The following is a 144179-nucleotide window of genomic DNA, read 5'->3' on the forward strand; positions in this document are numbered from 1 at the left end:
CTTGGTGAAGGAGAAGGATGGGTTGGATTATGAGACCAAGGACTGGAAGTTCCTCCAGTTGTTAGTATCAAAGCCGGAGCGGATAATAAATACGAGTGTAGTGTTACATGGAAATTATCTATTAATGATTCAAAATTGAAAGACAACTTTAATTTAATATTAGTTGCCAATTAAGTGACTGAACATTTTAGTGAAAAATAGGTGTGTACAGTGACAAAACATTTCGCTAATGTGGTGCAGGAGGCTCCTTTCGATAAAATTGATTTGAAATGTAACTTTGCAGAGAAATTTCAACCAATAATAAATATTAAATCTAGGGAGGTGTTTGTAGCTTCCTTAAAGAACATTGACAGTTCCCTATGTGGGACACTGGTGAATATCTATAACTATGTTAACAAACAGGAAACTGTAGAATTTGGAGTTACAGTAGTGATGATTAAGGATGCTACTGTATATTATAGCAACCAAATAAAGAATGAGATGGTCTTTGATCCGAATATAGTTGATTAATTATTTTATCAAGCTTCCCTAATGATTCCAGGATAATGTATTGGCATCGTTACAGTTACTCATTTTCTAGAAAAATATAATGTGAATATTTGTTGCAAAGTGCAGGTACTGAAATTGATAGTGGAGGTAGCAGGAAGAAAGTGAAATTTAAGGAAACGATGACTATAGAGGACTTAAAAGCGAATTTGTGTGAGTATAAAGATACGAAAAAAGTAATAGCCAATGCTGAAGAGTGAGGTGTATCTGTGTATGTAGTAGATTAAGTGTTAATTTGCAGTTTTCTTTACATTATTAGAAAATTGTGCTTAGGTGTAATGTTTCGCTAAGCTAGTGACGAACGGAGACTGTTGCTTGGAGGAAGATTGTAGAAACAAGTGTAAAATTATGGTAGCAGAAGCAGGAAACAATCAGTACGGCAGTAGTCTAAAATGTGTATAAAGTAATTTGATGTCATATTTAGATTAATATGTAGGTCTTACATTTATTATGGGCTGTTAGATTTAAGTCTTTTGGAAGAGCAGAATGTATTTTTTGGGTACCATGTAAATTAGCTAAATTCTCTTTCACTTGGGTGAGACAAAATTATTCATAATAATGACTGGCAGGTTACACTGTGGCTTCAGTGTGTTGTAATTCTGTATATACTTTACAGCATTTAATGTGTCTGTCATTCTTTAATACAAGAAAGGTGTGGATAGTTCGGATAAGTTAATCTATGGCGGCAGTTGTAGTGGCATTCGAAATGATGATTACTTGTTTTGTTTACAAATCAAAGTTTTTGATGTGTGGGGCATCAGATAGCAGGTCAGCTGATTTCAAAATGTGGGACTGAAAGAAATGTTTAAATAGGCAACATAGTATGTTGATCATGGATATGTCTATCCATGACCTCTTTGGTTTTCCAGGGGTTTTCTTATTATTATTCTTCGCGGATGGATCACCTAGGACCACGCGAAATCAACATTGGCTGACCTTCCTTCTCGCCCTGTATTCCTTCATACGCAACGAATGGGCTAGTTTTTGTTGCGCAGACCAAGTATGTCGGTTAGTTCTTCTCCCTTCTTCCTCAACACTCTGTGTGTTTGGGTTCTTTATGATTTAATTTCTGTCATGTAGATTTGGAGACCCTAATTCTCTCAGGTCTTTTCCCATCTGTTTGTACCAGTTCGGTCTTGTAGTTTTGTTCTTTAAAAAGTATGGATTTTGTGCGTTAACCTGTTTGAGTCCATTCTTTATAGATGCCCCATGAACTGAGTTATTCTCATGCGCATTGTGTCTGTTATTTTGGAGATAATTTTATATATTTCTGCACACGCTCTTTAGATCTTGGTCCTAGGATTGTCCTCATTAGTTTTCGATTTATTAATAAGAGATTTATTAAATTTCAGTTTTGTTATTTCATTATTTCTATTTGTTGTTTTATTCTTGTGTCAATAACTTAGTTTGTAAGAGTTATTTTCTGGTTTAGAAAAGGAAGAAAAATTGGATTGGTCTTTTCAGTGTTCAAGACGACCGTAAGGTATACCCAAAATTTCTGTGTGTAATTTACACCAAATCATGATTTTATTTTGGTTGTAGGAACTTTGTGTCTAGAAAGTACTGTTGTAATGGTTCAGGCTTTTCTGTCCTTGAATGTCACAAGCTGTCGCTACTGAAACGGAAAGTCTTTACTTAGCATTCACTCCTTGTCAAAATATTTGTTTGTGTCGCATTTCCATCTAAGATTTAGTCTTTGAGTGCGTCAAGTGTAGAAGTTCAGGCAGATGGACTTGAATACGTCTGGTTCTTAGTACTCAGATGAATGTAAATGACAGGTGATTCATGGGGCACTTTTTGTTACCCTCCTAATGTCAATGTCAACTAGTGGCAGGAGAGTTTGAAAAACAGTGCCAGTGAGTTCAACTACACTCTTGTAATGATTGTGAGAGATGCCTATAGAGACAATGAAAAGGCGTTGTGATAGGGGTTTTTGAATTTGTCCTCCAATGGAATACAAATGCTTGATTGCTTATTAAGGACTAAAGGACAGTAAATATCTGATAAGCAGTTTTAAGAAATTTATTCTGATAGTGTGAGTTTGATTTTCTTTTATTTTGTAGTGTTAGATAAATTGCAAATGTACTTACACCCAGAAATATGGGACATCAGAATCACTGGGCTATTTATTTTAAATTTGTTGTTCATGCTATTGCTTAGACATATGTGCCAAATTTATTTGTTTTGGTTGAAACTATCTGATTATTAAATATGTTCTAGTATAGAATTTAGGGTAGAAGATATGCTGCCACGTACGATATCTGGGCTAAAACATCACAAGCCGCTCTTCTTAAATTTTCATAGAAGATTATTTTGTGACAACTAAAGTGCTCAGCTGATACTGTGAGCCGAGAACATTATCGGAATTCTTAGCAGAGCATATTAGATGCTGCGTGAATTTTAGTACCTACATTAACAGGTGTTGCGACAGATGCATTGGTTGTAGCCAAATAACTCAGTACATACGAGAAAACCCATCCAACAGTTGTGGATTTTATTTCATGTGTCGTCACATAGTTCAAGAAGATTTTTTATTTCAGTTTGATGGTCCAGGTAGATGATCTTAATGTAATAAATCGAGAGAAAGAACTAAAATTGTCATGCTTACTATATTATGAATACTGTTCAGGAGCACTCCCACCATTATGTTCTGAGTAACGGTCCACAGTGGAGTAAAGGGAAATGAAGAATTGGACAGGCGAAGGAAGATGTGTACAATGATTCAGTAAAGTAGGATAAAGTGCCCCTTATCATTCTCTTTCATGCCGTAAGGAGTAGAAACAGGGTTTTGGGTAAGAAGAACCTGCACTGGTCTTATGGAATTAAATCGAGGCACTTTTCTATGATGGAATCTAAGTTTGCTTCACTTTCTCGGCACCAAAATTACAAATACAGCGCAAACCTCATAATGCCAGTGAAACACCTTCAATTTCATCAAGGTAGCATCAGGCAACATTTTGGTCACCTCAACATGGTATCAAAATCTTCATATGAATATGGCAGTGACGAAAATAACCACATTCTCTTTGGCTGCAATAGGAGATATCAACAAGTCACTATACACTTTCAGCATGTGTTGTTCTCTGGCGGTCCATTACTAGGAAACATTCAGACCTCAGTATATGTGACGGTTATCTCAGGAAATACTGTAATGTTTTTTGATACAGCTTTGAGCAACAGATTAATTTACGAAGAAGGTTTGCAGGCACGGCAGATAAGCACCGAACTGTTGCCTAAACTACCGATGCCGTGGGTATGGGAAGGGCTACCGCCAATTTCCTAGACGATCTGTCACGCAGAACGTATCCGGTATCAGCTAATAAGAACATATTTTTTGGTACAGATTTAATATTTAAGGGGTCTGAATGGAATGTCACATAGTAAATGTAGCTCCCACTGTACTGGCGCTGGACTTGCACCGTCAGCAAGTGGCTGTAATTTAGGGCGAAATTAGTTGTGGTCACGTGGACCGCGTCATACTGGTGCCAATATCTCGTGGCCTGCAAGTGACCATAGCTCGTTCTGAACTGGCACACGAGTGAGTTAAAATCGGTGGCGCAGTAGCTCGTAGCTCCAGTCAGGACCCCAAGATTGCATTCCGAACGCCAATTAAATACGAAACAAATACTGTAGCGCCTCTTTAGAACTTTCCTTGCGTTCACCGCTTGCATTGTTTAAGTTATCAATTACAGTACATGACGCAGTTCTCTGGATCGTAAACATAACTCTATGCAATGATCCATAAACAAAATTACCGCTATGCTAGAAAGACCAATGTCTATCCATAGGTACCTAGCAACACTCTCTTGAAGTTGGGGTTGGTGGGGATGGGGGCTCTTCGCTAGAAAGAATATTAGAAAAGTCTTTCTTAGGTTGTAATATAGTAAATGAATAAATATACATTGCACTATGAAACATCATTTAATACTAATGATTTTGTTTTAATTTTCTTAGATTGTTAACTTAATTTTAGGTAAAATTAATGTAGTTGTCAATTCTTGTCATAATGGCACTTCTTTCCTTCATTTCAGCAGCTTGAATACGCTACGTCGTTAAATGTTCGAATTCCTGCTGAGGACGACACTAGGGGTGATGTCAGTCTGGGTTTCCCAGCGCTACATGCCTTATCCGCGTCTTGCGTATTTGTTAACCATCAGTTTCGAGACGCAAATTCAATCGAATATTGGTTCTCGAAGAAACAATCCAGTAGTTTTTTTCTGGCGCTAATTCACCGATCGGAACATTATAGCGCTTCCAACGGAAATTAGCGTTGCCAGTATAAAAGTTTGCTACTTATTTTAATGGAACGACTTTATTGGGAGCACATCATGTGGCTAATAAAAGGCTGGACTACAGTTACTGCGGCGAATACATTTTCGGACTTTCAAATTTCCATCTATTGCATTTTGGATAGTTATCGGGAGAATTCGGATTCTATGAGGACCGGCGTATAACCTCGAATAGCAGGAGAGGCTGACTTTTCAATCTGCAGTTAATCTTCTCTGGTAGTTAATCCTCTATTGCACACTGATACCCTTGCTTTTCATTGTTTCACAGATTTTCCCCCTTTCCTCCTGCTTCGTGGCTACCTCTGATGAAATGTGCGTTATTATCTTGTAATAATTTTCATATTGCCTGCATCAACCTATGTTGTCGCACGCAAAATCAAATTTTGCCTGATGAGGTATATTGTTTCTTTCTGTTTCCAGCAAAGCGGGAAAGTTGTCATATAGTGTTAGAATTTACACGGTTACTTCTTCAAGAAAATAACCACAAATGTAGTTACAATTGTAAAAGTAGTCCTAAAGCTGTTTCTTGACGAATCTAAAGGTGAATAAATATTAATATAAAACTGTAATAAATTAATTATCACGTAATATCAAACCGGCGATTTTAAATTATCCAATTACACTCTGACAGTTAAGAACAAAACTGCTCCTATATTTGAAAGCTAAGAAAGGATTAACATGCAAAGTACATATCATTTCACTCCTGTCAATTGACACACACCCAGCCTTCTCTCCCATAAAAATAGGAACATGTAACTGTGCGGTATAAGGAACACGATCTCATAATCACACACATTAGAAATCCGGATTGTTCTGCTACACAGAGGCTAAAACCATAATGTTATTACCACACACTGTGACTTTTCTAATCCAAAAGTAACACCCACATACAAAAATAGAGAATAAAAATGAAATCAAATCAGAAAGTAACATATGATAAAGCTGTTTTACATCTCTTGTGTTTTCTGGCCTACGTAGTCATGGAGAAACTATGCAGGACCACACTCCCTCAGATTGAACTCCATCGTGAGAGTAATGGCGCAAGTGGGATTCCAACTGCGAATAATTTCCATATTTTATACTAATTACCCTCCTCTCAGGACCTCCTGACGAAATAAATTGGTTTTAACTACTGCATAAAACTACTTGCTTGATGAAAGGTCAGCATATAAAGACTGTAGAAATGGCATAGCTTATACAAATTCTCATGAAAGGAAATGAAAGCAATACGAGAAGTCGAAGAAGCTACCATTAATACTGCGACTGGGAACACACAGCGAGAATCGGCAAAGCTCTTGGCATCAGACACACATAAAATAAGAAGTTTTCCATCACCTCGGTTCCGAGAGTTCCGGAACCTGTACTGAAAATTAAATTAGAGATCAACATAAACTTCATTTCCGACTCTCTTTAGTTCTCATGAAAACTACACATTAAATCTTGTACCATCGTACAGCAAGACCTTCAGATGTGGTGGTCCACATTGGTGTACACACCGGGACCTCCAATACCCAGTATCACGTCCTATTTCATTGATGCATGCCTCTATTCGTTGTTGCATACTATGCACAAAATTCAACGAGGAACTGTTGGTCCACATTGCCTCACTCCTCAACAGCAATTTGGCGTAGATCCTTCTGAGTGGTTGGTAGGTCACTTCGCCCATAAACAGCCCTTTTATCTATCCCAGGCATGTTCGATAGGGTTTATGTCTCGAGAACATGCTGGCCACTCTAGTCGAGCGATTTCGTTATCCTGAAGGAAGTCATTCACAAGATGTGCACGATAGGGGCGCGAATTGTCGTCCATGGAGACGAATGCCTCGCCAAGATGCTACCGATATGGTTACAATATCGGTCGGAGGATGGCAGTCACGTATCGTACAGCCGTTACGGTGCCTTCCATGGCCACCAGCGGCGTACGCCGGCCCCACATAATACCACCCCAAAACAGCAGGGAACCTCCACCTTGCTGCACTCTCTGGTGTGTCTAAGGCGTTCAGCCTGACCAGGTTGCCTTCAAACACGTCTCCGACGACTGCCTAGTTGAAGACATATGTGACACTCATCGGTGAAGAGAACGTGATGTCAATGCAGAGCGCTCCATTCGGCATGCTGTTGGGCCCATCTGCACGACAATGCATTGTGTCGTGGTTGCAAAGATGGACCCCGTCATGGACGTCGCGATTGAAGTTGCGCATCATGCAGCCTATTGCGCACAGTTTGAGTCGTTACACGACGTCTTGTGGCTGCACAAAAAAGTATTATTCAACATGTTGGCGTTGATGTCAGGGTTCCTCCGAGCCATAATCCGTAGGTAGCGCTGATCCAATGCAGTAGTCGCTCTTGGGTGGCCTGAGCGAGGAATGTCATCGACAGTTCCTGTCTGTCTGTATCTCCTCCTTGTCCGAACAACATCGCTTTGGTTCACACCGAGACACTTGGACACTTTCCTTGTTGTGAGCCCTTCCTGGCACAAAGTAAAATTGCGGACGCGATCGAACCGCGGTATTGACCTTCTACGCGTGGTTGAACTACAGACAAAACGAGCCATGTACCTCCATCAAGGTGGAATGACCGGAACTGATCGGCTGTCGGACGCTCCCTGTTTAATAGGCGCTGCTCATGCATGATTGTTTACATCCTTGGTGGGGGAGAGGAGTTTAGTGACATCTCTGAACCGTCAGAGGGTCTGTGTCTGTGATACAATAACCGTAGTCAACGCCTATCTTCAGAAGTTCTGTAAAATGGGCTGGTGAAAACCTTTTTTGGAATGTGTATATTTCAGAAAAAGTTTAAGATATTAGAAAGCTGTTTTCACCCAGATAAAATGAAGAGTGTTCTCACTAAATGGCGTTTACTCTATTGACAAAACATTGTATGACTTCATATAACTGGTCACCATTATTTTACTTCGCATGACCAAAAGAAAGTGTATGAACTTTTTCTGTTTCTGCACTATGGTAATTACTAAATGTTTTATGCTATTGACTATTAGATGTAACTTACAGCATGGTTATTTTAATGAATGTAATAGAAATAATGTGGAATGCAGGTTAGATGAAAGGCTGAAAGTCCTAACTTTACCAGGTGAAGTTTGTTTGCAGTCTATCCTCGAGGTTGTCTTTATATTGACTGTTGCTTTTGTTCAAATACTGAACATCTTCGACGCATTTTAGTTTCAGATCAGCCCTCCAGTGTTAAGTGCTGCATTTGGCTTACAAAGTCACTACGTCGCGTCATACAGCTCATAAAACTAAAGGGTTGCTCTGCAGCAACAATGGCTCCGAAGATATTTAGCGTTTGAACTAAACCAGTCAATCCTATAAACAGAAATGTTGCAGTACACTGCAGCTGAATTATTAGAACAATAATATTTACACCCTTGTTGTTTTATAAATTGTATGTGGAGTTTGGCGAGAGATTCTGCTGGAGCATATATGAAGGGCTTATTTCAATAATGGTACAAGTTCATTAACTGCACTTTTCTGTCTATGATGCTTCTGAAAGTAATGAGCCAAACAAACAGAAAGAAAGGTTCATCTCTAGCAAGAACCCATATGTATGAATATTTCTTGTATCTCAACTGCAATTTTCCAGCGCTCATTTAACTTTAGGACTCTGTGTCTAAATTTGAACAAAAATGGACTTGTACCACTATTGAAATAAGCACTTAATATCTTATGTTACTTTTTATAAATTTAATGTTAATATGTATATATTACTTTGTAATTGTCTGTCTTTGGCTATCTAAGAATGTAGTAGTATTTGAGGGTTACTCGCGGCTATTGGTTTTCGTGCTAGCGTTATTCTATTCTACGCATCATAAAATAGACACGTTTCACAAGTAATTAGTAGTAAGAACAACAGCCTTTGTATCCAGAACATAAGTAATTGCTTCACGTATAAACAGGCCCATGATCACTTCCACCATCGTGCAGTTATTCAGATTACTTTATTTTCTACTACAAGCTGTACGTAATGTTGTGCGTACTGTATTCTGTTTTCTATCCTTTACGACAGTGTTACTTGAATAACATTGCCTTTTAGTTACAAGTCCGCTATAATACATAACGTTGATTGCTCGTAGCTTCTGTACTGTACTGTTGAAAGTATCCTTTAAAATCTTCTAATACGCCTGTAATTATTATTGCAGACGGTAAATTATGCAAAGTAACTACGATATGTCGTCTGAAAATATCTGACGCTTATTGAGATGGAAATATATGACACTTACCGCTGTTGTTGTTGTGGTGGTCTTCAGTCCTGAGACTGGTTTGATGCAGCTATCCATGCTACTCTATCCTGTGCAAGCTTCTTCATCTCCCAGTACTTACTGCAACCTACATCCTTCTGAATCTGCTTAGTGTATTCATCTCTTGATCTCCCTCTACGATTTTTACCCTATACGCTGCCCTCCAATGCCCAATTTGTGATCCCTTGATGCCTCAAAACATGTCCTACCAACCGATCCCTTCTTCTAGTCAAGTTGTACCACAAACTTCTCTTCTCCCCAGTCCTATTCAATACCTCCTCATTAGTTACGTGATCTACCCACCTTATCTGCAGCATTCTTCTGTAGCACAACATTTCAAAAGCTTCTATTCTCTTCTTGTCCCAACTATTTATCGTCCATGTTTCACTTCCATACATGGCCACACTCCACACAAATAGTTTCAGAAACGTCTTCCTGATACTTAAATCTATACTCGATGTTAGAAAATTTCTCTTCTTCAGTAATGCTTTCCTTGCCATTGCCAGTTTACATTTTACATCCTCTCTACCTCGACCATCATCAGTTATGTTGCCCCCCAAATAGCAAAACTCCTTTACTACTTTAAGTGCCTCATTTCCTAATCTAATTCCCTCAGCATCACCCGATTTAATTTGACTACATTCCATTATCCTCGTTTTGCTTTTCTTGATGTTCATCTTATATCCTCCTTTCAAGACACTGTCCATTCCGTTCAATTGCTCTTCCAAGTCCTTTGCTGTCTCTGACAGAATTACAATGTCATCGGCGAACCTCAAAGTTTTTATTTCTTCTCCATGGATTTTAATACCTACTCCGAATTATTCTTTTGTGTCCTTTACTGCTTGCTCAATATACAGATTGAATAACATCGGGGAGAGGCTACAACCCTGTCTTACTCCCTTCCCAACAACTGCTTCCCTTTCATGTCCCTCGACTCTTATAACTGCCAACTGGTTTCTGTACAAATTGTAAATAGCCTTTCGATCCCAGTATTTTACCCCTGACACCTTTAGAATTTCAAAGAGAGTATTCCAGTCAACATTGTCAAAAGCTTTCTCTAAGTCTACAAATGCTAGAAACGTAGGTTTGCCTTTCCTTAATCTTTCTTCTAAGACAAGTCGTAAGGTCAGTATTGCCTCACATGTTCCAGTATTTCTACGGAATCCAAACTGATCTTCCCCGAGGTCGGCTTCTACTAGTTTTTCCATTCGGCTGTAGAGAATTTGTGTTAGTATTTTGCAGCTGTGGCTTTTAAACTGATTGTTCGGTAATTTTCACATCTGTCAACACCTGCTTTCTTTGGGATTGGAATTATTATATTCTTCTTGAAGTCTGAGGGTATTTCCCATGTTTCATACATCTTGCTCACCAGATGGTAGAGTTTTGTCAGGACTGGCTCTCCCAAGGCCGTCAGTAGTTCCAATGGAATGTTGTCTACTCTGGGGGCCTTGTTTTGACTCAGGTCTTTCAGTGCTCTGTCAAACTCTTAACGCAGTATCTTATCTCCTATTTCGTCTTCATCTACATCCTCTTCCATTTCCATAATATTGTCCTCAAGTACATGGCCCTTGTATAAACCCTCTATATACTCCTTCCACCTTTCTGCTTTCCCTTCTTTGCTTAGAACTGGGTTTCCATCTGAGCTCTAGATATTCATACAAGTGGTTCTCTTCTCTCCAAAGGTCTCTTTAATTTTCCTGTAGGCAGTATCTATCTTACCCCTAGTGAGATAAGCCTCTACATCCTTACATTTGTCCTCTAGCCATCCCTGCTTAGCCATTTTGCACTTCCTGTCGATCTCATTTTCGAGACGTTTGTATTCCTTTTTGCCTGCTTCATTTACTGCATTTTTATATTTTCTCCTTTCATCAATTAAATTCAATATTTCTTCTGTTACCCAAGGATTTCTAATAGCCCTCGTCTTTTTACCTACTTGATCGTCTGCTGCCTTCACTACTTCATCCCTCAGAGCTAAGCATTCTTCTTCTACTGTATTTCTTTCCCCCATTCCCGTCAGTTGTACCCTTATGCTCTCCCTGAAACTCTCTACCACCTCTGGTTTAGTCAGTATATCCAAGTCCCATCTCCTTAAATTAGCATCTTTTGTAGTTTCTTCAGTTTTAATCTACAGTTCATAACCAATAGATTGTGGTCAGAGTCCACATCTACCCCTTGAAATGTCTTACAATTTAAAACCTGGTTCCTAAATCTCTGTCTTACCATTATATAATCTATCTGATACCTTTTAGTATCTCCAGGATTCTTCCATGTATACAACCTTCTTTAATGATTCTTGAACCAAGTGTTAGCTATGATTAAGTTATGCTCTGTGCAAAATTCTACCAGACGGCTTCCTCTTTCATTTCTTCCCCCCAATCCATATTCACCTACTATGTTTCCTTCTCTCCCTTTTCCTACTCTCGAATTCCAGTCACCCATGACTATCAATGTTTGTCTCCCTTCACTACTTGAATAATTTCTTTTATCTCATCATACATTTCATCAATTTCTTCATCATCTGCAGAGCTAGTTGGCATATAAACTAGTACTACTGTAGTAGGCATGGGCTTTGTGTCTATCTTGGACACAATAATGCGTTCTCTATGCTAATTGTAGTAGCTTACCCGCACTCCTATTTTTTTTTCATTATTAAACCTACTCCTGCATTACCCCTCTTTGATTTTGTATTTATAACCCTGTATTCACCTGACCAAAAGTCTTGCTCCTCCTGCCACCAGCCGGCCGGTGTGGCCGTGCGGTTCTAAGCGCTTCAGTTTGGAACCGCGTGACCGCTACGGTCGCAGATTCGAATCCTGCCTCGGGCATGGATGTGTGTGATGTCCTTAGGTTTGCTAGATTTAAGTAGTTCTAAGTTCTAGGGGACTGATGACCTCAGAAGTTAAGTCCCATAGTGCTCAGAGCCATTTGAACCTCCTGCCATCGAACTTCATTAATTCCCACTATTTCCCTTTTTAAATTTTCTAACCTACCTGCCCGATTAAGGGATCTGACATTCCACGCTCCGATTCGTAGAACGCCAGTTTTCTTTCTCCTGATAACGACGACCTCTTGAGTAGTCCCCACCCGGAGATCCGAATGGGGGACTATTTTACCTCCGAAATATTTTACGCAAGAGGACGCCATCATCATTTAATCATACAGTAAAGTTGCATGCCCTCGGGAAAAATTACAGCCGTAGTTTCCTCTTGCTTTCAGCCGTTCGCAGTACCAGCACAGCATGGCCGTTTTGGTTAATGTTACAAGGCCAGATCAGTGAATCATCCAGACTGTTGCCCCTGCAACTACCGAAAAGGCTGCTGCCCCTCTTCAGGAACCACTCGTTTGTCTGGCCTCTCAACAAATACCCCTCCGTTGTGGTTGAACCTACGGTACGGCTACCTGTATCGCTGAGGCACGCAAGCCTCCCCACCAACGGCAAGGTCCATGGTTCATGGGATTTCACACGATGTGAAATTCACATTAACTGGCCGGCAAAACAGTACAACTGCGAGAAAGAAATCTGTTCCCAATAAAATTAACGACCTTACCTGACTGTGATAAGATTACTGTGTTAAATTTTGACCCTGGATGTTGCCACGTTTTGTGGGCTTATAAAGCAACTGCTTTACCAAAACTATTATCGTAACTACACAACAAAACATCACCGAATAAAAAGCGTTTGACTTCATCTGTTAAATCTGTTTGAAATCACTATGTAGCACTATCATAAAATACTTCACTCGTTTTAAACCTCTGAACTTATACTGGTGTCATTCTCGTAAGTACACTCCGAAAATCACTGTGCCTGACTCTGAATATGAACTACAGAGATAACGAAATTTACGGCTGACCTGTGCGCAATGGGCTTCTTCTCTGCTCTGATGAAACCTTTTTTTTTTTTTTTTAATAAAACAAATATCTCACTGTCCACACTAAGTTTTACTCATCGTACTCGCGATGTGTAGAGCTAGACGGGATTTTATCAACATACAAAAATGTTACTCATCACACAACATGTGATGTTCAATGCGAGAGCGCAGTCAAATAACTCCATGGATGCAAATGAAAAATCTGGTACTAATATTACCGACAGAGGAATAACTGAACCGTTATTTAGCTTTCATTGACCTCCATGAACAACACAACTTTCCACACTTCTCACACGTAAACTATATAGCGAAACGTCTCTTTAGCATTTATTACTGCAGTGAAAGACAGATCCATGTAACTGCATTACAAAAAGCCTTGCAGAAAATTCAAACCATAATCACTGTTACAACCATCTGCGTACTAAGTAACTGCAAACGTAACAAAAAACGTTCTCTTTAATTGTCATCTTTTCTCATTCACACTATATTATAATATTTCTGTTTAACATCTCGATTTTAACGTCATATAACAAAAATTGCTAAAATAATGCTGCCTCCACCGCAGGGCAGGTCAGTTTCCGTCCATTTGAAAGCAAATGCATTACCGCACAGTTGCTACTATCACACTCTAATCTGGCAAGATAAGGCTAATTCCTCTGACCAACATCTCTCTTCCTTCGTAGTTCCCAAGTGTATAATTATAAAGGGAGCTTTAAAGCGATATTACAAGGAATGAGAAGGTTTATCAGATTTACAAATTAACTCATGTTTGTGGCCCATGATATAATCAGAACCAGCATAGCAAATAGGACAACCACCTTTCACAATGACGTACATTGTAAATATACAAGGTGCGTGCAATAAGTAATGCAACACATTTTTCTTTCTGAAAGCAGGTTGGTATCAAAAACTGGTTCAAATGTCTCTAAGCATTATGTAACTTAACATCTGAGGTCATCAGTCCCCTAGAACGTAGAACTACTTAAACCTAACTAACATAAGGACATCACAAACATCCATGCCCGAGGCAGGATTCGAACCTGCGAGCGTAGGAGCTGCGCGGTTGCGGACTGAAGCGCCTAGAAACACTCTTCCACAGCGGCCGGCCATGTTGGTTTCATTCAGGATTCCAATACACTATATTATTTCCTTCAATTTTGGTTACATAACACTATTTTTCATCGTAATCGCCGATCAGTGCGGCGGCACTAGGCCACATTACTGAAAGGGCCCGTATGCCCCCATGGTACCATCATAGATGTCGACGTCGGAGCCAAGTCTTGCTGCTTCATTATCCTCTGCTTCATCCAAGTACTGATTCCCGCGGAGTGAATCCTTCATTGTGCCAAACAGACAAATGTCGCAACGTACGAGATCCGGGATGTAGGGTGGATGGGGAAGAATAGCCCAATGAAACTTTGTGAGTACCTCTCGGTTGCACAGACATGTATGAGGCCTTGCGTTGTCATGGAGAAGGCTAAGTTCGTTTTCATTTTTGTGGCGACCAGCACACTGCAGGAGCAACACCTGTGTGTGGCCGGCCGCCACGTGGGCGATAGGGCAGGTTTGCGCGACTCTGTTGCGATGGTGACATTTGCCTCGCCCAATGATTCACCGTGCTTTTGTTCACGGCCATGTCTCCGTAGACATTCTGCAAGCGCCTATGAATATCTGAGGTGCTCTGGTTTTCCGGCCAAAGAAACTCAATGACAGGTCTGTACTTGGAACGCACCTTAGTTACAGCTGCCATTTTGAAGGCTACATATATCATCGTCAGCTACTGGAACGTCACGAAACTGTAGGGACTTAAGCGGGAATGAAAACACTTGTTGTACCTGGGATTCACAGTCATAAAAAACTTTTTGAAGGACATTATCTTTACGCCAGTGACTATTATAAGTTTTTATTACACACCATAGCAATTTCGGCCTTAGGCCATTATCAAGTGCTGATATTACGGCTTTAAGCAATGTCAACGTAATGTAAGCTGACACATTTGTATGTTGTTGTCAATCCTGTTAAATACATTCGAGTCGTGGCTATACAGTGCGAGCACACGTATTCAAACATCGTAAGATAACATAATCTGTAAATGCGCATGTTCGTTAACCCGTCACTAGTCACACATGCACTCTACCTGTAGCTACCTGTGGCTTTATATGTGTGAGCAGACCATAGTGGCACGCCTTCCATACATCCTTTTTAAATTTTTGTGACTGAAGCCTTTATCGCTTGATATTTATCTTATACGTGACATGTCAATTTAAATATTTAATTTCTAATGTACGCACACATAGAAATGTGGAAACCTGGTCAAAAGACATAAATTTTGTGACCGAGTGCTGTAATTGCTGTGACTTTGATTAGTAAACTGTCGCTGACAACGCAGCCATGTTTAAAACTTTAATAGTGTTTATCGTTTTCGAGTTATATGCGAAAAACTCAAAGAGGTCAAGAAATGTGGAGCTTTTCTGGCCCTCAAAAGTTTGGCTGAAGACAAAGACTGTCTCAGACTCATCCAGCTCTTATCTGGGACGCCTGACGTAATTAAAATTAATTCGAGCTTGTAGATATTTATTGAATAACGTGGCCTTTTTTGGGCTAAATTGCGCGGACCAACAGTAGTGACAGTCTGATCGGCTTCGAGCCATCCAATCGCTCGTCGATAATGTCTTGCAGACATGTTGCCACACCGCACAAAATGTCGCACTAACCGGTTTCACAAGAACCTTCGTCAAACACAGTACCGTACGAACTGTCGAATACATGCAGAGCGCTCGTGCACAGGCTTCGCTCCTGGTAACATGTCCTGTCCTCGATATTTCCTGTTACTGTCATTGTTCGGATGCTCCGAAGTAATTGTTGCTTACTTCGTTCCAGTTAGGTGTCGTTTCTTAGCTATGTCCGATAGCAAATGACAAGTAATTTATATGAAATAACTCCTGATCGGCTGACACCACAACAATCAAATGAAAATGGTGAAACATCAGACATTCTCCCTAGTCTTTCAACTGACATATATAAGATTACTGATGAAAACACTGGAAAACATCGTCTTGTATACCTAAATGCAGCATCTGCGCCTCTTGGACCAAAGCAAAGATATTCCTACACAAAAAAGGAGATATTCCTGACTAGAAGAAGTTGCCTCGGAAGTTGACAGTGCAGCTGTCAGAAGCAAAGTCCTTCAGCAATATTCGCAGTTACATAGGCGGTCGAAGGCTGCTAGACGTGCTGAGGGTCGACCTAGCAGCTTCCCCTCACACCGAACACATGCAACTGATTCAAGGGCTGAGACTACGCACTGGGCTGTCGGCAATCAGCACTCATAAATCAGCAATTTGATAGGAATTATGTGGTATTTATGTCGGTGCTTCCACTGCGACCTGCTGCGTAGGAATGGCTATGACATCCTGTGTCCTGGTTCCACCTCGCTGTCAGCTCTCCTCGTGACTTCAGACGTTCGTATCGTCACGTTTCAGCGGCTCCTTTCCGCTGGTTCGGCACCTGCATACTTGTTGTTGCCATGTATCTATCCTTCCTTATGATACTCTGCTTTCGGCCACTGTGGCGGAGCGGTTCTAGGCGCTTCAGTCCGGAACCAGGCGGCTGCTACGGTCGCAGGTTCGAATCCTGCCACGGGCATGGATGTGAGTGATGTACTTAGGTTACTTAGGTTTAAGTAGTTCTAAGTCTAGGGGACTGATAACCTCAGATGTTAAGTCTCATAGTGCTCAGAACCATTTGAACCATCTGATACTGTGCTTTGTCACTAGTATCTCTCGGCTTCCACGATGTTATTACGCTTCGCTTGCAGACTTGTGTGATCGGACGATCTTCCGTGTTGTGACAGCATCCGTGCTTGCCATAACTCACTCACCTGAATCAGTAGACAGACACCTAGCATTTATCCCTAGCTGGCTGTCTACTGATTCAGCTTAGGGAGCCGCCAGAGTTATACCGGACGAATTTTTTGTGTCCGCCAGGGATACTATATGGGGGCATAACAGTATTGACATATGGCTTTGATTTTAAATGAGTTGCTCAAAAAGGGCTTCGAAAAGCTCATGGCTAGGAATAACGGAACAGCAACCTGTCACCTTAGGTATCTGGACGAGATCCATATACGAGTGAAGCTGAAAAAGTAATTCTCAATAATTTTACTACCAAAAAAGTTTAATAGATAACAAAACAAAACAATCAAAATGAACTTGAGTATTTTACCTATCTTTCTACAGAAATACTTAAGTCCTCAACACGTTTCTCCAAATGTGATACTAGTTTGAAAGTGCCACATTCGTAGAAGTCTGGTTGGATTATAGCCATCTGTGGACTGTTGATTCCACTTCCGCATATATCTGAAAGCATTGGCCAGCCAGGAATTTCTCTATGGGACTAATCAAATGTTGGCAGTTGGTGGTTGGAGTGCTGACACATTATCTGCGTATCCAATTATTCTGGCAACTTATATCATATTAACTCGTACCACATCAACAACAGCGTGAAGATTGCGCATTCAAGCGTTGAAGGTGGTTGGAACAAAGTAAAACAAAATCATAAGGGTGGCCGTAGGTGTTTTACTTTCTCACAATAGTAAACGGTCGTCGTCCCAAAGAGCTCCTCCCAAAAGACTGAACAAACAAGAAAATCAGATGAAACTGCGATGGTGCGAGGTACGGAACGTATGGTGGATGGTGGAGTACCTCCAACACATATTTGGCTTTTCTCTCACGAACAGGAGTAGCAATATGAGGACGAGCATTATAATGAAGAAGTTTGACATAGTTGACATTAATGTTGTGGCGTTTGCCACGAAGGGCAAGATGCAACGTAACCAAAGTTGTATTGCAGGCTGCATTTCGCAGTGGCCTCGAGTTCAGCAATGTCCACCAATAACACACCATGAATATTTCAGAACACACTGTCATAAGCACTTTCCTAGTGTCTAGAGTCACTATAAAATTCTTCGTATGAAGGAACTAGTAAGTTCCCACCCCATAAAGGCCTGATTGGCTTCGGGCGTGCGGTTGTACGTCCACGACTCATTAACACTTACGATTCCGTTCAGAAAGTCATGCCCTTTTGAGGTATGATGAGTTAAGTTATTCAAGCTTGTCATAACTTGCTGGTTCTTGTGATTGTCTGTCAGGTTCTTACGCAAGCTGCGAGTAGTAACTTCATGAAATTTCACGTGTCATGAACAATATCATACACAGCAGAATAGGAAATGTATAACTGCTGCGATAAGGTTCGCAGCTGCACACGCCGATCGTTCAAAGTTGCTGCCTCAATGGCTCCGAAATTTTGCGGGGTTGCAGCTACTACTATTTGCCGGATGTGTGGCGAATCAGGAATGTTCACACAGTTCTTTTAGAAGAATACACAACACCCTTTACGGTCCGTACAGTCGTCCTCATGTAGGCCACGCATGTCCCTGTGAATTTCAGTCGGTTATGCCCTATGTCCCACAAATATGAACTACACTTCGCTGCTCTTTACAAGTTGACGGCAGTAACATGTGCGCCACGTTTCTTTCGTAGTTCAGACTTCTGACACTAGAGATGTGCATAAAAACAAAAATACCCTTTGGAGTGCAAACCTAAGACTATATCGTCGTTAAAATTCGACATTCCAGATGCAATACCAGCGAAACAAAATATTATTGTGCGTTACCTTCCAATCCTTCTCCGTAACTAATCAGCACCAATAAGCTGCAATTTAACCTTTACTTAAATTTGATTCTGTGTGGTAGTATAATCCTGTATCTACGTCCAAGTTTCACAGCAGTGTATCACAAGAAAAAGTCCCACTGTGATAAGCGGAACGCGGTGTTGTCGCTTGTCTGGCTGACAACAAACTGAACTGTCAGAAGGGCATCATGTGCATATCTGAGTATGACAAAGTAGGTCGATATGTGGGAAAATGATGGGACTGGATGGGGCACATTGATCATCGAGACAGGGCACGCAGGCATAGAACCTCCAAGAGAATGCGTGTAAGGGTCTGCACAAACGCCTTGTCATGGCAGTTAAGAATAAAGTAGATGTCTTGGCTCTAACATGGACGAGACCGAGTCCTCCTGCTGTAGTGCGGAGGGTGATGGTGTCGTTGCGAATCATAAAGACGATTCACAGTGATACAAAGTATCCATGCGGCAACTGGATTTGTCTTCCTAAGACCACTGTCAGACATAGGATTTGGGCAGAGTGAACCAGATGGAGGGCGACGTAGGTGTTGATATAGGCCATTTGCTGCAGCGGATTCAAACTCTGATAGATGTCGTATCATATGAAGAAAGTGGCGGCAGGCAAGTGGGTGCTAAATTTACTTGTTACACTATCCGTATGTGTATCCGTTAAAATTGATACCCAAATAACAGAGTTTGTTCACAGTGAATGGCGGCAGCATCCCTCATCTTGGAGGAGTCGATCTATGTTCAGAATCACTGTTTTGGCCACAATGAGGATGCATTCTGAGGTTCTCTACTGGCGATTCCATGTGATGGCGTTATGTATTTCCCATAAGGCGGGGTAGGGGGCCTCCGCCAAGGGGTTTGAGCTGACATCAGGAAGTGGGCGTCGTTCGCACATGGGGCGTCATCATCCTCATGCGAGAGATTGTCAGTGGTTCGGTATCGATCGATTCTTTCTCTTGTGCTACTGTGGAGGACGTTCTCTTCAGGCGACGGCAAGGAGTCCCGCCGTCCGAGTTCAAAAGCCTCTGTCAGCACCACAAGGAGCCAAGTGTTGACATAGTGGCAAAGCCACTCCTTTTGATGGGTCTATGAGGTTGTCGTGTGGCTGGCTCCCTGCCTATTGTTCCCTGAAAGTCGTCCAAACCGTCACTTTCTGGTGGCTGTTATGGGCTGGGGTGGGTAAGGGGCAGGCTTCAGGAAATCTTGGCGGTCGTAGAGCTGGCTGGGGGAGTCACGTCCAAAGGCAGTATGTAATGCCGGATATGCATATCCTCCTATATCCTATAAATTTTTTCCTTATTTTGTTACCTGAAGATATGACATTTCGGTGTCTTTATATATTCTAACTGTTTTACAATATATATGCATTTATGTCGATGTATAATTGGTTTGTTTTGTAAATATTATTTGTATTTTTCCGCTGGATCTTGCCTAGGGAAAACTATGCTATCGAACGATTATATCGATTGGTCGTGTGGAGAACCAAAGTGTTTAGTATCTTGGGTAGTGTTAACTCTGCCGCGTGGAGCGCGGGCACAGCGGAGTCTAGCTGGAGTAGGGCGGTGGAGCAAGTGTGTATAGAGACACTCTCGCGAGTTGCCGCGCTTTCGGGCTTTGGCAGCATGTAATTGCGCTCGACTTGCTATGATAGTTTCTGGCACGGGAAATATTAGCTGGCACACATCAAGAGCTTCTGCAACAGCGACGGCCGACAATAAGTGACTGTCGCTACCTCCTCGATCGACAACTTCAAACCTTCAATCAACCAACAAGGAAGACTGAAAGCTCTTAAAGTTCTAGAACTGTGTGACAGACCTCAGCTTTTCAAACTGGTCTATTTGCATCACTAAAATACAGCAACTTAGCATGATTCTTTGTTGCTTGTTGTCCCAATTGCATTACCAAGCATGGTCCCTTCCTTTTCCGAAATGAACCAGAGTGTCGTTGAAATTCAAACGCCAGCATTAAAGTAATATCATTCCATTGCACTGCTTTAATTTCAAAGTTCACTTAAAGTATTCATAGCTGGCTACAATAACCAAACAGAACTATATTTAGATGACACAAGCACAAATTAAGAGTGTGAATTTTGTTACCATATTTTAGCTTACCTTTGACTGCAGCTCAGCTTGGTACGTACTAAATTTTACTATTGTTAATTGTTCAGAATCATTTAATTCAAGTTCAAAGTTAAATCTCTTATTTCTAAATTGCGTAGATTCAAGTTGCTTTTAAGATGATTGTTGAGGTAGCCCAAGACTAGGCTTATTTTATTCAATTTCGTAGTGCTTCAGAAACAAAGTTCACTATTAATTTCAGTCACTAAATTAACTTTCAGTTTTCCGGTTTTATTAATTCTTTTGATAAGTTAATTCTGAGTGTAGCGAAATTTATTACTTCTGACAAACATTCAGTTTTCACACAACACATGTCAACCTTCAGCTGCCACGCTTTTAGTGCTAATAATATGTGCATTAACCTTTATTTTTCAGTTATTATAGTAGTTGTCCATAGGACAGGGGACCGTAATTTTCCCCAGATCTCAAAAATCTAATTAACCCCATTTAATTGTTAACTTCCCCCCATGAACCATGGGCCTTACCGTTGGTGGGGAGGCTTGCGTGCCTCAGCGATACAGATGGCCGTACCGTAGTTGCAACCACAACAGAGGGGTATCTGTTGAGAGACCAGACAAACATGTGGTTCCTGAAGATGGGCAGCAGCCTTTTCAGTAGTTGCAGGGGCAACAGTCTGGATGATTGACTGATCTGGCCTTGTAACATTAACCAAAACGGCCTTGCTGTGCTGGTACTGCGAATGGCTGAAAGCAAGGGGAAACTACAGCCGTAATTTTTTCCAAGGACATGCAGCTTTACTGTATGATTAAATGATGATGGCGTCCTCTTGGGTAAAATATTCCGGAGGTAAAATAGTCCCCCATTCGGATCTCCGGGCGGGGACCACTCAAGAGGACGTCGTTATCACGAGAAAGAGAACTGGCGTTGTACGGATCGGAGCGTGGAATGTCAGATCCCTTAACCCTCCAGCAGGCGCGTCAACTTTCATGACACCACTAGTCGCGATGTATCTCGTGGATACATGCGACGATTTTTGTGGTTTTTTGTTTGTTTACAGGTTCTTTTTCTTTTGTTTTTGTTTTAAATTGCAGTTACCTTTATTGATACAGATTTTACAAATACAGAAGTGAACATCAGGCTCATTACACTTTCAAATTAACAGAAATATTTGACATTTTGTAATGGAGACGTACATGAAATTCTTTTAAAAATTGATTTTATCATAGATACAAATAAATTATTGAACTAATCAAAGCATGTCTCTTTCTACTTATTGCCTTCTACAGAAAGACATTGTTCATAAATTCTTTTTGTGTGCTTTTGCAAACAAGGATGTGTACCGCATTTTTCACATGTATACTTGCTGAGACAAGTCTTTTTTGTCTCCCTGTAACATGACTGGTACCTTTTTCTTTTCTTGTTTTCTGATTCCAAGGATTGTTCAGCGTTTTCTTGCTCTTTTCCTTTAGGTTTGTACTTTACTAGCATTGAACTTATATCATATAGAGTCATAATAAGAGCTCTTCTTTTGTGATGATCTTGCAGTAGAGTCAGAGCCAAAGTTTTGAGGTACTCGTGCCGATTTGAGTATTTATTCTTGTTGCCCAAGAAAATTACTCTTGAGTTGATGCCTGCAATGTTCAACAGGTGGAAAAAAATCACCATAGGCCATCTTCTTGTTGACCTAGCTACATTGTAGGTTGCACAGAGTTTGTCAACTACTTCAACTCCAGATTTGGTGTCATTATAGTGTAGAATAATTGCAGGTTTTTTCTCTAAACCTTCCAAAACCTCACTTGACGATACATGCATACTCGAAAGGAGGACTACAGTTTTCCCTTTTTCCAGGACATACGACACAAGGGTTTCATTCTTGCTGTAGCCAAATACGCTATCATACTGCTGTCTACTTTTGGGTGCTACGAAATTCGATGGCAGTTCCTTCTTGTTTTTTCGAATTGTGCCTACAAACGACAGTCCTCTTTTATGCAGTTCTCTTACTAACTCCAAACTAGTGAACCAGTTATCTGCTGTAATGTTTCTACCCGTCCCATATATTGGTTCGGCACGTCTCAGAACTACTTCTTTGGCGGAGTTGTTATTCTGAAAGGGTCCGTCTGGTTGTAATCCACAATATATTTCCATGTTGTAAGTATAATAAAGCTTGACATCACATAGGTAGAAAATTTTGATGCCATATTTAGATGGTTTGGATGGATGAACTGGTGAAATCCACAGCGGCCTCGAAATGCTGGTAGCTGCTCATTAACTGTGACATTCTGACCGAGAGAGTAATGTGTCTTGCAGTTATTCAAACACATGGTGAACATTTCCCTCACAGCTGCTAATTTGTCTGTCTTGCGCCGTTCTTGTCTTGTGGCCCCATCATCAAAACGAACACATCTTATTAGGAACAGGAAACGTTTTTCGGACATGGTCATTCTAAAAATATTCAGACCAAGGTCATCTGCTGTCCAGAAGTCGTGACATTCTGTCGCCCACCACGGAACACACCAGCAAGGTATAACAAGCCAAGAAAGGCTTTTATTTCGATTGCGTCTGTGTCCTTGCAGTCACTCTCGGGAGCAAAGTTTCCTTTTAGATCAGCTATACGCCTGTTAGTGTTGACCACAATTAGATCTAGGATATTATTACTGATGAATAGGCTCCAGCAGTCAATTTCAGTTACCATTTTCTTTGCATCTCCATCTACCCCAGGCAGTTTGGTTAGTATATTATGAGGCCATGACTGTGTTGCTTTCCAAGGCACTTTCCTCCATTTAGTTCCATCCTTACCTAAAATAAAAAAATAGTACATTACATCATTATTAGATATTGTTATTATTACATCTGAAAGCATATTTATTGTCTTTTCTACTCACCAAAATAGCAATGTTCATCAGTTTCCTGCACTTCATTATTTTCCTCTTTATCAAATTCATGATCTGTGTCTGAGTCTACAGATCGTGTTTCGAGTATATCTTCGGTTTCTGAATCAGTTTCTGCAAGATCATCTTCATCTTCAATGGATACCTCGTCGTCGAGAAGAAGGCGATGTACTTCTTCCAAATCCTTAGGATTTTCTAGATCTTATCGTTTACTCATTTTGAAAGAGAGTACACGTAGCTACAACGAAACTTTGCTTCATTTAGAAGACAACAACGCAACTGCCGACTTGCGTGCGCTGCAAACAATGCAACAGCTGTAGTCACTAGCGGCGACAAAGCGTTACCCGAGTAGGCGCGCTGTATCTGAGAGATACAGGCAGTACACGTTCGCACACCTGACTCATTTATGACCTTGTCAGTATCGGTATAAGACTGAAATTCCTGTGAAGCAATAAGAAAGGTATGACACAAGATGTCGTGGGCCAGCAAACCATTACCACTGTTCATTGCGGTAATATTAGAGAAAAAGTAGGTCATGTATCTCACAGATACATGCGCGACTGTCGGAGGGTTAATCGGGCAGGTATGTTAGAAAATTTAAAAAGGGAAATGGATAGGTTAAAGTTAGATATAGTGGGAATTAGTGAAGTTCGGTGGCAGGAGGAACAAGACTTTTGGTCAGGTGATTACAGGGTTATAAATACAAAATCTAATAGGGGTAATGCAGGAGTAGGTTTAATCATGAATAAAAAAATAGGAGTGCGGGTTAGCTACTACAAACAGCATAGTGAACGCATTATTGTGGCCAAGATAGACACAAAGCCCATGCCTACTACAGTAGTACAAGTCCATATGCCAACTAGCTCTACAGATGATGAAGAAATAGATGAAATGTATGACGAGATAAAAGAAATAATTCAGGTAGTGAAGGGAGGCGAAAATTTAATAGTCGTGGGTGACTGGAATTCGGTAGTAGGAAAAGGAAGAGAAGGAAACGTAGTAGGTGAATATGGATTGGGGGGAAGAAATGAAAGAGGAAGCCGTCTGGTAGAATTTTGCACAGAGCACAACTTAATGATAGCTAACACTTGGTTCAAGAATCATAAAAGAAGGTTGTATACCTGGAAGAATCCTGGAGATACTAAAAGGTATCAGATAGATTATATAATGGTAAGACAGAGATCGCCCCCCTTTCCTATTCCAAATCTGTCCTCACCATTTGCTTTTCCTGTCATTCCCTGGTATATGTACAAAAGGGCAGAAATAACTCTACAGGCGTGGAGAAGCCAATCTTTCTACGGGAGAAAACCCCGAATGAAAAATCCTGGTCCTCCAGGTTGAGGGTTGGCGATGGGCTACCAACCCGTCCTGGATAAAATAATCACCGGTACTAGCATCACAGAAGAGCCTCGGATAGGACTGATCTCTGTAAAACGACCTAAGCAAGAACAAGGACTATGGAAGGAAATACAACTAGGGACCTGGAATGTCAGAAGCCTATACCAACATGGGGCAGCAAAATGTGTAGTAAGGGAGGGAGATAAGGATCAAATTGATCTATTGGCCCTGCAAGAAACAAGGTGGACAGAAACCAGAGCTACAGAAATGGAAAACTATGTCATATTCCATGGAGCTTCAGAAACAAACCACTCACTAGGAACTGGTTTTGCAGTGAAGAAATCACTCTGTACCACTCTCATAGATTTTAAATCAATCAACCCCAGAATCCCACTCCTAACCATAGACACGGGAAAACACAAACTCACATATATAAATTGTCATGTCCCAACCGAAGAAAGCGATGACATCAAAAAAGATATTTTCTACGAGGAATTAGAAACGGTTTTAGACAATGTACCGAGTGAATATTACAAAATTATCCTTGGAGATTTTAATACGAAAATAGGGAAAGAAGCAGCCTTCATAGGGACCATCGGAAAGCACAGTTTACATGATGTGAGCAGTGATAACGGTACTAGGCTGGTTAGCTTTGCGACTGCAAAAGGCTTGTTTATAAGTAGTACTGATTTCGACAGGAAGAGAATATATAAAGGAATATGGGTGTTTCCAGATGAACCTGGGTGTCTCCAGATGGGAAAACAGTGAACCAAATTGACCACCTAAGTGTGGAGAAGAGAATAAAGAATTGGATACAAAATGTTAGAACGGTAAGAGGTGCGGAATGTGGATCAGACCACTTCCTTGTCAGAGGAAGGATGAAAACAATATGGAGAGCCAGGAAGCACAAAAGAATGCAAAGAGTCACTCGATATGACCATGAGAGTCTGACTGAAGATAATATAAGAGGAACTTTCAAGATAGCACTAACAAACCGTTTTGAGGCTTTGAATGAAGAGGAAGGAGATACTGTGGTAGATCAGAACTGGAAGGCGATTGCAGTGACCATTAAAGAAACAGTCCAAGAAGTAATCCCAAAGCGAACTAGGGGAAAAAGAGTGTGGTTCAATGAGGAGTGTGAGAGAGGGAGCTATCAGGGAGAGACAACGGGCCAAACTACTGTGGATACAAAGCAATATGCAAGAAGAAGAAAAATCGAAGTTTGAAGAAACACGACGGCAGACCCAAGCCACATTGAGGAAAGCAAAGAGAAAATATGTTAAAAGTATCATGGAGGAAGCTGAACTAGACTTTCATGGAAATAGGTATAAAGAACTTTATAGAAAAGTGAAAAGTTTTAAATGAGGGACATACCATCAACACAGATTCACAAAAGATGCCAATGGAAGAATGTTAACAGAAGATCAAAAAATTGGAAGAAGATGGATGGAATACTTCAGAGAATTACTAAACTCTGATGAACCAACCGAACTACTTGAGTTTGATGAACCAGTAACAGTAGACCCAGAATATCCTCCACCCACCATTGAAGAGATAAGGAACCAGATTAAAAACCTTAAGAATGGTAAAAGTCCAGGTGAGGACGGTATTCCTGCTGAACTTCTCAAGGCTGGAGACGAAATCCTCTGTTTCAAAATCCACAAGCTAATCGAGCAAATTTGGGTAAAACATGAAATACCAGAGGAATGGAAGGTAGCTGTGATATGGGCCATATATAAAAAGAAAGACAAATCCGTATGTGACAACTACAGGGGCATAGCGCTACTCAACACCTGTTATAAGATCTTCTCCAACTGCCTATTAGAACGAATAAAACCTATAGCAACTGACATAATTGGAGAATACCAAGGAGGTTTCCAGGCAGGGCGATCAACCACGGACCAGATTTTTGTCCTCAAACAGGTATGTGAAAAAAAATGTACGAATACGAACGAGAGATACATCTTCTGTTTGTAGACTTCAAGAAGGCTTACGACAGTGTACATAGACCTAGCCTGATTAGAACTATGACAGAGTTTGGTATACCAAAGAAGTTGGTCAAACTGGTAGAGGTATGCCTAAATGACACAAAACTTAAGGTTAAGGTAGGCAATCAAATGACAGAAAGCTTCCAAGTTGTAACAGGATTACGCCAAGGAGATGGGCTATCACCTGTCCTCTTCAACCTGGCACTTGAGAAGGTAATGCGGGAATTCAACAAAGAAAACGTCAAGGGCATTCAAATTGGTAATGAACACATTACATATCTGGCCTATGCAGACGACATTGCACTATTAGCATGCACACAAGAAGATCTGAAGAGAAGTATCCAGACCTTGGAGTTATTGGCAGCTAGGATCGGTCTACAAATTAGCACTGAAAAGACAGAGGATATGACCATAGGAAGAAAGATCCAGAACTCTCAAGATTTAATTGTGAACAACACCAGGTATAAACATGTGAAAGAGTTCAAATACCTTGGATCATTTTTTACAGAAGTAACATCAACTGAAGCAGAGATAAAAGCACGACTGCAGGCGGGAAACAGATACTATCACTCTCTAGACCCTATATTAAAATGTAGAAGTGTCTCGCAACAACTAAAGCTATGGTTGTATAAGACATTAATAATGCCAGAAGTACTTTATGGTTCTCAAACCTGGAGCACTCGAAAACAAGACCTTAAGCGACTGCTAACATTTGAAAGGAAAGTCCTCAGGAAAATATTTGGACCAGTCAGAGATCAGACTACTGGAGAATGGAGAAGACGCCATAACACTGAATTAGAAGAGCAGTACAAGGAGCCTAACATCTTGGGAGTGATGAGAAGCAAAAGACTGCAATGGGACGGACATGTTGTTGGAATGAAGGAAAAAAGATGGCCCAAAATCACAATGAACTGGATCCCGTCAGGCAGCAGAGCAGTGGGAAGACCTAGAAAGAGATGGATCGATGGAGTGAGAGAAGACCTGTTGCAGCTGGGAGTCACGGAAAACTGGAGACAGATAGCAGAAGACAGAGACGGATGGAGAGCTCTAACTGTGATGGCGCGCGGTCATCTGGGCCTGATCGCGTGAAGAAGAAGCAGAAGAAGAAGACAGAGATTTAGGAACCAGGTTTTAAATTGTAAGACATTTCCAGGGGCAGATGTGGATTCTGACCACAATCTATTGGTTCTGAACTGCAGATTGAAACTGAAGAAACTGCAAGAAGGTGGGAATTTAAGGAGATGGGACCTGGATAAACTGAAAGAACCAGAGGTTGTAGAGAGTTTCAGGGAGAGCATAAGAGAACAATTGACAGGAATGGGAGAAAGAAATACAGTAGAAGAAGAATGCTTAGCTCTGAGGGATGAAGTAGTGAAGGCAGCAGAGGATCAAGTAGGTAAAAAGACGAAGGCTATTAGAAATCCTTGGGTAACAGAAGAAATATTGAATTTAATTGATGAAAGGAGAAAATATAAAAATGCAGTAAATGAAGCAGGCAAAAAGGAATACAAACGTCTCAAAAATGAAATTGACAGGAAGTGCAAAATGGCTAAGCAGGGATGGCTAGAGGACAAATGTAAGGATGTAGAGGCTTATCTCACTAGGGGTAAGATAGATACTGCCTACAGAAAAATTAAAGAGACCTTTGGAGAGAAGAGAACCACTTGTATGAATATCAAGAGCTCAGATGGAAACCCAGATCTAAGCAAAGAAGGGAAGGCAGAAAGGTGGAAGGAGTATATAGAGGGTTTATACAAGGGCCATGTATTTGAGGACAATATTATGGAAATGAAAGACGCTGTAGATGAAGATGAAATGTAAGATAAGATACTGCGTAATGAGTTTGACAGAGCACTGAAAGACCTGAGTCGAAACAAGGCACCGGGAGTAGACAACATTCCATTAGAACTACTGATGGCCTTGGGAGAGCCAGTCCTGACAAAACTCTACCTTCTGGTGAGCAAGATGTATGAGAAAGGCGAAATACCCTCAGACTTCAAGAAGAATATAATAATTCCAATCCCAAAGAAAGCAGGTGTTGACAGATGTGAAAATTACCGAACAATCAGTTTAATAAGCCACAGCTGCAAAATACTAACACAAATTCTCTACAGCCGAATGGAAAAACTAGTAGAAGCCGACCTCGGGGAACATCAGTTTGGATTCCGTAGAAATGTTGGAACATGTGAGCCAATACTGACCTTACGACTTGTCTTAGAAGAAAGGTTAAGGAAAGGCAAACCTACGTTTCTAGCATTTGTACACATAGAGAAAGCTTTTGACAATGTTAACTGGAATACTCTCTTTCAAATTCTGAAGGTGGCAGGGGTAAAATACAGGGAGCGAAAGGATATTTACAATTTGTACAGAAACCAGATGGCAGTTATAAGAGTCGAGGGGCATGAAAGGGAAGCAGTGGTTGGGAAAGGAATGAGACAGGGTTGTAGCCTCTCCCAGATGTTATTCAATCTGTATATTGAGCAAGCAGTAAAGGAAACAAAAGAAAAATTCGGAGTAGGTATTAAAATTCATGGAGAAGAAGTAAAAACTTTGAGTTTCGCCGATGACATTGTAATTCTGTCAGAGACAGCAACCGACTTGGAAGAGCAATTGAACGGAATGGACAGTGTCTTGAAAGGAGGATATAAGATGAACATCAACAAAAGCAAAACGAGGATAATGGAATGTAGTCAAATTAAATCGGGTGATGCTGAGGGAATTAGATTAGGAAATGAGACACTTAAAGTAGTAAAGGAGTTTTGATATTTAGGGAGTAAAATAACTGATGATTGTCGAAGTAGAGAGGATATAAAATGTAGACTGGTAATGGCAAGGAAAGCGTTTCTGAAGAAGAGAAATTTGTTAACATCGAGTATAGATTTGTCAGGAAGTCGTTTCTGAAAGTATTTGTATGGAGTGTAGCCATGTATGGAAGTGAAACATGGTCGATAACTAGTTTGGACAAGAAGAGAATAGAAGCTTTCGAAAAGTGGTGCTACAGAAGAATGCTGCAGATGAGGTGGGTAGATCACGTAACTAATGAGGAGGTATTGAATAGGATTGGGGCAAAGAGAAGTTTGTGGCACAACTTGACTAGAAGAATGGATCGGTTGGTAGGACATGTTTTGAGGCATCAAGGGATCTGAAATTTAGTATTGGAGGGCAGCGTGGAGGGTAAAAATCGTAGAGGGAGACCAAGAGATGAATACACTAAGCAGATTCAGAAGGTTGTAGGTTGCAGTAGGTACTGGGAGATGAAGAAGCTTGCACAGGATAGAGTAGAATGGAGAGCTGCATCAAACCAGTCTCAGGACTGAAGACCACAACAACAACAACAATTGTTAACTTAACGACCGCACATTTACTTTCTTTATTAACTTGACGCTTTTTCAAAGTTAATTTCCACCAATTTCATTTGCATTTTTACTTTCATTTATATGTAACCCTCCCTCCCTCTTTACCGACAGATGAACTTCGGTGACTATTGCTTGTCCCAAATTTCCATTAGGTACACGCGGTTTAATTTTTCACTAAGGTCGATAAGTGACGGGGGGAGGTTACAAGTAACAATGCGATGCGTCGCTGCATACATTTTGAATAAAGATTTCCTTCCTTTCCGCATCCCAAAAATTTACAGAGTTGGCCTTGATACATGATAATGGCATCGCAGCCCCCGGTGCGGAGGTAGGAGGCCACATGTCTACAGAAATCGTAGTCTAAAGCGGCAGCTTTAAAATTTTAATTGTTCGAACGCCGAAACACGCATGATCGACAGCCACAGTGCCTAAGCGTCATTCTTGTTGCAGAATTAGAGCCTTGACGTTGCCATTCTGATGATTTTGTCACACTTGACGTTACTGATAATCTTCAGGTATTCAGTGCTGCTGACAACGGAAGAATTTATGTTCTCTTAAGAACTGTGACACATGGAGGGCATTGGGACGCGCAAGGTCGTGGCAAAAAGTAACTCATAGCGTTGCTTTGTGATAATAGTTCGCCATGTGGTATTGCTGGTGTAAACCCGCGCCCGTGAAACAACTACAAATACGAACACAGGCGATCGTTGCTCCGAGCATGGAACTCAGGCACGTGTTCGCCCTGTAGCCGTGCCGAAGGCAGACTACCGACTGCGCTACTCAAGCAGGACTCAGGATCCGTCCTCACAGCATTAATTCCGCCAGCATAGCTCGCGCAGAAGACAGTAGTCGTTGCGCAGTGACCAATTTTCGTAAAATGCGCTGGGCAAGTTCATTCGTTTGTTCAGAAGAGGAAGCCGAGAAGTGTTTCCCACCTTCCGGATGTCAGCGATGACAGAAGTGAGGCCCGCAGCCTGCAATCTTCCGCAAACGATTTTAGAGAAACTATATGTTAAGGAGGTTTCATTTTTGCTTTATGTACACTTTTATAAGTCAGGTTCATGACGAGGTACGCCTCATTTGCGTTTGGTGCATATTACACGACATATTGTTGTGTATGAAATTTAGCTAACATATTTAATTTTTATTTAGACTTGGGTAGAGGTATCTATCTGTCGCGTCTCAAGAAAACTGATCTTATGTAGCACACCCATTTGCGATCGCGCCGGATAAGCGATAAAGCCAGAGCGAAATATCCACAATATTACTCATATTTCATAAACGGTTTCAGGTATAGACATGAGATTTAGGCAAAAGGTAGCAGGGAAACAGAGGAGTACTTTACCATATCGTTATTATGGAAAACTTCATTATCTAGTTATTACAATAACTACATACTTTCTCCGTGAAAGAATGCAATTTTTAAGGCCCAATGATAACTGGTGAATTGAGAAATACAATGGGTTTTGGAACAACATATTTGAAGACATTACATGTTCTTTCCTTTTTTGCACCTAGAATGTGCTTTTTAATAAGTTACTGACTTCACTTTCTCTCAGTTCCACAGTTAATAAACTCAGTAAATCATTGTTTCAGAATACTTTCACAATATACTCTGCATAACATGTTAGTGAGGTGAGATAGTGTAAACTCCTCTGTGTTTTGGCAAAAGAGGCAAATTTTGCCATGGTAACGAGAGAAATGGGTAGCTTTTACTTAAAATTCGCCACTCATGACGCTTCTCTGAAAGTTACATATGGTTAACAGGCTGGGCGAAAATATATCGCTGCATTTAGGACAGCACAACGGTATCCTTACCTTGTCATGGTGGTTGGGCTTGCATGGTCAAATGATCCTGAGAGGTATTCTGACAGTTGCTAAACTACCGGTAGGGCCTTCCAAGTTGGACAGGTCGAAGTTGATGATCCTGATTAAATGGGATACCCTGGTCCTCCAGGTTGGGGTTGGGGGCGGGGCTAACAACCCTACCTCGTAAAACCAGTCGTGTTACGAAAGCTAGAGAGAAGCCTCGGACACAGAACAGACACCCAATACAACGAAATAAGCGTAGAAAAGGACTACGATTTGGAACGTGCGATTTGGAACGTGGAATGTACAGTCTCTGTACAAACTTTGAGCGGCAATAACTTTAGTTAGAGAACTGGAAAAGCAGCACATGTCGGTGGTTGCCGTGCAGAAAGTTCTATGGGAAGGTACATGGACAACAGACGGAGAAAATTACACAACACTCTATGGGGAAGCAGTCAAGCACACTTTTGGAAACGGTTTCTGTGTTAACATAGACATTGTTCCAATGGTAAAGAATTATACGGCAGCTAACCCTAGAATCTCAGTTGTAACTTTATCAGTGAAAAACCAAGTTAACTTTGTGAACTGTCATACAACAAGCCGGCCGGAGTGGCCGAGCGGTTCTAGGCGCTACACTCTGGAGCCGCGCGACCGCTACGGTCGCAGGTTCGAATACTGCCTCCGGCATGGATGTGTGTGATGCCCTTAAGTTAGGTAGGTTTAAGTAGCTCTAAGTTCTAGGGGACTGATGACCACAGCAGTTAAGTCCCATAGTGCTCAGAGCCATTTGAACCATTTTGTCATACACCAACAGAGGAAAGTGAAGGTCAAGTAAGTAATATATTGTATGCACAGCTGGGAGGTGTTATGGATTCCATCACAAAAAACAGGCAGGCCGGTGTGGCGGAGCGGTTCTAGGCACTTCAGTCCGGAACCACGCTACCGCTACGGTCGCAGGTTCGAATCCTGCCTCGGGCATGGATGTGTTTGATGTCCTTAGGTTAGTTAGGTGAAAGTAGTTCCAAGTTCTAGGGGACTGATGACCTCAGATGTTAAGTCCCATAGTGCTCAGAGCCATTTGAACCATTTGAGCCTAAAAACAGCTTCAGAATTCTCATCGGCGATTTTAATTCCAATATTGGAAAGGAGACCGGCTCTACTCCAACAATAGGCATTCATAGCCTGCATAAAAATAGTAACGACTACGGAATGAGGCAAATTAGCTTTGCTACGTCCAAGGGCATGTTTATCAATAGCACTAACTTCCCACATAGACAAGTGCACAAAGGAACATGTGTGCCCCAGATGGAAAAATAGTCAGCCAAATAGACCACATAGCAATTAACGTAGAAACCTGGAACTGAATTGTGGCTGTAAGAAATTCCCGTGGGGCTGAGAGAGGTTTCGACCATTTTTGATTAAGTCAACGCAGAGTTATCCTGAAACCAAACCAAAAATGTAAACTAAAGAAAGTGGCACGTTTGGAAACAGAAAAAGTAGCACAGGAAGAAACCAGAAATGAACATCAAGTTGAGATCAGGAATCGTTTTACAGTACTGCCAGAAACAGAAGACTCAGATGTAAATCAGCAATGGAAAGAAATTATAAATGTGGTGACAAGGGTTTAGGAGCTTGCAAAAAGTGTGGCGAGGAAGAAGAAATGGTTCAGTGAGGTCTGTGAAGAGGCGGTCAACAGGAGAAAAGAAGCCCGTGACAAGTGGACAGTCAACAATTGATCAGAGCAGTAAGGTAGAATTTGACAGAGTCCGAAGAGAAACGCAAGCGATATTGCGGAGAGAAAAGGGGAAGTTCGTGAATGGGGTTATTACAGAAGCAGAAGAAGACTTCCAGGGGAGGACAATGAAGAACATGTACAGAAAGGTCAACTATCTGAGGAAAATTTTATAAACCCACCGAGAAAATCATAAAAATGCCAAAGGTAAGATGCTGACAAATGGATATCAAATAGAAAAGAGGTTGTAAGAATATTTAACTGCCTTGTTAAGTTGTGAAGACCCAACGACACTCTTAACTTCCCCCTGCCACAGACAGCAGACTATGGATACCTACCTCCAACTGTAGAAGAGATCAAGAAGCAGATAAAATGGCTTAAAAAGGAGAGAAGCCCAGGAGAGGATGGCATCCATGCTGAAATAATTAAGGAAGGGGGTAACTACCTAGTGAAAAGGATTCACAAACTAATAGAGACAGTTTGGAACACTGAAACCATCCCAGAAGACTGGAGGAATGCACTAATCTATGCCATCCACAAGAAGAATGAACGAATGGCATGTGAAAACTACCGTGGTATCGCTCTGCTCAATATTTATTATAATATCTACTCAAACTGTCCTCTAGATCGAATCTAACCATTGGCAGACACCATTATTGGAGAATACCAACGAGGGTTTCGTCACGGGAGATCTACTATCTACCAAATCTTTGTCCTACGTCCGATCATAGAAAAAGGGTGGGAATTTGGCCAGGAACTACATATGCTGTTTGTCGACATCAGAAAAGCATATGATTGCTGAACCGTGGATTTAATTTCAAAGAATATTATTAAAAACATATTTTATTTACTAGCGATTCATCAACAACATTAACACATTTAATCACACTATGTGAGCGTGGAAGTAGTTGCCAGGGAGTAACTGATGAAGTCAAAATCAAATGCTTTTAACAAATGGGAATTTTATTCCTAAAAGCTTTTTTTTTAAGAAACAGATTTAAAATTATAATCAGAAAGCACTCTCTAAAACTCAAGTTACAATTTATTCAGAGGCAGAAAGAAACAAATTTTTTAGCTTTCGGGCTGAGAACCTTACCGCTCCCTTTCGACACGGCCGTAGTCACGACCGCTCGCAACAACCTCTGAAAGACTACACTGGTGCGAATCTGCAACACACCAGATTACCTTAAAGTAAAAGTTTTAACAATTCACACAAGCACACAAACTATACACCCCGTAGGAGGGATGGAAGTGGTACAAAACACTAAAATTATTTAAAAAATTAACTTGCCACCGAAGGTGCTACTTGATTTTAACTTCTAACAAAAGTCTTACGGTGGAAGGGTGGCAACTTTATATACTAAAATGACCATTTAAATAAAAGCCCACGAAATGCAATCTTATATAAAATTCTACGGGGTTGACCAAACAAATTAAGATGCTCTACAGTACACAGATACCGTCTCTCAAGATGATAGGCAAGATCGAAATATGTTTCAGGAATTAGGCCGTTACACTCCAAGCAATAAGTTCGTTAACAAACCAAATCTGACAAACAAGACAGAGGCAGCTGCGAACGACAGACAGACACTAACTGCCAAACAAATGCGGCCGAGGGACAGACGAGCAAGTTGGGGACGAGAGACTGACGAAGAAAACAAGTAGAATTTAACAAGAGAAAATCACACATCATATCACGAATCACTTCTAATAAACTGCGATTTCTCGAAAAGACCTGACACAGCACCCCCAAATCGCTCTTCCGAACCGTCCGATGCTAGCCGCTTCAACGGGCGCAGGAAAGCGCTCCGATCTCCCGTCTTTCCTGGTCCGCACCAACCGACCGACTGCCCGCTGCTTCGCCCGCGACCGCTGCTCCGTCGCGACTGCACTGCCGGTGCGTCTCCCACTCACAACGGCGGAAATACTGGCTCGGACCCAACCATGCAGAGGAAACACGCCCACTGGCAAAACGACATCCCTGCACCAGGAAAGGACCGAGCAGAGCTCCACAAGATGGTACCTGAAGGGGCCCAGAAGAGCTCGGAAAACCAGTTACACCACGGCGTCGCAGCTCGCACCGGCTAGACTGATGTCCTGGGTTGACTCCTCTTACTCTCGTGTCCACCGCGAAGCCACTACCCCTCGCTATACGGCACGGTCCACTGGACTCCCCGGGCGACCTCACATGCGCCGACGCTCAAAACGGACAAGTCATCTTGTGTCTCAGTGCGCGACCGACCAACCGATCGGTCCAACCGCCAATGACCATTGCCTGAGCAAACTCGAGCAGACTGGCGGCGTAACGAGCAGAGTCCAGGAACTAAGACCCGACCGAGCGACTACTCGCTGAGTTCTCTTACTGGCGGAGTGGAAAGATTCTCATTTTGCCGGCTTTAAAGGTTGATCCGAACGACCGACCTACTAGCACTCCGACCCACCGAGAGGCGCTGCCTAACAAATGCCGACGAGAGACAAACTAGCAATCTGGGGACGAGTGACTGTCCCACACTCACCACAGACTGACCGATTTACCCAGACGCATTCCGATTGACTCCCTGGCGAGCTCACAGCGCCCCTTAAATGCACGTGAATAGGCAACCTTTCCCCTTTCCACCAGAGAGAGACACCAAAGCTGCGATTGCTATAGCGGCACCTCCGCCTTAAACGGAGGGCGAATGCTTCACACTACGCACTGCGGGGCGCTCTTCAAAACAGCAGTTTTTACCACGCCTCAATTGCATTCATTGGGAAGTATGCTGAGGTGTCTGGAAGAGTTCTGTTTTGCCAAGAAACTAGTAATTCTCACGAAGGACTGCCTGATGGATACTACAGCAGAGGTACAAATTGGAAATAAGGTGACTGGAGCCTTCAAAATAAAAACTGGGATATGGCAGGGCGGTGGACTATCACCTGTTCGTTTCTATCCCTCATTAGAGAAGGTAATGCGGAAGGATTCAAGACCGGAGTATATTGGTACTATCTGAGTCACAAGAAGAATTAGGGAAAATAGCTGTCATTCTGGAAACAACAGCCAGGAAAATTGGACTTCAAATGAATCGTGAGAAGACGGAATACATGGTTCTATACCATAGACATAATGAAACTCAAGAACCACTTTCACGGTTACAGACAACTTAAGGTTCTTATCGTCAAGGCAGGGAGTTCAAATATCTGGGCGCAGTATTCAGAGATGAACCGTCCAGTAAAATTGAAATATAGGCAAGACTACAGGCAGATAATCGCCGTTACCACTGCCTTAAAGCTCTCCTCAAAACCAAACGTTTGTCAAGAAATTTGAAAATAAACATTTACAAAACACCCCTACAGCCAGTAGTACTATATGGATGTGCCACCTGGCGTACAACCATGCAATATATGAACAAATTGATGATATTTGAAAGTAAAGTCCTTAGAAAGATATTTGGACCAGTTTACTATAATGATAGTGAAAAATGAAGAATTCGTCACAATACTGAGTTGTACGATATTTACAAAGAGCTGAAAATCGCGGCTATAATGAAGACATGACGACTCCAATGGACACAGAATGTTGCTTGAATGCAGGACGACCAATGGCCGAAAACTGTATTCAACACCAAGCCGTCTTGCAGAAGGCCTGTAGGGAGATCTAGAACTCCATAGAGTGACTGTGTATCCAAGACCTTCAGAGGGTGGAACTGCTGGAAGAATGGAAGAAAAGAGCTGAAGACAGGCTGAAGAGGAGGCAATCTCTCACAGCAGCGTGCGGTCCATTGGGCCTGATCGCATGAAGTAAAGTAAGGAAGTGAGCATTTTCGGCGGAATTCTTTTAGATACTAACGAAAGCAGAGGAGACAGTAGATCTTTTCGAATTGTCACCATGCTAGTGTGGGCTTGGGGTGACCATTGGATTCAGTTTAGAATGGCACTTTCCCTCCTGTGCTCGGCGTTTCCCCTACAGCGCTGTGAACAAGCCCCCATCCCCACCATTGCCGCTCTCCTCACATTTCCCAGCCAACTGCCCTTCTAGCAGCTATGATACTTTGCACGCACTAAACCTCGCCTACTGGCTCGTATACTCCTAGGCATGAGATCTTCTGTGAAATCTGAATGGTAAAAGAAGAGGTACTGCAAGAAGTAAAGCTGTGAGCAGGGATCGAGAGTCATACACGCGTGGCTCAGTCTGCAAACGGTAATGCAGTTTTTTCTAAGTGTAATACTCTATGAAGCGAGAGTCATATGCTTGCAATGTGAGCTAGTACTTGAAAGGTAAGTAACGAATAGATTCTGTAAGTTTACATAAAAATAATTGCACAAGATGAGATGTAGTGACATGAGTATGACACATGGAGCGAGCAACAATCCAAGTAGTGGAAAAATATTTCATCATTTCTACTGCATGAAGATAAACAGGTGGTACCTAACCTGAAAACAGTTCTGGATTGTTTCTTCAAAATAAAGAGGATGGTACACCATGAAGCGGCTGCAAGATGTAGCATGCTTTATCTGTGTTAAAATGAGAAAATGACTGGTTTAAGCACTGTGCAAAGAGTGCCTGCATTATGTAAAGTTATACAACATCGTTTCCCTGCCACATCGTTGTAAAGAAAGGAATTATTTCATATTTTTAAGTTATTATACGTTCTCATCAATTGAAAATGTGAGGAGACCATTGTTTTACGTGTTATGTTATTATATCTTGTCTATTTTAGGAGAAATTCCTCTGAGGTCCAGAGGAAATCCCGACTTAGCTTACGAAAACATTTCTCCAGAAGTGAACATTGTTCTTTCTTTTTACTGCATTCTGAATCCACTCATACCTAATCTCTTCTCTGCGGAAGTGTGTTATATGAAATGTGAGGGCACATCTTTCAATGAAATTCATTTTATGACAGAGAAGTTCTCTCTACAGAGGGAACCTCTGCCTCTCATGAATTTCGGAATCACTTGCCTCGCATATGAGCTAAAGAAACAATGACAAGTCACTACTAAAAAGAGTGCTTGTATGTATTACAGACTAGGTGTTTGCGCTTTGAACCAATGTAGGAGAAATGTAAATCCATCCACTCAGATAAAGGAGAAGTCGAAAGCAGATTCCTCACACGACTTCACGGTGGGTTGCATTGAGCATGATTATTTCATGAGGGACCGGAGTTTTCCATCGGGAAGAGGACACTGTTCCTGAAGCCACACATAGTGAAACCGTCCTTTGAATTTTTTTCAAATTAACAGCAGATTAGAGGCACTGCAAGTGGCAACATTCTCTACAATGAACATGAGTAAAAGGGAACTAAGGCCATATTTTGAAAGGAAATTAAAGTTCACAGGTGGAGGAATAAAAAACTTTAAGACTTGTCAATGATTAGGACTTCGGTCAAATGGACGGAAGGGACAGTGTCTTCAACTAAGGTTGTACAGTGAACAGCAATAAAAAATTATTATGGCTGTCTCCCAATTAATCAGGTGTGTAGTTGTCAACACCAAGTTCTTCAGACTACAGCCAACAATTACAGTGACGATTGAGCTGTAAGGGTAAAATTCACCCAGTTTTCCATTTAAGGCAATGCTTCTTATGTGCTCATTGCATTGTGAAATGTTAGAAATGCCTTCACGACCACTGACACACCACTTCGGTTGCTTGTACACTATATTTAAACTAACAATAACGAAGTATGCATTTACAAACTCTGCTGCACTGACTGCAGAGCCGTTTACATGGACCAAACAGGAAATGACGTCAAAACCAGGTTCAACGAACTAACATGAACCGGAAGAAGAAACGCAAAAGACAAATCAACCTGTTCTTCTCACCTAACAACAAAAGGACACAGCCTCAGAAAAACAGACAATAATCTTACAATTTTGTATAAAATCTAGAAGGGTACTGGCGTGGACGTCTTGGAGGAAATTGAAGTTAGCAGCCATATGTACTACAATGAGAACCAGATTATTAACTAACAGGAAGGCTTAAAAACATAGTTTTCCTAGATGCCTTTCAGAAAGCGTTTAATGTAATACAATGTAAATGAATTTAGCGCTCTAACATTTCGTTACGTAGGGTGGTTGGACCATTTATTGTAAACGACAAACCACGATCAGTTTCTCAGTCTGTGCGTCATATAAGTATATTGTTTATATGTAGTGCTATCCTCTGATGTTTCCATTTTTCCCACCGCCGGTTCCCGAGTCGGATTGTTCAGACGTCTTCGGTTCTCTGAGTATCTTCTTCTCTCCTTAGTCTTCTCGTAATTTTACTTTTTGGTGTCTTGTGTATATGTATATATGGTAACCTTTTAAATTTCAGGTTGTTCTGTATTTTATTTAACTTTAAAGGCACTATACAGATATTCTCACCATTACTTACCTCTCCTGCTTACCTCCTTGCCCTGTATAGGCTCTCCCTGTGAGTTGTATCTCCGCTATTTGTGTACCATCTCTTTGCACGTTTCGTTAGTCGGTCTGTGTTCTGTCAGGACGTCTGACATAGAAGTTCATGTTTATCTTAAACTGCGGAACAGTTAACGTTTCATGTATTTTATCATGTGTCTTGACAAGTTGTTTTTCAGCATCATTTACTACTTCTTTAGGAGTGGGCGTATTTATACAACATTATCTATTTCACTATGCCGTTCTTGTAAAGTTTGTAGACGAGCTGTTTGTCAACTTCATTTTATTACACTTATTGTTCATCATGAATATTTCTACATTTTTCTCTATCTGACTAATTTCATTGTACTATGTCTTTTATACTATGTAAATAGCCACTATAACTGTGCAAATGGAACTGGCATTTCATTCAAAGTTAATACAGCAGTGATAGAGCCAACCAATGTTGGGCGAGGGACTAATAAAAAGGCCACTGAAGTTCAGTAAAATGATTCTGAAGGAAATATATCACGGAAGGAGGTACGAAAAGTAATAGACAAATTTTGGTATTAGAGAAGCTAAATAACTGACGATATCAGAAGTAAGGAGAACAGGAAATGTAGTCTCACAATAGGAAGCACATCTTTCATGGGAAAGTGAAACTATTAGCACGGAACATAAATTTCAGTTTTAATAAGTCTTTTCCCAAATTAGTTGTCGGGCTTGTAGCCCTCCACGTAAGTGAAACGCATGAACAGAAGGGAATAGGAAGCTGAAAATTAAATAGGTAGATCGGATAACTCATGAAGAGACACGAATTGAATAGATGAGGAAATGAAATAACATGACGAAAGTAAGGGTCAGGTAATGGTACTGAGCCTGAGATATCTAGGAATGGTCAGTTTGATTACTGAAGTTAGTGTAGCGGTACAACTTGTATAGGAAGACCATGCATGGATGCTGCAAGCGCCGTATGTAGCTTCCAATATAGAAGGAGAAGCTAGCACAGAATAAAGACGGAGAGCTGCTTCTAACCATAAGATCACAACAAAAACAACAAGAAGAACTCTCATGGTATCGTTTAACCATTTCCAGCATCAATTAACGTTCATTTATGTTTGACTACAATAACGATCAAAAGTTAGCAAAACTGAAAGTAAATATTTCAATGTACAAAATACATCGTACAAACTAAATTGTCCAACAAAATAAATATCATTAAGTACAGTACAATGTGGTTGGAATTTTAGGGTCTTCCAAGTATCGACCCTTTATCCTCAGATGAGGCTCTTCCAAATATCGACCCTTTGTCTTCAGAACAGCTACAAAAACTCTTGCCATTCTGGCGATCAGATTTTTCAATGTTTTTGCAGATATTGCAGTCCAGCACCTCTGTAAATCTTCAACATGAGATGATTTTATTTTTATGACATATCTGTTAACTTCATCCCATAAGAGTGCAATATGGGTTCTCATTCCTACTGACGTACCCTTTCCACAATTTAGAAGCATGTTCGGGACCTTTGTCTTACTGCAGAACAAACCCATGACAAATAAGTCTCTTGCCAGATGGAACTGCCTTATTGATCAGTATTCAGTAATATCCACCCTTCTTCTATGTTCCATTAAATCTCACTAGATCACCGAATTTAACGCCTATAAATCATCTTCACATCATGACCGATCCTCAGTCATGCTTCACTGTTTGCTTTAAAAACTGACTTTTCGCACGTTCTCCACGAAGTCAACAACAAACACTTTACGATGGCTTCCAAATACTTCTAACTTAGATTCGTCAGTGAATAACACCTTCGACAACTGGTGCATGTTCCTATTTTTATGTTGCTGAGTCCACTGCAGTCTTTTCACCTTACTTTATTTGCGTATAAAGATTTTCTGGCCTCTATGCACCACTTTGACCGTTGCTCACGAAGACGGCGTTGCACTGTTAAGACAGAGATGGGAGCCGGTCGCATACTATTCACTACCTCTTGAACTTTAGGTGAAATACGGGTTCACTTTTGTTTATTTTGTACATATATAAAATGACCTTTCATGTATTATGTTGCTCGGCGTCTTCCAGATCGCAAAACAATTGCAGTGGCACCAGTTTGTTAGAACCACCGCACAGTAAACACCACTGTAGTTGGGGCTACACCAACTTTTGTTTCTGTATTCTTACTAGAATAGCCTTCTGATGCAGAGCTACAATTATAGCACATTTTTCAGTTCCAATCTCCGGCTTCCGTCCCATTTGAAGGTAATATGAGGTGAACCTGATAAGGAATACGAAAACACGGCTACATGTACACAGTGTACCTTAAATTAATGCAAACTCGTGGTTACAGAGATGGTTGAAGGACAGAGGCCTATTCGAATGGAACCGTCTTCGGTAAATGCACTTCAGTGTTTTTGTGGATACTCATCAGAGACCCCGCATGCGAACAAGCAGTCAAACATACAACAGAGGCGCTCAGTCTTTACACGTTTCTCCCTGTTTTGTCGCTATAATGAGGATACGACAGAATATTCAAAACAAAATATCTGTTTCAAACACAAATTTTTAGTTTTGATAGATAATAGACATCTTTCGAGGGGTAGTGTAAATGTAGTTTATCTTTTAGATTAGTGTTGGCTGATAACGTCTTGCAAGTCTCATAAACAATATATATTGTTAGTACTCAACTGACTGCACTATTGCCGGCCGCTGGTGGCCGAGCGATTCTGGCGCTGCAGTCTGGAACCGCGCGACCTCTACGGTCGCAGGTTCGAATCCTGCCTCTGGCATGGATGTGTGTGTTGTCCTTAGGTTAGTCAGGTTTAAGTAGTTCTAAGTTCTAGGGGACTTATGACCTCAGCAGTTCAGTCCCATAGTGCTCAGAGCCATTTGAACCATTTGACTGCACTATTGTATAGATTAACGGTTCATGAGATAGTAAACGTGCCTTACATTCCGACACATTTATGAACAAATCGAGTTTCGAGCAGTCAGTATTCACTTTCCGTGAGAGATAATAACTTCCATTAACAAAGATGTGAATGCGGTTCCAACATGTCAGAAAAGACATAGTTCTTTAACCGGATAGTGACTTCTTTTCTTTCTTCACGTTATTGTTCAAATGTTCAAATGAGTGTGAAATCTTATGGGACTTAACTGCTAAGGTTATCAGAGCCTAAGCTTAAACACTACTTAACCTAAATCATCCTAAGGACAAACACACACCCATGCCGGAGGGAGGACTCGAACCTCCGCCAGGACCAGCCACACAGTCCAGGACTGCAGCGCCCCAGACCGCTCGGCTAATCCCGCGCGGCTTCACGTTATTGGTAGACTTGTTTTGTGTACCGATACCACCACAATAGTGTTGATTACTCAGTCCCACTTCAGAGATTATTTACTGTTGAGAGATTCTATGGCCTTCAAAGCTGGTACAGTAGTTGAAAATACTGAAAGTTTGTTTCAATGCCGGAGTGTTCGATAATAATTGTGGCTTTGCTCTCGGCGATTACCACGGAAATAAGAGAACTTCCAAACGCTTCAAAACGCTTTCTCCTTACAGTATTCTGTGGCGATAGAACAGATGCTGTTCCCACGCATACTCAAACAAACCACTGACTGCCATATTAATTGGAATTGTTTCCATCACCCTAGATCATACATTGTCTACGTACCCGAGTGCTTTAATGTAAGCTGACGCCTGGAAGATCAGAGATTAAATCAAATATGTGTCGCAACATGATCAGTTCATATTGTGATAGTCACACCGTTCTTTATTCTGAGGAGGGCACATTTTACTCAGTTCTATGGTTTAAAGTCGGACTGGTAAAATTACCTCAGAAGGCTTCCCGGTAATTGGGACATTACAGCGTTTTCATGATTCCACTTTTAGTTTAATAAATTAGCTGTAATGCTTAAGGTTCTATACTCTACAGTTTGATGTGGTAGTATCATTTTGCCTTCCACGTCTCAGTTTTGCTATAAAATCAGATCGTCCTGAATATATCAACAAAGAAATGATAACAAACGATAAGGATAATATAATTAGAATGGAATATTTCAGTGTTATAATTAGTGCTGATTTAGGATGGAGAGCAACATGAATATCTCTAGTAAACCTCTAATAAAATAGGAGAAAGAGTGGTAAAAACAGAATGATAAAAACACGACCTTTGAAGTGCATACAAGAACGAGTTACACGTGAAAAATTCCAGTGTGATAAAATTATGCAATGAATTGATTTTATATTAGTATAGAGAACGTACACCTATCAAGAGAAGTTCCTCGAAAACCATCCAGGATTAGACACTGACAGTGGTTATCGCCAATGTTAACGAAATGTACTTTCAGACATAAAAGAAATCGAAATAATAATAAAAATGAACACAGCAAGTGAAGATTTAGCAAAAAAAAAAACAAAAAAAAAATACATGGAACACAGATAAACGTGGACGACGGACAATGTACTAACCTTTTTTCAAGAAAGGAAGAAATACTGCAAAACAAACATAGTATGTCAAATGAGACACAGTTGTAAGGAACACCGTTGCTTAGAAATGGATAGAGGGTAAGAGAACAGATGGTAAGAGATGTTGGATGACTGATGTGAGTAGGGATATAAACCAGGTCGTAAAGAATTTGATAAGTCCTAAAACAAGTAGAAAGACGAAGAAAATTTAATTGAAGACAGAAGCTGACCAGTTCCGGTATGAAATAAGAAAGAAAAAGTAGTATAGATTTTTGTTGAAGTGCTGGTGGGCGAAATGATAATTCTGTTTAATTTCACCAAAAGAAGGCATATTCATGAAAAAAGAATTCATCGCAGAAAGAGAACATGAAATTTGTGAAGTAATTCCTCAAATTATGAAATTGGTCTGGTAAAGACACTGAAAAAGTTAAGCTCAAAGAAAACACCTGATCCAAAAGAGTTACAACCTGATCTCTGACAGAACAGTGGAGAGAAAATGAAGGCTCATATTTTCTATATTACCGAGTACTGTTTGTATATACATGTCTTACTAAAATTATTTTGTACAAATTAGTAAAGAGTGGGGCAACGGCCTTGCCACAGTGGAACACCGGTTCCCGTGAGATCATCGAAGTTAAGCGCTGTCGGGCGTGGCTGGCACTTGAATGGGTGACCATCCAGCCGCCATGCGCTGTTGCCATTTTTCGGGGTGCACTCAGCCTCGTGATGCCAATTGAGGAGCTACTCGACCGAAAAGTAGCGGCTCCGTTCAAAGAAAACCATCTTAACGACCGGGAGAGCGGTGTGCTGACCACACGCCCCTCCTATCCGCATCCTCGCTGAGGATGATACGGCGGTCGGATGGTCCCGATGGGCCACTTGTGGCCTGCAGACGGAGTGCAATAAAGAGTGGAAGGAAAGGAAGAAAAATGGAAAAAAATACTTTTTGTCAGATGAGTATTGGGTAGGATTCGATGTGAACCGGAAGATACGGCAGAGAGAGTATTACTTCGAATAATTTAGTGATATTGTGGTCATCAGAATCGACAGCTAGCCAGTATTGACAACAATCGCTCTGGTATACATGCCAACGTCACAAGCTGGAAATGAAGAGATACGAAAAGTATGGGAGGATATTGAGCGAGTAATGCACTACGTGAGAAGTTTGAAAATCTAATAGTCATGGGAGACTGGAATGTAGTTGTACAGATAGATGAAAATGTTACATGAAAATGTGGGCTTGGGACAAGACATGAGAGACGAGAAAGACTAATTGAGTTCTGGATTAAATTTCAGCTCGCAATACCGAATACTCTGTTCCCAAATCACAAAAGGAGGAGGTATACTTGGTAAATGCCGGGTGATACGGGAAGATTTCAGTTACATTACGTCACGGGCAGGCAGAAATTCCGAAATTAGATACTGGATTGTAAGACGTACCCAGGAGCAGATACAGACTCACACAACGTAGAATAGGCTGAAGTTCAAAGGGATTATTCAAAAACGGTCACTATGCAAAGAAGTGGGATACGTAAATACTGAGGAATGAAGAGATACGATGGAAGTTTGCTGAGACGAATAGATACTGCGATAGTGAATAGTTCATTAGGCTGTTCAGCTGAAGAGGAATTGACATATATAAAAAAGGACAACCACAGAAGCTGGAATTAAAAACGTAGGTACAAGGAAGGTTACTGTGACGAAACCTTGAGTAACAGAAGAAATGCTTCATTGACCCACGAAAGAAGGAAGCACAAAAATGCTCCAGAAAATTCGGGAACAGAGAAATAGAGCCCTCTTAAAGCTAACGAGAAATGGTTGCATGAAAAATGTGAAGATACATAAATAGGCATGTTTATCGGAAGGACACACTGAGAATATAGAAAACTGGAAACAGCCATCCGTGAAATTAAAAGTAAGGTCGGTAAGATTATGAAGGCAATGGGATTTCTTTTGTTAAATGCACAGGAGAGAGGGTATAGATGTATATAGCACACTGAAGACCTCTACGAGGGGTGGACTTACCTGATGACGTGATAAGAGAAGAAACTGGAGTCGATAAGGAAGACATAAGGGATCCAGTATTAGAATCAGAATTGAAAAGAGCTTTGGAAGACCTGGGATCAAATAAGGCAGAAGGAATAAATAACATTCCATCGGAATCCCTAAAATCATAGTGGGAAGTGGTAACTAAACGACTATTCACGTTCGTGTGTAAAATGTATGAGACTGCAAAAGAAAATTGAGAATGTGTTAGATGGCGATCAGTTTGGCTTTAGCTGCTGTTCTGACGTTACCGTTGATAATGAAACCAACACTGAAGAAAAATCGGTACATGTTGACGGGATTTGTCGACCTGAAAAAGCGTTCAGTAGTGTAAAGTTGTGCAAGATGTTCGAAATTCTGGGAAATATTGGATAAACTATGGAAAAAGACGGGTAATATTCACTTATATGTAAGCACCAGCAGGGAACAATAAGAGTGGAAAATCAGTGTGAGACAGGGATGTAGACTATCTCCCTTACTGGTCAATCTATACGCAGAAGGAACAATGACGAGAATAACAGTGAGAGTTAAGGGTGGGTTTAAAATTCAAGGTGAAAGGATATCAGTGATAATTTTCGCTGCTGACACTGCCAATCTCACTGAAAGTGAAGAAGAATTACAGGATCTCTTGAATGGAGTGAACAGTCTGATAACTGCAGAATATGGATTGAGACTAAATCAAAGAAGAAAGTAAAGGGAAGTAACAGGTATGAGAATACCGAGAAACAACACGACAATTGGTGATCAGAAAGTAGATGAAATGCATTCTAGGTATCAGAATAACCGATGACGGAAGGAGAAAGGAGGACACATAAAGCAGACTGAAAAAGGGCATTCCTGGTCAAGAGAAGTCTATTAAACACAGCCCTCAATATGAGGAAGAAATTTCAGAGAATGTACGTTTGGAACACAGCATTGTATGGTAGTGGGATGTGGACTGTGAGGAGTTCGGAAAATAGGAGAATCGAAGCTTTCGACATGTAGTGCTACAGAAAATTAGGTGGACTAATAACGTAAGGTATGAGGAGGTTCTCTGCAAAACCGACGAGGAAAGGAATGTATGCAAACAGTAACAATAAGTAGGGACAGGATGACACGACTTCTGTTAACGCATCAGGGAATAACTTCCATGGTGAAATAACGAACTCTAGAGGGTACAAACTCTGCGGGAAGACAGAGATTTGAATACATCCAGCAAGTAATTGAGGACGTAGGCTGCAGGTGACACTATGAGATGAGTGGGTCGACACAGGAAAGAAATTTATGACCGACCGCATCAAACGAGTTGGAATTCTCATGACTCATAAAAAAAGAAAAATCTCTACGTGTATAAACTTAAGTCCCCAGCTCGCGTCTGTCTGTATATTTGGGTTATCTCATGGCCTGTGGTATAGACTTTGATGCGGATTCCAGCAATAGGTAGACCTGTTTACAAGAATACTTTGTAGACATAATCTATAAATCTTATGAGCATATTGGCTGAACAATGACGACAGTGTGGAAAAGCTTCATTTAGCAGTGAATGGCAAAACCCGTAGCTTGGGTGTTTCTGCGCGGTGAGAGCGTGGGTTTGGTCTTCGCCGCTCCCTGCTGCGGCGACGGTTCTCCGCTACCTTCAAGACAAAATTGTCGGGGTTGTATGGCCCTCTTCTAGATCTTCTGCCCTTCAAGTCTTAGGGGGTACACAGTTCCGACTGCACATAGTTAAAACCATTTCTTTCTCATTTTCATGTGGGCTTGTATTGGTTTGCAACGCCTAGAACTATGTCTTGGTCCACGCGCTAGAGGTGTCCACCCTTCCCTGTATTCTTCCACTTTGCACTTAAATTTTAACATCGGGTCACTTTCAGTGCAACATTTAGCAGTTCTACAAGTCCTTATCGGGGCTGGCTGCGGTTAGCTGTAGTGTCACCCGCTGTCGTTTACCGTTCTGGTGCTGGTACGTTTTGTGCTTCCCGCGTATCTTCATGTCCAGTACGGCCATTAAGTGGTTTCTGTTTGAAAGACTTGCAGTAGGTCAATCAGCAACATGGTACTTTTATTACCAGATTCTAATTCTTCTTTCTTTTTGGGTCATCAGTCTTATGACTGGTTTGATGCGTTCCGCTGCGAATTCCTCTCCTGTGCCAACCTCTTCATCTCAAAGTAACGCTTGCAATCTACGTCCTCAACAATTTGCTGGATTTATTTCAATCTCTGTCTACTACAGCACCCTCTAGTACCATGGAAGTCATTCCCTGGTGCCTTAAAAGATATTCTATCATCCTGTCCCCTTCTCCTTGTCAATGTTTTTCACATATTCCTTTCCTCTCCGATTCTGCGCAGAACGTCCTCATTTCTGACCTTATCCGCCCGTTACTCCCCCTGATGTTTTAACAGATGTTCTATCATCCTGTCCCCTTCTCCTCGTCAGTGTTTTTCAACATTCACCTGCAGCACCACATCTCAAATGCTTCGATTTTCTTCTGTTCCTGTTTTTCCGCAGTCCTTGTTTCGTTACCACGCACATTCTCAGAAATTTCTCCCTGAATTTACGGCCAATTTTTGACACTAGTCGACTTCTATTGGCCAGGAATGCCCTTTTTGCCAGTGCTAGTCTGCTTTTGATGTCCTCCTTGCTCCGTACATAACTGTTTATAATGCTGCCTAGGTAACAGGATTCCTGAACTTCATCTACTTCGTGACCATCAATCCTGATGTTAAGTTTACCTCTGTCCTCATTTCTACTACTTCTCATTCCATTCATCTTTCTTCGATTTGCTCTCAATTCATATTCTGTACTCATTAGATAGTTCGTTCCATTCAGCATATCATGTAATTTTTCTTCCCTTTCACTGAGGATAGCAATGTCGTCACCAAATGGTACCACTGATATCCTTTCACCTGCAGTTTTAGTTCCACACGTGAACCTCTCTTTTATTTCTATCACTGCTTCTTCAATGTACCGATTGAACATTGGGGAGGGGGGGAGGGAAGCTATATCCCTGTCTTGCACACTCTTTAATCCGAGCGTTTCGTCTTGGTCGTCCATTATTATTATTCCCTCTTGGCTGATGAACATCAAGCATATTACCCGCCTCTTCCTATTCCTAACCCCTATTTTTCTCATAATTTGGAAAATCTTATACAATGAAACTTCCTGGAAGATTAAAATCGTGAAAATATCATTCTGGAAACATCCCTCATGCTGTATCTACGCCACGTCCTTTCTTCCAGGAGTGCCAGTTCTGCAAGGTCTGCTGGAGAACTTCTGTGAAGTTGGGAAGGTAGGAAGTAAGGTACTGGCGGAACTGAAGCTGCGAGGACGGGTAGTGAGTCGAGCTTGGGTAGCTCAAATGGCAGAGGACTTGGCAGTGAAAGGCAAAGTCCTCGAATTCGAGTCTCGGTCCGACGCACAGTTCCAGTCTGCCAGGAAGTTTCATATCAGCGCACACTCTGTTGCAGAGTTCTGTAAATCTTGCACCATTTTACACTGCCGAACGTTATTTCTAGGTCGACAAACCTTTAGTACTGCTTCCGTTATCAGACGCAATGTCAGAATTGCCTCTCCGGTGATTTTACCTTTCCTAAAGCCAAAGACACGTAACGTGTATCCACAGGACATGTGGCCTGTAATTTAAGAAGTGTCATGATGATCTCTCCATTGGCAAAAGATTCCGGAATAGTCCCCCGTTCGGATCTCCGGGAGGAGACTGCCAAGGTGGAGGTTACCATGAGAAAAAGATTGAATAATCAACGAATGGATAACGTTCTACGAGTCGGGCGTGGAATGTCAGAAGCTTGAACGTGGTATGGAAACTAGAAAATCTGAAAAGGGAAATGCAAAGGCTCAATCTTGATATAGTAGGGGTCAGTGAAGTGAAGTGGAAGGAAGACGAGGATTTCTGGTCAGATGAGTATCAGGTAATATCCACAGCAGCGGAAAATGGTATAACAGGTGTAGGATTCGTTATGAATAGGAAGTTAGGGCAGAGGGTGTGTTACTATGAACAGTTCAGTGACCGGGTTGTTCTAATCAGAATCGACAGCAGACCAACACCGACAACGATAGTTCAGGTATACATGCCGACGTCGCAAGCTGAAGATGAACAGATAAAGAAAGTGTATGAGGATATGGAAAGGGTAATGCAGTATGTAAAGGGGGACGAAAATCTAATAGTCATGGGCGACTGGAATGCAGTTCTATGGGGTGGAGTAGAAGAAAAGGTTACAGTAGAATATGGGCTTTGGACAAGGAATGAAAGATTAGAAAGACTAATTGAGTTCTGTAACAAGTTTCAGCTAGTAATAGCGAATACCCTGTTCAAGAATCACAAGAGGAGGAAGTATACTTGGGAAAGGCCGGGAGATACGGGAAGATTTCAATTAGACTACATCATGGTCAGAGAGAGATTCCGAAATAAGATACTGGACTGTAAGGCGTACCCTGGAGCAGATATGGACTCAGATCACAATATAGTAGTGATGAAGAGTAGGCTGAAGTTCAAGGCATTGGTCAGGAAGAATCAATACGCAAAGAATGGGATACGGAAGTACTAAGGAATGACGAGATACGTTTGAAGTTCTCTAACGCTATAGATACAGCAACAAGGAATAGCGCAGTAGGCAGTACAGTTGAAGAGGAATGGACATCTCTAAAAAGGGCCATCACAGAAGTTGGGAAGGAAAACATAGGTACAAAAAGATAGCTGCGAAGAAACCATGAGTAACAGAAGAAATACTTCAGTTGATTGATGAAAGGAGGAAGTACAATTATGTTCCGGGAAAATCAGGAATACAGAAATACAAGTCGCTGAGGAATGAAATAAATAGGAAGTGCAGGAAAGCTAAGACGAAATGACTGCAGGAAAAATGTGAAGACATCGAAAAAGATATGATTGTCGGAAGGGCTGACGCAGCATACAGGAAAGTCAAAACAACCTTTGGTGACATTAAAAGCAACGGTGGTAACATTAAGAGTGCAACGGGAATTCCACTGTTAAATACAGATGAGAGAGCAGATAGGTGGAAAGAATACATTGAAAGCCTCTATGAGGTTGGAGATTTGTCTGATGTGATAGAAGAAGAAACAGGAGTCGATTTAGAAGAGATAGGGGATCCAGTATTAGAATCGGAATTTAAAAGAGCTTTGGAGGACTTACGGTCAAATAAGACAGAAGGGATAGATAACATTCCAACAGAATTTCTAAAATCGTTGGGGGACGTGGCAACAAAACGACAATTCACGTCGGTGTGTAGAATATATGAGTCTGGCGACATACCATCTGACTTTCGGAAAAGCATCATCCACACAATTCCGAAGACGGCAAGAGCTGACAAGTGCGAGAATTGTCGCACAATCAGCTTAACAGCTCATGCATCGAAGCTGCTTACAAGAATAATATACAGAAGAATGGAAAAGCAAATTGAGAATGCGCTAGGTGACGATCAGTTTGGCTTTAGGAAAAGTAAAGGGACGAGAGAGGCAATTCCGACGTTACGGCTAATAATGGAAGCAAGGCTAAAGAAAAATCAAGACACTTTCATAGGATTTGTCGACCTGGAAAAAGCGTTCGACAGTATAAAATGGTGCAAGCTGTTCGAGGTCTGAAAAAAGTAGGGGTAAGCTATAGGGAGAGACGGGTCATATACAATATGTACAACAACCAAGAGGGAATAATAAGAGTGGACGATCAAGAACGAAGTGCTCGTATTAAGAAGGGTGTAAGACAAGGCTGTAGCCTTTCGCCCCTACTCTTCAATCTGTACATCGAGGAAGCAATGATGGAAATAAAAGAAAGGTTCAGGAGTGGAATTAAAATAAAGGTGAAAGGATATCAATGGTACGATTCGCTGATGACATTGCTATCCTGCGTGAAAGTGAAGAAGAATTAAATGATCTGCTGAACGGAATGAACATCTAATGAATACACAGTATGGTTTGAGAGTAAATCGGAGAAAGACGAAGGTAATGAGAAGTAGTATAAATGAGAACAGCGAGAAACTTAACATCAGGATTGATGGTCACGAAGTAAATGAAGTTAAGGAATTCTGCTACCTAGGCAGTAAAATAACCAATGACGGACGGAGCAAGGAGGACACCAAAAGCAGACTCGCTATGGCAAAAAAGGCATTTCTGCCCAAGAGAAGTCTACTAATATCAAATACCGGCCTTAATTTGAGGAAGAAATTTCTGAGGATGTACGTCAGGAGTACAGCATTGTATGGTAGTGAAACATGTACTGTGGGAAAACCGGAACAGAAGAGGATCGAAGCATTTGAGATGTGGTGCTATAGACGAATGTTGAAAATTATTTGGACTGATAAGGTAAGGCATGAGGACGTTCTATGCAGAATCGGAGAGGAAAGGAATATGTGGAAAACACTGATAAGGAGAAGGGACAGGATGATAGGACATCTGATAAGACATGAGGGAATGACTTCCATGGTACTAGAGGGAGCTGTAGAGGGCAAAAACTGTAGAGGAAGACAGAGATTGGAATACGTCAAGCAAATAACTGAGGACGTAGGTTGCAAGTGCTACTCTGAGATGAAGAGGTTAACACAGGAATGGAATTAGTGGCGGGCCGCATCAAACCAGTCAGTAGACTGACGACCAAAAAGAAAAGCCAAACTGATTGTCATCTATCACATTCTCAATTTTCCTCTCCATTCTTCTGCATAATATTCTTGACAGAAATTTGGGTACATGACCTGTGAAGCTGATTGTGCGATAATTCACTTACGTGATTGCTCTTTCACTCTTCCGAATTGTGTGGATGATATTTTTCCGAAAGACAGATGGTATGTCGCCAGACTCATACATTCTGTATACCGATGTGCATAGTCGTTTTGTTGCCACTTCCCCAATTGATTTTAGAAATTCTGATGGAATGTCATCTATCCCTTCTGCCTTATGTGATCTTAAGTCCCCCAAAGCTCTCTTAATTTCTGATTCTAATACTGAATCCACTATCTCTTCTGAATCGACTCCTATTTCTTTCTTCTATCATATCAGATAAATCTTCCTCCTCATAGAGGCCTTCATATTACTCTTTCCATCTATCCGCTCTCTTCTCTGGATTTAACAGTGGAACTCCCGTTGCATTCTTAATGTCACTATCCTGGCTATTCATGTCACCGAAGTTTGTTTTAACTTTCACCTACGCTGATTCAGTCCTTCGGACAATTTTTTTTTTTATTTCTGCACATTTTTAATGTAGCCATTTCGTCTTAACTTTCCCCGCACTTCCTATTTATTTCATTCCCCAGCGACTTGTATTACCGCATTCCCGAATTTCCCTTTGTTTCGTACTTTCCTCTTTCATCGATCAGCTGATGTATTTATTCTGTTACCCATGGTTTCTTCCAATTGCCTTCTGTGTAACTATGGTTTTCTTTCCAAATTCTGTGATTGCCCTTTTTAGAGGTGTCTATTCCTCTTCAGCTGTTCTCTCTACTGAGCTATTCCTTATTCCTGTACCTATAGCATTAGATATCTTCACGCACCTCTCGTCATCAATTGGTACTTCTCTATCCTATTTCTTTGCGTATTGCTTCCTCCTGACTAATCTCTTGAACTTCAAGCTACCAGATTGAGTACATCTGTACAAATATTCTCCACGTATATATTTACTAAATTAAAATTTTTCTGTCTGTGTGTTAAGGCTGATCTCAGGTGCAACTCCAGGGATTCTGATACGGATTTCACTAACAGGTACACTTATTTACTGCGGTCCAGGCAGCGCGGTAGCTCGCATCTCACATCATTGGCACGAGATGTCATTTGAACACCTATCATTTGTAGCTACTGAGATCTTTCCTGAAGAACACAGTTTTAGTTGTTTCTGTTGTATGGAATGATGATATTCCATGGCCCAACGTTGTGCCCATCACTTTAATTATAGCTCTACGTAGTGGCCCATAAATACAATTACTTCTGTGCCACATAAGTCGTCTGTCGTTAGGTATTTAGTGCTGTCCGTGCAAAGCTGGAGCGAGGCCCTGGCACTCACATAATAGGCTTTCCCAATTACAGACCTATAAACCAAATTTACCGTACTCCAATGTTATTCACGTGTATAAAAATAAGTAAAATGCAGAATACAAGGAGAATGTGAAGACAATCAGTCTGCTGTTAGATCAAATGTTGGAGTAAGAAAATCCCGCTTATCATTCAACAACCTTCTAGATTGAACGTTGGAATCAAATAGGGTTGCTTGTATAGGCTTTACTGATCTAGAATTGGCTTTTTACTGTGTTACATGTGAGAAACTGTTCATGATAGTCAAAAACCAACAAAAGTGTGACAATAAAATTTAATAGATACCCACGTATAACGTATCTCAGAAGAGGAGTAACCCAACATTGCCCGATATCATCATATTTGTATATCTTTTTCATCAAAAATTTCTTAAACTTATGAAAGTAAAAAATCTTGAGTTAAGATTTAAGGAATATCATATCCTTTTATAAGGTCTTTGGGTTCCTTGTCGTGATGGAGGACAGAAAAATATGCACCGCATACTTTCTAAAGTCCCTACAATATTACTACCGGATGACAGAATATCACTTTGATCTTAAGTTTCACTTCTCCTCGATTGTTGACGTACGAGGACAACGGAGATAAGTTACATGCCACGATTTTTGACGAGGTTCTTTCCTCTACGCTAGCTGGTTAATGGCGTGGCTAAAATGTCTTGCAATCACTGTACTTCGACTACCTTCAGCCGATACGAATATCATGCCGATATAATAGTTAGAAGCAGCACATACCGAGTAAACAGCGGTTATAGTATTGCGTAGCTGAGCACAACAATATGTACTCAGTATTAAGAGTAAGAATCAAAAATTTGAATCGTGTAAAATCCGTATCGTAGCAAGAAATAGTCGCCCATAAAGGCATCAGCTAAGAATAAAAGAAGACTTATTTCAATGATATACGTATTATGTGCGTTCGTGTTTAAGTTACGTTACTGCACTGTCAAGTGAGTTGGATCCTTCTGCTTTTGTCTCCGTCATTTAATGAAAGCCGGTTTGGGTCGACTTGCTTCTTGCATCCCTGTCTTGCATACCTGCAGCTCTCTAGCTCTTCCTTTGTAGAACGCAGGAGCGTAAGACGGTAAAGTGGATCTGTGGATCTTTACCCGCGGCAGATAAAACGAGAGCTCAGTCTGTGAGCGCTACAGCATCAATTCAGGGTTTCTTAATGCTAAAACAGTAAAGTGAGTTTCAGCAAACATTCCCCTCCTCCCTTAAAAACAAAACGAACACTCTGATGTTTAGTACACATAGTAAATCTTTATCTACAACAATGATTTCGGATTGACGTTTATTGGTTCTGGTAACGTAAGTCCTTTCTAGTTTCAACGCACATTTTGGAAAGAATACGATATCATCTTCCATTTTTCCCAGCTTGCCTAAAACATGTAACGATACACCTTCTTTTCTAACATTCTGTTAGCAAAAAAGTGAAAGCTTCATTTTTATGCATTAGTGAGAGCTGATACGCAAGAGGTTTACATGGATAATATTGCCTCCATCAGGAAGCTGTTATCCACTTTTGGATAAGGGTGTCCTGCAGAGATATCCTGGGCTGCTGTCTTCATCGGTACAAGTACTTGCAACTATTACAAGTTTCCTAACGTCATATACTGATCTTATGTTAGATTGCTGCCTAGGTCTTTTGTTGTCACTTGGGATCCTCCATTTGCACCTATTTTCCTGGTGGAGACTTTGATTACATTTTCGCCGTAGTCGTGACGGCATATTCTACTCCGCTCTCTTTCCTGGTGCATTTGTTAATGATTTTTTTAGTTTTTACCGATAAGCATCTCTTCTTTGATAGGTGTGCTACCCCCTGGTTTTAAGCGGTTTCATGTTAAAAGTACATGTCTCATTGTTGAGAGTAAGAACTCTAACTTACCTATCAGCTGATGAATCTATCTACGTCAAATAAAGTAGACCTCAGTATTTCTTCCGCACTTACTTTATTCGTGCAAAGGAATCAGTGACAGTAAAATGCCTTCGGTTTATGTGCGTGCAGCCTGCTCTGCATGGAACAGATTGGCCTTGATCCCTTACACTTATCATTCCCTTGCAACAGCTGTCCAACTTGTTGGTGAAAGCACCACTCTCTTCAGCGCGAAATCTTGGTGCACCAGTAACTAACCCTATAAATTAGTGTCACGGTGAAATGAGGGGGATTTAGGCGTCTTAGGGAAGATGAAATGTTGAGTGCTACGCCATTTCCTATTCCACGCCTTGCAGTGAGAGGTTTGACAAAGATAGTAAACAAAAGATGGGGAAATCTCAGCTATTACTTGTAAAACACACTTAGTAACCTTTGAGATGCCAAGTTTGCCGAGTACATCGCGGTATGCGGTACGAACTGTCATGTGGAGACGTACATGCCGGCCGTGTGTCAGTGTTTTGCCGGCGATTCAGGCACATTAGCAGTCAGTGCCAATCAGTGTCGTGCTGTGCGAACTGTCGAAGAGATCACATTCACACCAAATGCCCAACTACACAAGTACAGTTCATTCATTGCAGCGACACGTACGTTGCACTGAATGGCACCTGTCATGAATCTGCACGTCAGCGTCGCATCCAGTAAACAGTAACGGAGCAAAAGCTCTAAACTTAACAAGGAACTGCTCGTATACGGAAGCAGTACGAACAGCACAGTAAGGACTGGTTGGATATAAAGTGCGGAAGTGGTTCTGGAATGACTGATGGTCGAGCTATGTTTTGGGTAGGTGCCTCTATCAAGTCTCCAGATCTGTAGTTCAGCGAAATCCTCTATTTCCTTATACATTTGCACACTATACATTATACAGCTGATAGACGCATGTAATTATTAAGGTCCTCGCAAAACTTTTCCCAGGAATGCTTCTTATGGTTTCGTACAGTTCTGTTGGTGATTGTAGGATCCTATTACAGATCAAATACTTTCCCTAGGTATATCGTTGGCTATATTCGTTACTAGTTTAGTTCGCGCTGCTTCGCTGGCATAAACTGTATGGTCTGCACGGATTTTTTTGTTGTTGTTTTTCTTTAACCGAATTTTTATGTTGTTCACAAACTGCAACATATTCTAAACTTCGCACGCTAATTTAGGCGACAAAAGCATTGTCATCTCCGAATGTCCTTCTGACCAAAAAGTGATTCCGGTAGCTGGAGTAAGAGGTCCCTATTAATCCTGCCTTCTGAGTTCTTGTAGTGATATTTCCGCAGAAACTTTCACCCCCAACAGTTATTTCTTTAGAAGTCTAACACCAAATTTCATAGATGTAGTTTTAAGAGTGCTTTAGTACTACATTAACAATGATTTAATTTTCAGAAATCTTTCTCCACTATTTTACTCCGTTACAGGTTGGATCTACTAAAATTCTGAAGCTTGTATTGATCAAGAAAACAAATATCAATTTTGAAGTTCTAGTTTCAAAATTGCGTCAATAGTGTTGTACTGTGGGGCAACTTTCATCGTCTACTTCACCCGTTTAGAGGTGGAATTTCGAAGAATCTCTTCATAAACTTTTCCTACAGTATAAGAATAACAACCTCTCCAAACTTCATGTTTATATCCTCAGTGGTTTCGGCTGGTCGATAGTCAGTCAGTCAGGATATTTCCTTTTAAATGTAGATATGCACGTCTCCATTTCGCGATCACACGGAGACTCCGATGAGTCCCCCGTGGTACTATCATTTCTTTCGGCTTCCCGACTGCTTTAGATAGAATATTTGTAAGTCACCATCACGAATTAGGTCAGGTATTAAACAACGACGCTTTTTAACTAAACATTCCATCAATAGTCTCTGAATTTATTGTGGGATATAAGTTATATGTTGTAATCTGCTATGTTGGAGAAGTGGTCAGGAACTATACGACAATAGCGTACTGCACACTTAAAGTCTTGCACGATATTTGAAGTTAAAAATCTGAAATTATGATTGACGGCCTGAAAGTGGTATGAGCCTTGTCACTTTTCGAAGACAACGGTGAAATTAAATTAATCAGCGAACTCCATTCTATCTCTCCATACGTGTCACTGACTATGCAGACTCATGTCATATGATGCTCCTTAAAAGCACTGCAAACCACGCAAGACGAAGGAAAGAGCACAAGAGGTTTCACCATGTTTGTCCCCGCAGAGATACTTTTTATCTGACATCCTGTAAGAAATGGTCACTGGATTACATTTGACGAACCCTCCGTCGTAATTCGCACGAAAGACTTCTGGGACTGTGTAATTAAAGATTCCACCGACGTAAAAACTACCGATGACATCCTTAATGGAGACGGCGGCCTACAGCTCGGCGCGGCCTGGGGTCCAGCGATATAAAAGATAAAGCGTGTACAAAGAACACCGGTTCAATATATTTCCATATATGGCGATGTTCCGAGCACCATTAGCGCCATAGCCGGCAGCGAGCGCATATAAGAACGTATCAGCAGCCTACGTGCAGTCATACCACTTGACAATGACCAACGAGTGCTCGTTCGCTTGGTCGGAACCTTGTGGAATGTGACCTCTCGAGGAGGCTAGGAGCCCGAGGATTTTAGCTCTATGTGAGGCGGGTCTAACAGATCAGTTAGTGCATACCATTTCACCACTTTAACTTTCGTCCTTGGTGGACAATATATCGATACGGCATACATTTCTCAGCAAGCTGATTTCCCTGCTCACATCGTTTAAAAACTTCTTATGCTACAGATGAATAGATAAACTATGTGGTTTGTCCTTTCACATTCACTCTGTCACCTCGAATAATATAATAACTGTCTAATGAAAACTCAGAAATGAACTTACACGATGTCTCAGAGAGGGCAGCTGTTGTGTTGTCTGGGGAAATCAACTCTCTCAGCAGAGAGACTCTCTGCTTACCTCGAGTGATCTACTACTCCACTGGAGAAAATCATACGTCTTTATGTTGAAAGAGAATCGATGTTATGATAAGGGTATCTCGGAGTGGTTAAACGATCCCGATGGAGCAGGTTGCACTTCAGTGATAATTTCGATACTGGCACACATTTTTGTGTAGACATATCTGTCCTGAACTTGCATGGTTTGTCGAATTACGTAGTTGCTAGCCTGAAGAGGGGATAGGACTCCCAGATTATCAAAACAGTTTACTCTCTTAAATGTTGTTATGAAGATGAGGAGGATGAAACTAATTCTTTAATTGTTAATAAACTTAGGAATCTGATAGAAAGACAGAAAAGTTATGGAAAATGGCGAATTAGAAGTAAAAGAACTGAATGTAATGGTGAAAAGAGCTGAAGATTTAAATCTACAAGGAAGAATAAATGATGAATGTACACAACAACCTACGTAGATTGACCTGCAGCAGAAAGAGTTTGATGAAGAAACTGGCTTTATTTGTCGGCAATTAGTATGAATGGAAAAGTTTTAGGTAAAATGTGAACTTTTGAAGAGACTGGATCTGAGAGTAATGCAAATTTCGAGGGGCTGTTTGAGCAATTATGGCACATTGACAATACGGCTCAATTACTAGTGTCAGGTCTGAAGGTGGTTGAAGCTACAGGTAAGATGATTAAACCAATTAGGAAGCTAATAGTGGTGTGGTTAACGTTAGATGGAAGACTAGGAGAGAACACATGTAACACCATAGCTCTAATACTCTACTGATTTATTTTGCCTTTTGTTTTATTTAATGTTACATCGTTCAGCTTCTGTAAATGTTTTTTATTGAATAGATAACACAAAATTGTATACTCCTTTCTTTGTAAAAATTTTGATGTCATGATTTGAATCTATGCAGTGTAGTGTATCTGTCATTGAAATACTTTGTCCCAATTGGAGGAAGACCAAACTTACTGTATATATTTGGAATTTGTTTAAATAATTTTTCATAGTAATGTCAATATGCCAAAGGTTCTGTATTGTTTAAAATGTTTATTTGCTGTTATGTAAACAGCTGACCTTCACTTAGGGTTCTTAGTTATTTTGTATGTAAAAGATGTTATGGTTCCCCTCGGGAACGGAACTGTGTAGCGCGCGCAAATTGTGGTTGGCCTAGGTAGAAAAGGTGGAACAAAGAGTCAGTCGGGGAAGAGCTACTAAACTATCAACCACTCAAATAAAAGTTTTGTATTGCGCTGGTTCCGAGAGAGGCTTTTCCTGACGCTTTCCAATGCCTCGGATGGATGGATAAAGACCTGGAACGATTCTTGAAATGGTACCTATCATCGCCACCAAGAAATGACAGAGTCCAGCAATTCTACCTGCAAATCCACCTACCAACATGCAATTGCCACCACATTGTGCAATCACTGTAATGGAACGCTACAGTAATGTACAGTGAAGGATCAGCTCATAGAATGTTGTAGTGTACCCAAGCATAAGGTAAAATTTGACTGAACTCTAACACCTACTGTGATTTATCCTCAGTCACAAATCCACCTAGGGTCCCTCCCACGCTAAAGTTTTTACCGAGTGTCCTTCTATGAAGGCATATTAAAATTATTATGGTATTAGAGTGTGCTAAAATTAATATTGTTCGTTGAAAGGATCTTACAAATATCTCAAATTTGTGTTTCACTGCAGTAAAGGTTCAGAACTGCAACTGTTGAGAGTTATACGTTCATGCATGCTAAATACTTGTTTCGCTAGTGTATTGAAAGTGTGTTTAGTTTGCTCTGCTACAGCGGTCCAGATTAAGGGCCCCCCTCCATTGAAAGTACTTCAAATGCACAAAGTCACTTAATTATGGAAAGTTTTAATTACTCTTGCTATTCAAGCCGAATTCTGTACAATATTGAGTTCCTCGTGTGTATTGAAAGTGCATATTAATAATGTAATAGGATCCACAGTTTATCCTTTATGCTAATGATAAATAACAATTAATAGAAAGACAACATTCTATGTAAACAGTAACTTCTTTATTCAAAAGATAATGAGAAGTAATTTGTTAGTGAAATACATTTAACTTTCATTCTAAATAGAAAAGTATTTAGCTGAGGGAGACTTAATTGATGACCAGTTCATAATTTTGCAGTAAACTACATTTACAATTTTTTGTCAGATAGGAAAATGTTTGAAAGGTAATACTGAACCTATGTCCCATTTATGATTCTACACAGAATATTAATAGTAAAGTTATAAAGACCATTCAGTCTTAATAAGCCCTGAAAGAAATAGTGTGTACTGTTATCTGTTATACTTATGCAAATAGTTTGTTCTGCTCTGGCAGATCCAACCTTACCGTGAACATACTGTATTCAGGTGCCAGAGTTCATTGCCTTTACGTGTGGCAAAGTATAGGATGTATGTGCCCGTTAAAGTTACTCATACCTACTTTCTTGAACAAGAATGTCAATCATTCTCTTGCCTAATTAGACTGGCGACCGTTTTCTTTATTCTTTGGGCAGTGTAAATAGGCAAAATATTGTTTGTTACTGTCTTAAATATTTACGTAATTCTGACTTTCACTTCCGACAAGCTACGTCCGTTAGGTATTTCACGGTCAACACAAACAAAATTCCTCTCAGAGGGTAACACTGCTCTGTTGCTTTATACCATAATTACTCTTAACAAAATAGTTCCATTTTACAAAATAGTTCCATTTTATGGTATAGCAGCAACAGACGGTAGTGTTATACACATGTTTGATTATTCATAACTTATATATGGGAATTAGTGACAGAATTGTTTAATTACTTGAAAGTAAAATAACATTTCAGGAACTAATTATTGAAAAGGAGCCTCTAGTGGACAACAGCCATAGTTAATAAAGAAATAATGTCAGAACTTATGGACACAGGGCAAATAAGGGAAGTAAAAGAGATTACAGAACAGCAACAAAATCAATTGAAATAGGTGTTGTGGACCAGCAGAAGGGATTTTCCAGAAAAAAAGAAGAAGAGTTTAAAATTTGGGTACAAATTGGAAATTAAACCACATTAACTAACTTCATTCAAACCCTATACTATACCAGTTACAAGTATAGAATCAGTTACACAGAAGCTTAACATAAGGATGCAATGGAATGTAATAGAGAAAGATTAGTCATTAAAAAACCTTTTTATAGTAGTGAAAAGTTATAGAGGGAAGATGGTCGTACACGACAGTACAGTGAACTTCATAAAGAAAACACAGACTGGTAGACCTGAAAACATAAAGTATGCAGAGACTCCATAATGTTAAGTACATGATCTGTCTGAAATTAACTACAAGTAAGAACATTATATACTGAAAAACCGTTGTAGTAGCGTAATAGGTATTTCAATACATAATATCCTAAAAAGGCATATACAACGCTGCAGGGCAACTTAAATTAAATATAAGTACAAGGACTTCCTCTCGCTAAAGAATATAGGTGATACAAGGGTTTTCTCTTATGAGGAAAATGTTATCAGTACAAAGTAGTATATCTGGGTTGAATGTTTCCACCAATGTCTGTAAGAGTTTTCGATCAGGTCTGGGAACAGAGCTGACCTCTAAAATAACTCTATATGTAGGTGACTTATTGCTTGCTACTGAGAAATGGGAGGAACATAGTGAGTTCTGAGGACTTTGGATATTTCTCTTAGGCTGAAAAAGTCTGAGTTTGTACAGACTAGACTCATGTTTTTGGGATTCACCATTTCCACATAAAGAATGAAGAAAAAAAACCAGTGAAGATACATACTGTTAGAAATTGTCTCTATCCTGCAAAGACAGTTAAATCATATTTATGACTTCCTGGGATCTGTCAGAAATTCGTTTTTATAGTTATCGTTTAGCAGCTGTTCTTGAGACCACTGGAGCCTTTTAAATGGGCTTCTGAGTGTCAGGAAGCCTTTTAAAACTTTAAAGAAGAACTGACGAGAAGAAATCTTAAATTACCCACCACTTAGTGTACCTTTTCGTTTGGGTACTGCAAGTAATGAGGATGGTGGTGGTGTTGAATTATGCCAACTTTTTGGAAAAATAAGGATGAGCTGGAACTATTGCTTTTGCCAGTAGAACCCTTAGTAAATATGATGGAAACTATGGAATAACAGAAAGAGAAGCTCTTATTATTGCCCAGTGTTTTTAAAAACTCAAAAACGTTCTATGGTGCCACCATCAGTTCTTTGCACTGACGAAGAGTATTACCATTCCTTAAAAAATGTGTAGGTTTCTGAATCCCACGCTAAAAAGATGTGTCTGTTTCTTGAGCAATTTGAATACGACATCAGATGTGTGGAAAGGATGAACCATTCTCCGCCAATTGCATTGTAAATATAACCTGCAGGTCACATAACAAGTTGCGGTTTAGTTACGAGGATAATATAAGAAAATTATATAAATAAAATCAGTAAGAATACGCATAGGGAACAGAGCAAAACCGAAATATATAAAGGGCAAATTTGATAACATACTTCCCAATTACTATGTCATACCTGAGAGGATACTGAGCAGAAGAACTGGTGGTACTGTACAAGATTAGCAATGTGTTGGCCAACAGAGCACATAAATATGACAAATGACTGTATTTATTTAATTTGTGGCTAAGTGGTCTAAAGGAAATATATCAAAAGCTTAAAATAGGGGACATATTTTGATACTACTGTCAGGAGAGTACAAGTATTTTCGACATATCTCAGAAGGCGAAAATTAGCAAGATGACTTACTGTTTGTCTTTAGTAAAGTGAAAACTATGTAAATCATGGAATTATATCTGCAGGATGTTTTTGGACGCTCAATTAAATTTCAGGGAACTTTAATTATATATTTACGATGCTTGTGGTTGTCTGAAAGCGAAAGGAGTATTACCCATCGTACAAAGCAACGAGGAATGTAACATTTGCAGAAATTGGGGCACATTTTTGTATAAGGCATGACAAACCTAATACTGTATCATGTTATCGATTAATGATCGTTATTTTATACATACAGCAGTGAAAGAAGGCATGGCCCAAGATGGAGAAGTCTGATACATGTGTAACTTAACAAAACGCCGTCCACATCTCAACAAATTATTTGTTTCTATTTCTGGTAACCAGTTTTGGTCTATACGACTATCGTCCGACTAATGACAAATGTATAGCGCCTACTGGTGGCTGTCACAAATTGAGCAATATGTGACACTTACCGATAGGTCCTTCACGGCAGCTGCTGAATCGGCTTCTCACATCACCAGGAGCCTCTCGTCTGAAGAGGGAGGTATAGGTCAAAATCATGTAACAGAGTTAAAAACAAATAATTTACTGTAATCAGCATTACACTTAACGATTAAATTATTCTATGAATTCTGAGATTTCTAAATAGTTCATGTTTGTAAGCGATCCGTTGGAGTGGTAATTAATCGCAACCCAAATGGATATTATTGTGTAGACATACAATCTAAAATGACAGATGGACTGGCGAGTGTGGTACACTTAGGTTGTACAAACCAAGGACGCGTTTCAGACGGTAATTGAACTAAAGACTCATGGAGATTGAAAAGAAGGAAATAAATGGTGGGACCCAAGAAAGCGGTAAGTTTTTGACTGAGACTGTAATCAAGGAAGTACGTCTTATCACGTTGGGAGGGCGCGAATCCGTCGTCTTCCAGAGGAACAGCTCCTTGACACCTGTGCTGTGAGGCAGAAACAAGCTGGCGGTGACTCAGTTGTGCTCTGGGGAACATACAAGTGGGCATTAATGGGTGCAGTGGAACCCGGGTAAAACGACTTGACGGACAAGGAATACGTACACTGACTGCAGACCAAGTACACCCCTTAACGATGATCATGTTCCACGGCAGCAGAAGCGTTTTCACCAAGATAATAATCCAACTATGTCACAAGGCCAGTAGTTTGATGTAGTGGTTCTAGCAACATAGTCGCAAGTTCCAGTGGATATGCTGGATACCCCAACTCGCCAGATCTGAAACTGATCGAACACATCTGGGATTGAACGTGACATCAGAGCTCATCGCCTCTATCCCACCCTTCCCAGGAATTACGAGGATTTTTTACTTGTTTGTCCAGATGTGGTGCTAACTCCCAGCAGCGACTTGCGAAGGCTTCATTGCTTCCACGCTATGAAGTGTTTCTATTATTCGCGCCAAATGTTGACTTACCAGCTATTAGGTAGGTGGTCATAATGGTCTGGCGGATTAATGTATACCTGTGAGGAGTCACTGGTCTCCCATCGGGAGCCTCTCATGGAAGGCCCATCAGATATAGGGTGTACCGAGGAGATAAAATGCTCTTGGTGGACCAAAAATAGGACTGTTTCCTTGCGGTGGATAGGGGAACCTATAAAGGCTAAGGGAGGGAGACCCAATCCTCCAGGTCGGCGTGTTGCACACTTGGCTAATCACCTGGCTACAGAAACATCCTAATATTACAGATATCTCACGTACGCATCTGATGAAATGTGGACCCCAAAATATGACAACCTCTCATTGAAAATCGGGTATAAGGTTTGGACCATGAAAATTATGGTGTATGTTTATAGCAGGATCCTTTAGAACACTCAGTAAACAACCAGAAATAAATAGAGTGTTTCAGAGGTGATGTTCAACAGAACAAAATCAATATTGGTGAGTCAATAGTCTTGGCGCACAGGACAAAGTCGTAATTATTGGGGACAGCGAAAATACAAGAGAGAAACACATGCAACTTATGTCCTTCAGACGTACAATCTATATGTTACATCATCAGTCAATGGCAACCTGTAACGTAACAGCACAATGTAACCTCCATTACCGGTCTGTTATTTGCTTGTACTTCTAATGAAAAAGGTCCTCAAACTAATTGCCATCCAGCAGGAAACATATCTGAACACGATGACGGACACTGCTGGACACTGACTGTAATGTCGCTGTTGACATATCTGTATAGGCTCCGGTGATATTTTCCCGCAGGTGTTGGTGTACACTGTAACTTGAGACGACCCAAAGGTGAGGTGGAGTGACGTCTGGTCTGGCGACCTCGGTCGAATCCCGTCAGACTTCAATCTACCAATCCAACGCCTAGGAAGAACTTACCCAGGAGTCGGCGGAAGTGTCGTCCAATGTGCGGAGGTGCTCCATCCCAATGGAAGAAAACCTACATCTCAGCACATCATCCAAATAGGGTAATCCTTTCCTTACGGAGACGTCTGTAACATGCAGCACTGAGAGTTCTATTAAAAAATATGGGACCAATGAGAACATCGCCACGCATGCCTCACCACCTATTCAAAATATGTTTAATCTGAGTGCATGCCTTGATAGCGAGATGGGCATTACCGTTTTCCCAGTAGACGATGTTATGTCTATTCCCCCTCCAATTTAAATAGAAACTTGGTTCATCGCCGAAAGTCAGCATCAAGGTCCCGTTTATGGGACCATCTTTCTCCATTCACAGAATTTGCACCTGCTTGTCAACATAATCACCGTGGAGTTCTTGCACAAAGTGGATTCCATAGGCATCGAAATGGGTTGACAGCTCACTGGACACGGATGCTCTGATGATGCCACACCCATGTGCATCTTCATTGTTGAGCGAAATGGACTCCCTATCTTTTCAAGTAGTACCGCTGGTGATCGTGTGTCCCTTGTTGCTGTGCGTGGTATTCATAAGGTCTTTTGTCGTGAACACTGCCTGTAAATTTGAACAAGGCCAAACATCCTGTCATTAGGCTAACGTGGGTTTAGATGTCGCGTGTCGTATTCTGTTGCTGCTTCCCGCTGACTCATGCTTGAAGCATGGATGAGAATCATTGACGCATTCTTCTTATGTTTGCACGTGGCTATATGACTAACAACACTGCAGAACAGTACCAAGCTACACAACTGTGGTACCTGACACACTTTTAATACCCTTCTGCCAAACTAAGTTAATCAGTTACCTCATGCACAAGTTGCTATGGCCGCGCGGGGTAGTCACGCGGTCTGGGGTGCCTTGCCACGCTTCGCGCGAGTTCCCCCCGTCGGAGGTTCGAGTCCTCCCTCGGGCATAGGTGTGTGTGTTGTCCTTAGCGTAAGTTAGTATAAGTTAGATTAAGTAGTGTGTTAGCCTAGCGACCGATGACCTCTGCAGCCTGGTCCCATAGGAACTTACCACCACAACCGTCTATGTGGTACTATACACTACACGCGGAAACTCAGTTCGTTGGTAAGACCGCAGTCGGTCATTACTCTCGTTGCACTTTTCGCATCCCAAGTGCTTCACTCGAAGCATTTGGCTGAGAAACGGTCGGTTCGGGCAATAAGTGGCGTAAAATCGTGAACTTCTTGTCGACCCGGGTTCATTAGTCTGCGTATTCTGACATTAGTCTCTCCATATATACATTCATTACTGTATTTTCTACTTAACAACATCAGTTTATTTCCAATAATTATCAGTTTTCAGTCAGTTAATACTAGGCAGAAATCCGATCTGCATTTGGATCGCATTTCCTTGTCACTTGTGCAGAAAGGATTGCAGTACTGATGCATCCATTTTCAATGAGCTTCCTCAAGAATTCAAAAGTCTTAGCAGTAATCCACAGTCTTTCAAATCGAAACTGAAGAGTTTTCTCATGGGTCACTCCTTCTATTCTGTCGAGTGGTTCCTTGAAAAATTGAATTGATTCCTCTGTCATATTGTTGACTGTGTGTACATGAACTTATGCCTTGGCCTTTCTTGGATTCATAAACCTTCTGTTTAATCTGTTATTACTTTTATTTTGTAATTTCATGTGCTGACTCGTTCAATGACCTTGGAGACTTGTTCTCAATTAGGTCCGACGCTACTAGACGTGTAAAATAAAAAATAAATTAGTGACTTGACTGCAACTCAAATACCTAGTTAGTCTCAAGGGACAATACTTTTGAATCACCCAGTAGAATGTAACAATAGATGTAATCCAGAAAACATGTCTGTTCGGAAAAAGTGCACAATGGATGTCTGTTCGGAAGGACCAAGCAATATATGAATGAAAATACAATTTGTGACAGCAGCTTCCCATAAATTTGGAATAGACTTCAGCGTACGAAATGACTTCTCATGCACAGCTTCGGTGAAGCTGATGAAAGGTAATATCACTTTAGAATAAGATGCAGGTGGTTCAGGTTGTCACTAATAAACTTTTAAGCACCAACTTATGATAGAGATGACGAAGTAAAGGATAACTCCTACGAAAACCTGTCACACTTACGGAAGAAAATACGAAAACTCGATGTGAAGATACTAATAAGAGATTTTAATGCACAAGTAAGAAAAGGGAGGATGGTTTCAAATGTAATACTGGAAATGAAATTATACATGAGAGTACTAACGACAATTCTGTTTGGCTAATAAACTTTACTGCATCAGCGGACATGATCATTAGCTGTGCTACGTTCCTTCACAGATGTAGAAGTAAAGATACCAGGAATTTAAGTGTAATAAACAGTAATTAAACTGGCCATCTGCTAATAGAAAAAGTCCATCATAAGTGTACGATCCATCTGAGGGGTGGAGATTGGTTCGAACCATAATTTAGTAATAAGTACAATGACAATCAGGTTGACGGAAATACCTAAAACAAATTTAGACCTGGAAACATGACCATATTCGAACTAAAAATTGTATAGAAAGTCAATAAATACAAAAATACAATGCTGAAGTTTCAAACCGATCCAGGTACTAAGTGACATGGGATATAATCATGAAGTGACCGGTTATGACCAGTAATAAATTCTGGAACGGAGAAAATACGTAATCCTCGTAGCTGCAAGTAATAACCTAACACGAGTAGAAAAAGAAAGGACGAAATGGTTTGCTAGAGGTTGTCAGGAAGCTGACGACAAGGTTACGAAATTATTGAGGAAATAGCTGCAGGAAGATAAGAATCTGAAACAGAACTTACCAATTGGTACGCACATAGGCAAGCTAATAAAATAAATCGTGAGAGAAAGAAAAATACCTAAAGTAACAGCTTGAATATAGTTACATGTATCATCAAAACAACAGCATTTAGGAAATGTATGTTACAGTCAACAAATTTAAAAGTTCTTTTTATTACAAATCAAAGGTCATGAAGGAAAGGATGGCAATATGATTAGTGAACTATTCAAAATTTTTCAACAAGCATGTAATATTTTGACAATGTACAGAATCAGATCCAGATGCACCATTTAGAAATTCTAGCACCAGCCCAATAATGACCAAATTCCAGTCATGATATCTAGTCTAAGACAATCCCGAGAAGGTATTATCCGAATTCAAGAGACTGAAATCGGTATATGTGATGTAAATGTACAGGCAAAGAAATGAATAAAATTTCAGAAAATTTGTTAATTTGTTTAAGAGAAAGATCTTCAAAATTTGAGCAAGTCAATAAAGCGTTGATCTACATCCGGACCCTAAGAGAGAGGTTATTCTGATCGGCATTGATTGGTAAATTATTGTTCTCCTGAGGCATATCGTACTAAATTCTGTCGAATTTGCTCGTTAGATTGTCAAAATACCGAGATGGTTGGAGAAACTTGTCCACAGTGCTAAAAACGCTCTCATTTGCTGGTGGATCCGGTGACCTTGCTGGTCAAGGTATGGTTTGGTAAACAAGACGACAAGCTGCAGAAACTCTCATCTTGTGCGGACAGGCGTTGTCTTGGTGTAACGTAAGCCCAGGACAGCTTGCCACGAAGGTCAACAAAACCAGGCGTCGAAAATGGTCGAAGTACTCATGTGCTCTAAGTGGGGGGCGAATGACAACCAAAGTGGATCTTTCTGTAGAAAGGAATGGCAGCCCACACCACAGTGGGGTTGGTGTTCCACTGCTGTCCGGGGTTTCTCCAGACACTACTTCAGCCTGGAATATTATTGACTTTAGTACAATTGTTTTCAATGTTGAGTCCCGCTTTGAAATGGCCCCGATGAACATGAAGACGGCAAGCACCCTGGGCTTACATTCCAGCAAGATAATGCCTGCCGGCACTGCTTGTCTTCGTGCTTACCATACCACACCTAGGCCAGCAAGTTCGTCGTATCTTTCCACAGTTGAGAAAGTTTCGTGTATTAAGTGCACTGCCCTCCAACCACCTCGGGATTTAGACGATTTTAACGCTCCAATAGGACAGAATTTGGCACTCTGGAGAACACCCAGCAACCCCATCTGTTAATACCAAGCCGAATAACTGCTTGCGTAAGAGCCGGAGGTTAACTATTTCGTTACTGACTCGCTCAATTTGTGAAGCTCTTTTCCTAAAACTGTAATCGTTTTTTTGTGTGTACATATCCTTACATGCACGGATTTCCGTCACTTTTGGATAATTGCTTCGTGGTGCGTCGTTCCCTGTTTCTTTTTTATACGAGAACAGGTAATCGGGAAAATTGAGACCATACCAACAGAGTGTATAGTCCCGACATGTGAAAAAGACTTGGAAGACTTTAGAAACTATAGGAGACTGTCATTAGTTAATATTGCCTATAAGATTCCATCCTGTTTATTACTGAACTGTTTGAAACCAAACGCAGAATATATAACGGAGTATACCATTATGACTTATTCAGAAATAGATCCATTGCTGACTATATATCAGTAATCAAAACAATAAATGAAAATTATAGGAACGTAACCAAAATATACGTTGCTTTTTCATCGATTATATGAAATTTCGTGACTCCTTTCACATGCAAAAACTGTAATATATGATGCCCTTGGAATTTCCTATTAAACTTATGAATCTTCGTAAAACGAGCACGGATAATTATAAAAGCTAAAGATTGTTAAACGGAATAAAATCTAACCACCTTAAAAATGAAACTGGAGTGAGATGGGAAGATGTCACCTCTTCTCTTTAATGTGGCCTTCGAAAAAGTTATGACGAAACTGAAACTACTGCATGCTGCGATCTTAGAAATATATTATGTTAAAGTTTCTAACACACGCTGATGATATAGTGCCCATTGGAATAAGGAAATTACATATTAGGCATTTATTTGTGGGGCCAAGCACGACCGAAGAGTAAACGATCAGAAAACAAAATACATGGGAATTCGACGGTGTAAAGATTAACAAGACAACCAATCGCATCTCATAAATGGCAAACATAAATACGAACGTACTGAACAGTCCAGATTAACATGCAAAGATAGACGGACGAAAATTAGAAGTAGAAATGGGACGGCAAAATGCTATTAGAGCCCACTACTCCATACAATAACTTATCGGTTCTCAGCTAATTACAAGGAAAACTAAAATTAAGTTACATAAGAAAATCATCAAACCAGTCCTAGTCTACGGAGCAGAAACATGGACATTAACTAAAGGGCACAAACGCTGATTATAAGTATTTGCAAACAAAGTTAACAAGAAAATCGCTTGTTGATAATAAGTCGGAAAACTGAAAGAGAAGACACAAGATAGAAATTCATATGATGCCACAACAAGCAACATTATTGAGCCTAGTAAGTCACAGTAGACCGCAGTGAGGTCAAGTAGTTTCAGGATCATTCACCGGACAGTCATTTGGTAAGAAACAAGGGGTACATCCGAGAGTACAAGCGTAAAGGAAATAAAAACTGTATGCAACAGGATGTGCATAAACAACTGACACGACGCAGCACAAGAAAGAAGCATTTGTAATCCCTTAAGAGCCAAGAAGAAGAAGAATAGCAGTTTATACATTGTTTTAGGGATGTTTCGCTTCACGTTCTGAATTCAAATTGTCCTCCTTTACTTTCCATTAAGCAATACCTCCCCTGTTATTTCCTGGATTAATATATTCCACCAAGTCTGACAGCAGCGAGACTAACAATGAAGGGGCTGAAATTCATGAGTAATATGTGGCTCCAAGAACTTCGATTTCATGATAAGGTTTATCACTTTCGGCTTTCCGGTATGTGATTAGAACCGCTTACAATCAAAATAACCGTGCCGTCGACTCAAGGTTCATGAATACAGCTAAATTCCTCATCCAATGGCGGAAATGATCGCAAGGGATCCATCTCGATTAATGAAAGCCTGCCACGAAAAAAGGAAGGACAGTTTTCATTAATTTCATACGTTTTCTTTATGGAGAAAATAACAGCATGTTAGAGGACGAGGACGTGTGGGCGGGGGGGGGGGGGGGGTGGGGAGAGATGATCTTGGACTAATAGCATATTAGCCAGCAGATAACGTAGAGGATACGGAGGATACGTCCGTATTGAATTGTCTCCTCAATCGCTATAAAAATTTGTTGAACTTTCGAATAAATGAGAGAGAAGAGAGAGAGAGAATTATATTTTATATAGACAACACTAAGTACTTAGACATTGAAAGACGCTAAATTCTGGCTAATTTGGAATCTACTTTAAGAGTAAAACTAATTTATTTCGTCTTGCATTGTAACATGCTATGGAAAACAGAGAAGATAGTTAACTGAAAAACCACTTCCTTTATATCGGTATAGGTAGTGTAATTCTTCTCTCGTATCAGACTGGTAATTAAAATTCTTGTTTATAAATCTATAAATATTTATTAGCATTGGTTATCCCGCAGCAGCTTCTTCTATTTCAGCTATTTCGTTTTCCCGTTTCTTAGTTTATATTAATGTCTCTCAAATAGTTGACTTTGCTCCGTGTTCCCATTTCAAGATTCCGAACGGAACGAAATAAATCCTATGGATTCTGTGGGGACCACATGTGTCATATGTGCTTATCATTCGGGTTCTTGGGAGCCTTAGGTATTGAGAAAAGATATTGAGTACTGAACTCATGAAATTGCTATGTAACGTTAGTGAAACCGAAGTCACAAGATCTATCGTATGAATACTCTTAAAATCACCTACAAACGGTATTGGATTGGTTTTGGTGTGTACACAATTCAGGTGCACAGTTACTAAGTATATGCAAGTTCAGAATAGTACATACTGCAAAATACACTCCTGGAAATGGGAAAAAGAACACATTGACACCGGTGTGTCAGACCCACCATACTTGCTCCGGACACTGCGAGAGGGCTGTACAAGCAATGATCACACGCACGGCACAGCGGACACACCAGGAACCGCGGTATTGACCGTCGAATGGCGCTAGCTGCGCAGCATTTGTGCACCGCCGCCGTCAGTGTCAGCCAGTTTGCCGTGGCATACGGAGCTCCATCGCAGTCTTTAGCACTGGTAGCATGCCGCGACAGCGTGGACGTGAACCGTATGTGCAGTTGACGGACTTTGAGCGAGGGCGTAGAGTGGGCATGCGGGAGGCCGGATGGACGTACCGCCGAATTGCTCAACACGTGGGGCGTGAGGTCTCCACAGTACATCGATATTGTCGCCAGTGGTCGGCGGAAGGTGCACGTGCCCGTCGACCTGGAACCGGACCGCAGCGACGCACGGATGCACGCCAAGACCGTAGGATCCTACGCAGTGCCGTAGGGGACCGCACCGCCACTTCCCAGCAAATTAGGGACACTGTTGCTCCTGGGGTATCGGCGAGGACCATTCGCAACCGTCTCCATGAAGCTGGGCTACGGTCTCGCACACCGTTAGGCCGTCTTCCGCTCACGCGCCAGCATCGTGCAGCCCGCCTCCAGTGGTGTCGCGACAGGCGTGAATGGAGGGACGAATGGAGACGTGTCGTCTTCAGCGATGAGAGTCGCTTCTGCCTTGGTGCCAATGATGGTCGTATGCGTGTTTGGCGCCGTGCAGGTGAGCGCCACAATCAGGACTGCATACGACCGAGGCACACAGGGCCAACACCCGGCATCATGGTGTGGGGAGCGATCTCCTACACTGGCCGTACATCACTGGTGATCGTCGAGGGGACACTGAATAGTGCACGGTACATCCAAACCGTCATTGAACCAATTGTTCTACCATTCCTAGACCGGCAAGGGAACTTGCTGTTCCAACAGGACAATGCACGTCCGCATGTATCCCGTGCCACCCAACGTGCTCTAGAAGGTGTAAGTCAACTACCCTGGCCAGCAAGATCTCCGGATCTGTCCCCCATTGAGCATGTTTGGGACTGGATGAAGCGTCGTCTCACGCGGTCTGCACGTCCAGCACGAACGCTGGTCCAACTGAGGCGCCAGGTGGAAATGGCATGGCAAGCCGTTCCACAAGACTACATCCAGCATCTCTACGATCGTCTCCATGGGAGAATAGCAGCCTGCATTGCTGCGAAAGGTGGATATACACTGTACTAGTGCCGACATTGTGCATGCTCTGTTGCCTGTGTCTATGTGCCTGTGGTTCTGTCAGTGTGATCATGTGATGTATCTGACCCCAGGAATGTGTCAATAAAGTTTCCCCTTCCTGGGACAATGAATTCACAGTGTTCTTATTTCAATTTCCAGGAGTGTATATTGTTGTCGGGCACATTTCCTCACCCACAAAGAATGTCAAAAATACACTGCTGGCCATTAAAATTGCTATACCACGAAGATTACGTGCTACAGACGCGAAGTTTAACCGACAGGAAGAAGATGCTGTGATATGCAAATGATTAGCTTTTCAGAACATTCATACAAGGTTGGCGCCGGTGGCGACACCTAGAACGTGCTGACATGGGGAAAGTTTCCAACCGATTTCACATACACAAACAGCAGTTGACCGGCATTGCCTGGTGAAACGTTGCTGTGATGCTTCGTGTAAGGAGGAGGAGGAGAAATGCGTACCATCACGTTTCCGACTTCGATAAAGGTCGGATTGTAGCCTATTGTGATTGCGGTTTATCGTATCGCGACATTGCTACTCGCGCCGGTCGAGATCCAATGATTGTCAGCAGAATATGGAATCGGTGGGCTCGGGAGGGTAACACGGAACGCCTTGCTGGATCCCAACGGCCTCGTATCACTAGCACTCGAGATGACAGGCATCTTATCCGCATGGCTGTAACGGATCGTGCAGCCACGTCTCGATCCCTGAGTCAACAGACGGGGACGTTTGCAAGACAACAACCATCTGCACGAACAGTTCGACGCCGTTTGCAGCAACATGGGCTATCAGCTCGGAGACCATGGCTGCGGTTACCCTTGACTCTGCATCACAGACAGGAGCGCCTGCGATGGTGTACTCAACGACGAACCTGGGTGCACGAATGGCAAAACGTCATATTTTCGGATGAATCCAGGTTCTGTTTACAGCATCATGATGGTCGCATCAGTGTTTGGCGACATCGCGGGGAACGCACATTGGAAGCGTCTATTCGTCATCGTCACACTGGCGTATCACCTGGCGTGATGGTATGGGGTGCCATTGATTACACGTCTCCGTCACCTCTTATTCACATTCACGGCACTTTCAACAGTGGACGTTACATTTAAGATGTGTTACGACCCGTGGCTCTACCCTTCATTCGATCCCTGCGAAATCCTACATTTCAGCAGGATAATGCACGAGCGCATGTTGCAGGTCCTGTACGGTACTTTCTGGATTCAGAAAATGTTCGACTGCTGCCCTGGCCAACACGTTCTCAAGATCTCTCACCAATTGAAAACGTCAGGTCAATGGTGGCCGAGCAAATGGTTCGTCACAATATGCCAGTCACTACTCTAGATGGTATCGTGTTGAAGCTGCATGGGCAGTTGTACCTGTACACGCCATCCAAGCTCTGTTTGAATCAGTGCCCAGGAGTATCAAGGACGTTACACGGCTAGAGGTGGTTGTTCTGGGTTCTGAATTCTCAGGATCTATGCACACAAATTGCTTGAAAATGTAATCACATGTCAGTTCTAGTATAGTATTTTTGTCCAAGAATACCCGTTTAGCATGTGTATTTCTTCTTGGCGTAGCAATTTTAATGGCCAGTAGTGTGTAATAGATGAGGATAGAGAACCTCAGTACCTGCCTTGCCTGGTATTCATATGTTGCATTCCTTCGTTGGTTGTTCTTGGTGCCCCCCGCCGGAGTGTGTTTATTACTCCCTTTACATTTCCCTGGGACACTCAGTTTACCACATCATGTAACATGTCTTACGCACGGGAGCAAGCAAGACATGAAGCAGTCGCTGGATGTTCTTTTTGCCAGAGAAAACATAATCTACATCATGGTCTATCTGACTGATGGACGGTCCATATCGGTCACGATCATCTGTCAGCAAGTTTACTTCTTTTCTCACGGATAGATGCTAGAAAAGGGAAGAGTAAGAAGAAAATATAGTAGATTTTGTCGGCCACGTTATGAACAACAGGCCTTTCACACAACTGGGAAAAGGCGTTAAAAGAGAAGGTATTTAATTCTTGGGATAGATAATGGAATCTTCACACATCAGATAGGAAAGAGACTTTAGCAGAGATTCCTCTCAAAAAGATGTTTAGCGAAGATAGGATAAGCGATCCCTGAAACAGTCCAAATTAATTCTTGTGGTCGAGTTTATGAGTTAACAAGGTAAATAGAAATCTCTTACGAATCTCTTCATCAATAAGATCAAGAGATTTAGAGAAAGTTGAAACTGTGGCCTGGCAACGCAGCTGTGGTCTGCCATCGAGAAACAGCGAATCCTTCCGAGAAAATATTTTCAGTACAGTGTTGTAATGATGAACGAAGAGTTAAGCGAACGTACGTTATTATTTAGTAACCGCATTTATGAATTTTGCTGTTTTTTTAAATACTGGTTAGTCTTGGGGTTAAGTGTAGTTATGCGAACGTAATATACTGTGTTTTAAGTGGGCAGTACAGGTGTCTTTCAAAAGAGAATAACAATTCTCTAAACAGAGAAATCGATTTATGAACGTTGAAATCAAAGTGACAACTATACGAAAGGAGTAACGGTAATTGCTACTGACGCCTTACTAGCGGCATGTAAAAGTTAGGGGTGTTACGTTTTATAGCCTTATCCAAAAGAAGTTATTTATTTCGTAACTAATACGCTTTTACTTCGTAGTTAGTTAATAAAAATGTGTGTGTGTGTGTATGTGTGTGTGTGTGTGTGTGTGTGTGTGTTTGTGTATGTATGTAAGCGCGTGAGTGTGTGCCAAAACCTATCATTACCGATGGGAAAGCAAGTACTTTAAAATTCGGATAACTCATTCTGATCCGGGACCACTGTAGCTGCTATACTTATGAACACGCAAATATTTATGCAAATTACTTTTTAATAAAATTATTCTAATTAATCCGGAACGCGTCTGTCTATTTTTAAATGAAACTGGAAATAAAGGCTGGTTATACTCAAAATGGCTTTGTCAAGAAACAGTCGCATATAATGACAAACTGTCACCTAACGAAAATGTTCCCTATTATAAAAACGTATCTACCGAATTCACGTGAAATTCTGGTAATGAAGACTTAATTCTCTCTCAAAAACTTCATTTAGCCCATATAATTGTTTATTACCTTCGCGACGTATATTATTGTGCTCTGCTGTGTCTACACTGCAACAATGATGAGTTGAAATAAATCATTACGTGGCAGTTTGCTTTTTTAACATATTTTTTTGGAAATAAAATTTATGTTCCTTTTATGAAACCGTGGTTCACTGTCCACGCAATAGTGCCAGGAGTGACAGTGCAGATTTTTTGAAATCTGTTTTTTTTTTCGTCTAACGAGAGGGATAAGCTTCAAAAACTTCTATAAATTAAAGGGGAAAGCATTCTGCAATTACATTTACTCCTTTTAATGACATTAAGAATACTTGAACCCTCATGAACGATAATGTTTTTACATCATTATGATTCATCATAATATCGTGTTTTGATTACCTAATATTTACCCCTGGTTCCCTAATGAGATACTATTAATTATCAATGGTTGGAGGAAACTAATTAGAATACTGAACAAACAACTGATTATTCGCATTGGATACCAATACGATGCTATTGTTAGACGCAATGAAATCTTTACAAACATTCAAACGTGTGTGAATTACTAAGGAAAATTGCTGAGGTCATCGGTCCCTAGACTGACACATTACTTACACTAATTTAAACTAACTTAAGCTAAGTACAACACACACGCATGGCCGAAGAGGACTCGAACCTCGGGCTGGAGTGGCTGCGCAGTCCGTGTCATGGCGCCTGAAATCGCGCGGCTGAAATCTTTGCACTACATTCCCCTAATGAAGTACTTTTAACTACCTATCGTGAGAGGATATTAATTAGAATACTGAAGAAATAACGGATTATTCGCATTGGATGCCAACACTTAGATATTGTTAGAGACAATGAAATATTTACACTACAATACTTCGGGATTAGTGCTTGCAGCAAATAAAGCTTGATGCATTTGACGTTCTTCGAAAACAGTGTCATCTTTCTATAGTATCATACCAACATCGTTTTGTATTCTCAATCACATCAGGGGGCATAGCAAACAAATTTACTTTCTGCGCGACACTTCCGCTTTCCAAGCTCCTCCCTCTCTGGCCGACATCTGCTACTGACTTCTTCGCTCGCCCGAACTTTACTCAATAATACAACTTCTAATAGCCTAAAAATATGTCACCTATGTGTTCAGGTATGAAAAGATGCTCGTAGTGGACTACATTCCGAACAGCTGTGATGTCTCTTGATATTTACATTCAAACATAAGCCAGGTGGAAACAATACCAGGGAAACTGTCATTTGCCATGATATTTACATTCAAACATAAGCCAGGTGGAAACAATACCAGGGAAACTGTCATTTGCCATGATATTTACATTTTCAGAATTATTTTTCCTAATATAGATATCGTTCAACTTAATTAACCCAAGCTTCATATATCCTCGTGAAAGTAGAAGAAAATGTTTTGAAATTTAAGAATTTGTAAGACAAGCAATGGAATTCCTGTAAATATACATTTGACATACGTAAATTTATCATTTGTTTCCGCATACATGTATTTTCCTCACTCTTGACTTTTATTGCAGGACATATGTCACGTATGAAGCTGAAACGTCATAAGATCTATTGTCATCCTCCCATCAAATAAAACTGGTCCCTTGTTAGTATGGTCTTAAAAAGTTTGATATTATGTATGTGTGACGATGAAAGATTAGCCCTCTCCCCAGTCATGAAAAAAGTTGCCCGTGTTTATACGGTCTTGATAGCTATACGCTGTCTATAGTAAGAGGTCATGGGATTTACTATCTCCTCATGAAACACGCCATGTAGCCTGTTAGTGTTTGGTTACGTTTCTGGGCGTGTCTGAGCCGCGAGGATAAACCCCGGCGGCAGAAAACGCTTTTACACGTGGTCTGAGATTGCCGGACCATCGCCGCGAACTGTGCGACCGCACACCCCCACCCAGCACCCGGCAGCCGGCAGATTACGGTGTCGCCACGCCGTAAATCCCCGGCGACGGCTGGCGTTTCTCCCGCGCCGCTTTCATTTCGCTGACGGGGAGTGACGATCACGGAGTGCGATACGGCGCGGGCCGTCTTCCGTTTACGATGCAGATCACGAACAACGGCCGAGTGATTCGCCGGGCGCCAGCCAGTCCACGCTTATATACGAAGCCTCCCTCGCTTTCGCCTCGGCTCACGCAATTTGTGTGACAGAGGCCGTTTGGCTGGTTCAGTAATATTTCAAACGGCGTATGATTAAAGTTGTGATGTAGAGTAATTGTCAGGCGTTTCAAAATAAGCGTGACAATTACAACTGAAATCTATACACGTTATATAATAGAAAATGTGCGTGTATGTGTGTGAGTGTGTGATTGTGTTTCTTCCAAATCCCCGGCAAAAGCACTGGACCGATTTCAACCAAACTTGGTACTCATATCTCTTACCGTCAAGCAACAATCATTGTGGGGCTAAGAACCACATACCCATTATAGTTTAGGAGATGTAACAACATTACCGCTGAGATGCGTGAAAAACTGCCACACTATCACTTCCTTGTTGCTAACTCTATTCGCAAGACAATTAGCAGGCATTATTCACATACACCGCTGAATGTAATTACACAAATACGTCACTGTGCCACACATTTTGTAACAGATATGTTGTAATAAACACTAAGATACGTGAAAAGGTACCACATAATGTACAAACATCAATATATTAGTACTTTGCTAATAAGACACTACTACATTTGGATCAACCTAAGAAAATCCCCGGCTACTGGCACTGCTTTTGACAGCTTTCAGCTGCGAAGCACAAACTTCTGTAGGCAAAAGCCATAACTGTACATAAGGCTATGAAGTGACCTTTAAAAATCGCATTGTAGAGAAGACAAAATTGAGATATTTAACTACTTAAATGGCACTATCGCAAGATCCTTCAACATAAAGTAAGAACAGAAACATATCTAAAATTTTATAAAGTTATGTCAGTACCAACATTACTACGTGGAAGTGTACCTTGAGTAATGAGAAAGAAAGATAAAATAAGTTACAAGCCAATGAAATGGAATTCCTCAGGTACATAGCAGCATACACCAAGCTAGACTACAAAAGAAATACAGATATGAGGGAGAAATTAACTATTTTCGCTATAAACATTAAGGTTCACGAATACCGACAAAAATTGATACCCCATCTGTTACGAATGGACAAATCAAAATTACCACCACATTTTTGGCGATATACTCCGCAAGGTAAAACATGCATTGAAAGACCGGAAAAACGATGGAAGGACCAGGTGTAGCTCCAACAGGCCAAGGGAAAGCCTAATGCATGACGGAAGAAGAAGAAGACGAAAAGCGAAACAGCTGCTTTCAGTGTACAGAAACTGTCCAGGACCATGTCTTTTCTTAATTTTGACACCGTACTTACACGTTGTTGTTGTTGTTGTTGTGGTCTTCAGTCCTGAGACTGGTTTGATGCAGCTCTCCATGCTACTCTATCCTGTGCAAGCTTCTTCATCTCCCAGTACCTACTGCAACCTACATCCTTCTGAATCTGCTTAGTGTATGCATCTCTTGGTCTCCCCCTACGATTTTTACCCTCCACGCTGCCCTCCAATACTAAATTGGTGATCCCTTGATGCCTCAGAACATGTCCTACCAACCGATCCCTTCTTCTGGTCAAGTTGTGCCACAAACTCCTCTTCTCCCCAATCCTGTTCAGTACCTCCTCATTAGTTATGTGATCTACCCCTCTAATCTTCAGCATTCTTCTGTAGCACCACATTTCGAAAGCTTCTATTCTCTTCTTGTCCAAACTATTTATCGTCCATGTTTCACTTCCATACATGGCTACACTCCATACAAATACTTTCAGAAAAGACTTCCTGACACTTAAATCTATACTCGATGTTAACAAATTTCTCTTCTTCAGAAACGCTTTCCTTGCCATTGCCAGTCTACATTTTATATCCTCTCTACTTCGACCATCATCAGTTATTTTGCTCCCCAAATAGCAAAACTCCTTTACTACTTTAAGTGTCTCATTTCCTAATCTAATACCCTCAACATCACCCGACTTAATTCGACTACATTCCATTATCCTCGTTTTGCTTTTGTTGATGTTCATCTTATATCCTCCCTTCAAGACACCATCCATTCCATTCAACTGCTCTTCCAAGTCCTTTGCTGTCTCTGACAGAATTACAATGTCATCGGCGAACCTCAAAGTTTTTATTTCTTCTCCATGGATTTTAATACCTACTCCGAATTTTTCTTTTGTTTCCTTTACTGCTTGCTCAATATACAGATTGAATAACATCGGGGAGAGGCTACAACCCTGTCTTACTCCCTTCCCAACCACTGCTTCCCTTTCATGTCCCTCGACTCTTATAACTGCCATCTGGTTTCTGTACAAATTGTAAATAGCCTTTCGCTCCCTGTATTTTACCCCTGCCACCTTTAGAATTTGAAAGAGAGTATTCCAGTCAACATTGTCAAAAGCTTTCTCTAAGTCTACAAATGCTAGAAACGTAGGTTTGCCTTTCCTTAATCTTTCTTCTAAGATAAGTCGTAAGGTCAGTATTGCCTCACGTGTCCCAGTATTTCTACGGAATCCAAACTGATCTTCCCCGAGGTCGGCTTCTACTAGTTTTTCCATTCGTCTGTAAAGAATTCGTGTTAGTATTTTGCAGCTGTGGCTTATTAAACTGATTGTTCGGTAATTCTCACATCTGTCAACACCTGCTTTCTTTGGGATTGGAATTATTATATTCTTCTTGAAGTCTGAGGGTATTTCGCCTGTTTCATACATCTTGCTCACCAGATGGTAGAGTTTTGTCAGGACTGGCTCTCCCAAGGCCGTCAGTAGTTCCGATGGAATGTTGTCTACTCCGGGGGCCTTGTTTCGACTCAGGTCTTTCAGTGCTCTGTCAAACTCTTCACGCAGTATCGTATCTCCCATTTCATCTTCATCTACATCCTCTTCCATTTCCATAATATTGTCCTCAAGAACATCGCCCTTGTATAGACCCTCTATATACTCCTTCCACCTTTCTGCTTTCTCTTCTTTGCTTAGAACTGGGTTTCCATCTGAGCTCTTGATGTTCATACAAGTGGTTCTCTTATCTCCAAAGGTCTCTTTAATTTTCCTGTAGGCAGTATCTATCTTACCCCTAGTAAGATAAGCCTCTACATCCTTACATTTGTCCTCTAGCCATCCCTGCTTAGCCATTTTGCACTGCCTGTCGATCTCATTTTTGAGACGTTTGTATTCCTTTTTGCCTGCTTCATTTACTGCATTTTTATATTTTCTCCTTTCGTCAATTAAATTCAATATTTCTTCTGTTACCCAAGGATTTCTACTAGCCCTCGTCTTTTTACCTACTTGATCCTCTGCTGCCTTCACTACTTCATCCCTCAGAGCTACCCATTCTTCTTCTACTGTATTTCTTTCCCCCATTCCTGTCAATTGTTCCCTTATGCTCTCCCTGAAACTCTGTACAACCTCTGGTTCTTTCAGTTTATCCAGGTCCCATCTCCTTAAATTCCCACCTTTTTGCAGTTTCTTCAGTTTTAATCTACAGGTCATAACCAATAGATTGTGGTCAGAGTCCACATCTGCCCCTGGAAATGTCTTACAATTTAAAACCTGGTTCCTAAATCTCTGTCTTACCATTATACAATCAATCTGATACCTTTTAGTATCTCCAGGGTTCTTCCATGTATACAACCTTCTATCATGATTCTTAAACCAAGTGTTAGCTATGATTAAATAGTGCTCTGTGCAAAATTCTACCAGGCGGCTTCCTCTTTCATTTCTTAGCCCCAATCCATATTCACCTACTACGTTTCCTTCTCTCCCTTTTCCTACACTCGAATTCCAGTCACCCATAACTATTAAATTTTCGTCTCCCTTCACAATCTGAATAATTTCTTTTATTTCATCATACATTTCTTCAATTTCTTCGTCATCTGCAGAGCTAGTTGGCATATAAACTAGTACTACTGTAGTAGGTGTGGGCTTCGTATCTATCTTGGCCACAATAATGCGTTCACTAAGCTGTTTGTAGCAGCTTACCCACGTTCCTATTTTCCTATTCATTATTAAACCTACTCCTGCATTACCCCTATTTGACTTTGTGTTTATAACCCTGTAGTCACCTGACCAGAAGTCTTGTTCCTCCTGCCACCGAACTTCACTAATTCCCACTATATCTAACTTTAACCTATCCATTTCCCTTTTCAAATTTTCTAACCTACCTGCCCGATTAAGGGACCTGACATTCCACGCTCCGATCCGTAGAACGCCAGTTTTCTTTCTCCTGATAACGACATCCTCTTGAGTAGTCCCCGCCCGGAGATCCGAATGGGGGACTATTTCACCTCCGGAATATTTTACCCAAGAGGACGCCATCATCATTTAATCATACAGTAAAGCTGCATGCCCTCGGGAAAAATTACGGCCGTAGTTTCCCCTTGCTTTCTGCCGTTCGCAGTACCAGCACAGCAAGGCCGTTTTGGTTATTGTTACAAGGCCAGATCAGTCAATCATCCAGACTGTTACCCTTGCAACTACTGAAAAGGCTGCTGCCCCTCTTCAGGAACCACACGTTTGTCTGGCCTCTCAACAGATACCCCTCCGTTGTGGTTGTACCTAAGGTACGGCTATCTGTATCGATGAGGCACGCAAGCCTCCCCACCAACGGCAAGGTCCATGGTTCATGGGGGGGCGTACTTACACATTTGTACATAATACATATTTGTTTGTAGAACTGTTTCATAATTGCCGGCCTCGGTGGCCGAGCGGTTCTAGGCGCTTCAGTCCGGAACCATGCGGCTGTTACGGTCGCAGGTTCGAATCCGGCCTCGGGGATGGATGTGTGTGATGTCCTTCGATTAGTTAGGTTTAAATAGTTCTAATTCTACGGGACTGATGACCTCAGATGTTAAGTCGCATAGTGCTCAGAGCCATTTGAACCATTTTTTGTTTCATAATTTCAATGGATTCTGAACAATAGATGGAAATTAAATTTTTTCCGTACTTCGCTAAAAACACAGTTTCCTTTTTTGTTTTGTTACCGACAGAAAACTGGCAAAATCAATACACGGACACTACCGGGTTTCTCAGCTACTTTTGCATAAAGTTAGAGCTAGAAGAAAGGCAGAAATGAAGCAGACTAGCCTAGCATAAGGTGATTATACGTTTTATCTTCTTTGTATAAACGTTTTACTACTGAAGTTAGACAGCAGTTGTTGAATCTCCTTTACATTTCAATACTGAAATTTTCATTTATTTTTTATTGTGGTCTTACTAGCAAACAAAGTTATTAGCTATTCTAAAATCACACTTTTCTGTATATCAAGCCAGCCACATAGTTTACACAGCTACATATATTATCGTCCTGTTCAGCATCTCCAACACTCTGTATTCCTCATCATGATCTCGTGATAACTGGGTGTTGTGTGATGTCCTTAGGTTAGTTAGGTTTAAGTAGTTCTAAGTTCTAGGGGAATGATGACCGTAGATGTTAAGTCCCATAGTGCTCAGAGCCATTTGAACCATTTTTGAATCTCGTCATGATCAAACCTTTTATCATTACTAAGGGTCAATTTTTCAGCTGTTTTCTAAACATTAAAATCCTCTTTTGGTCATCCAGTGACCCAACAAGGCTCATATTACCAAATGATTTGAGTCCTCCTACTTGCATCTCCTTCACAAACGACTTAACTTAACCCAAACAAGCCCTTTCGTTCATAATTTCTGATGCGTTTAGCGGGGGAAATTTACCATTTATTTCAAGGAATTCATGTTCATCATGTTCAGCTTTTGTCTCTTGATTTCCACTGTTTCCCATTCTTTTCAAAATTTTTCAACTATTAGAAGTTTGTTGAAGTTTTCCCGGCGGACATAATGTTCCATCATCTTTCGGGCGTTCACTCGGGACAGCGACAATTCTTCTTGCGATATTTCGGCTAGAAACCTCCCAGCCATCTTCAAGGCGAGTCAGAGACTGAGTTCATAGCGTTTGCGCGTGCCTATTTATACGGAGAGTCACGTGATACAAAGCTGCTGAGGATTGAAAGCGCAGGCGTCAAAGATATCAAAGTCGCCACTACTGCGCTAGTCATAGATAAGATGTATATAGCAAAGATAAACATATAAGCGCAGAGTGCAAACAAAATAGTGCTGCTGCGAATCCACCGTGCTTGTAAATAAATAATTAATCTTTAAAAGTGGTAACATCTGTCGGAAGTGAAGATGCAGAAATTCTTTCCGAACGAAGGTGTGAAATAAGCGGTTTCCAAGCATGGTCAAGACGAAATCCTTCGTCACGGTTTAGCAGGTTGTCGGCTAGTTGTATTTCTACAGCTTCCTTAACAACTGAGTCCCAGAAAGATGAAGCAGTAGTTAAAATCTTAATATATTTATAATCCATGGCATGGCCAGTAGAAATGCAATGTTCGGCAACTGCTGATTTGTTGGACTGAAGAAGACGTGCGTACCGCTGGTGTTCGACGCATCGTTCCTGTACAGTGCGCGTGGTTTGCCCTATGTAACGTTTGCCACACACACAAGGGATTTCATAAACTCCCGCCTTTCGCAAGAGCAGATCACCCTTAACGTATCCCAACAAGGCTGCAGTCTTAGCTGGTGGGCGGAGTATCACATCCACTTTATGTTTCTTCAAGAGTCTAGCGATTTTAGAAGAAACATTAGCCACGTATGGGAGAAAGGCTGTAGATTTCACTTCCCTTTCCACTTCCTCATCCTTTTCCTGTGATTTTTCTGCAGTTTTAATTTGCAAGGATTTCTTAATCTGCTGTTGCGAATAGCCATTTCTCCTAAAAGCTGCCTCCAGGTGTACAAGCTCATCCTGCAGGCTGTCAACATCAGACACGAGACGTCTATATTGAGAAGATGCACAACTTACTGGATGAGTCTGCATACCGTAAGATTGACAAGGACCCCACATCTCGGGTTGAGAGGAAAACTGCATCGCTTCTGAACTCCAGTTCTCTGCCTAAAGAAGTCGCCAACAAACTGAAGGGACACAGCTCTGTGCCCCCCAGATTATATGGCCTTCCTAAGGTACACAAAGTTCTACGAACGTCCAGTTCAGAAGAAACTGAAAATCTTAATCCATGTTTGGAGCAGCTGTAGAAATACAACTAGCCGACAACCTGCTAAACCGTGACGAAGGATTTCATCTTGACAATGCTTGGAAACCGCTTATTTCACACCTTCGTTCGGAAAGAATTTCTGCATCTTCACTTCCGACAGATGTTACCACTTTTAAAGATTAATTACTTATTTACAAGCACGGTGGATTCGCAGCAGCACAATTTTGTTCGCACTCTGCGCTTATATGTTTATCTTTCCTGTATACATCTTATCTATGACTAGCACAGTAGTGGCGACTTTGGTATCTTTAAAGCATGCGCTTTCAATCCTCAGCAGCTTTGTATCACGTGACTCTCCGTATAAATAGGCACGCGCAAACGCTATGAACTCAGTCTCTGACTCGCCTTGAAGATGGCTGGGAGGTTTCTAGCCGAACTATCGCAAGAAGAATTGTCACTGTCCCGAGTGCACGCCCGAAAGATGATGGAATATTAGAAGTTTATTCGCAGTGATTGGAGAAAGCTGTAAGCAAAATAAAACTTCTGGTTAGTGTATTTCTGTGATCGCTAATCATTTCTGCTCCTGTTCAGCTTCCCCACGAGTAGGTTGCTGCACTCTGTAGCCTATCACTCCTTACTTTTGTTTTAGAAGTAAAACACAACAAACATGGCGGCGAGATGTTTTCGTTTCCGCGTGTGGCAGTCTTCAAGTCTCGTTTATTTCTTACTTTACTTTTGTCTTTTTGCTCACACTTATTTGTTGTGGATGTGTCACTTGTATTATGTATCACCTTATGCTGCTTATGTTCTGCCTTCTGAGGTTGCTGATTCTGAACCCTCTTTTCTCCTATGTTATTTTGTATTGCTTTTTGCGTCTTTGTGAGCTGCGTAGTTCACAGTGACTACGATCTCGAAATCGCCTACTGCGCATCGTGCAGTTGATCTCATTCACATAATTCAGTTTCAGGAAGAACAAATGGAGCAAATGCTTGAAGTGATGAATCACTTCATGACAGCACAGATGCCAGCCGGAACCAACGGCAGCCCCACTGCCAAGACCAACTGTGTTTCTGCCGCCATTTCGCGACGAGACGACGGACTGGGATGAACACCTCGCACATTTCAAAGCGCACATAGTAGCGCTTAATACACAAGGTACCGACAGACACTCGTATTTCTTGGCCACGGGAGAGTCACTGTTTATAGATTGTGCGCCAAACTCTTTCCCACTTCGCACCCAGAACATGTAAAAGCCGGCCGCGGTGGTCTCGCGGTTCTAGGCGCGCAGTCCGGAACCGTGGGACTGCTACGGTCGCAGGTTCGAATCCTGCCTCGGGCATGGATGTGTGTGATGTCCTTAGGTTAGTTAGGTTTAAGTAGTTCTAAGTTCTAGGGGACTGATAACCACAGCAGTTGAGTCCCATAGCGCTCAGAGCCATGTGAACCATTTGAACATGTAAAATATGACAAACTATTACAGGGACTTATAAAGTGGAATGAGGATAGTATTCAAGTGGCTTTATTCTTTAGGTTGCGGCAACAATGACAGATGTACCAACAGTGTGTGACCGATGGGCACGGCCTTACTCGACAATGCAGATTGAAATGAGAGCGTTCCAAATACACTGAAGTGCCAAAAAATATGGTATAGGCATGCATAATAAAATACAGAGATACATAAACAGACAGAATAAGGCGCTGCGGTCGGCAACGAATATATACAACTAGTGTCTGGCGCAGATTCCAGATCGGTTACTGCTGCTACAACGGCAAGTTATGAAGATATAAGTGAGTTTGAAGATGTGGTATAGTTAGCGCACGAGCGATGGGACACAGATTTCAATGCTGGGGCATCAACAAGTGTCAGCATGCGAACCGTTCAACGAAACATCCTCGATATGAGCTTTCCGGGCCGAATGACAGCTCGTATAACCTTGGAGACTGCACGACACAAAGCTTTACTCCTCACCTGGACCCGTCAACACCGTCTTTGGACAGTTGGAGACTGGAAACATATTGCCTGGAAACACGAGTCTCGTTTCAGATTGTATCGAGTGGATGGATGTGCATGGGTATGGAGACAGCCTCATGAATCCATGGACCCTGCATGACATTAGGGGATTGTTCAAGCTGGTGGTTGCTCTGTAATAATGTGAGGCGTGTACGATTGGACTGATATGGGACCCCTAATAACTCTAGATACGACTCTGGAACGAGACACGTACAGTCGTGCTCAAAAGTAGTCGAACGACCTAAATTGCATTTCGCCTGATTCGAATGCAACCCACATAGCGCAGCTGTCTAGCAGGTCCGCTAAACGCCCCTCGGTACAGTCGTTTGACTATTGGAAATGGTTCCAACAAGTCACCACTAGAAAACACTGCTCTGTATCGCAATAACTCAAGATATAAAGTAATACCAAGGTACTGCAAATATCAGGGAACATCTTATCACAGGTAAGATGGTTCTTCAGACTTGTAAATTCACTTTTAATACAATAAATGAAATACACGAAATGTTACCACTCTCATTATTACGTCAGATAGGTAATTCTCGTAGTAACTTCATCTTATTCATGATTTCCTCTTTAAAATAACATACCGTACTTATTATTTAACACAAAATGACAATAAAAAATTAAGTTATTCACGAGCAGCTAGCTGAGAATATGTATGAACTTCAAATGACGCGACGAACCGTCTCGTTCTGCATATGGATTCAAACACAGGTCATGCAGACTAAGCAAAGTCTTCGTGATTCACGGAAACTAACAGTCAATCCTGACTAGGCATACAGAGAGAGATATACCTCGATTTTAGACAGTATCAGTTAGCAAATATCAACTTTAAATTACATAACGCAAACATTGTTAACGGACGCGAATTCGTACCCAGCATCTATTGTCCTTCTTAACGAACTACGAGAGATGTTGAATATTGCTTCTTCACAAGTAACTTACTTGAAATGCCGTGAGGTAAAGCTTTGTGTTAGACAGGGATTCGAACCCAAAACCTAACTAGATTGTCATCGAAGCACAATCAACTGTGACATATCGGATTTTCTCGGCAGTAGCTACATGTTTTAACTGAAATGACGAGACGAAAAATAAATTTTTTTCTTTCCCAGGACTCCAACCTGGCACCTATCGCTGTTATATTCTAGAGAAAACGAACGTTAGAAATGGGTTTGTTACACAAACAGCGACATGTGAGCATGTTTGAACTAGAAATAATATGACGAAGAGTTCATTGCTGACTGGGAATAGAGCCCCACACATATCGTTGTTGACTGCACACAAAGAGATGTCAGCTACCGAATTTTTCTCCACCAGCAGCTAGGAATAACATCCTTGAATTTACAATGATTTCGCAAACAGTTCTGTGTCTCACTGGGACTCAAAAACGACAGATACCGTCAGTGTTGACAACGAATGGAAATACATTAAAAACCACAATTATTACCCACCAGCAGACAGGTGTTCTCATGCTACAGCTTGATAATACATAATGAAAGCTTTAGTGCAGGGCAAGGATTCGAACCCTTTCACGCCCAATATGTGGTGATGTTGAGGAATCTGCAGTTTTGAAGAAACAACAAATTGCAGTTGAGCTGTATTGTCACGAAGGGAACAAATTCCGCGTTAAGGGCGGTCTGAGTTGCATCCCCAGATCAGAACCAATTTTATCGACATACAGAAGCTCAAGTAAAATATGGAATAACTGTCCTGTGACTATACATCTTGTTTGTTTCGTCACTAGAAATAAATAACTAGTATAAGGAAGGCTACTGCTGATTGAGTTTCCACGTGACGCGACTTCTGACTTGATTGTGGTTCAACCTAACATCAACTTGGTGGAGAAGTAATGTCATGTTTAACGTGAATTTCAGACCACAATGTCATTATACCTTCTTCATTTGGCGTAGCCAGAACAGAACAGAATCTGTCTCTCCTTATCAAAAATCATCAGCAGAAGTTGGAATCGAACCCAGACCATAAGTATATGAATCTAAGTATCAATCCAAGAGGCCACCATTATTCTATCATAACAATGTTGCGCCACACTGAATGAGAATTCTGACACACAGACTCCCTCTGCCCAATTGGTAATGAAGGAACGTGAAATTTAATGCGGATTCTGGGTTATAACGTGTTTCTCTTGAGGTTACCAGAGGTAAAGTAAATCTGTTCGTGCCTCTTAAAAGTAAATGCCCGAACCCACGCACTGCACCTGTGATAGTTCGTTCCACCAGACCATTGTGGCCACATTTCACAGCCCCAGGAGTGTGCTGTAACGGAAGAAGTGCTTAGCTTACAAAATTAGTCACGGTGAAATAATGCGAGTCTATTAAATGGTTAAGTAGAAGAAATCTTCTGACGTGGAGATTATGCTATTCTCATGTCAGGTTGATAATCGTTTTGAATATTTAGCAGTACTCTACCCATTGTTGTTAAACTCGTTTTCAACCAATGATTCCCACAGCTACAGGAACACTACTTGTGACACCTCTTAGACAAAATACATACGCAGTACTATAAGACGAAAAGATCGACCTGACTCAAACTGTGGGAAGTTTGTTTTACAACTTTCGTACCTGGATAAAGAGCTTTTCCTGTTTGAGATATCTGTGAACGTTGCTGCATAAGACGATTTAAGAAGAAACTAAATTGCTTCAGCTACGACAATGTATAAAGAAATCGTCTTAACGGCACTAAATCGTGGTTTGTGAATCGTTTACTGGCCGTACTCTGCCGCATTTCGCTGGCTGGAAGGCAAAACACTTACAGACAAATTTCACACAAGGAAAAGGGGGACGAAATGTCTCCCACTGGAAGGTCATGTTTTTGTATTTTAATGATTACAAAATCAGCTGAAACGAAGTGTGAGGCTGTCAGTATAAGCACATTACTGTTGTCAGAATGATATTGCACTGCCCTGGGCCTGTAATGATAAAGGGCCCGTTTAGGTCAGGCATATTGTATACAGAAGTGGAAGAGAGAGCACCACTAAACTGAACAATCCGTATGCATTGCATACACACAGAAATTACTGTTACAGTGTACTATTGGAACCCAATGAGTGAATTGCATATTTTCCGGTGAAAAAGAGCACTGGCAAACAGTCTTCGCTACATTAGGTTACTTCAACTGGTGTCTCTCTGAGCTAGAATTTATGGTCAGCGACTAAGTATAAGGTCAATGAGACGGATGCGGGTTTTGCAACTGTGAAATACTTTCCTACATTATAGAAGTGAATACTAAATCTGAACTAATAATGCGAAAATTTTGAACTTGGATAGCTTACAATGAAAATCTCTCTGTTTATTGCAAAGGAAAACAATAGATTTTCTGAAACATTGTCTGCCATACACAACTAAAAAACAGTTCACGTCGACGAAATCTTGTGGAAGAACTGACAGTGACGTATAACGGAAGGCAGTAAGAACAGAAAGCAGAGGGTAATTCTCCGCAATATTGAGAGTGGTAGTGATGTTCAGTCCCAATGGGGCACTGTTAAGTGGGGCGTTCCCCAAGGGTCGGTGCTGGGACCACTGCTGTTTCTTATTTATATAAATGATATGCCTTCTAGTATTACAGGTGATTCAAAAATATTTCTGTTTGCTGATGACACCAGCTTGATAGTGAAGGATCTTGTGTGTAATATTGAAACAGTAACAAATAATTTAGTTCATGAAATAAGTTCGTGGCTTGTGGAAAATAATTTGATGCTAAATCACAGTAAGACTCAGTTTTTACAGTTTCTAACTCACAATTCAACAAGAACTGACATTTTAATCAGACAGAATGGGCATGTTATAAGCGAGACGGAACAGTTCAAGTTCCTAGGCGTACGGATAGATAGTAAGCTGTTGTGGAAAGCCCATGTCCAGGATCTTGTTCAGAAACTAAATGCTGCTTTATTTACCATTAGAACAGTATCTGAAATAAGTGACACTTCAACACGAAAAGTAGTCTACTTCGCATATTTTCATACGCTTATGTCGTATGGTATTATTTTTTGGGGTAATTCTTCTGATTCAAAAAGGGTATTTTTGGCTCAAAAACGGGCTGTTCGAGCTATATGTGGTGTAAGTTCGAGAACCTCTTGTCGACCCCTATTCAAAAATCTGGGAATTCTGACATTGCCCTCACAGTATATATTTTCTTTAATGTCGTTTGTTGTTAGCAATATTAGCCTATTCCCAAGAGTTAGCAGCTTTCACTCAGTTAATACTAGGCAGAAATCAAATCTGCATGTAGAATGCAGTTCCTTGACTCTTGTGCAGAAAGGAGTGCAGTATTCTGCTGCATCCATTTTCAATAAGCTACCACAAGAACTCAAAAATCTTAGCAGTAGCCCAAACTCTTTTAAGTCTAAACTGAAGAGTTTCCTCATGGCTCACTCCTTCTATTCTGTCGAGGAGCTCCTGGAAGAGCTAAAAAATTAAGCAAATTCCAGTGTTACATTGTTGATTGTCTTCATTTAAACTTAAGACTTGTCACCTGAATATGTTTTTTTTCTATATTTCATTTTATCTGTTTCTAATATCGTGTTATAATTTCATGTATTGACTCGTTCCATGACCATGGAGATTTCTCCTTAATTTGGTCCCACGGAACAATAAATAAATAAATAAATAAATCCCTTGGCTTTTGGTTTGGCAGTATTCGACAGCCATTTCTAGGCGCAAGAAAATTAAGAAAGGCAGCGCGTTTTTGTTATCAAGTAACGTCTTCATTAATTACTTTAGTTTTATTGTAATCTGCGAGTAATTGCTGATGTTTGATATTAACATGAAAAGGACTCCGTAGACAGGGAAAGAACCTCTTCTTGTGCAACTAATTCTATAATGACCAAAAGGCATTAAATGATCTTCAAGCACATGTGTTCCAGCAACGGTATGAAGAAAATGATAGTAACAATGACGGTAATAATCGAATTATCCGGTAACTTCACACTTCACATTGGATTTTCTCGAAATATGAAATTTGCTGAATTAGTGAATATTTCAAAATGGCTTTACATCGAGGCTACGATGCCTAGAAGAGTCTTTACGTTCTGCTGACATGAGAATAGCATAATCTCCACGTCAGAAGATTTCTTCTACTTAACCATTTTATACACTCCCATTTTTTCCACTGTGACTAATTTTGTAAGCTAAGCACTTCATCCCTTACAGCACATTCCTGGGGTTGGGAAATGTGGCCACAATGGTCTGGTGGAACGAACTATCACAGGTGCAATGCGTGGGTTCACGCATTTACTTTTAAGAGGCACAAACAGATTTACTTTACCTCTGGTAACCTCAAGAGAAACATGTTATAACCCAGAATCCGCATTAAACATCACGCTCCTTCATTACCAATTGAGCAGAGCCGGTTTACGTTGGGAAATGACATAGCCGGAAGTCACGGAAAACAGAAATACTGTCTCCAGTAAACTTAGTTACATTAGAAAATTTAATTTTATTTGATTTAAAGGGCTCTTATTTTTCTTGTACTTGATTGAACTATTGACGTTGAAAAATTTGGTGCTGGACTGTGATTCGAATTCGTATCTCATCTTTCGATGATCTGAATCTCTCGGAACAGTATAGTTCAATCATTTCGTTCCTTTTCCCAAGACTGCAATCTTCTCTAGGTCTCCTCCAAAGGTAACTATGTGGGTCAGAATCCTGATCCAGTACAAAAATATTCATTATTTCATTCCAAGCCCTATCACGTGCACACGGGCCTGCTAGCGAAAATTAACGTTCATTTTTTAATGTCTGTTCATGTGTTGCCAACAACGTCTGGCCAAATACGCACACATCTTACTGTTGGTGTGTAAGCAATTGATACTTAAGCTATATTCGTGGACGATAAAGAAGAACGATGGGAGTGCGGTTCGATTGCGCTCATGCACAAAAATTTGATACTTATTTTAGATTCAAACATCTAGCAGGTGGTACGAAAAACCGATACGTAACATTTGATTTTACGTAGTTAACAATCCGATTGCGTGCTGGGTTCGTATCTCCGTCACAGAACTTCACATCATGCGCTTCATCTTTAAATGCATGAACACTTTGTTCCTTCTGAATGGAGGTATATCACACATCTTTCGTGGTTAGTTAACAGGGACGAAAGGGTCTTTAAAGGAGTCCCGGTTTATTACAAAAAATTGTCGTCTTTTTTTTTTCAAGTTTAGATTTGGTTACTGATATTGGCGAAAATTTCTATAATTCGTGCCTCTACATGACTAGCCAGCAATATGATATGATTAGATTAGATTAATACTTGTTCCACAGATCATGGTATGACATTTCGTAATGATGGAGAACGTGTCATTTTAATGAAAGATTTCATTACATACCGAGATTTAGTTTCTTTGCAACAATTTTTTGCTCTCTCTCATTCTTTTTCATTTTTATCTCTCTCCCTCACTCCTCTCTCTCTCTCTCTCTCTCTCTCTCTCTCTCTCTCTCTCTCTCACACACACACACACATACACACACACACACTCACACACACACACACATACACACACACAGCCTTTTTTTTTTGTTTGTTTTGCTCGACTATCGGCGAGGCACGAAAACGTTCGTCAATGACTTTCTTAGGTTTGAGTACACTTACGAAAGATATATAAAAACAACTATAAAAGTTACTGATTTATGAAGCTTAGTTTGCAGTCAGCTCTGAGTATTATTAGTAACTACGCTCCAGTCCCTAAACCGAGTTACAGACATGTGAATCAGACGGATTACGTATTCTAGGCCGTAGCAGCCGCGTCTTTGAGACGCCAGCTATGGTCACTTCCCAGCCCGCTGTAGGATCACATCGGTTCGTCCTCTTCCTGCTGGTAATGTAACTGAGATTTGGCAAGAAGGCAAGGTATATTTGGTAACTCTGTGATCGACGAGTTACTTCCAGGTGTGCACGGAATTAAGCCTCAAAGTTCACTTGATTATTCCTGTCATTTCCATTGAATAATCTGAGTTATTATTAACGTTTGAGCTGTAACAAAAGATTGTAAATTTACGGTTTTCACCCCAGGAAAGTCGTTGCACGTGAAAATCGCATCTAATCTCGTCCTTTAAATAGCAGTTTGCGAGTTCTAGCCACTACTAGTCTCGTAAGATGAGACCTAGACGCATGCCTCTTCCGTAGCTCTGTGGGAACGTGCTAACCTGACAGAAAGCGTCTGTTGTGGTTTGCGGTTCCAGTTTTGCCGACTGTAACGTTTTTATACCTTCTGTGAAAGAGCTACAAGCTGCCAGATCACACATCGATAAGGAAATCACAAGACAATACTTTCGGCTCATAGAGCAATGGTGAAAAACTTACAATGCTGCACAACAGGTAACGCCTCTTTCCGCTGCTGACAAACAAATTTTGTGTTTCTAGGAATACATAACTTTATTAATGAAATGCCATATTTGCATACCACTTGAGTATGACACAGCATACCAATCAAACACAGACCCAATCGAAATCTAAGTGATTAGTATTTTACTAATTCGTGCCGATTGAGGCACGCTTGTGTACAGATACTCAGTTTTATTGAAACAGACTTTCGTCGTAAGGTTATCGTGGGTAGTTTTATTTTTTTTCTTATAACACAGTGCACAATTTTCGTACGGTTTCTTTTAGTGTTGTTAAAACATTAGTTAACATGAGAGAGAAATTAATCATCAACGATATACGCGAATTCTCTGATGTTATTTATTACAGTCTAACTATGCACATGCAATTTATTGATTACATGCATGTAGAAAACTTGTTCTGAGTTAAAGCTGTCAAACAAGGTTTATGAAGAATAAAATGTCACTGCCACACGACAGCTGATGTAGAAAATACTTTTCTGACGTATTTTGGCACGATGCGCTCTCGCCATACATAATACAAAAGTTTCGAGATGCATCTGCAGCCTGGCCATCTATTAGACCTGAAAAGAGGAAAATGTCGCAGAAGTTAGCCCTTTTTCCACATGCGACTATTTTGGGTTGAGAAGTGAAGGTAATTATGTTCAAAGTTCCATTAGTTTGATAACTTCAGCAGACAGCAGTATGGCGTTTTAAAAAATGTGGCAGTGAATGTACCCAAACTCGCGACGTCTTATCAACAGTGCGCGACGCTTACCGTTACGCTACTAGCTGACACATAGCTACAACACCTCCAGAAATCAACAACAAGTCCTCCAGAACTTGCGCATTGCACAGTGCTGTGAGATAATGGATATGGCCGGATCTAGACTTCTAAGAGACAGACAGTTACAGCTTTTCTTTTGCACTGCACGACATTTTTAACCAACAGATAGCGCAATAGAGTAGCTCAAGTCGAAAGGCACACTTGCTGTTTAAATTTCTGCATCCTACACTGTTGGCAGTTACGTGATTTTATTTCGGTGATTACAAAAGAGTCGAATGTATGCACTGGGTAGCAGAGACAGCTAGTTCATGGTGATTCGGTCAACCAAGTAAATGAATGTACTGAACATGCTGCAAACCACTACAGGGAGTCTGTGTGTCAGAATTCTCATTCAGTGTGGCGCAAGATTGTTATGATAGAATAATGGTGGTCTCTTGGATTGATACTTAGTTTCATATACTTATGGTCTGGGTTCGATTCCAACTTCTGCTGATGATTTTTGATAAGGAGAGACAGATTCTGTTCTCTTCTGGCTACGCCAAGCGAAGAAGGTATAATGTAATTGTGGTCTGTAATTCACGTTAAACATGATATTCCTTCTGTATCAAGTAGACATTAGGTTGAACCACAATCAAGTCAGAAGTCGCGTCACGTAGAAACTCATTCGGCAGTAATCTTTCTTATACTAGTTATTTATTTATAGTGACGAAACAAACGCAATGTAGGATCACAGGACACTTATTCCATATTTTATTTGAGCTTCTGTACGTCGATAAAATTGTTTCTGATCTGGGAATGCAACTCAGACCGCCCTTAACGCGGAATTTGATTCCTTCGAGACAGTACAGCTCGACTGCTATTTGTTGTATGTTCAAAACTGCAGATTCCTCAACATCTCCACATATTGGGCGTGAAAGGGTTCGAATCCTTGCCCTGCACTAAAGCTTTCATTATGTATTATCAAGCTGTAGCATGAGAACACCTGTCTGCTGGTGGGTAATAATTGTGGTTTTTAATGTATTTCCATTCGTTGTCAACACTAACGGTATCTGTCGTTTTTGAGTCCCAGTGAGACACAGAACTGTTTGCGAAATCATTGTAAATTCAAGGATGTTATTCCTAGCTGCTGGTTGAGAAAAATTCGGTAGCTGACATCTCTTTGTGTGCAGTCAACAACGATATGTGTGGGGCTCTATTCCCAGTCAGCAATGAACTCTTCGTCATATTATTTCTAGTTCAAACATGCTCACATGTCGCTGTTGGTGTAACAAACCCATTTCTAACGTTCGTTTTCTCTAGAATATAACAGCGATAGGTGCCAGGTTGGAGTCCTGGGAAAGAAAAAATTTATTTTTCGTTTCGTCATTTCAGTTAAAACATCTAGCTACTGCCGAGAAAATCCGATATGTCACAGTTGATTGTGCTTCGATGACAATCTAGTTAGGTTCTGGGTTCGAATCCCTGTCTAACACAAAGCTTTACCTCACGGCATTTCAAGTAAGTTACTTGTGAAGAAGCAATAATCAACATCTCTCGTAGTTCGTTAAGAAGGACAATAGATGCTGGGTACGAATTCGCGTCCGTTAACAATGTTTACGTTTTGTAATTTAAAGTTGGTATTTGCTAATTGATACTGTCTAAAATCGAGGTATATTACTCTCTGTATGCCTAGTTAGGAATGACTGTTAGTTTACGTCAGTCACGAAGTCTTTGCTTAGTCTGCATGACCTGTGTTTGAATCCATATGCAGAACGAGACGGTTCGTCGTGTCATTTGAAGTTCATACATATGCTAAGCTAGCTGCTCGTGAATAACTTAAATTCTTATTGTCATTTTGTGTTAAATAATAAGTACCGCATGTTATTTTAAAGAGGAAATCATGAGTAAGACGGACTTACTACGTGAATTACCTATCTGACGTAATAATGAGAGTGGTAACATTTCGTGTATGTCATTTATTGTAATAAATGTGAACTTACAAGCCTGAAGAACCGTCTTATCTGTGACAAGATGTTCCCTGATATTTGTAGTACCTTGGTATTACTTTACATCTTGAGTTATTGCGATACAGAGCAGTGTTTTCTAGTGGTGGCTTGTTGGAACCATTTTCAATAGTCAAACGACTGTACCGAGGGGCGTTTAGAGGACCTGCGAGACAGCTGCGCTATGTAGGTTGCATTCGAATCAGGCGAAATGCAATTCAGGTCGTTCGGCTACTTTTGAGCACGACTGTACGTAAGCATCCTGTCTGCTCGCCTACATCCATTGACGCCCACTGTGCATTCCGACGAACGTGGGCAATTCCAGCAGGACACCTACAGAACTGCTACAGAGTGGCTCCAGGAATACTCTTCTGAGATTAAAAATTTCGGCTGATCACTTAACTCCACAAGTATGAAAATTATTGTACATATCTGGGATGCCTAGCAAAGTGCTGTTCAGAATAGCTCTTCACCCCCCCCCCCCCCCCTTACTCTCACGGATTTATGGACCGTCCTGCACAGTTCATTCATTAGTCGAATCCGCGCCATGTCGTGTTGCGGCACCTCTGCGTGCCGTACACGATATTGGGCAAGTGTACCAGTTCCTATTGCTCTTCAGTGTTAATACGGTGATACAGTGATTTGTGCTGCCATCATGCCCAGTGCAACTGCTTCTCGATTTCGGGTACAGCTTCTTAAATACTCAGACCTTTCCTTGCAACAGGTCCTGCAGATGCTTGACTATCAAGATTCCTGCGAAAGGGCAGCAGATAGTTTTGAGGTAGCGACTGTTTCTTCTGTGGATAGACAAGTTAAACGGGCCTTGAAGCCGGTTTGCAAACAGCGGTCCAGCCTGCCACAGCCTCGATGTAAACACGCGTCGCGTCGAGCACAACGTGTGAAGTCACGCGCTCGCTGTAATACGTTACATGATCACCGATTTTGCTCCTCAGGTGAGAGAACTTTCTTTGTATCCGACAAACAGGGGCATGTACAATTTATCGATTTACAGAAATATAACGAACATCCTTCTGCTTCTTCTTTCCCCAAATCTAAGTCACAAGCTGTGTGTAGTGTGTTCTCAATACCTCGTAGTGTGACAGTGCAAACAGCTGTGTAATGGCCGTTCAGGAAAGGCTTCCGACTTATCTTCAATGATCTGTAAGAACTTTGTGTTTCTCTCCATCGCTGGCCAATCAGCCCGTTTGCAACTTGACGCTGGAGCTTCAGTTACTTCACTCAACCGTAGCGTCTTGGTCGCTTGTAGGCGTCCTTAAACATTTCGAAGTCTGACAAAGACAGTGAAGTTTAAACTTCTTTTCTCCCGAGAGAGTGCTAATATTTTTGGTCTACACTCTTTTGATTTCTTTGGAGTAATCTTTCAGGAAAATATACTTTCTGTTACTTCATTTGATGCTCGGAACAGTATTGCTCATTTATGTGAAGATTTTTAGAATTTTTTTCTGAGGCTTTAAGGAATGCCAATAAACTGATGGGTATGTCACAGTAATAGACAATGCACAACCGCCTTTTCTTCGTGCACGTCCTGTTCCTCATGCTCTTCGAGACCAGGTGGCTCAGGACCTAACCGATTTACAAGACAATGGGGTCTTAGAACGTATTACAGTTAGTCATTGGGCATCCCCTTTCGTTATTTAGAAGAATCCGTTGGAAGACTCTTACTGTGCGCCGATTTTAAGGAAACTGTGAATCCCCTAACCATTATTGCAGCGCCCAGAAGTATTGATGGAAAAATTGTGTGCCAGGCATTACTTCTCCTTTGTACGAGCAGTTGCAACAGGCCTTTGTCGTTAATATTCATCTGGGTCTCCTTTTCTCCGCATCTGCCATACTTCAGACATTCCTGGAGCAGCTGACCGCATAAGTTCCTTATTATACGAATTATTGAGATGAGAGTGACGTCTCAGGTCGCTCTCCTGAAGAACATATTCTAATCTCTGTACTCTGTTTCAAGTGTTGTTTGCAGCAGGTATCAACTGTAACAGGAATAAATGTGTGTTTTTGTTTTTTTTTCAGAAAATCCGATTTGCTTGCTATCCCTGATAGTCCACCCCCAAACAAAGTGCAGGAATTGTAATTGGTGTTCGGGAAGCTCACGTACTCCAATGACGGAAATAAATCGCAATATCAAAACATAATTAATTTAGAGTATTAACATTTCAGGAATTCACTTGTCTGGGTAACGTGGTTAACATTGCAAGATCAGAGGTGAATTTACGAGCGACATAGGCAACTGGGAACGTAAAATGCTAATACATTATTAACAAGTGTAACCACCGGAATGATGAATGTATGCATGCAAACGTGCATGCATTGTATCATACAGGTGCCGGATGTCAGTTTGTCGGATGGATTTCCATGCTGTTGCACTTGGTCGCTGAGGACAGGATGGTTAACAATGTTTGTGGATGGCGCTGGAGTTGTCGTCCGATGATGTCCCACATATGCTCGATTGGAGACAGATGTGGTGATCGAGCAGGCCAAGGAAACACGTCAACACTCCGCAGACAATGTTGGATTGCAACAGATGTTTAGTGTTGGAAAACACTCCTTGCAATGCCGTTCGTGATTGGCAACATAATAGGTCGAACCACGACACTGACTTAGAAATATGCAGCCAGGGTGAGTGAAATGACCACGAGAAAGTTCCCGCTGTCGGACCATAACTCCAGGTGTAGGACCAGTCCAGTGAGTCTAGTTGGCAGGCTGGTTGGTTGCGAGGTCTCAACTGGTCACTACTGGCACTGAAGCAGAAACAGATCTCCACGCTGCCCTCCAATCAGCTCTCACTTGACACCAGCGAAGTCGCAGGGGGCGGTAGTTCAGAGTCAGTGGAACTCACGCTACATAGCGTCTGGCTCGAAGCTGTCCTCTAAGTAACCTATTTGTAAGAGGTGGTTGTGTCACTGAGTTAACTGTTGCTCAAATTGTCGCCGTAGATGCATTACGATGCACCAGAGCCACACGCCGAACACCATGGTCTTCCATCTCACAGTGATAAGTGGCTGTCCGGAGACCGCACATTCTTGTGACCACCTCTGCCAGCCAGCAGTCATGTACAGTGGCAAAATTCCTGCCGTCTTTCTGCAGTATCGCAGAAAGAACATCCGTCATAGGCCTATTACACGATCTCTGTCAAACAGCTTGAGGTGTTGATAATGGCGTTGGTCGCCTTAAAATCATTCTTCACTAACATCAACTCACCACGTCCAGTCTGCAAGGTAACTAACGCCCACGACCGTTACAGCGTATGTTTAAAGCAAACGTTATATGTACCCTCACAGTGTCAGTGCCAACGCCCTCTTATGTGACTGATGCGAAATTCTAGCAGACATCATCTTTCAGATGTAGAAACATGCTTACCAATTTACATCGCCAAACTACTTATTGGGGCGGCGATTATTTTCCTTTAGTGTACATCCGGTTTATTCCTCACCCCGCGCACGTCTTGGTTACCATCCATTGCTTGCGCAATACGAAATTTCCTTTTATTTGATAGCAAGAATGTCAGTCTCTTTCCCACAAGCTGAAAAATCCTTTGCTTACTGGTCGATACATTGTTCCGTTTCGTACAGACATCTGGCGGCCTTGGTTGTGGATGCTTCCTCTTACAGCTTTGGTGCAGTTCTGTCACATAAATTTGGTTCTTTTGACAGGCAGTTTACCTTTGCTTCAAAGTTGTTGACCAATACTCACTGTAATTATTCGCAAACTGAAGAGGAGACAGTCACCATTGTATATGATGTAACTAAGTTTCACCAGTATCTCCTTGGCAGAAAAGTTTTCTTGGTGACTGACCACAAAACTCTTCGATCTTTGCTTAGCCCTTCTCAATCAGTCCCAAGTCGTACAGCGTAGAATTCGAAATGTTGGGCTCTCCTTTTACTCTTATATGATTGTGTATACGACCTTCTTCAAAGCATGCAAACACATATACTCCTTCTGGCCGCCCTGCTGTCTCACATTCAGTATTCGATGAGTCCTCTGCTTCCCTTTTCTACGTCGAACCACAAGATGTAGAAGCTTTGAATAAATTTCCTCTTTATCACCGTGGTATGGTAGGAGCTATGGAGGAGTGGTAAGGTGCCAGGCTAACATTAATTTAGACATCATTTAAAACAAATTCATTAAGAAACAATCCTCACTCAACAGTTATTAAAATACATATTATCTGACATCTTTTATATTTTTCTTCTTTTAAAGCGTAGCATTACAAGGGTTACTCTTAATTGATAGTATTTACACCAATCCAGTATCAAGGATAAACTACGGTTGATGCAGTAGTGTAAAATTTGAGCCCAAATCAATTACACCATCAATTAAAAGTTTCGACTCAAGCTCGATAACTACTTGTGATAAGAAATTTAAACTCCACAATGCTATCTTAAAAATGCATTTAGTAATCCTTAAACAAATATATAATAACAAACAGACAGCAATTCAAACCTAAAGCGATATTCAGATAAACCTTGTTTATCAAAAGCACTTGAAATACAGAACTACGAATTACCGCAGGACTTCGCTATCACAAGTTTTGCACACATCAGTTTTTCTCATGCCACTATTTAAAATTTGCTCGTTTCCTGTTCAGCAGTACCGAACAATTTCAAAGCAAGTTTAGGTGAAAAACTCTTTTAGATAAATTCCAAATTAAGAGATGTTGACTGTTCAATTACAAAAGGTAATTACTTAACAACAAATCTGCAGCATCAAAATTCACCCGCTGTTACCTCATTGGGTTTACAGAGTCGTAATCTTGCAATCTTATTTTATTTCACACGTCAGTCTTGCGCACATTTCCTGGCAATACATTAAACACATCATAAATTGACGTGATAAGACCTGAAACATAGATCACTTACCGCTGGTCCCACACATGCGTACATGGTGATCTCGTCTGGCGCGAATTACAGAAAATGTTGACGGAGTAAGAGCGTCTGTTCTTGAAAGTCTTCGATGATCCACTAGGCCATGTGCTACTAGTCTCGGCATGTCTCGTCAATCACAACTTCGCATACTGAACTGCGAGTTGCAATTCTATCCTTATAAAACGATGCTCAAACAGAAGCTTCACAAATGTGGTTTCGACTAACAGATGCTTGGTGTTCTTACTACAGATGAAATGCAAAGTTTAGTACCGAAAATCTCCTCCACTCGACGATCTAAAGATTGGAATATACGAACAAATCGCTACTGTTTCACAAGACAGTTTGACAAAAGTTATGCAGAAGTTTAAAGAAAGATTTTCAATGTACGTGCACGAAGAGGTACACCATCTTCCCCATATTATCTTTAAAAGATAACAGCTAATCTTAAACTGGGTAACTAACAGGTTGTGTTGGTGTAAATACATTTTATATGTGATCAAAATAATCCCAATGAGTCCTAATGATAGTAGTTTGAAACTCATTCACTTTTTTTGCGCCAACCTCTATCATTAATGTTTGTTGTCAATTATATCAATCACTCGCTTGTGTGAGCCAACGCGCTCGCGGATCCACTGTGGCAATTACGAATGGAGGGAACACAGACAACATAAAAATCTCGAGATTGATTTGTGGCCAAACCTTTGGCATACGGAATTCACATTCACATTCGAGCAGTCTTCTGATGTAGCTGACTATAGTAATATTTCATCGCGTAACTTTCGGGATAGCAGGAAGGTATTACTAACGTATTATATTAAAATAGTGAAGGTGTATCTATTCTATAGGAAATTCTCGAGCCTTAGCAGAATTATTCCTTAAATAGGCAGCGATAGATTATACACGTTGTCAGACTGGACTATTTCTAATACACAAAGTGATGATTATTTTCCATATTGTCGAAATGTAATTACTTGCTAGCCGAATCGCATTGTCACCAATGAAGCTCATAGCTCTGTTTCACTAAGTAGCAATATAAAACCAGAGAAACAATTCATCACTAGTGATACAATGTACCTAAAAACCTACTCGATTTTAACTGAGAAGTTGGCTCCCCTTGCATACGGAAATACCTAAGAAGCATGTGTACATAAAATTTCTAACTGCCGAATCTCTGCAATTTGCTGCGACGAAATTTCGGCGGAGAGTCTTCTGGCAATACTCAGGTGAATACTGACAGGAGAATTATTGAGCTCACGTAATTAAAAGCCCACCGGCACATGCGTGATGTGTCCAGTTACCGTTGCGCATTCGCTGTCTGTCTGCAACTCGTGCGCCCTCTGTGGCTCCCAGAGTTCTTTAGAGTGGTCCGAGGTTTCATATGGGAAGATGCAGGGAGGAAGGGCCCACTACGAGGTGATGGTGGCTCTCGAGAAGGCGACGACTTCCATCGGCTCCAGGAACGACGTCGACAGTGCAGCTACCCCGCGTGCCAGAAGCAGCGATGGTTCCTGCATCCATGCAGATTTAGAAAAAGTAAAGCCTACGAAGCATGGTGGCGTCGCAGAAATCCTCTCAGTTCTTGCAGTAAAAACATAGAATATCCAATAAATTGTACATTGGTGCCTCGCTCCCAGTGCCTCCATCTGCAATACATCTGTAAAAGTCTGAACCGTTAGTGAGATACTTCCTCTCACTGGGCAGAGTGTGCGCCATTCGCTGTGCTGAGTACAACAACTAAAGCAATTTGCAGTGACACGAACAACGTGCAATGTACGAAACTCTTCACACCCAGTGGCACTTCGGGTAATGCCTAGAGCCAAAAGGTCTGCTACAAGGCCTGGAATAGTAGAATTCATAAGTTTGCTGAAAATGTCAATGATGATGAGCCAGTGTGTATTCCAGCAACGAGAGACGATATCCAAGCGGAAATTTTGCCAATGTGCCTAAGGCTTGCGCCATTGGAAGAACTGCTCCAGTGGGGGTTCACTGATGTTCAGAACAGGCTTGGCAGAAGTGTTCAGTACATACATCCAGACTGTGACAAGTGTAAGGTCGCGCCAACTCCCTGGTACGAACTACGCCCCATTGACCATGAGCTAGCAAGCTAAGCAAGACAGGTTGTAGAGTCTTGTAAACCACAACATCTGACTGGGTATTATCGATGCGAAACAAAATAACTCCTTGTTGACTACTCGCCTACTCGATAAATATCGGCGAAGCACACAGCTACGAATCTGTCTGGCTAAGAGTGACCAAACAGTGCGGATGTAATGCAATAGAAGCTGCAAATCAGGATCTGCTGCGGTGGCCTGGTCTATTTTCCTGTGTGTACCGTGCGTTGAAACGTTCAGCAAAGTTTTGGTATTTTTCACTTTTTGCCTCTCCGGTGGAGTCACTGGTGCTTCAGCATCTCATTTCCAGAGAGCCTTGTGATGCGAATGTGGTCCGCGAGGCGGCGTATGACGGGCAGCGACGGAAGTTTTGAGTTAACAATGACACGAGGATCGTGGCAAGAGTGGCTGGGAACAGCCAGAGTATGTGCTTGAAAACGACTTGGCCGCTCCTGGAGCGATGTTGTTGTTGTTGACTTCAGTCCTGAGACTGGTTCGAAGCAGCTCCCCATGCTGCTCTATCCTGTGCAAACCTCTTCATCTCACAGTACTTACTGCAACCTACATCCTTCTGAATCTCTTTAGTGTATTCATCTCTTGGTCTCCCTCTACGATTTTTACCCTCCACGCTGTCCTCCAATGCTAAACTTGTGATCCCTTGATGCCTCAGAACACGTCCTACCAACGGGTCCCTTCTTCTTGTCAAGTTGTGCCACAAACTCCTCTTCTCCCCAATGCTATTCAATACCTCCTTATTAGTTATGTGATCTACCCATCTAATCTTCAGCATTCCACTGTAGCACCACATTTCGAAAGCTTCTATTCTCTGCTAGTCCAAAATATTTATCGTCCATGTTTCACTTTCATACATGGCTACACTCCATACAAATACTTTCAGAAACGACTTCCTGATACTTAAATCTATACTCGATGTTATCAAATTTCTCTTCTTCGGAAACGCTTTCCTTGCCATTGCCAGTCTACATTTTATATCCTCTCTACTTTGACCATCATCAGTTATTTTACTCCCCAAATAGCAAAACTCCTTTACTACTTTAAGTGTCTCATTTTCTAATCTAATTCCCTCAGCATCACCCGACTTAATTTGACTACATTAAATTATCCTCGCTTTGCTTTTGTTGATGTTCATCTTATATCCTCCTTTAAAGACACTGTCCATTCCGTTCAACTGCTCTTCCAAGTCCTTTCCTGTCTCTGACAGAATTACAATGTCATCGGCGAACCTCAACGTTTTTATTTCTTCTCCATGGATTTTAATACCTACTCCGAATTTTTATTTTGTTTCCTTTACTGCTTGCTCAATATACAGATTGAATAACATTGAGGAGAGGCTACAACCCTGTCTCACTCCCTTTCCATCCGCTGCTTCCCTTTCATGCCCCTCGACTCTTATAACTGCCATCTGGTTTCTGTACAAATTGTAAATAGCCTTTCGCTCACTGTATTTTACCCCTGCCACCTTAAGAATTTGAAAGAGAATATTGTAGTCAACATTCTCAAAAGCTTTTTCTAAGTCTACAAATGCTAGAAATGTGGGTTTGCCTTTCCTTAATCTATTTTCTAAGATAAGTCGTATGGTCAGTATCGCCTCATGTGTTCCAATATTTCTACGGAATCCAAACTGATCTTCGCGTTAGTATTTTTCAGCTGTGACTTATTAAACTGATAGTTCGGTAATTTTCTCATCTGTCAACACCTGCTTTCTTTGGGATTGGAATTACTATATTCTTCTTGAAGACTGAGGGTATTTCGGCTGTCTCATACATCTTGCTCACCAGATGGTAGAGTTTTGTCAGGACTCACTCTCCCAAGGCCGTCAGTAGTTCCACTGGAATGTTGTCTACTCCCGGGGCCTTGTTTCGACTCAGGTCTTTCAGTGCTCTGTCAAACTCTTCGCGCAGTATCGTATCTCCCATTTCATCTTCATCTACATCCTCTTCCATTTCCATAATATTGTCCTCAAGTACATCGCCCTTGTTTAGACTCTCTATATACTCCTACCACCTTTCGGCTTTCCCTTCTTTGCTTAGAACTGGGTTTCCATCTGAGCTCTTGATATTCATACAAGTGGCTCTGTTCTCTCCAAAGGTCTCTTTAATTTTCCTGTAGGCAGTATTTATCTTACCCCCAGTGAGATAAGCCTCTACATCCTTACATTTGTCCACTAGCCATCCCTGCTTAGCCATTTTGCACTTTCTGTCGATCTCATTTTTGAGACGTCTGTATTCCTTTTTGCCTGCATCATTTACTGCGTTTTTATATTTTCTCCTTTCATCAATTAAATTCAATATTTCTTCTGTTTTACAAGGATTTCTACTAGCCCTCGTCTTTTTACCTACTTGATCGTCTACTGCCTTCACTACTTCATCCCTCAGAGGTACCCATTCCTCTTCTACTGTATTTATTTCCCCCATTCCTGTCTATTGTTGCCTTATGCTCTCCCTGAAACTCTGTACAACCTCTGGTTCTTTCAATTTATCGAGGTCCCATTTCCTTAAATTCCCACCTTTTTGCAGTTTCTTAAGTTTTAATCTACAGTTCATAACCAACAGAGCGGTTCTAGGCGCTTCATTCTGGAACCGCGCGACCGGTCCGGTCGCAGGTTCGAATCTTGCCTCTGGCATGGATGTGTGTGATGTCCTTAGGTTAGTTAGGTTTAACTAGCTCTAAGTTCTAGGGGACTGATGACCTCAGATGTTAAGTCCCATAGTGCTCAGAGCCATTTGAACCATTTGAACCCTAACCAATAGATTGTGGTTAGAGTCCACATCTGCCCCTGGAAATGTCTTAGCGCGGCTAAATTGTAGTTGAGAGCCTTTGTTTGGAAAGCTGTAATTTGGAATGGAGCACTTCGGTTGCGCAATACTGTTGTTGCCCGAAGTAGATTGGCGGTTAAAGCAACGGGTGGAAGTCTATACAGTGATTACTACACTTTTGCTGGACCCTGGTTGCATTTGCACACGAGTATTGGATAACAATGTGTGAAGCTGACTAACTTTATTATTGAGCACTTGTCCACCTGTATGTTTTAGTTTATGGTCTTGCAAAATAGTAACTAAATTGCTCTTGTGGGGCGCCGTTAGATCTACTACTACGTGACTGGTTATTTGTTTGTTTTAAGTGCTCATGTTACAAGATTGTCATTTAGCTTGCCCCGGTGGGGCATTGTGTCGCGATCAGGTATCGAAACATCATACTCAACATTGGACGGAAAAGCCCTTGAACGCTGATTACAAATTCATTACGGTAGAACCTCCATAAACCGACAGGTTTGGGACCAAAGTGTGGTCGGACGCTAAAGGATCCAATAATCAGAAGTTAATGAAACAAGTCACATACAGAGCACTAAGAGATTTAGAAAATCAAAATTAATAAATAATGCATTTCTAATAGAGAGAAAGGAAAGTGTAAATGTTTTCCTTGCTTCAATTTTTTAAACTTTGAAATTGCGGCTGAATCAATATATTTCGTTGGATAAAATGCAGCTGAGCCTCAACTAACCAATATTCGATTAACCATCACTCTGTGCCCCGAGCCGAACAGCGTGCTAGCTGTATCGATCGATTTTACTCAAGAAATCTACCATCCCGTGCGATTGTATTGCTAGGCAATCCCCAACCCATACCTCTGAGTCTGAACTTCAGGAAGGTAACATAAAATCTATGCCCCCCCCCCCACCCAAATGAGTGGACCAGGGTATTATTAAGTTTTTATAACTACGTTACTTGATAAAATGCGTCAGCGCTTTTTTAGAAAAAAAACAGAAGAAAGTTGTGATCTTTCTGAAACAGTGGGAAGCTTCATCATGAATAATTCTGTTTACAAAGGAGCCCAAGCTTGGGAAGAAGTTAAGAAAACAATTCTACAAAAACCATCGAAGAAGGTTTGTCGTAACCGAAATCGAGAGCAAGAACTTCCAGAAACTAATGGGTCAGACGCTGCAGATTTAATCACTGACTTGCAAACTCTTTAGAATGATACACGTCCTGCTGATGGAGAGGAATGGCTAGCGGTAAGTGACGTTGCTGCTGCTACGAATGAACAATTGAAGAAGATCAGATCATAGATCTTGGTTTGCAACAACACAGTGTTGAGATAGAAGTGTAAGATGACAAATAAAAATAAGAATATGAAATGGTCAGCTGCTCTGCACAAAACATGCGTTCGAGACTGCCCTGAGATATTAGGAACAACAGCCAGCCTGTAAGGCTCTGGAAATATAGTGTGGAACGAAGTGGGGTAATGCAGCAGCGAAGTAGGGTATCATAAACTGAAACGAAAAAAACATTTTACACTTTTTAAATCGATTTTCAGTCCGTAAAATTTTTTGTTGGCCGTTCTCTTTATCAGAAATTTATTTTTTTATGTAATTTTCATTTACTACATCCTTTAGAGCTCTGTAAGTGACTTGTTTCATTCTCCTCTGATTATCTTTTTAGCGTTTAGACCACGGTCTGGTCTCAAAACTGTCGTTAATAGAGGTTCTACTTTATGTCCATAGCTGTAGCGGCTGGCTGTTGTTCCAAACATATGAGTGCAGTCTCCAACTCGTCATTTTCCGCAGAGTGACTGATTTCTTCGTCTTCTTTCTTTTTTTCATCATCTGACTCTTCTTGCTAAACTCTATACTGTTGCAAAATAAGATCGATGATGTGTTCGTCTTGATCTCCTTAATTCACAACAGCAGCAACGTCACCTTCCACTAGCCATTCGTCTACATAAGTAGGGTAGAAATCATTCTGAAGATTTCGGAAACCAGTGACTAAATTTACAGTGTGTGACATTAGTTTCTGGAAGTTTTTTCTCTTAGTTTATGGTAGGACCAACTTTCTTCGATGATTTTTCTAGAATTTTCTTAAGCTCTTCCGAAGCTTTGGTGGCTGTGCAAACTGCATCTTTTACGTTAAAGGTTCCCATTGCTTCCAAAAGATTACAATTTTTTCCTGTTTTCTCTAACAAAGCGCTGACGCATTTCCTCCAGTAACGTCGTTTTAACAACCCAATAATACCATGGTCAGTTCGTTGGGGGGAGGGGGAGAGATGGTGTAAAAACGTAACTTTAATGGTACCTTGTTGAAGTTCAGACTGAGAGGGGTGGCTTAAGTATTGTCTAGCAATACAGTCGCACCGGGTAGTAGGTTTCTTGACTTAAGTCGATCGATAACGCTGGCAGACTCTTCTGCGCGGAGCAGACGGATGGTTGGAAAATCCAAGGTATCAATTAATCGGGGGTCAGATGGTAGAAATTCTACCATACTTTTGAAATAAGGTTCTACAGTGAAAACAAGTTATTGAACGATTCACTGTACCGTTGTTACTGAAACTGGGCGCTCTGACCGACAGGATAACAACGGTCCAAGGTGACTGACCGCTTCAGATCCTTCATTTTACACCACCCTGTATAATCTGGACAGGCTACAACATGAACCTCTCAGCATAAAGAGTTCTCGGTCTACTTGCCGCATCAAATTTGGATAAAAGGAAGGAATGTTGTAACTTCTCGGTACTCTTAAGCCGAGATTATCTTTCACGGGTCGCAACATTTCCATAGTCTTCCTGGGTGGACGGAAGACTGGTCTGATTCCCTGCCGGCTCAGGACCCTACCGATCTTGCTGGTCGTTGCACCGCAAAATGGTAGCTCCGCGATGTGTTGGTCCCCTCGATCTGTTCGAACAGCGTTCTTCCTAGGTTTCTTCGCCAGAGTAGAACTGATATCATGATCAGAATATTCATTTTTCCTGAATACCGTCGTCAGATGGATAATCTCGGAGCCGAGATGATCCTTGTCCGAAATAGTCCTTGCTCTGTATACCAAGGTATTCAGCATAGCTCTCTTCTGAGCTGGATAGTGAAAACTACGTGCGTTTAGATACACTCCTGGAAATGGAAAAAAGAACACATTGACACCGGTGTGTCAGACCCACCATACTTGCTCCGGACACTGCGAGAGGGCTGTACAAGCAATGATCACACGCACGGCACAGCGGACACACCAGGAACCGCGGTGTTGGCCGTCGAATGGCGCTAGCTGCGCAGCATGTGTGCACCGCCGCCGTCAGTGTCAGCCAGTTTGCCGTGGCATACGGAGCTCCATCGCAGTCTTTAACACTGGTAGCATGCCGCGACAGCGTGGACGTGAACCGTATGTGCAGTTGACGGACTTTGAGCGAGGGCGTATAGTGGGCATGCGGGAGGCCGGGTGGACGTACCGCCGAATTGCTCAACACGTGGGTCGTGAGGTCTCCACAGTACATCGATGTTGTCGCCAGTGGTCGGCGGAAGGTGCACGTGCCCGTCGACCTGGGACCGGACCGCAGCACGCACGGATGCACGCCAAGACCGTATGATCCTACGCAGTGCCGTAGGGGACCGCACCGCCACTTCCCAGCAAATTAGGGACACTGTTGCTCCTGGGGTATCGGCGAGGACCATTCGCAACCGTCTCCATGAAGCTGGGCTACGGTCCCGCACACCGTTAGGCCGTCTTCCGCTCACGCTCCAACATCGTGCAGCCCGCCTCCAGTGGTGTCGCGACAGGCGTGAATGGAGGGACGAATGGAGACGTGTCGTCTTCAGTGATGAGAGTCGCTTCTGCCTTGGTGCCAATGATGGTCGTATGCGTGTTTGGCGCCGTGCAGGTGAGCGCCACAATCAGGACTGCATACGACCGAGGCACACAAGGCCAACACCCGGCATCATGGTGTGGGGAGCGATCTCCTACACTGGCCGTACACCACTGGTGATCGTCGAGGGGACACTGAATAGTGCACGGTACATCCAAACCGTCATCGAACCCATCGTTCTACCATTCCTAGACCGGCAAGGGAACTTGCTGTTCCAACAGGACAATGCACGTCCGCATGTATCCCGTGCCACCCAACGTGCTCGAGAAGGTGTAAGTCAACTACCCTGGCCAGCAAGATCTCCGGATCTGTCCCCCATTGAGCATGTTTGGGACTGGATGAAGCGTCGTCTGACGCGGTCTGCACGTCCAGCATGAACGCTGGTCCAACTGAGGCGCCAGGTGGAAATATCATGGCAAGCCGTTCCACAGGACTACATCCAGCATCTCTACGATCGTCTTCATGGGAGAATAGCAGCCTGCATTGCTGCGAAAGGTGGATATACACTGTACTAGTGCCGACATTGTGCATGCTCTGTTGCCTGTGTCTATGTGCCTGTGGTTCTGTCAGTGTGATCATGTGATGTATCTGACCCCAGGAATGAGTCAATAAAGTTTCCCCTTCCTGGGACAATGAATTCGCGGTGTTCTTATTTCAATTTCCAGGAGTGTATAAATCTCTATGTGTCGGTTTTCTGTACACAGAATGTCATAGATATCCATCTGATTTTCTCTCCACCAGCACATCTAAAAAAAGTTTCTTCCCATCCTTATCCACCTCCACTGTAAATCTTATGTTCTGTTGTGTACCATTCAAATGATCAACAAACTGCTACAGTGCCTCATTGCCATGTGGCCAGATTAAAAATGTTTCGTCAACATACATGAGGAAGCAGTATGGACGTAAGGGAGCACTGTTCAACGCTCGTTCTTCGAAATCCTCCAAGAAAAAGTTTATGGTCAAATCATGTCTGATCACCTGTGTCCATTCATGTCCATTGTGTATTGCGACTGACTTGGGCATTTCCAGCAGCATAATACGACACGTCACACATCCACAATTGATACAGAGTGACTCCTGGAACACTTGTCTGAGTTGAAACATTTCCGCTTCCCACGAAACTCCTCAGGCATGAACATTATTGGGCGTATATGGGATGCCTTGCAACGTGCTTTTCAGAAGAGATCTTCACCCCATCGTACTCTAACGGATTTAAGGACAACACTGCAGGATTAATGGTGTCAGGTCGCTCCAACACTACTTCAGACATTAGTCGAGTCCATGCCAATTCGTTTTGCGACACTTCTGAGTGCTAGAGGGGGCCTTACTTGAAATTAGGAGGTGTACCAATTTTTTGGCTCTTTAGTGTATGTTCTGCAGTATGAATGCTGACGGTATCAGGAATCGCCACAACAAGTACTTTCATAATGAGGCATGTGCGTAGATAGTTATAAAAAATTTGCTAAACTGAGAGCCTATGCAGATTGTATGATTACTACAAATTCTCTACAGATACGCTTAATATAAAAGCAACAAAATATTCCTAGATCCTTACGCAATAATCCTGGTTGATGGGCAACAACACCGTGTTTATTAGTAAGAACTCCTAACGTTCCAGAATTTTAACTCGTTGCAAGGACGGATATAGGACTTCATTCATGAATGTTAGTGTTGTTGTTATGGTCCTCAGTCCGAAGACTAGTTATGTAGCTCTCCATGCTGCTCTATCTATTGTGAGCCTGTTCATCTCCAAATAACTACAGCAACGTTCATCCCTCAGAATCTGCTTACTGTAATAGTCTCTTAGTCTCCCTTTACGACTTTTACCCCCTCCCCCTCCATACACACACAAACATACACATTTTCTTCCAGTATTAAAATAGCCATCCCTTGATATCTCAGGATGAGTCCTATCAGCCAGCTTTGTGCAACAAATTTCTTGTCTCCCCAATTCTGTACACCTCCTCATTAGTTTCGTGATCTACCCATCAAATCTTCATTTTCGAAAGCTTCTTTTCTATTTTTGTCTAAACCGTTTATCGTCCATGTTTCACTTTTATAAATGGCTACATTCGAGACAAATAACACTTACATGTGTATTCGATGTTAACAAATTTCTGTTCTTCAGTAAAGCCTTTCTTGCCATTCCCAGTCTATATTTTATATCCTCTCTACTTCTGCTGTCATCAGTTTTTTTGTTGCCAAATAGCATAACCTCAAGTGTCTCGTTTCCTAATCTAATTTCCTCAGTGTCACCTGATTTAATTCGACTACATCACATTATTCGTGTTTTGCTCTTGTTGATTTTCATCTTATATCCTCCTTCGACGACCCTGTCCATTCCGTTCAACGGCTCCTCCCAGTCATTTGAGTCTCTGATAGAATTACAATGCCATCGGCAAATTCAAAGTTGTTATTTCTTCTCCCTGAAGTTTAATTAATACTCCAAATTTTTCTTTGATTCATATACTGCTTGTTCACTGTAGAGACTGAACAACATCTATGATAAGCTACAATCTCGTCTCTCTCTCTTCTCATCCACTGCTTCCGTTTCATGCCCCTCGACTCTAATAACTGCCGTCTCGGTTGTGTACACTTTGTAAATAGCCTTCCCATTCCTATATTTTACCTATCCCACCTTCAAATTCCAAAGAGATTATTCCAGTCAGCATTGCCAAATGCTTTCCCTAAGTCTAAAAATTCTATAAACGTAGGTTTTCTCTTTCGCAATCTATCTTTTAAAGTAATTCGTAGCGCCAGTAACTACCTCACGTGTTCGTGCATTTCTCCGGAATCCAAACTGATCTTTCCCGATGTCAGCTTCTACCAGTTTTTCCTTTCTTCTATAAAGGATTTGTGTTAGTATTGAACAATCATGACTCATTAAAGTGACAGTTTGGTAATTTTGGCGCCTGTCAGTAGCTGGTTTCTATGGAATTACAAACATCTTGCACAGCAGATGGAAACGTTTTGTCATGGCTGGCTCTTACAAGACTATCAACAATTCTGAGGGAATGTCGTCTGCCATGATTCGACTTAGTTCTTTCAAAATCCTGTCAAATTCTTCTCACAGTATCGTAATTCTCAGCTCATCTGCATCTGCACTGTCTTACATTTCTATAATATTGCCTTCATCTTCCTTAAACAGATCTATCATACTTCTCATATCACCTACATCTGCGCCCTCTTACATTTCTGTAATGTTGCCTTCAAGTTCATCTCCCTTAAATATACCCTCTATATGCTCCTGTCACCTTTCAGCTGCCTGTTCTTTGCTTAAGACTGGTTTTCCATCTGAGCTTTTCATACTCTTACAGCTTCTCTTTCTCCCCAAACGCGTCTTGAGTTTTCCTGTAGGCGGATTCCAAGTTTCCCCTAATGAAATATGCTTAAAAACCCTTAGATTTGTCCACTAGTTATTCCTGCTTAACTATTTTTCACTGCCTGTCTGTCTAAATTTTTTAACGTTTGTTTTTCCTTTCTTCCGCTTCATTCGCTGCATTTTATACTTTATTCATCCTTCTATTAGACTCGATATCTCTTGGACCATCCAAGTATTTCTACTAGCACTTGTCTTTCTGCCTACTTTCTCCTCTGCTGACCTCACTATTTGATCTGCTAAAGTTACTCATTCGTGTACTACTGTATACCTTCCTCTTGTTGTAGTTGCCTAACGCTCCCTCTAAAACTCTCAGAATCACTGGCTCTTTCAACTTATCCAGGCCCCATTTCCTTAATTTCCCATCTTTTTCCAATTTCTTCAGTCGTAATCTGCACTTGATGACCAATAAATTGCGCTCAATGTCCAAATCTGCCACTGGTAATGTCTTACAGTTTAAAATATGGTTTCGAAATCCCTGTCGTACAATTGTACAATAAGCATGAAACCTTCCGGTGCCCCAGGTCTTTTCCACGTTCACAATCTTCTTTTACGATTCTTAAACCAAATGTCAGCGATGATTAAATTATGCTCCGTACGAAATTCTACCAGATGACCTCCAATTTCTGTCCCTTCCCCCAGTCCATTATCACCTACTATTTTCCCCTCCTTTTCCTACCATCGAATTCCAGTCCCCTATCACAATTAAATTTTCATCTTCTCTAACTACCTGAATAATTTATTTTTTGGCATCACACAGTTCTTCATTCTCTTCGTCATCTGCGGAGCTAGTTGGCATATTAACTAGTATTACTGTGGAAGGCGTGGGCTTCGTGACTCTGTTGGTTACTACAATCCTTTCACTGTGCTGTTCATAGTGGCTTACACGCATTCCTATTTTCTTATTCATTATTAAACCCACTACTGCATTATCCCTTTTTAGTTCTGTATTTACAAATGTGTTCACCTGACCGAAAGTCCCTTTACATCCATCTTTTAAGCGATGGTCGCGGGACTCGGCTGTTCGATTGAGGATATCTAATAAAACACCTTTGAGCCTTCAATTTCCAACCTTATTTTGTTAGGCAACCAGTTTCGGCGGTTTATTACGCCATCGTCAGGTCCCTGAGTGACTTATGGGAATAATCTGTCTCACTTGTGATCAAAACGGGGGCCAGCAATACTGGTATTAGCGACCACATCAGACATCACCCGCCGGCAGCGTGGGCTCCGGTTATTAGTAACTTATTTAATACTGTGTCAATATTTTAATGAGAGGTCACTGAGTAATCATGATAATTTTCTCAATGCTATAGAATATTGTACATATCTGTAATTACTTTTAGATCTGAATAGTGGCCGTTATTTAAGTAAACTAACAGTTCTTGATCGTTAGGAGAGAAATTTATTTTGTACTTATTTGCTGCGCTTAGCTTTTAAATAGTTTTTCTGGGAAAACCTAGCGTAGTTTTCGCGTCTCGTATTTCAGTGAGTGTTTCTTGATTATCAGAGTAGCTCATCAGAAGATTATCTTGGGAATTTGTCACCGTATAGAGTAGGGTAAACATAGTCATGTGTAGGGACTGTGGTTGTTGTGAGCGGACGCAAGGAGAATTGGCCACTCTTCGGGGGCAGGTGGAGGCTTTGTCTGTTAGGCTCATCGAGCTCGAGGCGCAGGCGTCGGCTCGTGGTGGCGTTGGGGCAACTGTGGTGAGACCTATGCCTACTTCGGTGGCCTTGGAATCACATGGAACCCCTGATGTCGCTGCGTCTTCCGGCAGTGAGCATCTTACCGGTCAGCCATCACTCCAGGGTGAATGGCGGACAGTGGTGGGCTCGCGCGTGCCTGGCCGAAAGGCGAAGGTGGGATCTGGCCGCGTGGCAGCTGCCTTACCCCTTTCCAACAGGTACGGGGTGCTTCCTAGTGGTGATGACATCGTTTCCGAGCCACCACAGGATGCCTCGCCTGTTGGGCCAGTGGCCGATTCTCCGGCAAGGTCCCGACAGTCACAGAGGGCGGGCCTATTAGTTATAGGGAGCTCCAACGTTAGGCGGGTTATGGAGCCCCTCAGGAAAATAGCGGGTAGGTCGGGGAAGAATGCCAGTGTGCACTCGGTGTGCTTGCCGGGGGGTCTCGTCCGTAATGTGGAGGAGGCCCTTCCGGCAGCTATTGAACGCACTGGGTGTGACCGGCTGCAGATAGTAGCACATGTCGGAACGAATGACGCCTGCCGCTTGGGTTCTGAGGCCATCCTTGGTTCCTTCCGGCGGCTGGCTGATTTGGTGAAGACAACCAGCATCGCACGCGGAGTGCAAGCTGAGTCGATCGCGGTCCTCTGGTTTGGAGCCGTGTGGAGGGTCTAAACCAGAGGCTCAGACGACTCTGCGACTATAATGGTTGCAAATTCATCGACCTCCGTTATTGGGTGGAGAACTGTAGGGCCCCCCTAGGCAGGTCAGGCGTGCACTACACACCGGAAGCAGCTACTAGGGTAGCAGAGTACGTGTGGCGTGCACACGGGGGTTTTTTAGGTTAGAGGGACCCCCCCTTGGGCGAAACGATAAAATACCTGACGGCTTACCAGAGAGAACATCAGCATCGTTGATAAAGTACGTCCGTCCTCAGAGACCAAAAACAGGAAAAGTTAACGTAATATTGGTGAACTGCAGGAGTATCCAGGGCAAGGTTCCTGAATTAGTATCGCTTATTGAAGGAAATAGTGCGCATATAGTATTAGGAACGGAAAGTTGGTTAAAACCGGAAGTGAACAGTAACGAAATCCTAGACACAGAATGGAATATATACCGCAAGGATAGGATAAACGCCAATGGTGGAGGAGTATTTATAGCAGTAAAGAATTCAATAATATCCAGTGAAGTTATTAGCGAATGCGAATGTGAAATAATCTGGGTTAAGTTAAGTATCAAAGGTGGGTCAGATATGATAGTCGGATGCTTCTATAGACCACCTGCATCAGCAACCGTAGTAGTTGAGCGCCTCAGAGAGAACCTGCAGAACGTCGTGAAGAAGTTTCGTGATCATACTATTGTAATAGGGGGAGACTTCAATCTACCAGGTATAGAATGGGATAGTCACACAATCAGAACTGGAGCCAGGGACAGAGACTCTTCTGACATTATCCTGACTGCCTTGTCCGAGAATTACTTCGAGCAGATAGTTAGAGAACCAACTCGTGAAGCTAACGTTTTAGACCTCATAGCAACAAATAGACCGGAACTTTTCGACTCCGTGAATGTAGAAGGGGGTATCAGTGATCATAAGTCAGTGGTTGCATCAATGACTACAAGTGTAATAAGAAATGCCAAGAAAGGAAGGAAAATATATTTGCTTAACAAGAGTGATAGGGCACAAATCGCAGAATATCTGAGTGACCACCATCAAACGTTCATTTCTGAGGAAGAGGATGTGGAACAAAAATGGAAAAAATTCAGAAACATCGTCCAGTACGCCTTAGATAAGTTCGTACCGACTAAGGTCCAAAGCGAGGGGAAAGATCCACCGTGGTATAACAATCATGTACGAAAGGTACTACGGAAACGAAGAAAGCTTCATCATAGGTTTAAGAGTAGTCGAATCATAGCTGATAAGGAAAAGCTGAACGAAGCGAAAAAGAGCGTAAAGAGAGCAATGAGAGAAGCATTCAACGAATTCGAACATAAAACATTGGCAAACAATCTAAACAAGAACCCTAAAAAGTTTTGGTCATATGTAAAATCGGTAAGCGGATCTAAATCCCTTATTCAGTCACTCGTTGACCACGATGGCACCGAAACAGAGGACGACCGAAGAAAGGCAGAAATACTGAATTCAGTGTTCCGAAACTGTTTCACTGCGGAAAATCGTAACACGGTCCCTGACTTCAGCCGTCGCACGGACGCCAAAATGGAAAATATTGAAATAAACGATATCGGAATTGAAAAACAACTGCTATCACTTAGTAGCGGAAAAGCATCCGGACCAGACGAGATACCCGTAAGATTCTACAGTGATTATGCTAAAGAACTTGCCCCCTTTCTATCAGCAATTTATCGTAGATCTCTGGAAGAACGTAAAGTACCTAGCGACTGGAAGAAAGCGCAGGTCGTTCCCATTTTCAAGAAGGGTCATAAATCAGATGCGAATAATTATAGGCCTATTTCGCTTACGTCAATCTGTTGTAGAATAATGGAACATGTTTTATGTTCTCGTATTAAGACGTTCTTAGATAATACAAATCTCCTTCATCATAACCAACATGGATTCCGCAAACAGAGATCATGTGAAACTCAGCTCGCCCTATTTGTCCAAGAAATTCACAGTGCCGTAGACACTGGCGAGCAGATTGATGCCGTATTCCTGGACTTCAGGAAGGCATTTGATACGGTTCCGCACTTACGTTTAGTGAAAAAAATACGAGCTTACGGAATATCGGACCATGTTTGTGATTGGATTCAGGATTTCCTAGAAGAAAGAACACAACATGTCATTCTTAACGGTTCAAAATCTGCAGATGTAGAGGTAATTTCGGGAGTACCGCAAGGAAGCGTGATAGGACCTTTATTGTTTACAATATACATAAATGACTTAGTTGACAACATCGGTAGCTCCGTGAGGCTATTTGCAGATGACACGGTTGTCTACAAGAAAGTAGCAACATCAGAAGACTCGTACGTACTCCAGGAAGACCTGCAGAGGATTAATGAATGGTGCGACAGCTGGCAGCTTTCCCTAAACGTAGATAAATGTAATATAATGCGCATACATAGGGGCAGAAATCCATTCCAGTACGATTATGCCATAGGTGGTAAATCATTGGAAGCGGTAACGACCGTAAAATACTTAGGAGTTACTATCCGGAGCGATCTGAAGTGGAATGATCACATAAAACAAATAGTGGGAAAAGCAGGCGCCAGGTTGAGATTCATAGGAAGAATTCTAAGAAAATGTGACTCATCGACGAAAGAAGTAGCTTACAAAACGCTTGTTCGTCCGATTCTTGAGTATTGCTCATCAGTATGGGACCCTTACCAGGTTGGATTAATAGAAGAGATAGACATGATCCAGCGAAAAGCAGCGCGATTCGTCATGGGGACATTTAGTCAGCGCGAGAGCGTTACGGAGATGCTGAACAAGCTCCAGTGGCGGACACTTCAAGAAAGGCGTTACGCAATACGGAGAGGTTTATTATCGAAATTACGAGAGAGCACATTCCGGGAAGAGATGGGCAACATATTACTACCGCCCACATATATCTCGCGTAATGATCACAACGAAAAGATCCGAGAAATTAGAGCAAATACGGAGACTTACAAGCAGTCGTTCTTCCCACGCACAATTCGTGAATGGAACGGGGAAGGGGGGATCAGATAGTGGTACAATAAGTACCCTCCGCCACACACCGTAAGGTGGCTCGCGGAGTATAGATGTAGATGTAGATGTAGATTCATTAGTTGTGAAGCCACAAGGCGTGTTTAAGCGAGGGCGAAATGGCGCGCAATATCTTTCGATATTTTTCGATAGATGACTGAATTGTGCGGCCGATGTTACATGTGTCTTGGATCAATTTTCCTTCCACTTTGTCAAACAATCTAGATGGTGCTAGTATATCTGAACATTTGGTTTACAGGATTTTAGACAGCGCTTAACTGTGGTTACTCGCAGCATTTAACACTCACATTTGTAGGTGATTACCATGAAGGATGTTTATGCGTTGGGTACTGATAATAAAGAACTCACGTTCGCACTGGTGGTGCGAAACTGCGCTTTCAACCTTAGAACAATTTCTGCTGTTTTTGTCAATTATTGTGCAGTTAGATGAATTTGCTCGTATATGATATTGTGTTTGATGATCTGCTCGCGCTACATAACTACTTAGGTACTTTGCATTACATAAATTAACATTATTACCTTGGTTTTATTTCAATTCGATAATCTGTATCAAACGCCATTCCCATATTTGCAAAGTTTCTTTTAACACATATTCTTTGGTCTGAAATGTGGGCCGGCCGCTGCGGCCGAGCGGTTCTAGGCGCTTCAGTCCGGAACCGCGCCACTGCTACGGTCACAGGTTCGAATCCTGCCTCGGGCATGGATGTGTGTGATGTCCTTAGGTTAGTTAGGTATAAGTAGTTCTAAGTTCTAGGGGACTGATGACCTGAGAAGTTAAGTCCCATAGCCCTCAGAGCCATTGGAATCTGAAATGTGGCTATCTAGTTTAGCTCCCATGATTTGTCCACGGCATTTCAGCAAGTTGTTTTACACATATCTCGTTATTAGTACTTATCTTATGGCCTTGTTATTTCACTAATGTGTCTGTCTACTAAATATAGGGTTTCGAGGAATATTTCTATCTTAAATCATTGGGCTTCAAAGGGAGTATGCTCAGTCGACCCCTAAAACTTAGCGAGTCAAGCCAGTAAATAATGAAGCTGTGCAATGCCTACAGCGTTAACGTAAAAATTTACTGACGGCGCGCTTGTTCTACCATTCTCAAAGAGCAGCGTACGATAGGATTTAATTTACGATATTGGTCTGGTAGCTTGTGAATGAAATACCTAGAGTAACAGAGAAAAGGAAGATTATTTGTTTAATCATACTATTGTTTTATGAGGAGCATTCGACGTTTTGATTGTATCTGTTCAGCTCCCAAAATTATGCAAAAAACGAAAAAGTCTGTTTTGTACACGGAAATGGAAGCGATTCAGTTTGGGGATTTTTACTGCTAGGTAGTATTTTAAATCATTAAAATTTTGATCATTTTGTTCTCGTAATGGTCATATATATATTGAATCCGAAACATAAGGAGGGATTAAAACTGTGTGCCAGACCGGGAATCGAATCTGTGAACTTTGACTATTGCAGGCAAATGATCTAACGAACGAATTACCCACGCACGAGTCAGGACATACCCAACAGCTTCAGTTCTGACATTATCTCATCTCCTACCTTCCAATATTCACAGACGTTGGGCTGCATACCTTGTCTTTGTAACACTCATGGAATAAATGGCTTAGCCACAGCCTGGAACCAGACATCCAGACTGTGGTTAGCCATTTCTCCGCGGTAAGCAGTTCTAATCTGCCAGGAAGTTTCATACGTTTCGAAGTTTATGAGATCGGATTCTATGGTATGTATTTTATTGATAATAGGCTTGGCCAGTTTACTAACGTCCACATGAAAAATTTAAAATCTGTTTTGGCTTGTAAGTAGAAGAGTGTAGGGAAAAACCATTGGTGGAACTAAACATAACTAGCAGTTCAAATTTGTTGAGTGGCTGACGACGCTCTTACAATAAAAGACTCTATGTTAGTGAGCCTCTGGAGAATCCCGAGGCTGCAGTGAAACATGACAGAGAGTTAAGTGGGATTTGAGTCCGCGTAAATATGAACAGCAAGTTAGAAGTTCGGAAATGGTTTCCACTAAACATGCATGTAGAGGGCCTGCGGACGATAACAAGATTATCGCGAGCGGGCGACTGCGTTTTCCCGGCAGGACGAATACAAATGGCCGCAGGACAGCTGCGATACACCGCAGTTAGTTGGACCTCGAAGTATACGGCTGGCTAGCGGCAGCCACAGCATACACTAGACAAGCACACATTTACACGCTGTAATAACATGAAATGAGTATGGGAATACTGGTACAGTAAATGCAAGAGCGCCGGATCAACTGAGTTCAATATATCACATAGAAAATTGCCAACTGCTATTAAATGTATTTACAATTAATTCATTCATTCCACCACAAATGTTTACACTTCTTGAGTAATGAGTCCATGACACACAACAAACCACGTCTGATAATGGCATTGCACAGTAGCCGTCATCGAGACAACAACGTTTACTGGATTGTGTTTGTCAAATAATCACTAAGACTAAGTTTCTATGTACAAGGATATCGACCCGATAGTTATCCACAATTGTAGTGATAAAATGAAGCAGTATGTAGTTATCAATTAATCTATTTATTGATCTATGATCTATGCTCATTATAATATGAATGACGGTGCGCTAAAAGCACCAATGTGTCAATTTTAGTTAGATAGGCGATTAAAAATAATAGGAAATGGTCTCAACAGAAACGTCATGACATTCCCTGTCAGGTGGAATATTTATTACACCTCTAAAATAATGTGTATAGGAAAGGCGGTCACTTGTATATATGCCCAAGTATTGTACGAAGTGTGTAAATTGGTGAGGAGCTGTTCGAGTTGTCACTGGCAGGAGGGTCATGACGTTGGTGGATGTTGCTGCCGGAAGACATACTCTTGGGAGCAGGAGGGACGGAGAAAGTGGAGATCATTTCGGGACGTCAATAGAGAAGAAGAGACTTGAGTTTTCTGCCATCTGACAGACCGACGGAATTATGTGATTTAATTTATGTAGAAACACTTCGGATCCCTTACTGAATGTAAGTTACGAGCGTCTGAAAATGCAGGTGCTGAAACTTACACTGAAGAGCCAAAGAAACTGCCTACTATCATGTAGAGCCCCCGCGAGCACTCAGAAATCCCGGAACATGACATAGCATGCACTCCACTAGTGTCTCAACTAATGCTGGAGGGAACTGACATCACGAATCCTGTAGGCTTCTCCATAAATCCGTAAGAGTACGATATGCTCAAAAATGTTAATGTCTGGCGAGTTTGGTGGCCAGCGGAAGTGTTTAAACTCAGAAGCATGTTCCTGGAGCCTCACTGGAGCAATTCTGGATGTGTGGGGTGTCGTATTGTCCTACTGGAATTGCTCAAATCCTTCGGAATGCACGATCGACATGAACGGATGCAGGTGTTCAGACAGGATGCTTACCTACGTGTCACCTGTCAAGAGTCGAATCTTGCTGTATCTGGGGTCTCATATCACACCAACTGCACACTCCCCACACCATTACAGAGCTCATACTTGCTGACATGCAGGGTCCATGAATTCATGAGGTTGTCTCCATCCGTTCGATTTTGAAACGAGACTCGTCCGAGCCCGCAACATATTTCCAGTCATCAGCTGCCCAAAGCTTTGTATTGTGCCATTATCAAGAGTACACGAGTGGGCCATCGTCTCTGATAGCCCACAGCCCAGTGGATCTAGGTGCTTCAGTCCGGAACCGCGCTGCTGTTACGGTCACTGGTTCGAATCCTGCCTCGGGCATGGATGTGTGTGATTTCCTTAGGTTAAGTTCGGTTTTAGTAGTTCTAAGTCTAGGGGATTGATGACCTCAGCTGTTAAGTCCCATAGTGCTTAGAGATATTTGAACCATTTTGGAAGCCCATATCGATTATGTTCGGTTTAATGGTTCGCACGCTGGCACTTGTTGATGGCCCAGCATTGAAATACGCAGCAATTTGCGGAAGGATAGCACTTCTGTCACGCTGAACCATTCTCTTCAGTCACCGTTGATCCCGTTGTTTCAGGATCTTTTATGGCCGCATCGAAGTCGGAGATTTGATATTTCACCGGGTTCCTGTTTTTCACGGTACACTCGTGAAACGGTCGTACGGGGAAAATCCCCACTTCATCGCTACCTCGGAGATGCCGTGTCCCAACGCTTGTGCGCCGACTGGAACTCCACATTTAAACTCACATAAATCTTGATAACTTGCCATTCTAGCCGGAGTAACCGATCTAACAACTGTGCCATACACTTGTTTTATATAGGCGTTGGCAACTGCACCGCCGTAGTCTCCCTGTTTACATATTTTTTGTTTGAATACGCATGCCAATACCAGTTTCTTTGGCGCTTCAGTGTATGTACTGAGTACACGTCGTGGCTTTATCTGAGTGGTGGTTCTGTCGTCTTTCGTGTCACACTAGATAATTCAAGGGCTCTGACGTATTTAGATAATTAACTTTATTTACGAGTGAAATTTCTTCTAGGACCACCACACAACAGGAGTTTCGACCTTACCGAATAAACAACTGACCTTGAAAGCTAAATTTACAATGTTCTCTATGTTTGTTACAAATATTTCCCTGCTTGTACATGTCCTTTGATGTACAGTTCCCATAGCTTATCTACCCTTAATTACTCGACCGCAGGAAGACCTTGAAATAAAATACTTTCCTAATACAGCAACAGGATGCAAAGCAAACGTTGCACGGTTTCGTCCATGGAGCATTTACGATCCAAGCCTTATGCAGCGTAATACGGTGTAACACAAGCACAACGAAAGTATATTTATCAAATGGCTCTGAGCACTATGGGACTCACCTTCTGAGGTCATTAGTCCCCTAGAACTTAGAACTAGTTAAATCTAACTAACCTAAGGACATCACACACATCCATGCCCGAGGCAGGATTCGAACTTGGGACCGTAGCGGTCTCGCGGTTCCAGTATATTTATCCATCGATACTGGGCAAACGACTGTCAAGTAAAGTGTCTCCCCTGTACGGGAGTACACGTAATGGATGTGCGATTAAAGGCACATGGCTGACGACATAAAAATTTGGGTATGTGGGTGACGCGTGCTCAAATAGACTTGGCGACTGCTCGCGATAAGCGAGAATTCCGGGTTCGAGTCCAGGTCGGCCACAAATTTTCGCTGTCGTCATTTCGTTATACAACTGGTAGTTGTTCATGTTCGCAACTGCGAATACATTTCATAAATTTCCAAACGTCAAGTGCAGCCTGCATTCAAATTGAGGTTTCATTTACAAACATATAATTCCGGATCCTTTATACTTCCTTTCACTAATAATACCATGGGAGGAATTTCGTTGTTGTCTATCTTTTATGACGTTTCCCTTAATGAAATAACACAACTGTACCGAAAGTGTTATCATATAAGAGACCAAAGAGAGGTTTATTAATGGTGATTTTAATTTGAACGTGCACATCTATTACTGTATAATACTTCTACATACCTTTACTATTGACATCGGCACCTTTAGAAATTGTAATTTTGAGTAACCATCGACACCTGCATGTAAATACTCCCTTTTATAATGACTATGGTACTTTCCTACTAGAATGATTTAATTGATATTTACTAAGTCCTCAGAAAAAAGTATATTTATTGTTGATACCTTCCTTAAAATGAGAAAACTTCCGTTGCCAGTTTTGAGAATCACAGTTCACGAACAGTTTGTTTCGTATCTCTTTTAAATTTTACCTGTTATTAAAATGATTTTTTAAAGTTTCCTCTACAACATTATTGTTTTTACTACGAGATTCGTCTTCTCAGAAACTTTTTCGCTGTAATGACTAATATTAGTTAATATTTCCCTTACTTCGAAACGGGTCTACTTTTGCCGCATTTCAGTAACACGGTAAGTTACTTCGTCGACTCCGAAGAGGACCGATATTTTTTTACGTCTGATAAAACATCGTGTAAAGAATACAAAGTGGGGTGAAAGAAATACCTTGCGTAGCTCGTCGTGCTAGCAGGTAGCCTCGACTGTGACAATTTTCTCACGGGACTCTTTGGATACAGTCAAGCAGATGCTTTGCCATAAGAGCTCGATGTACAACGGTTGATTTTCTGCTCTTCTTGTCAGTCAGTCTGTCGTTTTTCAGTCAATTATTTTTGTGTGCCCTGCTTTTAGAAGGCGATCTGACTCAGATGTTTTACTGGTGAGATCGTTACTTCTGACGTCGCGATTAATTGCAGGAAAATTTTTCTTCTTATCTTCACATTGGAAATTGTTATTTATGATCATATTCTCAAAGTGATCAATTTTTGTACTTATTTTGGATTTCGTTGTTGATTAATGAACATCATTGTGGACATGCCTGCCCAAATTTCTAACGTATCTTGTGTCCGTCCATATAACTGTTTCTTTTTCAATACGTCCTTTATTTCGCCTTCACCACGTCCGTAAGTAATCTTACGGCCTGCAATAGGCGATGTCATGTTCCCATTTCCTCTTATAAAAAGGTTACACACATTCAGCAACGCTGCTGATATCACCCTTAAACTTTGGTTTTCAGCATTATAGGTAAGACCTTGATCAGGAATCTCGGACTAACCGTAGCAGCACAATTGTCATTTGCTACAGACGAATTGTTATCAAATATACAATTATGTAGACATGGACCTTATGTTATTTTGTGTGCGCTAGATATTCTCATAGATTTGACGAATCATACAAACATAAACAGCATGCACATGTTCAAGTCACAAATGATTCCTATAGGGCAGACTCGATTCACACTGAAAGCTCTTAGCTGCATATCGTATAGTCCATTTTATGGGCTAAATATTCATTCTTATGATTAATCATTTTTGCAAATGCTCTATCGAATGTGATCCGTTGCGCTTTTAATTGCAAAGGGTAACTGCTGTCGCCACCTAATACCGTGAAATAAGTAATGAAATGGGTTCCTACGGGAAAATGGCTTCAAAGATATTAGGAATATCTCTAGTTCTACGTTGAATTTATAAACATCAGCTGGCTTTCAACTTCGCCTAGCAATCTTTTAATACCGTGTGACTAACTTTTCAGAATATGTATCCTTTTATCCATCGCACCTATAGCTATTCTTAATGCACAGGGATATTTAAAAAGTATCAGGCAGTATAGAAAGGAACTTGACTGCTTAACAACGCAGTGCCGTAACTTACAACAACGAATAAGGTAAAGAACTACATGGTGAGCAAATCAGTAATTTAAACAAAAATAACTGATGAAAGTGGTGTATATATCTTGGAAACAAATTTGAATATAAAAGCATAAGTTCAAAAAACTTAAAATGTATAATAAAACTCTCAAACACAAAGTTACAGAATCAATTCGAAACGATATTAAGCAAAAAAAAAAAAAAGCTCAGTCAACATTGCAAATGCAGCAGATTTGTATGGGGACATTTTGGAAGCATACTAATACCTTCTTTAAGAATAAGTATGGCCTTTCAGCGTCCAAAAGAACAAGCTCACCGAAAATTCAGATGTGCCGAACGACAATGGGCTTCTCTATCTTCCACTTACTTAGCCTGATGCTTTATTACAGACTATTACTTTTAGTGTGGTACAATTTTCACTTGCCTTTGCATCGTTTGACTGATAGGAAGAAGTTGATCATTAAGTGACAGAGGTTTGCTGAAAGGGTACAGAATTCTACCTTCTGATGTTAAAGAATTTCACTACTTTGCGGAAAGCGATATTTATCTACAGTTACATGTGATATTTCTTCCTCTTTATGTTACTGCTCTAAGTCAGAAATTTCTGAGAATCAGTATGATTTTATTCTGATGTTCTGTATTGTGAATGCTCGGAATACCCAATGAAGCTTGTCTTCAAGTGAAGATCTTGTATTAAATGTATAACTTTCTTTTAACTGCGTTACCAGAACACTGTGCTATCGTTGGGGCATACGGCGCCGCATTTACATCAATTTTTTTGTTGAGACTGAGCAAAGTTTCTGCTGGAGTTGGTGCATTCATTCATGAAATGAAAGGAAAACATTCATGTTGGCAGTACGCGAAGTTCCAGATCGATGTTCTGTATCCACTCAGCAAATGGAAGAAAAACAAAGAGCTTTTTGTTTCATAGCTCATTAATGTGGATCACAGGAGTGGATCGACAATTATCTATATTCGGGACACTTTAAATGCATTAATAACCAGCAATAAATGCTTGTTGACCATTGTAGTATTCAACAGCCACTTTCCCCTCTTCTGGTACAAATAAATCACGAAATCTTTAACAATAGGAGTTGTAATACTTTACAGGCTCCATAGAACTGACAGTTGATATATCTTTAGCTAGCACGGGAGAGTCAGCTGTTTAAAATATGAGGGGTTCTGTTAAAGTGAAACAGTGTGTCATTCGCTGTGTCAGAGAAGCTCACTAAGAGCGTTGCCATCAAAAGGCATGTTCGTAGCTCGTGTCCTGATGGGTTATAAAGATTTTATCCGATAGTAAGTTTCAGTTCTATGATGGCTACTAAATGTAAGTAAATTTAACCATAAGTTAGGTTTAAGTGTTCTCTTTCTTTATACGGCTGAATCATCCCCTCGTAATATCTTCGCTGCAGGTCCAGGTGCTGTTACAGACCATATTGATAATGAACTATCTGCTTCAACTGACAACGTAAAATATGATTCTTCCACCATTTGATTTTCTCAGTAACAAATATTATTGAGGTACAGCAAAAGTAGCGGTGAGTGCCATTTATAGAATCCTTTGCGTAATTTTCTGCTACTTGGAATACAATGAACTTCCTTATCGTAAGAATATGCAAGTTCTTGCCAGACAGGTCACAGTTCGTAGCAACTGGCCGAACTCCATTGAGCAAAAGAGAAGTACCCCAAGGAAATGTTATAGGCGCTCTCCTGGTCCTGATCCACATAAAGGAGACAATCTGAGCAAACCTCATGGATTATTTACAGACGACGATATAATTTACCGCTTCGGAAAATCATCATAAGATAAAAACGAAATAGGAAATGATTTAGACAAGATACATGTATGATGAGAACTGTCGATATTTAATCCAAAACAGAAAAATGTCGTCAGTTTTCAGTTACACAATAAATCATTAAATTTGAAAGTTGTCAATTCAGTTAAATACTTACGGATTACAGTTACTAATAACTTACGCAGAAACGCCCACATAGAAATTTGTGCGGGTAAGACGTACAAAAGACTGCCTTTTATTGGCAGAACACTTAGAAGATGCAATGAGTCTACTAAATAGATCCCCTACAATAGTCCTGTACTGGGATCCGTATCAGATCGGGTTGACGGAGGACATCAAGAAAGTTCAAAGAAGGACAGATCGTTTCGTATTATCGGTAAATAGTGTCACGAATATGACACACGAGTTGGGGTGGCAATCGTTGAAACAAAGGCCTTTTTCGCTGTGGCGATATCTTTTCAAAAATTTTTTATCATCAGCTTTCTCCGCCAAACATGGAAATATGTTGCTGGCGACCACCTACATAGGGGGAAATTATCATCGTAATACAGTAAGAGAAACCAAAGCTTGCGCTGGGAGATTTAAGTGTTCGTTTTTCCTTAACCCTGTTAAAGACTGGAACAGCAGAGAAATATCCTGATGGTGTTTCGGTGAATTCTCTGCCAGGCACATAACTGTGGCTTGCGGAGGAGTCTTGTAGATGCATACTTTTTCCATGTATATATTTAATTAAGAACTGAATGATATGAATATGGCAACTGAACGTGAACCACTGCTCATACGCTTCTTACGTAGACTTTGTCTTCTTCTTCTCCCGTTCCTTCTTCTTCTGCAATTTACGTGATACGTTATGTTGGCTTGTTTCGCATTGGCAAAAAGATGTTTTTTGTCGTGGTAGTCTCCCTGCATCCTTTCTTTACACATGTTCATTCCATTTCCTTTTGTTTTCATCCACTTTTTATGTGACACTGAAGTTTTCAAATCCCTTCCAGTACCTGCATTTCTTATTATATCTATACATATACAACACTTCATGGTTTTAAGAAATTGCATTACTATTTCTGGTATTTGTTTTTCTCGTTTTTTATTCAATACCCAGGGTTAAATTCCGTATAATAGTTTTGGTAATGTGACTGTTTTATAAAACATCAGTCGTGTTCCATCCTTTGTTTTATGCACCAAGATTCTATTCTTACATATCTATTCAAATAAATATTTTATGTTCATAGTATATTTTTCATCCAAAATAGTTAAAATATTCTACCTGCGCAACTGTTATTTCATAACTATCTAAGTTCTCACTGAATTCTCTTCATTAATCTATCTGACAGGCTTTAGCTGGAGGCTCTCCATCGTGCTCTGTCCTGAACAGTTTCCTTCATCTGTCTGTAAGTATGTCCTCTTCTAATGTCATACATCATTCCAATTCTCTTCCTACATCTTCCACCTATTTCTTCTACCTATTCCTCCATAATTCTTTGTTGCATACAAATCCTACGCATCACTTGTCCAAGTACAATATTTTTTTTCATCTTTCTGATCAGTTCCAACAACCTACTATGTTCTCCTGTTTTCTGCATTACTTCTTCAGTATTAAATCTGGCAGTCCACTTCCTTGAGCATTCTTCTCCACGGCGGCATTTACGAACTTCCCAAATATCTCCCTTCTTTCTTTTTAACTGTCCAATATTTATTGTCTCACTGAATACTTTCCACAAGAAGCCATTGACTTAGCTTTACCCGTACCTACTTTCATATGTTGTACTGTACGTATTTCATTTAGAACATAAATTCCTTTTTCTAAAACATGAACTCTTATAATTATCAAGATATCTATACACATTTTGAAGAACTTCGAGAAGAAAAACAAGAAAGGAAACAGAAATGAAATTCTATAAAGTTTTCTTTGTACCTACTCTTGTATATGGTTGCGACTCATGGACAGCAATAAGAAAAGGATGCAGCAGAGACGAAGTTTATGAGTATTGTAACGGGAAGCAATGACATGGATAAAACAATAAGATCAGATTTTTCAGTTAATGAGAAGATAGAAGATAATAGAGTGATTTAGAAGGATCATGTGGATAGAATGACAGAAGACAGATTTTTCAAAACAGGGTACTAGCTCAAACAGGCAGCCTGGGTGGCTCACTAGAGGGATAAGAATATATCAAAACGTTAGAAACAGTCAAAATCTAAATGCAGCAGCCCATTACAAACAGTATTGTAAGGTGCTTAAAAATGTTATTAGGAAAGCAAAAAGTATGTGGTATGCAGATAGAATAGCTAAGTCTTAGGATAAAATTAAAACCATATGGTCAGTCGTAAAGGAAGTGGCTGGCCTGCAGAGACAGGTCGAGGATATAGAATCAGTGCGTAGTGGGAATGTCCGTGTTTCTGATAAGTCGTATATATGTACAGTATTTAATAATCACCTTCTGAATACAGCAGGTGAACTAAATAGAAACCTAGCCCCAACAGGGAATCATATAGCGCTCTTAGAAAAAAGTGTTCCGAGACTGTTACCTGAAATGCTCCTCCATGATACTGACAAGAGGGAGATTGAGTTAATAATTAAATCACTAAAGACCAAGAACTCTCATGGATATGACGGGGTATGTAGCAGAATACTGAAGTATTGTTCTATGTGTGTTAGCCCATACTTAGCCATATTTGTAACTTTTCCTTTAGGAGTGGTTCGTTTCCTGACAGATTAAAGTACTCGGTAGTGAAGCCACTTTATGAAAAGGGAGACATTGATAATGTTGACAATTTTAGACCTATTTCTATGCCATCGGTGTTTGCTAAAGTTATCGAGAGGGTTATATATACAAGGTTACTGGAGCATTTAAATTCACATAATTTGCTGTCAAAAGTTCAGTTTGGTTTTAGAAATGGTTTAACAACTGAAAATGCTATAGTCTCTTTCCTCTGTGAGGTTTTGGACGGATTAAATAAAAGGTGGCGAACGCTAGGTATTTTCTTTGATTTAATGAAGGCATTTGACTGTGTTGACCACAAAATATTACTGTAGAAGATGGACCAATATGGAGTAAGGGGAGTAGCTTACAATTGGTTCGCCTTTACTTTAAGAATAGAAAGCAGAAGGTAATTCTCCGCAATATTGAGAGTGGTAGTGATGTTCAGTCCCAATGGGGCACTGTTAAGTGTGGCGTTCCCCAAGGGTCGTTGCTGGGGCCACTGGTGTTTCTTATTTATATAAATGATATGCCATCTAGTATTACAGGTGATTCAAAAATATTTCTGTTTGCTGATGACACCAGCTTGATAGTGAGGGATCTTGTGTGTAATATTGAAACAGTATCAAATAATGTAGTTCATGAAATAAGTTCGTGGCTTGTGGAAAATAAATTGATGCTAAATCACAGTAAGACTCAGTTTTTACAGTTTCTAACTCACAATTCAACAAGAACCGATATTTTGATCAGACAGAATGGGCATATTATAAGCGAGACGGAACAGTTCAAGTTCCTAGGCGTTCGGATAGATAGTAAGCTGTTGTGGAAAGCCCATGTCCAGGATCTTGTTCAGAAACTAAATGCTGCATTATTTACCATTAGAACAGTATCTGAAATAAGTGACAGTTCAATATGGAAAGTAGTGTACTTCGCATATTTTCATACGATTATGTCGTATGGTATTGTTTTTTTGAGGTAATTCTTCTGATTCAAAAAGGGTATTTTTGGCTCAAAAACGGGCTGTTCCAGCTATATGTGGTGTAAGTTCGAGAACCTCTTGTCGACCCCTATTCAATAGTCTGGGAATTCTGACATTGCCCTCACAGTATATATTTTCTTCAATGTCGTTTGTTGTTAGCAATATTATCCTATTCCCAAGAGTTAGCAGCTTTCACTCAGTTAATACTAGGCAGAAATCCAAACTGCATGTGGAATGCACTTCCTTGACTCTTGCGCAGAAAGGAGTGCAGTATTCTGCTGTATCCATTTTCAATAAGCTACCACAAGAACTCAAAAATCTTAGCAGTAGCCCAAACTCTTTTAAGTCCAAACTGAAGAGTTTCCTCAAGGCTCACTCCTTCTATTCTGTCGAGGAGCTCCTGGAAGAGCTAAAAAATTGAGCAAATTCCGGTGTTACATTGTTGATTTTCTTGATTTAAACTTACGACTTGTCACCTGAATAGGTTTTTTTTATATTTAATTTTATCTGTTTCTAATATCGTGTTATAATTTTATGTATTGACTCGTTCCATGACTATGGAGACTTCTCCTTAATTTGGTCCCACGGAACAATAAATAAATAAATAAATTGTCAAAATAGTTAATGAGTTATCGGCCACTAGAAATAAAGATCAAGGTAGACCTTGTAATAGACAGGTGAGTGACAGAGACCAGAATTGCTGACTATAATACCTAATGTTTGGAAGAGACTTTGATGACGATGCTTTTGTTTTGAAAAAACTGTGTAAGATCATCAGCATATAGGGGTGAGTTTAACTTCACCGAATTGTTTAATTGTATCTCAAGGTTATCCTAGAGTTCGAACTGTAAACTGCATCTTTATTCTGATGTTGAACACGGAAGGCGGTAAACTACATAAGCTACATTCTTGCCTCACACCTCTACCAAATCTGTCCTCTGTATAGCCCTTCCACATCTAAGGTTGCAGATGTTTCTTTGTACAGACATTTGATAGCTGTTGTAAGCTGTAAAGGATAACATTTATGTTGTATCTAATCACATTACCAAAAGCTTTCTCAAAAAGTATAAAAGTAAAACGTGTTCCTTTGTTAAATCGCTGTTTTTAAGTTATCTGTCGTAAAATAAAACCCGCATCATTCGTTGATTGTCCCTTTACAAAACGAGATTCGTTGACGAATAGCGTAACTCGGCTTGCAACGGCGAACTATGGTAATTGGAAGAGAAAGAGGAAGTGGCAGAAGGATCGTAGCACACGTTATTACTCTTGTGGCAGAATGGCGAAGTTAAAACTGCAGTGAAACTTTGTAATGAAATAAAAGTTTCAAAAAAACAAAAAAGAGATAGAAACAAGACGTATAAAATTACTAGGTAGAAGGAAAGGCATAAAATGTCGCTTGTAAAATATTGTTTGTCATTGTTCGGGCACTCTGTAAGCGAATTCCTTATTGATTTAGACTGGGAAGTCCATCAACTGAAACGGTATCCCTGTCTACAATGAGCTCTCTGAACGTCGTCACGCTATAGTTACATATTTACCAGAATGTTACAACCTGCTCTGACCATATGAGTAACAAATAGTGAGCTCGCGGACCAGTGGAACAGAGGAATATGACATTTAAAATCCTGTACGGTAACATTCCACGTCGACAACGCTAATACAAGCTATGTAAGCAAATAAAGTTCTACTAAGTTACATACGTCGTTAACTTACGACGGCAAGTAGTCTTTCCGATGTCTTACAAACTATCCTCCTAGGAAACTTCTGGAAAATAAGTGGAGGTCCTAAGAATACGTAAGTTCACATTTGTTTGTTTTGGAGCTCCAATTATATGTCAACTTGCAATGTAAGTGGATTGTTGTTATGGCATTACTAACGAACAGTTGATTACATCCATTGCTTGCCCGATATGATACTTATTTTCACCTTTATTAGAAAGCGTAATTTTCATTGACAGCAGAAATTTTGAAAGTGTAAGGAGATTGTTATTTTATTGGCTTCACGTAAGTTTTAAAATGACAATGAATAATGAATACCAGCGTTTAAGAGGAAAAGCTGACATTTCTTTCCTTTCATAAAGTATTAGAAAAAGTAAAGTAAATATTGTACGAAAAAATCTATCTTTACAATTATTATAAAGTACACGGCAATGTTATCTTGAAAAGATGTCATTTTAAGACTTCCGAAAGAATTTTGTAATTAAAACGTATCAGTGACCTCAGCTTAACCTGCATACAAAATTTCTTGTTTACATGTTTCTTCACAAAATTCTGAAAGCAAAATGGCTTTATAGATGGCGATGGTGCTGGCCTCCACACGAAATTGTTAATACCATTGGCGGCAGGTGGGTGACTCACACACTCCCACCTCTTGGCCTAGCCTACCATTATGGATACATCGGCCACCGCACTGATCCGGGACTGGCCATGTGTCGTACGCTTGTCCGCTCCTTCCACTGCGGAAACGGCTCTGCCCTCCAGAAGATTTCTGTTGCACTTGGTGTGGCTGACTAACACTGCATAGCAACGTCGCTGCTAGGCTCGGTGATCTGCTACAGTGGTCCAGACGCCGCCAATTGCGCCTTCTGGCCAAACTACGAACACCCGAGCTGCGCTACCGCGACCGGTAGGGCTGGAGGGAAGTCGACCATGAAGCGAAAGATGATTTCACGGCATACGAGGTATTTCAGGTGCTTTTACATGTGGGATGACGACTTGTCTGTAGAATCAAATTTTTAATTTGTATCGAATCTGTGGTCGCAAATTTGTGTGATGGAGTCGGAACCACATTAAACGGCTTTTTGTGGGGATAGGTCTTATCCAAGCGGGATTAGAAGTGAAGCTAAGCGTTTCAGTTGTGGTGTTGAATGCAAATGATGAAAATTAGGGTGACTCATCAGGTAAAGAATGAGGATTTTTTCTGCTGAATCAATGGAGAAAGGAAAATATAGAAAATACCGGCAAGACTAAGAGACAGGATGATTGAACATGTATTAAGACGTCAGGGAATAAAGTTCATTATACTATAGGCAGCTGTAGTGGGTAATAACTATCTGCGAACACAGATATTGGAATGCAGCCAACAAATAACTGCGGACGTAAGGTGCAAGTGCAACGCTGAGATGAAGAGTTGACACAGGGGACTGATGAGTCGGCGTAGAAGCCAAGATTCCGTTGATTGACCTTTTCGTTAATAAATACACATGCTGGAGCGTGGCATCAACAAGCGCTATCATTTCCGTACAAAGATATCCCTTCATTCACCATCCAGTTCTAGGAATGTTGTAGCTGTTGTTTCCCTACAAAGTGAACTGAATTTTCAGTAACCGTCTGCAAGCAATAAGGCTTTTGGCACACATTACAGATATATGTGATGTCTTTTAAAGTTTTATACCAAGGTCGGAGTTGACCTCCACCTTGGCTATTTAATACGTCTCGAATTACTCTAAACTCGTCACATTATGAGCAGAACATTTTTGTTTTATTTTGTAACAGCTTGCGTTTAGGTAAGAATCACAATTTCAATATATTTTTACAGGTGCTTCGAAATAAGGGTCAGCGCTGTTAACACATTTTCTCCGGCCGTGTCTTCAGGTTTCACCTTCCCTATTAGTACATTTAATGTAGTTCACGCTACAGGCAGACACGAAAGTACTGGTGCACACAAGAAATCACAACAGCGAAACGTTCCTTCTCTGATCCTACAGCTCGCAATAAAAAGCGAAATATTTCTTCTTACAGGTCCTATATACCTTCTGGGATACTGAACCTGAATTTCATGTTGGCTGCCCTGTATAACGTCAGCTTCACTACGTAAAACGCAAAAAAAACTTAAGTTTTCGCATTTTTTTTGCGTTTCCCGCGTATTTCTAGAAAACTATGCGTTTTTCGCAGGTAACCGCTCAATTCAAAGTTAATGTAGCTGACATTTCCCACGTAAGGAACTAATCATGTCTGATTTTCTGATCAGCGGTATCGGTGAGACAGTGCGCTGAAAAGCTTCGATTATGTAGCAGTTCTGCGATAACGTCGAAAACGCTTCTCCCACCACCTACAGATCGACAAAGATACAAGTATCCAACAAAAACCCCTTTAACACTTGAATGTACTTTACCTTTCCTACAAGATACTTTTGAAAAATTCCGTTTTCTCACAAGGGAGGTTCGAGCAAAGCGTAAATTACGAAAAATACCTTCTGCCCCCTACAGCCAAATGACCCTTACCGGCCGTCTACCTCTCGTCGGCGCTGGACTTCCGGTGTATTACCCCTAAAAAAGGCTGTTTTCAGTGAATTGATTGAAAATCATGTTTGAAGAAAACATTAACAAATTATAGGTACAACTCAGATACATGACAGCCGGCCGCGGTGGTCTCGCGGTTCTAGGCGCGCAGTCCGGAACCGTGCGACTAATACGGTCGCAGGTTCGAATCCTGCCTCGGGCATGGATGTGTGTGATGTCCTTAGGTTAGTTAGGTTTAAGTAATTCTAAGTTCTAGGGGACTGATGACCACAGCAGTTGAGTCCCATAGTGTTCAGAGCCATTTGAACCATTTTCAGATACATGACAGTGAATAGAAAGATAAATACGAAATCTGTAAGTAATGACTAATTTCTTTCATGAAATGAGTGAATCTCTAGACCAGAACTGTGCCATGGCTTCGAGTAGATTTTCCATCTGGAAAAGAATAGAATCATTTAGTGATACAATAAAGGGTAGAAAAGACACTTACTTGTATAGTGAAGTATGTTGAAAAATGTTATTTGAAAAACGTTGAAATAACTTTTCTGATGTTCCAAATTTCTTTATTCATCTCGCTTTGGCTCTTGGCGGACCAGTCAATGTTTCTTGGGCAGTAGAAGGTCGAGTTTATGGGTCTAAGCAATGGAAGTTCTACGCAAAACGTCGGCATCTGCGGCAGGTCCATACTGAATAGTCAGTTGTTGCTGCGCTTCATCAGAAAAAAATAAGAAAATAATTGTACTCCGGGGACTAACGTCATGATAGACAAAAACTGATTAGGAAGTATGCATAATGCGGCAAAATACTGCATTGTGGCCCCACCAGCTTCAGACATGATGCAGCGAGATGCTCGTCCAGGTCGTCCTTGTGTTCTATACCAAACTCGTCAATGTTGGTCGCTTCACATCGTTGGCACCGTGTCACGGCGAACAGGCCTGCTCGCTTACAGCTCCACCGACCTAGGGAAGGTAATCTTGAATTTGCATGATATAAGCTGAGAAAACCTCTTGGGAAGCGGGATCTTAATTGTGGTAATAGGAGTCAAACGAATTTTTGCCACCCTCCACCTCCTCTGCTCTCGATACGTTTCCGGTCCTCTCCTGCACCTGGTGGAAAATTCTAAATGTGTGGTGTTGAGCTGTAGAATTAGTGGAACGAATGGGAGCTGTCTTTGCAAACGCCTTGTAAGCTGATGTCACGCGCCTGATACACGTCACCCTATGAGTGGTGTTCGGTAGTTACCACCATAAAGGGCAATTAAAAATTACTCACCAGCACTATTATTTCCATTTGGTGGGATCAATGACTTCAGTAATGTTTGAGATTCAGATTTTTGGAAAGGTTCAAGAGAAATTTAACCTTGCCTTGGTTGAAAACGCGGACATAACGCCCCAACCACTCATTGGGTGGAGAAGGAGCATGTTGGCCACACTCTTTCCCACTGCATTTCGGCATTTCCCGGATGATGGAGGAGCTGAGAAGCTGTACGTCTCCTTGGATTGAGGAAATATACATTGGTGGAGGAGGGGGGAGGAGTTTGGAGAGCCATCATTATGATCAGATTGTCAACACCTTCCCTCACAACTATGACACTCTTCTGAGCTACCTGCTCTACCAATGTGTGTGCATCAGCAGCTGCCTGCTTGTAGGCGAAGCCAATTTTATTGCATTTTGCCTAAGCGTGGTGAGTAATCCCCATTTTTTTCACCTGACTGAAATATATACTTGTGAAACTGTTGATGTCACGATACTGCTAAACTGCATAGCCACATACTAGTTTTTGGTCGAGCTCCTCAAGCGCTATATGGACTAGTTAGTTTTTTGTCTGTGTGAGTACCCATCAAACACTCATGGTCCTTACTTCGTACACGAGGGATATATGAGTCATAAATTTGTTCGAAGTTATGGGCACTGTACGGTGCAAATCTGTGCAGCAATATTTCCCCATCAATCACATATACTGTACTACCATGATTCAAAGCAGTGTGGCTGGAAGCTGATAAAAATGGGTTGGTACCACACTGAGGATCCCAGCTCCTGAGAGGCTTCTTCAGCTTAAATCTTGGAAATGCAAGACAGACTGCCATGGTCGGTGTGGCTTCAGGCGAGAAAGACTGCTTTGCATAAAATTTTCTGAGAAACGTGAAGAGTCTGATACTGAACGAGTCCCTTGCTGTATCATGTCTGAAACAGCTGCGGAGACATGAAGTATTAGCTCATGCAATATTTTGCAGCAAAATGCGTACGTAGTAATTAATTTTTCTCTGTTATCAAGTTAATCATTCAATTAAAAGATTTGTCAGTTGAAGAACAGCAACAACTCACCATTCAGCCATACCTTCCACTGCCCCTGACGCTTTTCGTGGACGTTCCATTGCCTAAGACCGATCATCTCGGACTTCCACTGCCCAAGAAACACTGACTGGGCCACCAAGAGGCTAACGTAGGTGAAAAAAGAAACTGAGCACATCAGTACAGGATTTTTCACATATATCGACACTTCTCTATACAACGTTTCTGTCTTTTCTACCCATCTTGCATCATGAAATGCCTTCTTTCTTTTCCAGATGGAGAACCTAGTCGATGTGCGTTCCAAATTGGCACATATCATGACACGTGTACATAACCACACACAGTTTACATATTGATCTTTCTGATCAGTGTGAGGCACCTAGCATGGTCTTCATGTAATTTGTGAATATTGTCATCAAACATGATTTCCCATACATTCATTCAAAACAACCTATTTTATGCATAACACACCGAAAGTCAAGTGCCGACGAGAGCCAGGCAGTCGGTAAGGGTCATTTGGCTGCTGGACGCAGAAGGAATTTTTCCTAATTTTCGCTTTCTTCGTCCCCTATTGGAAGAGACTTGAATGTTACGAACGTAACTTGTACGAACTGTAAGGTGCTTTCACGTGGCGTAGAGGTTTTGTTGAATAGGTTGAATATTTGTATATTCCCCGAGCTGTTGGTGGTGAGAGTGGGCATTTATGACGTTTTCGAAGAGCAGTCATTGAATCCCTGTTTTCCATAGTTCTCTCGCCCTGACACCACTGGTCAGAAAAACAAATCTGACGAGTGCATTTCGTGGGAAAAGTCACCCACTGTAATTTTCTATCGAGCAGTCATCAGTGAGAAACAAGTAATTTTGTAGATACAAACGAAATACAGAATGAAGTGCGAAAATTTAGAAATTTTTGTATTTTTCCCTGTGAAGCAGACCTTCTAAAAGACAAAAACAGGAAATTCGAATTCAGTACCCCAAAATACGCATAGAACCAATGGAAAAAGAAGCTACCGAAATTTTGTTAGAGAAACGGCCGGGCTGGGCTGGACACCTGTTGACTGTTACTCCAATGGTAGACCACAAGTATATTGGGAGAGTACTTAAACCTTTGGGTGCTGCAGATTCACGTCCGACTGGCCGTGTCGAGTGCGCCCTTTATCATCACCCGAACCGTTTACCTGCGCTAATAGCCATCTCCGTGGACTGCTTGCTCTCTGTGCCTGAGCTCTTCGCTCGGCCGACCTCGCCCTGTGCTGTGAGTACAGTATTTCAGGAGACAGGGCGGTCGCGACTGTCTGCCAGCAGTCTGAGTGTCATCACCGACGTTACAAACATACACAGCGCATTTGGATACTTATACCATAACTTTGAATCTGAAGATGAATTGCTCGACAGACATAATGTGCACTGAAACAGCGTATGCTACAAACATGTAATTACTCAACTGCTTATGCTGCTCACATTTAACACTCATCAAAGGTTTTCTTTCATTAGCAGTTGGTTCTTATAAATCATCGTAAGTCCTCTGTATACACCTGAGTTTTACTTGACATACTGATACTTAATTAGCATCTTTCTCTACGTAACTTACGATGTAAACGCTGGAGAATCCTTAACGACCAAACGTTGACCTTCTTCTATAAGAGTGCAATAATTCGCCCGCAGACATCTTTCGAGTGAAAGGTCTGAATGCCAAGGTCGTGATATTGTCTTACATTGGACACACTCTTTGGAATTTTTTATTAAGATATCTTGTTACAGGTGTGACTTTATTTAATTAATCCATCTTGCCAGTCATATTGTTGTCTGTAAAATGAAAAAACATAGTGAATTGCGAATTTTTTCAGTACCATCGCTATCCTGATTATCGGTTTAGGTATGTTATAGCAATACTTGCGAATTCTTAGTTCTTTAACTTGAGCCGTTCTATGAATATTGCGAAGAATACTTCAGTTTCTTTACAACCAACGGCGACTGATACCTCATAAACCTTCTTTTGTTTTATTAGATCATTGTTTGTTCTCCGTACCGTTTCGTTTTCAAACTAATATTGCCTCAAAACGCATTGTCGAATGTCTAACCCTTTATACTTTGAACAAACAACCTTAGGAATACTACTCTTGTGGCAGGAGACTGCGTGTACTCCCAGATTTTTTGCTTGTTATTTTCTTCTTTGCAAATCTGTAGCTTCCATGATTAATAGTTGATTCTGTCTTCATCATCAGTGTTGTCTTCAGTGATATATCGTCTCAGACGTTATTGTACAGAAAATGCAATACTGCTGTCATCACTATCGGCGAATCACTGTCCGCAGTAGTAACACAGTTATCACTACTATCATGAATATTAGGTGTTCTTTCTAATGACATGATAGGTGTACAGGTTGTTTAACTATTTTAGGGAATTATAACTGACATGTGTGAACGCACGATATACCACGAGCTGGGTTCGTCTTGTTAACGTGTAGTCTGCATGGAGAAATCTCCAGCGGTGGGATCGAATTTTGAAACCATCTGTGAGGCTATGCAGATTATCTTATTATAGTTATCACACAACGCAGCCCATCTTGGTAGGCAATCATTTGCGAGTAATTGCCAAATAAGCTTCCAGGATATTGTGTGACACTTAGTAGCGTTAGAAAAGTTGCATTAAATGGTCTGGTTGCGTGTTGTAATGGACAGTGTAGAACCTCTGCATCCAGGAGGTTGCAGATTCGAATTTCGCCAGATGCTGTGAAATTTTTTTGTTTTGTTTTTGAATCTTTATCGAAATGACTTTGCTCTTAATTTTTATTCAGTTAAATTACAGGAATGTAAGTTTTTAATTCCATTCCTTTGTCACATCATTTTAATCATAATACCACCTTTTTCATTTGCTCTAATTTTTCTTCCTATCATTCTTTTTCCACCTGAAATATTTGTTCATCTGAGTTTAATTAATTTTATGTACTAATTTGGATTTAATTTCCTTTGTTGAGTCATTCCATTTTACGTCCACATTATAGTGTTCATTATATCTATTTCTCATTTTATTTGAATTTTGTCATATTTGTAAGCCCTTCTTTCATTTAAATCTTCAACTGTGTTATTTTATCCATAGTGGAATAGTTATTTCGGTTATGTTTTAAACGGTTGTAAGGTAGTTATCAAGCAAAAAATTGCACACCTGGTATCGAAAATTTGAATTTGTGGTCAAAGATGAGATAAATAATTATAAAATTTGAATTTCTTCTAAATATGAAGTTTTTTTTTTTTTTTAAGGGGGGTAAGACATCAAACGGGACTTGAAGTAGGAGAGACACCACAGGACATTTTAAATTCCACTGTCTATACTTTTACAAATAAATTCATAAAATTTTGTCTGCATGACCAGGATGCATTCAGGATTCTCACTCGTTGCAGTAAAAGCTCAAAAACATAAGAAAATAATTTTTTTGACATGTGAAATTTCATAATTTATTCACTTACTATTGGCTTCATTTGTTGCTATAGGTACACATTTCTTCATAAGTAAGAGATATTCTTGCACGAATTTTGCCCTGCTTGTTAAACACATA

Source organism: Schistocerca nitens, chromosome 4, assembly GCF_023898315.1.
Source record: "Schistocerca nitens isolate TAMUIC-IGC-003100 chromosome 4, iqSchNite1.1, whole genome shotgun sequence".
NCBI classification, from domain to species: domain Eukaryota; kingdom Metazoa; phylum Arthropoda; class Insecta; order Orthoptera; family Acrididae; genus Schistocerca; species Schistocerca nitens.